We start from the raw sequence: 144179 nt of genomic DNA, 5'->3' as shown, positions 1-144179 counted from the left end.
TTTTGCTTTTTTCCTAAGGAGAGCAGGCAGTGCCAGAGGTAAGACCGAAGACCTTTCCCTCAGCTAGAAGTGCTCGGTCCTCTTCAGCCAGGGACGAACTCCTCCTATTTTGGTAATAAATACCTTCCCCATATTTATTTGGTAATAAAACCATGCTAAGTGCCATGTACAAATTTCTGTAGTACGTGAGTACTCTAAAACACAAAGCAACAACCAGTTGGGGAAAAAAGCAGTGTTTTTTCTATTTATTTAGAAAATAAAGACTATTATGACTGAAACTGATGCTAAGAGATTAGTCCCTCCTATGTATCATGTAAAAGAATAATTTATAACTGATTTCTCGATACCCTTACCTCTGAGGAGAGTTCATCTTCATTAACATCAGTCTCTCCTGAATTTTCATCGAAGTCTGTCTTCTCAACATCATCATCCATCAATTCTGCATGAACTGAGATGCTTAGAAGACCCAGACATAGCCAAAAGCACTGGAACTGCATACTGATTATTTGTGAAATTAAAAGCTGCCAGGGGAAATAAGACAAAGCTGTGAAAAATATGTGTATGTACAGTACAAAGAAATCATTTCTCCCTAATACTTCTTTTAAAACCGGGATGGCTTTTAAAACAAATCATTAAGAAAACTACTAAGCTTATGCTTCGAACAAGTGAAAACACAAACTTTAGGTCTCACAGGCCACAGACGCTAGAGCTCCAGGCCCACCCCTGAAAACAGCCAACGGCACAAACCTAAAGATAAGTGATTGCAAAAGTCAAACCAGAAGTGAATCCCGTTAGGGGAAAGAAAAAAGAATGATTCCTAAATGTTTTCTTAAGTTGCTTTATTTATTACAATGTTGTGTAAGTATATAAAAACATACAATTGGAAATTTTATAATTATAAAGCCAAAATACAAGGACTGTCCGGAAAAAGTCCAGCCATTGCTAATATAACAAGAATGGTTTGCGTGACATCCATGTAACCTGGCAGCCAAGGAAAGTGGACTGGAATGCACATGTGTGAACAATGACAGCTTCTCTGTACTAAGTCAGTGGGGATGGTAGATGCTATTGAGTGAGCATGTGTACTGTGTGGCCGTTGCATTCAAAATGACTGAGTGAGGAGAGCAACGAATCTGCATCAAATTTTGCATTAAGCTTGAATATTCCTCCGTGGAAACTATTCGGATGATTCAGAAGGCTGCAGCTATGGGCAACTGGTGATTGGCAGCTTCACCATGACAACATGCCCGCTCATGCATCATGTCTCGTGCAGAGGTTTTTTGGCAAAGCATCAGATCACCCAGATGCTTTTGTGATAGCTGGCTTTTCCCAAAACTAAAATCACCAATGAAAGGAAAGAGATTTCAGAACATTGGTGAGATTCAGGAAAATGTGATGGGGCAGCCGATGGTGACTGGGAGAACTGTGTGAGGTCCTAAAGTGCCTACTTTGAAGGGGACTGAGACATCATTGTCCTCTGTACAATGTTTCTTGTATCATCTTGAATAAATGTCTCTATTTCTTCTATTACATGACTAGAAACCTTCTGAACAGTCCTCATACATTTATAAACACCAACGATTTTTTAAAAAGAATTTTATCACACTGTAAAGAGCTAGTCTTTTGCTGAAATCAACTCACAGCTTAAAAACCAAATAACCATGGAACTTTTATGGCAACCAAGTTGATTGCTATGGATAAATTCTTTTGCATTTATCATTCCTATAGCACTGTGATAATTCAAATATCTAACCATTTCTCTATTTAAGTACTGAGAAACTTCTGTTTCTTAGAGATGATTTTCAACTGGTGTGCCACAAGAATTTTTAAAACATGTAATACCTGACCTCTTTATTTAGTTAGGGGCACTGACCTCATTTCCCTTAGATTGTCTAATAAAATAATGACAATAGCCAACAAAAGAACAATAGCCATCCAGTGTTAATGAATCAAATTATACTTCTTTTTTGTCAGTTTAGCAAAAAATATATTTTGGGGTATACCAGAGGATTTTAGTAATTATTACTTTATGTGTGCCACGAGATGAGAAAGGTTGGAAATCGCAGACTTAGGGCATTAACTGAGATGAGAAACCAAATATAATTTGGCTGCCTCTTGGCAAAAATACATGATTTACATATTAGGTCCTCCTCTATTCCTATCAGCATGTTAAAAATTCATGCTTTGTTTCTTGGTGCCCATGTACTTTTAGATACCAAGTAAATGTGCACGCTGGAAGTGTGCGGCCATCTGTGGTTAAAAGATGCTCAGTCATCCAGATGACCCAGAGTCAAGTTCTAGTCCCTCTTTTTCAAAGTTACTGTCAATATGAATTTTTTTTAAATAAATTCTTAAAGAAAAAATATTTACAGGCCTGCATGGGTCTGCTTAAGAAACATCTGATTTATGAAATAGAATTCTACTCCTGCCAGAATGGCTATAATGAAAAAGAGATGATAATGCATGTTGGGAGAATGTGGAGAAATTGGAATCTTCATACATTGCTAGTGGAAAGGCAAAACAATGCAACAGTTTTGGAAAACAGTGCAGTGGTTCTCCAAAATGTTAAGAATAGAATTACTATTTGACCCAGCAATTCCACTACTAGGTATCTTCCCAAAAGAAAATAAAACAGATTTCCACACAAAAACTTCAATATAAATGTTTAAAGAAACATTTTTTCAATAGCCAAAAAGTAGAAACAACCCAAATGTCCATCAACTGATGAATGGATAAACAAAATGTGGAATATCCATATGACTGAATATTACTTAGCAGTAAAACAGAATGGAGTGCTGATAAACTACAAAATTGATGAATCTCAAAAACATTATGATTAGTGAAAGAAGCCAGTAATAAAAGACCACATATTTATTTTAAATATGACCCTATCTAAAATAAATGGGCAAATCCACAGAAATGAAAAATAGATGAGTGATCACCTAGGTAAAAACGTGAGGAAGAAAGGGTTAATGGATACAAGGATTTTGGGAGCAGGCTGATGAAAATGGTCTAAAATTGGAATATGGTAATGAGTGCATAACTGTTAGTATATTTAAACCCACTGACTTTCACACATTAAACATGTGATCTTGAAGGTGCAAATAATGTATCAATAAAGCTGTTTCTTAAAAAGAAACATCAGACTATGAAAAGCTTTTTTTCCATAAAGTTAACTCGTTGGATTAGAACCCTTTCTAACGAGATCAAACCCTTAGAGGGGTGGATGGGCCAGTTTGCCTTTGCTTCTACTAAAGGTAATCAGCTATGGCTCTAAAGTTGAAAAACACGAAAACGCACATTTTTAAAATATCAACATCAATCTACTACAATATGAACATTCTAAATATATTAAAAGGTATGTGAACACCACATCTTTATGGACAAAGATAACAATAAAAACGACGGATGCTCTCATTTGTTAGAAGGGCTTCAGCTCTCTGAATCATAAGGAAGAAGTATAACTGGGACAGGAACTAAATGAAAGAGAGCAATCTGATTCAATAACAAGAGGTAGGTTCATTTTAAAAAATTTTCACTCATTGGCCCCAGAATGAGTATATTTTCAAATTGCTTATTAATTGTTAATAACTCTGAAGGCTTTATTGCTCTACAAATTGAAGAGCCTTCCATGATTTACACAATGTAAAAGGTATTTTGCTTGACACACTACCAATAGCATTTGAATAAAACAAAAATACATAAAATAGCAGCAATAATGAACATTAATATCACCTTAGACCCATATCTGCTCCTTCAAAATGAATACACACTCTAGCTCCTTCATAATTAATTTGTTGGGGGAAAAACATGTCCCAAGCACATTGTTTGAGGTCTGGTGTGCTGGCCTGTCAGGGAAGAATTCATGGGCACCCTATTCCAGATAACCAAATCTCTGCAGCCCAGGAAATCAATAGGATAGGTATTATCATGTCCAGGCTACAAAATGAAATCAGAAAGATTTTAAAAACTGGTCAAAGTCACATGATTAGAAACATGACACAAGATTAGAATCTAGAAATGTTGTATCAATATACCATGCTACCTCTTATTTTAATTTTACCCCACTGCATTATTATATTCTTGCTGATAAAGCAATGGAAAGAAATCCCTAAAATATTAACAGCATGCATTTTTTAAACCTCTTAGAAATTTCTGGAATTTGGATTACTAGTCATATTAAGCTATGAAGGCATTTACCCAGAAACGGTCATATCTACCTTACTAGTTCAGTGAAATGCTTACAAATAAACTGCAAGTGGTCACAAATGATTCTGCACACAATGCCATTCTAAAGGATAACAATCTCCATTAAGAAAATGATATAGTCAAAGGTTGTTGTTGCTATTTATTCCTTTTTTAGAAATTAGAAATATAGACCTAATGGTTTAATTTTTTCAGTGTCCTATCATTACTCAATGGTGCACCAGCTGACAATTGAGAATAACATCATGAAATTCACAATATTGCTTGAAAGTCCATTACACTGTGGTGCCGCCGTGCTACCGAGCTCCAAATACAACTTTGAGGTTTGTCACATATTGTTTCTCAAAAGAAGAAGTGAGATATTGCCAGGCTTGCACTGGAACTTTGAAGGAACCAATTTATGTTACTTTTTTTTTTTTTACATTATGGTATAGAATACACAAAACATACAAGTTACCACTTAAACCTATTTTAACTGCTGAATTCAGTAGTGTTAAGTACATTCACACTGTTGTACAACCAATCTACAGAAACTTCATCTTGCAAAACTAAAACCATATTCATCAAACAACTCCCGCATTTCCCCCTCTTCTAAATCCCTCACAACTACACAATTACTTTATTAGTTTTAACAGTTTTTTGGAGGGGGGGTTGGTGGAATGTTTAGGCTTTTCTACACATAAGGTCATGGTGTCTGTGAATAGGGGTAATTTTACTTCTTCCTTTTTAATTTGGATGTTTTCTTTTCTCTTGCCTAATTCATTTGCCTGGGACTTCCAGTACAGGTATCCCCCACTTCCTGAAAGTGGGGGGCACTTTTAGCTTTACACTATTTTGACTTGCAAAAAGTTCCATAGAACAATCCACTTTCTGTTAGTGGGAGGAACTTGTACTATGTTGACCAGGTGCGACAAAAGCAGGCATCCTTATTTTGTTCCAGATTTTAGAGGAGTCTTCAGTCTTCACAAACAAGTATGCTGTTAGCTTTTCATATCTGGCTTGAATTATTTTGGGATAGTTTCTTTCTATTCATTGTTTGTTGAGTATTTTTCATAAAAGGGTGCTGAATTTTGTCAAATGCTGTTCCTGCATCAATTGATAACCACGTGCTTTTGGGTCTCCATCCTGGAAATGTGCTGTCTTACATTGACTGACTTTCATATGTTGAACCATCCTTGCATTCCAGGAATAAATTCCACTTGGTCATGGTGTATAACCATTTTAATTGGTAATGATTTTTGCATCGCAGTTCATTGGGGATAGTAGTCTGTGGTTTTCTTGTGTTTCTTTGTCTGACTTTGGTCTCAGGCTATTGCTGTCCTCATAGAGTGAGTTCAGAAGTTTCATTCCCCTTTACTTTTTTTGGAAGATTTTGAGGATGACTGGTATTAATTTTTCGCTCAATGTTTGATAGAATTCACCAGTGAAGCCATCTGCTCCTGGACTTTTATTTTTTGGGAGGTTTTTGATTACCGATTCAATCTCCTTACTAGTAATAAGTCTGTTCAGATTTTCTATTTCATCATGGTTTATTCTTAATAGGTTATGTGTTTCTAGGAACTTGTCCATTTAATCTAGGTTACCTAGTTTTTTGGCATATAATTGTTCATAATATTCTCTTATAATCCTTTTTATGTCTATAGAATCTATTGTAATGTACTCTCTTTCATTTCTGATTTTAGTTATTTGAGTCTTCCTTTTTTTCTTATTCAATCTATTCAGTAGATGGTTAATCTATTTTGTTGTTTTTTTTTAAAAGAACCACCTCTTGGTTCTACTGATTTTCTCTATTGTTTACCTATGCTCTATTCTATTTATTTCTCATGTAATATTTCTTACTTCTGTCCTGCTATTAGCTTTGGTTTTTCTAGTTTCCTAAGGTAACAAAGTCAGGTTGTTAATTTGAGATCTTTCTTTTGTAATGTAAGCATCTAGAGCTATTAATTTCTCTCTTAGCGCTGCTTTCACTACATGCCACAAGTGTTGGTATGTTTTTAATCCTCACCCACGGATATGTTTATTGATTTTGGAAAGGGAGAAATACTGATGTGAGAAAAACATCACTTAGTCATCTCTTTACACACCCCAAATAGAGATGGAATCCACAACCTAGGTATGTGCTCTGACCAGGGATTGAACCCTCAACCTTTAGGTGTAGGGAACAATGCTCCAATTAACTAAGCCACCCAGCCAGGGCTGGTATGTTGTGTTTTTGTTTTCATTTATCTCACAATATTTTATTATTTCCTTGTAATTTCCTCTTTGACCTTTTGGTTGTTTAAGAGTGTATTATTTAATTGCCAAATACTTGCAGATTTTCTGTTTTCCTTCTGCTACTGATTTCTGGTTTCATTACACTGTAATTGATGCTGTGTATAATTTGACTTTATAAAATTTTTGATGTTTCATGGCTTTACATGTGGTCTGTCATAGAGAATATTCCATGTGCACTTAAGAAAAACATGTATTTGCATGAATAGCCATAAGGGGTGTTGGCTATTTGTGAAGTTTTCTTACAGTGCCTTTGTCTGGCTTTGGTGTCAGGGTAATGCTGTCTTCATAGAATGAGTCTGGAAGTACCTCCCTCTCTTAAATTTTTTGTAAGAGTTAGGGAACAACTAGTATTGCTTTTTTTTTCTGTTGTCGTTAGGTGGAGTTTTCCGTCGATGTCCAATTAAGTCCAAATGGTTTACAGTATTATTCAAGTCCTCTATTTCTGTACTGTTCGTCATGGCTGTTCTGAGTTATGCAGTTTCAGTGCAGCAAGAATTTGTTTACATGGTATAAAGTAGAGCTTTCAGTCTGATGCTACCATCTTCCTTCCTTATAAATGGATAAAAGACAGCAGGTCCAGGGTTCTATGCTTCCTGTGTATTCCTCACTCCATACAGGTTGCTGAAATCATTAGATATCATTGTGTCTCCCTTTGCACATATCTTTTATCTCATGTATGTTCTTTGCACTGCTTCTGGGCCAATTCAATAACAAATTAAAGCATAAGTAACTCTGCCCAAGTATGAGATAGCATTCTTCTTAATCTTTGAAACCAAGACCAAGTAGCCTCATTTACCTCAAAGAATTTCACCAACACCTAAAAGCCCTACCGAATCTCCGTGGCCAGTCCCAAATCACAAATTATAAAGTGCAGTTCATTTATTGGTATTGAAGTAAGGCTCAATTCCACAGCAGAGGTAGCTAGAGCACTAAAAACAAGGTAATCGCAGGACACCCAATACTTGCTGTAAAGCGTGGGAGCGATTGCTAGCTGATCACCAAGCTGTTTTTTCTTTTTCTGGGGAATAAGACTAGACTATATTTTCCTGGGAGTTTGGGGAGACCCAGGAAAGCCTGTGATGCAGTTCTACACTGAGTCTGAAAGCCTGACAGGAGAGCCACTGATACAAACCCCAGTCTGAAAGCCATGTTAAAACATGCACAGCTGATGGCCAACAAGGAAACAGGAACTTCAGCCTACAGCCACAAGGAACTGAATCCTGCCACCAACCTCAAAGCAAAGAACTGCAGTGTCCCCAGAGCTCCCAGTGAGTAATGATGTTCTGCCGACACCTTGATGTTAGCTCAGTGAGACCTGTCTGACTTCTGACCTACTGAACAATGCAACAATAATTTGGGGTTGCTTTAAGCTGATCGCTTGCGTTAATTCATTATGGCAGCAATGAAAAACTAAGGCCTTCATTATCCCTGTACTGATTACTTCCGGCCCCTTTGAAACTGTTCCTGCGGACCGAGGCCCCTCGTCATGGCTGAGGACGACAGTGGCATTCTCCCGTGCTGCTGCCTGCGGCCCCTCCCCGCCTCGCCGACCGCCTCCTCCTTGGAGCAGTCTTTCTGCCTGCCCTCCCTGGGCTTCTGCGGCACCATCCTGAGTCCTGATTCTCTTCCCTTCCTCTGCCTCCTTTGTGGACACTTTCTCTAAGCTTCTGCAAATACTGCTGTTCTTTAGGATCCTGTCCCAGGTTTCTTCTTACACGACATAGGCTCATGGCTTCTGTCTATAAAAGCTACCTAAAAACTCCCAAATTTTATTTACAGATCAGAGGTTCCCCACTCGTTGGACTCAAATAATTACCCATCTTCAAGAACATCCCAAAGTCTCCATCAGTTTGAACTTGCTCTTTCCTCCTAAGACTGCTTCTCTATCTTCTTAATTCCCTTCTCCCATTAACTGCACCTCCAGTCAACCATGACCATAAAACTATTTTCTCCCACTGATCGCCTGTGTCGCTGGTAACTAAATACATTTGGGTATTTTCTAAATGTTTCTCTCTGCCCCCATGACACCGCGTACGGAGGTGAAAGGAACCCATTCTTTCTGAAAAGGATTGGCAAACTCCCACTATACCTCTTCAATTCCAGCCTTGCCAATCTTCAAATCTATCCTCCACCTTCTCTCTAGCATGAGTTTTCTGAAAACAAAACAAAACAAAAACCCCTCTTATTTCACTGTTTATGAAAATGTTCAATAGCTCTCTGTACTTCTCGGCATAAAGTCCACCCCTTTAAGACTCATTTCTTTTACTCTCTTCAACACTCTCCTATGCAGCACATTCATGCTTTTCTATATGCTATTCTTACCACTGAGATGCCTTTCTGCTATTCAGCCCCCCCCCCCCCAATCCAACGCTGGTATGTCTCAAAAACAGTGTTTGAATATCACCATTATTTCAAGCTGTAGTTGTCAATGATATAATAGAAAATACACTGAACTTGGCACCACGACACCAAGTGTCTACTTTTATTTTTAAAAAGACAACGGGTTAACTTTGGCCTGGGCCTGCTCTATCATTTGTTACATAAAAGCGTTAAATTAGATGATCGAACAGTCCATTAAGGTTCACAATTCTAGTCTTCTTTTTAAGAGCACTGAAACTCATTAGGTACCGAAAATAAGCAATAAGGCTAATTTACAGCGTTGTTTAATTTCTACAGATTCATCAACACACATCACTCACACACACAATAATTAACTATCAACTAGATAAAGACTATAGAATACCTTGTTCTAAAGATTTAGGGATATGGCGTAAATGAGACTGGAAGATTGAACCAATTACATACAAAGAAAGGCAAAACGGTATAAACGAAAAAAAAAAAGAGATCAAACTTGCAATCACCATAAGGAGGGCTACCTAGAATGATTAAATGACCTGGGGTGATGTCAAAATTTTAAAGCAAGCAAAATCTTAAGGCTAGACCAGGGTTTTCATGGCTTTTACACAGCAAAACGTTTCAGTATAAATGAACTCTTTTCTAATTTGAGTCTTCTCCCCGTGTCCATTCGAGTTACTTTCTCTCTCTTTCTGAGCTTTGTTGTCAATTGCTTTTAAACCCCAAGCAAATGCCTCCTCCTTGTTACTTGGGGAGATGTGATAACATCAGCTAAAGCGTCGATTGACCACAAACAGGCTTGCGGAGATAACGAGTCTAGCAGTTAGGGCTTCGTGGGGAACGCGCTCCGTCCCCAGCGGCGCACGCCTGGCTCCAGGCAGCGCGCCTAGGGAGTGGTCTATCACCACTGGTGTGCGCGGGTCGGGTCCTTTCGCCTTAACAGAGGTGAGGCTCGCCTAAGCGGAGCCTACTTGGTTTGGTTCAAGTTTTGGTGAGAAGTAGCTGGCGGGACCAGCGGCATCGCGACACCCCCGCCCCCGCGGCCGCTCCGCACACCTCGGGAGCGCGCGCCTGGGCTCGAGCGCCGGACGGGGCTGAAATGGCAACCGCTGGAATAACGGACTCTGCTCCCGGGGGCCCTACAGCCCGGGCCGGGAGGGCACCCGGCCTGCCCGCTCCCTCTCGAGCCCCGGCGCAGCAGGTGGACAGAGCAGTTTCAGCGGACCCAACGGACCCGAGGTGGCATGAACGCCCGCCGCCGGGGCTGACTTTCCTCTTCCCAAGGCCGGGAGGGCCCGCCCACGAACGCATCCGCGGCACCCGGTCCCCGAACTCCGCGCCCGCTCCCTCTCCCGGCCTCAACCTGTTCAGCCTAGCGCGTCGCCAAAGAAAGGGGTGCGGCCCGGGAACCTCCGCCCTGGGGGTAGGAGCAGGGACTCCGGTCCCTCACCCCCGCCGGAGCGCAAAGGGCAGCGGGAGAGCGGCCCCCGCCCACGCACCTGTCTTGCGGGACCGTTTCCGGCAGCCGCAGCTTATTTGTTCGAGTCGCTGCCACCTGGTCCCCGCGTCTCCCAAGACCCAGCCCGCCCGCGGCTGCCCGGCAGCGACTGCTCACCGCGCATGCGTGTGCGGCTGCGGGCGGGAGGCGGTGGCGGCCCGGGCGCGAGCCGAGCGCACCGGCGCGGAGGGGCTCAACGGCCGCGGTCGGCGCCGCAGCCTCCGCGGGCCCGGGGGGCGTGGACGCGGCTCCTGGGTCGCGAGGCGAGGGATCCCTGGTTATTAGTCCTACGACTTTTCCCTGCCGCGGAGCGCCTGCCCACCCTGCAAACTCGGGTTTCATCCTCCGGTGCATATAATTGGGTCTTGAATTCCTTGTGAATTGTATTTTCGAACGGCGTCCAGTTAGTGCCCCAGGCCTTTCCAAGAGTTCTTTAGGTGATGAGAAGTCACCGCGGTCAACAGGAAGACTATCTATTTAGTATTTGTGTGATATATATTAAATGTTAACATAATAAATACATTATTATATGTTTCTTTGCGAAATACTCTTAAGAATGATTTTTCTCCTTAGAACCTTTAGTAATGTAACTATTATCAAATATCCTAGCAGAATCCTAACCTGATTCTTGCACTCTGGGTATAAAATCCAGGTTATAGTGTGTTACTTTCTTAGTGGCTTGGGACTCTACTTCTAATACTGCATTTAGGATTTTTGTACCAATCGTCATAAATGATATAGATCTGTGGCTTTCTTTTTGTGCTTATCAGGATTAGGTATTCATGTTATACCTACTCATTAAAATAATTTGTAATTTTTTTCATTATTTGCTATATTCCGAAACAATTTTAAAATATTGGGACTACCTGCTTTCTAGAAGTTTACTTGAATCTCCCTGCAATGATTTAGGCCTCGTACATCTTTGTGGGGTTTTTTTTTTCTGTTATTTCTCAAAAACTTTATGAATACTGATTGGTTCAAGGTTTCTGTCTCTACTCACACCATTTTGGGGAAATTGCATTTTCCTAAGAAATCACTCATCTGGCTTTTTTTAAAGAAAGAAAACTATTATCAACTAAACAGAAACTTACAACCTCCTATAAACTCACTCATAATTCATTGCCTTTGACTATTAATATCAACACATCATGTATGCCAAGATAAGGGGGAAAAAAACCATAAGTTGGTGGACATGGGAAAATGCCTGCCCAGATTTAACACCCGTTATTCACTCATGATTGTTGCAATTCTCCCAGAGGGTGGAAGACCACACAAGGGTACACAAGAAGCCCCCAAAATATTTTTGTACACCTAAGTTAGTAGAGAATATCTCTTTCCCTTCTACCCACAAGTGTGGCCACATTTATTACTACTACTGTTATTAGTAATAGTACCATATTACTGTTTTTCAATAGTGCAGATATTTGTGGCTTATCTCGACATCTGAAAGACATTCTGGCAACAGAGAGAACTTCACTTATGTCTCAGTGTTTGCAGAACTTCTGTTCACTTGGGGGGAAAAAGGTGTTTAAGGAAAAAAGAATTCACTAAATCTGATCTGAATGTGGTTTCTACAAACTTACTGGCTGTACTGATCCAGAAGGTTAACCACATCATTTGCCTTCATGTGTATGTTTGAAGAAAAAGTGATTTTTAAAAAGCAAAGTCAGTATAAATGCTCTAGAACAAATGCCCGAACCAACCAAGGAGCACCCTCTGCTCTGCTGTGCTCTCGCGGACTGTCAGCGCCCCCATCTCCTCGTCTTGCAGCCACAGGCCAGGGACCGCGGGTACCGAGTGAGATCCTCCCAACACCCCGTGTCTCGGAGCCGCAGGGATGGGGATGGAAACCAGGGGCACCTCTCCTGGCGACATTAGGAGCATTTTCTAGAAATGCTTGGTGCTGACCACCAAAACAGTTACTCTGGAATCATTTCATTTTGGACAGCAGCTATTGCGTTGGATCTTCAAGGTTGTCTTTTAACTTCTTTTTTCCCCTCTAGCATCTGCCACTCTCAATGCCTCTTTCTGAACATGAAAGCCGCACTCCCTTGGAATCATCTAACCTTTTCAGTAACATTCAGTGATATGTCGGAGAGTGACCTTTAATACTGTTCCAGTCTGTGGTCCAGCCTTTCGTGTGCTTTGCTTGTGTCTTGGATGGCAGGCTAAGAAGTCAAAGTTAACACCATTTCAAAGAATGTTGCCATCTTTTCAAGAAACGTTCTACCTAGGCTTAGCTTTAATTTTTCATATCAGTCTGGATGTGCTGTGGCAAATTTAATTTTTAAAATTCAAAATTTAAGTCCAATTTTTTGTAATGTACATATAATTTATTTTTTCTTCTCCCCTGCCCACCAGCTTTAATATATAGCTTCTTTTCCTCTAAAAGGAGAGAATGAAATGGACACTTACGAACAGTTTACCTTTCAGGTTCTCTTTATATGTTGGTATGTGATACACTTCACACTGAGGTAAATGTGTGAAATTTTGGCACTCAAGGATAAAACAGCAGTATGAATTAGGATTTTCATTCTTGATGAAGGATAAAAAAGTTTATTTCTCAAAATAAGCTAAAACAACAGAATAACAAGAAGAACAGGAGATTTTAATGGACTCCTATAAGAAACTGATGGATCAAGTGGACAAAAATTGGCAAGGACTTAAAAGACTTGAACGAGTAAATGTAAAAGCCTGACATAAGAGGGCCCTGTACTCAATAAACAGGAATATTTTAAGAAGACCTTTTTAAAGCACAAAACTAACATTTATAAAAACAAATGAATGCAACATAGTGTAAAGGCACTCCTTTAAAATGCAGAGACTATACATGCTTTTCAAATTTGTATGAAACGTAAGTCATAACAATTCTCAAATTTTATTACACAAAATTCTCTAGTAACAATGTAATTAAATAAGCAATCAACAATATAAGATGGCAAAACCAACATATTTTTAAAAACCCCATGTACGTTTCCAAATAACTCATAAGTTAAGAAGGTAATAATAAGGGAAAGTGTGAAATCTTTAGAATTGAATGACTATCAGAATATAGACATATCAAGATGTTTGGTAATCAGCCCAAGTGGTATTTAGGGTAAGTTTTTAGTTTTAAATGCTTTTATTTAAAAGACAAGAAGATATTATGGACTGTCAGGTCCTTGCTTGCTTCAATTTGTGCTTTCTATTTTCTTTAGATGTCTTAACAAAGTGGCTAAGAATGAATGCCAATTCACACAACCTGTCCATGACAATGTCAAGTTTCTGAACTTTTAGCTATTTATTGAGATTATATGATAGCATCATTATTATAGCAGGGCATTACTAAGTCAACAAAATACATTTCTTATTTTTTAAAAGTTTCCCTGACTTTACTATTTTATATTAAATTATAACAGTAAGAGTACAAACATCATAAATAAATGTTCTAATTTTTCTTGACATAGAGGTAGTTTAACACTGTCAAATCCACTAGTTTGTCCGTTGCTTTCTGCTTTTCTATATACTTATATACTTTCATTATTACAATGTCTGAAAGACACCATTAGAAAGCATGGTTTCTGGGGTTCCAAGGTATTACAGAGTTCTTTCTTGTTATGGTCATTAGCTCCATATTTCCTGAAATGAAAATAATCATAGGAATGCAATAAACATAGGGATGCATATATTCTTTCAAATGGAAACACTCCAAGTGCCCATCAATAGACAAGTGGATAAAAAATGCTATGGTACATACATGTAATGGAGTATTACACAGCCATAAAAAAGAAAGACCTTTTAGCATTTGCAACAGCACGGTCATACCTATAGGGTAGTATGCTACATGAAATAAGTCAGTCAGAGAAAGAGAAATATCTTGGATTTACATGTGGAATGTGAAGAACAGCATAAATGAACAAACAAAACAGAAACAGGCTCATAGACACAGAGAACAGACTGATGGTTGCCAGAAGGGAGGGGGCTTAAGGGACTGTATGAAAAAGGTAAATAGATTAAAAAGTACAGATCAGTAGTTACAAAATGGTCATGGGGCTGTAGAGTACAGCATAGGGAATATAGTCAGTAATAATTGTGGTAACTATGTATGGTGCCACGTAGGTACTGGAAATATCAAGGGGATCACTTCGGAAAGTATCTGATTGTCTAACCAGTATGCTGTACACCTGAAACTAATACAAAATAATATTGAATGTAAATTGTAATTAAAAAAATAAAAAATTTAAAAAATAGTAAGTTCATAACACCTAGAAATAAAATATTCACAAGGATGTAATTATTTTCATGACAATTACTTGATAATATTCTTTCTTATTCTTTCCTTTTAATTCCACCTCCACCTACTGGGGAAGATAACTTTACACTGGCAAAAGATATAGTTCTTACGATATAGGAAATAATGTCAGTTTTAATATTGTGGTGTTAAAATTATTGAAAGTAAATCTGGGAAATCTGTATTGTTGGATTGTCATTACAGCCAAACAAACTGTTGTGAATAAGATACAAATATTTTAAATCTCCATTTTTTTATTTTTATAATTTAAAATATAAATATAGATTTAGGGTAACAACATAAAAACACAATAATCTTTTAATAGTGATATAGGAAAGAAAATTAGAGACAATATAAAATGAGAACTGAAGAAATTATGTTGTGAATATAAGATAAGATAGGTAATACATTTCCTGTAGAATTAGTTTTGAATTTTTTGTTCATCAAAGGCAAAAAACAAAAACATAATGCGCCAAAGGGATCCTGACAGTTCTCCAGCAAAGAGAATCTTTTTTCTAACTACAAATTCTAAGAGAAAATTGTCACGTGTAACTTTACGTAAAAAAGAGGCACATAAAACTTTACCAGTTTTCAAAAAAATTCTAACATTCCAAATATCATTCTTTGATACAAGTCAAGGCATAAACTTAACTACTTCAGTTAAAGCATTCTGATAGGAAGTGTTCCCGCCTCTGCATCCCCTCCAACTGTGCTTATTAGGTTTAGCAACAATAACAACGAAACAAATGTGTCACACATACAAAAGTCATTACTTCACTGAATTTCAAAGTTAATTTGGAATCCTTTGTTTTGTGTGGCAGCCCTTCCTCCAACACATTAAATACTTTGCCCTGCGCCCGCCTGTGCACTGCAGGAAACGGAAAATGGCTTTTCACGCAGGAGGGAGCCCGAGCAAATTATACAAGTCCCACGGGTTATCAGCTAATGGAATTTTACAATATTATATTTTATTTGCATTTTCAGAAATTATTAATACTGAACTATTTTAGTTGTTTCTAAAAGAAATTTTTGAAAGTTTATTATAGATGTAGAATATGAAGTGACAAGAACACTTACATTGAAAACAGGCAACATTTTTAAATTTCAGAAACTAAAAAAATTATCACTAAGATGAGTTTTGTTTTATTATTTTTGAACTGCAAGGTAGATAAATAGAGATAAGCTCAATTTTGTTCTGCTTAATAAACTATACTTTATCTTGCACTTAAAAAGAATTTTTAAGAGAAGTATAATATAATTTAACGGGCTGTGGAACAAGTTTTACACAAAGTTTTTTGAAAAGACTGAAAGGAATAAATATTAAGTAAAACATAGTAACTTAAGTACTGGTCCTGGTTAAAGGAAAAAGGATGACATTAATCTCTCTTCGGCCATGTAAATAAATCTTATTTTACTCAATAAAATTACAACATTTTAAGAATGTAAGTGAGTCATCCAGATTCTTGGTTCACGGTGACGGTTGGCTAGAACTCATTGAAATGACAATAAATGAGTAGAAGTGTAACTCCAAACAATGGAAAGGGTGCAGGGGCCTCTCAGACCTATGGGAGATACGAATCTGATGGAGGTGAGGAATCTGTGACCTAGACACGTGGGACAGAGGGCGATAACGGAGGTGGCAGACTCGGTGGAAGATGGGAGCCGCGCTGGCGCGAACCCTGGAGAATGAAGTGAGAGTTCGTGTCGGGCACCCACAGTCCACAGCGGAGCAGCCCGGACCTGGGGCCCAGGCAACGCAAACCCCCTGGTCTCCTCCAGCCGAAGCGGCGGGAGCCACCTGACACAACCAGAGCAGGCCGCGCGCGCAGTGCCCAGGACGAAGCCCTCTGCGTTCTGGCAGGCTGGTTGGTGCCCCTGCGCGCAAACCTCGAGGGAAGAGAAGGAAAACAAACACAAAACAGCAGCGACCTGGCCACTCGTATACTCTAACACATAGTTTGCAAAGCAGCAAATTCTACCCACCTACCAAAATCTCCCAGGAAGCCTCCTTCATGCTTTACAATTTAATAAAAAAGGTAAGTGAAGTGCCGTAGAAGGGGGAAGAGGAGAAAATTCACCCATACTGCCGCCACTCAAAATCGACCAATATTAACATGTCCTATAAGCTCATTAAAATTCAGACAACCACGAATCACTAAATATTTGAGAAAGCATGTAACACAACAGAGAGAGGGAAAAAAACCCAACAAGCAGACGGTTAAGAAAATGAAAGGCCAAGCCACAGCTGAGACATGCGGTCCGACTATATTCAAGAATATTGCAATTCAAAATTCAAAAGGCAGACACTCCGATTTTTAAAATGGGCAAATATCTGAATATACATTTCACAAGTATGTATTTCATAAACATGTATTTCATTAAAATATATTTTTATTATTTATGTATACACATATATGTGTATATATATTCAACATCATTGGTCATTAAAGAAATGCAAATTAAAATCATAATGAGATAGCTGGACTTGCCTTTTCTAGAGTTTACAAATAGAATCATACAATACAAATCTTTCACATCTGACTTTTTTCAGTTAGCATAATATGTTAGAGGTTCACCCGTATTTTATATCAATACGATTTATTGTCTCCAAATTCATTATACATCTGTATCTACAGTACATCATAAAAAAGGAAAAGGAAGTAATGATCGATTCTTCTAAAACAGAATATTAGAGTGTATCAGAAAGTTATATGCAAAAAATTTTTTAAAAGGATATAAAATAAAATTAACCACTATCTGATGATTTTCTATATATTAAAATCAATTTTTATGCTTACCAGTTTATCATTGAATGTTTAACTTTAAAAAATTATGATATAGTCTCTTATCCACTGTGAAGGTTGAGAAATAGTCTAATCCTTGTTATGCCATTTTTTCCAAAGAATGATTCTGATCATTTTAAAAGATGTTAGAATGATGAAACTACTAATAGTAGACATCCTGATAGAAATTTAAAAAAAATAAATATAATCACATTTGACATATCTTTAGATTGTTATTTATTCTTATCTATTTTATGTGGTATGGAGTATAAAAAGAAAAAAGCTAAGATTTTAACATAAAAAATTAGTGATTAGATTTACATTCTACTTAATCTATTGTGAATTTATAAACGTAAGGTTAAAATAGCTTTATCTGACAAAAAAATATACATATGATGGAAGAAAAATATCCCATTATTATAGCACCAATAAATAGAATGGCATAGACCAATTTCTGCATCATCTACGGCAGTTCTGTACATTTTGATGGTGTTACTTTTTGCATAAAGATTCATAACAGTTAAATTTTCATTATTGCAGACACTTGTTTGTCCTGTTTAACACTTTTCATCTTGAGTTCCACCTTGTCTGATAGCTAATAGCTACCATGTACTGAGTTTGCACTGTGTTCCAGGCACTGTTCCAGAGAGTGCCATGCAATAAATACACAGAGACAGAGAAGAGACGGTGGGAGAAGGCAGGTAATAAATGACGGATGAAATGATGGGAGGGTAGAGATGGGCCTTTCCCGCATTTCAGCTGACAAAGGATTAAAACAACCATTTGCTTTGTCGAGTGCAGAGATGTCAACAGTATTTCAAATATAAAAGCAATCTTAAGGACCATCTTATATTTTTAAACTCCTCATTTTATAAAAGGTGAAGAGAGCTCAGAGGAGTGGTAGGGCTTGCCCAATACCATGTACATAGATGACCATACTGAAAACTAGTTGTTTCTACTCCCAAGTCTTTGCTGCTTCTACTCCACCAAGATGTGGTCAACTGTAAATAACATTGTTTCCAAAAATGATATAAAATTTAAGAATGACTAAAAACCAAACAATGCTGACTTTCTGTTCATCTAATAAAGTGATCTGAAATAAGAATGAAAATACATTTGAATTCAATAATAAGGGCATTTTATTTTTGAAATTTTCTTATATAATTTTGAATATTAGAGAAATTAAAATAATGAATTTTATTATGATTCAAAACACTTTTTTAGTATTACTATTTGAATTGCACAGCTGGAAACAATGAGAGAACATTTACATAGACTGGATTTTTTAACTGTGATAGATAACTTGGGTCTTAAAAAGATGACTGGTCTTCAAAATATAAGTCTGCCAGAAGACAAACTGTGTTGAAACAACCACATTTCATAGTTTCTCTTATGTTCTTATTGCTCCTTTTCTAAATAATATCTTATAAGTTCATGAAAAATTGTTTCTTTCTGGAATTACATTTTAAAAATCTTACTTTTAAATATTGTTCTGTTCCAGGGAATGATGACTGTATACCCACATGCTGGAAAAGAGAAGGTTTATATTGAATGCGAATTTGCTTATTTCGTTCTGCACATTTCTCCTGGGGAAAAAGTAAGAGAAATAACAATTTTTAGTTAAAACCAAATACTCCTTTTTATTGCATTTATTAATGGCAAATTATTTTATGGTGTTAATTTTTGCCAGTGGTCTATATTAATATTTTTGAATTTAAACAAAATATTTGATTCTTAGCTTTCTCTTCATAAGACTAATAGAACAAAAGAATTGAGCTACAAAAGGGCTTTAATTAAAGCAAGTATGGCCATGAACTCTGTCTTAGAAAATGTGGTGTTATGTATATAACCTCTCATTTCTTCTTAAATAGTAGAAACTGCAGGATTAAAACGAAGAGCCAATATGGAAAAAGACGTGGATGATCTCCTTAACAATAAGATGACCTGTGGCGTCACTCCTATTAAAAACATTTGAAATTATTCTGATCGCTATCTGAAAATTATTTTACATACTGTACTTATAGAAAATTTATTAAAGTACATCTCTAATTTATATACGTAACACTCTTTAAAACTGTAGGCTTATTAAATGCATTTCTGCTCAGTTCTGACATGCAGCCTAACCTCTCTTTCCAGTTCCATCACCTTTTGCTTCATGTGTTTTGAGGCTCTGTTGCTAGATGCATGTGCCCTTAGGATTGTTGTATCATCTTAGTGATTTGACCCTTTTATCAGTATAATAATCTTTCTTGATCGATAGTCAATTTTTTTTCTTTGCTCTGAAGTCTACTTTGATATTAATATGCTACTGCAGATTTCCTTATTAGTGTTTACATGGACTATGTTTTTCTATCTTTTAACCTAACTATAGAATTATATTGTATTTAAACTGAATAGACAGCAATTAATTGCGTAGTGTTTTTTAACCCATTTTGATAAACTGTCTCTTAATTGGCATATCTTGGCTATTTATATTAATTTGATGTAAATATTGACATGTTTAGATTTATGTCTACCATTTTATTGTTGTCTTTCTGTTTGTTCACTGTTTTTTGTCCCTTTGTTTCCACTTTTCACTGCTCTTTGGCTTCTCATTACCTCGTTTAGTAGGTATAAGTGTCAGTAAAAGTCTAGAGTATTGGAAATTAAAAAATTGATGTACTCATCATACTTGGTTTGGTAAACAAATTTTAGGTAATTATATTAGACAGTATTTTCCAAAAATATTTGGTATTTACAAAGTAAAGAAATACTCACAAGAGTTTCTCCTAGCCGGCACATCTTTACCTGAAAAATGTCTCCCAAGAGTAAGTCTATGGGTTTATCTTTGTAGAACATTAAAAAAAAACTCACAAAGTCAGTCAAGTCCTCAGATTTAAATAGCTTTCCTATAGAGAAAAAGTAAACAAATCCAAATAACTCTTTAGCATTTACAGTATGTATCATAACAGAACCCTTGTATATTGTTGTTCATTTTATTTGCATGGGGAAAAGCAAAAAGCTATTAAAAATTATTTTAAAATACAATTAAAAATTTATTTAAAAAGAAAGTGAAGGGATTAGACAAAGAACATATATGATGGACCCGCTGACATGGACAGTGGTGTGCGGATTGACTATGGAAGTCGGGGGCAGGTTGGGTGGAGGGGGGCAAAGGGGCAAAAAGTTTTTTGAAACAATTGTAATAGCATAAACAGTAAATCATTAATAAAGGGAAAATTAACATATTAGAAATAAGTTTAAAGCGTTAATAAAGTTGGAGGATAATATAGCAAAATAATATATCTGCTTAATTCTTAAGAACTACCACTTCGGGCGGTGGGGTGTGAAGCAGGTTTAGAATAAAAAATACTATTAGGAAATCAATGTTTGTAACTAATTAAAGAATCAACTGTCTAAATAGAGTGAAGGTTATATAAATAAAATCAAAAGTGTATGGGCTATACTCTGTTACTTAATTATCCAGAAACTGTGACTTGTAACCTGACTTTTGTAAATTTTATCAGTCTACCACATGCTTAATTTTTATTAATAGACAGTATTATTTCAATATTTCAATATCTGAGCATTGTTTTATAAGAATGTTATTTTTCTTTTATACTTATGATTCCTAAAATTTTGCTATATTTTAAAGTATGATTTCATTACATCCAGTTACTTTTTTCTAATACACCACATTTTTCTTTTAATTTAATTTAATTTTTTTGCATCTTTAATGTTAAAATGAAGTTTTAAGATTCAGGGAAATGTTCACTTTAAAGTAAATAGTGTAAAATACAGCTAACTATTTAATAAGCATGATAATAGGATGGGAGCAGGCTGCATTTGTTCATTAGCACTTGAATCTATTTGGGTCACTGAGTCAAATGCAACTAAATGCTATATAGTAACCAAAACAAGTGATTTAATGATGGAAATAGTTGATTTAATATTTACATTTCCCTAATCTTCTGTTAGCATGATGTATTGTAAAATCCTGTTTAGCAAGCCCATGCTTTCAGTAAATATTGAGTAAAGAACTGTGATGTAAAAAATAAAGCCTTTGTAAAGTCAAGCTTAAAATGAGTTCAGCATCACGGTTGTAGTGCCCCATTTGATGTGCCCTCGTGGTGATCAGAAAGTGCATGTTCTCTATCCTTCACATACCCAACTTTGCTGACAAAGATAAAAATAATTTAAAAACTGGTAACTAATATATCAACAAAATTATTTTCTCTGCAAGCTTCTCATCAGGTATTACTTTTACCTGTCATTTTTCTTCCTATTTTAACCAAAGCTGAGCAAAATCCTTCAGGGCCTTAAAATTGGATTCCATAGCACTTTATAGAAAGTATGGGAAAGGAAATGGTCAAGTAAGTTAAGAAGAACAGATAGATTTTACTAGCAACCAGAAAATTGTTTCATACTCCTCCCAAAGGCAAAGAAATTTTTGACCCCTAAAATGAACCCTTACGACCCACGTGGGAAAGCAGGCATTCACCTGCGCTTAGGGGCGTCTGAGCTGCACGATGCTGTAGGGCCAGTTGGCAAGGCAAACTGGCAGCACTTAGAGCCCAGGCTCCCTCTGCCCTCAGTGATCCCGCTCCAGGCAACGTGCACGTCACAGCCATTGCTTTGTGGCAGCAGAGAGCTGCAAACCATGGAGCTCCACCCCTCTGGGAATGGATGCATCAAATGGCTTGTTAGTAGCACTTACCGCAGTATTGAGAAGGAGTGAGCTAAATGAACATCAAGCAACATGCTGACAGTTTTAACGTCTCGTTTTGAGAACAAAAACGTAAGGAGCAGGAATGGGCTTATCACAGCACCACTTATGTACATTTTAAACAGGTACAAACATGATCAACGCCAAGTGTTTTACATGGATATGCGTATGTTTATATGTATGTTTTGAACACATTAGAGTGAAAATCTAATGTGGAGGGGTGGGGGGAAGTGGGAGTAGGGACTGGGCATAAAACAAAAAAATAAGCGAGGGCTCCTGCTTGAAACAATGAAAACATGCACTGCAAAGAGAGAATGGTAATTTAATTGCTGCCTGGAGAGCCAAATTTTTTTAAAAAAATAAAAGAATGGAAGGGAGGAAAGGAAAATGAAAGTCTATGGAAAAACTGTAAAATAAAAAATAGCATTGTGAGCACAATTTTAGGAAATTTTCTGTGGTGGGCATAAGTCATAAATTTTTATATATTTTTTATAATATTTCAGGAACTTCAGAGTATGATAGCCCTAAGTTAAAATTTCTTTCTCTACAACTGTTTCCTCTGCAAGTCAGTATTTTTCTATGTAAAATTGAGAGAAATTGATCCTAGCCACTGAACTAACATGAGTGTTGGATCATGGCAAGCATTTAACAAGGGTTAGTGATCTTATTTTTTATAAATGTACACATATGCCAATCTGCTTACTTATATTGTACATCCAGAAAAATTTTTGTTTAAAAATACGTTTCCTGAAATTAGATCCTTGAATCTGATTTTATTATCAAAGTAATTGTGTCTTTGTAGAAATCATGCCATTCCTTTTCACTTAGTAGCAAACCCTTACATAAGTTCTTTAGAACTTCTAAGGTTACCACATGCTAAAAAGGTGGACCACACAAAATAGATCCATTGCTTACCTATGAACCCAAGAACTGAAAACTCAATATAAAACCAATTATTTGAAGTGAGAGTATGTACAAAATCTGTGATTTTTCTAAAGTACATCTTTTTAGCTATGATATCATCTTCTAGCTGGAGAAAAAACACACAAAAAAAGGCATTAGTACCTGTGATGTATTTGAAAAGCTATATTAGTTTGAAAACTGAAAATACTTTCAATAGACTACATTGAACGATGTTTTTATGAAGTAATAATTTTATTTTTTTAGTTCACTAAGGGTATTTACTCTTTGTCAATTTTCATTTTCTGATTCTCAGCAAAGAGATTCTTTCTTTCTTTCCTAAATGCTAACATGTAACATTCACTCTAAATCCTCTTAGGAGGACTCTGTATCTGAGTCCATTTTCATCCTCACAAATACTTCAGGTTCTAGTTCAACATCGACTAGCTTTATGCTGAGATGGCAGGTGCCCTGCTCCATCACTGGATGCTGTGGTTGGCAAAGAGCTGGCGTGAGGGAACTGGCGCTCTCATCCACAGCCAGCTGCTTGGAGGGATGGTGCTAGCAAGCCCTCAAATCGTTTTCAGTAAGAGGAGTGGGACTAGATTTTCCCTTTTTGATTGAAGACATAATATGCATAACCTATAGACTCAGAGGGTCTCTTAAGGGGTTTAGCAGAAGAATGTGAAAGTCCTCAGGTACTTTACCAGAGCACAAAGCAGAACTGTGTTGTTTCTAAGAGTACTTTGGCTGGATCTCACGTTTCAATTTCATTGTCACTAAATAGGAATTGAGAAGGATTTTTATTTTCTTCCAGTAAAAGAGAAGAAAACTTCTCTTTTACTTCAGGCCTTTTCCTAACTCTCTCTGTTCTCCAATGATATTCCTCAAACTCTTATCATAACTGCACAGTGTGTCATGTAGTAAGTATACACTTCCTGTTGGGATACATTATTTAACAATGTGCAGGACCTTAGTGGGTACAAACTATATATAATTGGTTTATTTCATAAATACAGTATAGGCACTGTAGAACTATGTTACTCCTAAAACGTGAGGCAATGTTAAATGTTTAGCAGTGATAAACATTTAATAAGTTCTCCAATTATGTTTATTTAACCCAGTAAATTTGTGGGCAGAGAAATGTAGGCAATACAATTTCTTTTCTTTTTTTTCTAATTTGGTAAATTCTTTTCAGTTTGCTTCAGGTAACTATAATTTCTTCCATTAATAGTGACCCCAGCAAGAACACTTATATGTAATCAAATTTATGCTTCCTTTTGGTATTTTAATATAGTGAGTACTTTCTATTTTCTGAGTACAAAGTAAGGTGGAGGAATACAATGAGGAAGGACTCAAAAGAGAGAGAACACAATATTTCCACTTTAAATTCTATTTATACCAAGGTCATACCTGTAAATAATACATGGCTTTGGGTTGGGCATACAGCATCAGAAAACTAAAATCCAATACTTGTTTGGTTCGCCAACTAAAGATAAGTAATAAAATTTGTTATTGTTTATTGTTATGATTTAATTTTTGCTTACAAGCACCCTCAGTAATTAAAAACAAATTATTTTTACACTTTGCTAATAACGACCACTATCTTCATTAAGTAAAATTGTAGATGTTATATTAAAAAGTGACGCTCAGAAGTTTCTCATCTTTATTCAGTGGGCAATGTCTGCCATTGCTATACTAGGATAAGCATAATCTATTTATTTTTCATTTGGGTTTGTTAAATTTTGATCTATATAATAAAGTTAATATTCTTTCTTAGGTCTTGTCAAATTAAAGTATAAAGAAACTTTATTCTAGCGTAATACTAAGCTGGATACTAGGCCAGGTCCTGAAGGTACAAAGAGCAATACACAATGCAGTTCTTGCCCTTCAGGGTTACATAACCTAGCAAGAAAGATAGAAAAATAATAAAAATAGGACAACTAAGTAAGACCTATATAAGCATATTGATCACAGTGCACAGTGATTTGCAGGAGGATGGGGAGGGTGGAGCAGAAGGCGATAGAGCGTTTAGTGTCAGGGACAGTCCTGCAAAGGCACAGGACACGTGGAAGAGCAGCCCCCTGAGATTTAGGGCGCAGAGAGCTTATGGAAGAGAAGCTACAGACGGGAAGGTTGGCAGAGACCAGATCATCAAGGATCTCTTATGACATGCAGGAAACTTCGGACTTGATCTCACAAGAACAGATTCTTCTGCCCACAGTGTGGACAAGGAATGGGAGGAAAGGCTATGCTAGGGTTAAGGAAAGCAAACAGATCTGGGAGGGCCTGACCTAAGTCCAAGGCGGAGAAATAGGAGTCAGAGTGACTATGCGGAGAGAGATTCAAAAAGAGAAATGATGATAGAGACACAAAGGGCAGAAAGAAAAAACACAGATTTAGAGTGACTCCCAAAATTATGACTCTAAAAACTGGGGATAATGTGGGTCATTAGTTAAAAAGCAAAACAAAACTGTTAAGAGATTTCCGGACTCTGACATACTATTTATTATTTTTAAACTAAAAAAGCTATAAAAATAAGATCTTTTTCTGAATTCTGACATGTCATTTGCTCTATTAAGTTTTGAAGAACCAAATTATTTTATTTCTTGTATACCAACCACATTTATAACCAAATAATCCTTCATATGTGTGTGTGTATATATGTATGAAGGATTATTATACATAAAGATATATATCTTTTAAATTTTCAGAATCCTTGCATGAGTATTATATTTTATTCTTACAATGACTTTTCTGAAAGTGTAATGTAGATTTTCTTATACACCCTGGAAAGTTAAAGAAGCAAAGAAAAGAAAAGCTAAATTACCTGCCTCGGATGATCAGGAAATAGAAAAACTGGGTCTAGAATCTAGGTATAATGATTTATAATGCTAGGCTTTTTTCTCCTTCATTATGCTTTTTCTAATTACTGTCTGTGAATGTGAACACGATAATCAGTGGTGTGCTGGTGGTGTTTACAGCTATCTCTCTGTGGAGGAGTGGAGATGAGCCCTGATTGGTAGCTGTTGCCCATTTCTCTGGTGTAAATGCTCCTGATTTCATGTTACCAACTGATGTCACTGAACACAGAGTTGGAAAGTGATGCACACAGTCAGCTCTTGCAAGTCAACAGGGCTGTGTTTGGAACAGGATCTATTAGATGCTGATTCCAACATTTCATCAAACAAAGTTATTTAAGGATACAATTTTCTAAATGTCTTACCTCTCCAATGTTTGTGAGTCCTCAGGTGAGTGCTTGGCATGTAACATGTCTGGATAAAAAAAAGGAGGTATTGAAATGACCTCTAAGGATCCAGACATCAGTTGCCTTTTGAATCTATAAATAGAAATCAATGGAGACTTGTAATTGATATACCAAAAATAACAAAAATGCCTAAAGAGAATTTCCTTGTGCTTGTCCACATATTTTGATTTGAATTATTCCACATGATGGTACATGATAGCAGTACCATTACACTACTTTTTAGCCAAAGTATTTATTTTATGAATTAGAGACATATCAAAAAATTAAATACATAAATCCCACATTCTGGGGAGTATTTATATTTCTAAAACTCTAGCATGCTCTCTTTTGGGTCTTTGTACCTTCTCAGGCAATTCTACAGGCTAGACATTCCCTTTCTCCTTGTGCCTGCCTGAAGAATGTCTACTGCACCCTTAGACTTAGCTTACCTATTACCTTTTCCAGAAAGTCCTTCTTGGTAACTGCAGGTAAAGTGAATTACTTCGTACTCGGTATGTTTTCATATGCCCTCCCCATCCACCACAGTAACACAGCCTCCTTGTGTTTGGTTGTTGCCAGTGTTATCACCTACCGGAACATGAGGATGTGGGAGGCTGGGTTCGTCCCACAGCATCTTGCTGACAAATAGCTTCGTATTGGTTCCCCAGTGCCTGCGTCTGCCAGGCTGCATACAGCAGCAGGTGGTAAGCAGAAGCAGTGAGGGAAACTTCGTACAGTAAGGAACCGAACATGTTTTAAAGATAATCTAGTAGGCTTCTCACAGAGACAATGGATTCCATGGACAATAGATATTATATAACAATAATTACATGAAAAAGTAAGTGAAAATTATTTTATTGCTGGTGTAAAGTCTGAGGTTTTGCAGCTTTTCTTGTGGGAAAATATGGACTTTAATAGGTAGATAACCACATAATTGGGGAAAATTTCAAATTCTATTTCATCACAGCTTAGATAGAACTACAGGCTCTTTCTGCACAGCTGCACATTAAAACAAATGTGACCACTGATAAAATAATTGGGCAGAAAAAATAGGATAGAAAAATTTTACAAACCATTTAAAAAGCTATCCAACAGTACTTACGTTTTTGTAATCATGTCAACAACAGATTTTAAATAATCTTCATTACTCTAAAAAATGAGAAAAAAATTTACTGAAACCAAGCATGCCTCATACTTTTATTAATACATTTGCTACATGTAAATCTAATTTATGAGTGGAATGTCATTGTGTTTTAATCATTTCTCTGTTTCTGTAAAGAATTTTAAAAATCCATGTCTCTAAAAGATCTGACTTGAATACTGAAAATATTTCATTCTTCCTTTGTCACAATATGAAATATCACTGTATGTGATTTACACTTAAAAATTAGTGGTTTCAAAAGTCATGCATCTAAAACAGTTTTGCCCTAAAAACTGGATGGCTTCTTCCAAAGAACTTCTTTTTGAAGATATCTTCATTTTATGAGTATTATATGACAATAAGCTTATTTCAAAATTACTACACATTTTTCCAGAGAGTATTACTCAGCTCAACTTCCAAATTTTCTTTCATCAACAAACTTTGTGTATCTATTCTCTATTGAAAACTGTTCTTAGATTAGATGACAGAGTCATTTGTAAATAGCTTTTGGTGGTTTATTCTCACAGATGATTTTTTTAACATATCCAATGGCATTTACAAGACGAAGCCTCAGGGCCCACATGCATTCCCAATATAAAAGTCTGAAAATAGTTTGAATAATGACAATTGTAGTGTCAAATCTGAGTTCTATGAAATGCAATTGTGAATGTATATTGTTAGGTTTTTTGTTAAAAATATCAGGAATGATGCAAATAACTCTATTGTTGTACTTAAGGTTCTTAAGATGGCAATACATTAAATCACCAGTTATTTGCTACATGCTGAAACATATACTTTAAACATAGTACTAAAGGTACACTTCTTAAGCATTCTATATTCCATTTTAAAATTTGTGCTCCCATATTTTTTTATTGGTCTAAACCAGCAATTTTCAACAAGTGTGATGCAGGAGTTTTTAAAACATACAACACCTGACTATTTAGCCAGGGGCACTGTGCACCGACCTCTTGTCTCTTTGATTGTCAAATAAAAAAAATAAAAATAGTCAGCACAGCAATAGCTATCAAGTGTGAATGAATCAAAATTATACCTATTTTTTGACAGATTGGCAAAAAGTATATATTTGGTGTGCTACAGAATTTTGTAATTAGGTCATGTGAGCCATGAGATGAAAAAGGTTGAAAATCAGTGGCCTAAACGCTCTAGGCAGATGCACTGTGTCAGTAGCAAATAAATAATGATTGCACTATGTCACAAAAAAGTGACAAACATTTTGGAGATTAAGTAGATGCTCCTAATATTAGAAGGTAAATTTGGAGAGAATTATTAGTATTTAATTTTTTATTTATATTTTCCCATTAGTTCTTCTGTTGCTTGTTTTGTTTAAGAGTTTTTCTGCATTCAAAGACATTTATTATAAAAATTCAAATAATAGAGAAAAGAAGAAAGGACAGCAAAGATCCTTTTAACTCTCAACATCCAGAAATAGCCATTATTATATTTTATATTTTATATAAGCTTATGTTTATATAGTTTTGGTATACTGATACTTAAATGTAAATTGTTATTTATATCATTCCAAGATTTGCTCATTCTCTTTATTCTTCATACATTCCATCTATCTGTATTATCTTCCTTCCTTCCTGCTATCACATTTTGCACAGATAATATGTTAAACAGGATGCTTTACAACTTTTTTTACTCAACAATATGATTTGGACATTGTGTTATGTCAGTGAATATGATATTCATTCTTGCGATGGTTATAGATCATTACAATGTAGTCATGAATATTCAATCGGTCTCTTATCAGTAGCTATTTGGTTATTTCCAATATTATGATTTTACAACACTGAAAATCCTTGAAATAATTACTTATTGAACACTTACTATGTGCCACAAATCATTCTAAATATTTTAAATATATTAGCTAATTTAATTGCCAAAACAAAGGTAATATTATCATCACTATTTTATAGATAAAGAAAAGTGAAGTACACGGAGGTAACTTGTTCAGGTACACCAGCCAGGGAGTGAAGAAACTGACTTTGGCAGTTTAGATCCAAAGTCTGTATTCTAAACTTCTGTGTAGTCTGTCATATTTTTATCAGTTTTAAATTCTTGCCTTATTATCCCCTTGACATAACTTCCCAAAATTGAGATTTCTGAGACAAAGGATATACACATTTTGAATTTGATATATGTCACCCACTTCCCCTCCAAAAGGCCTTGTAGTGTTAGACTTTATACAGTACTTTATAGTTTTACATGGCACTAGAGGCAAGAAAGAAAACTCCAGGGCCATTAGAGAGATGTGGATTGATATCTGCTCCATTAATTACTGGGCCAATTACTTTTCTAAATTTGTTTCTTCATCTGTAAAATCAGGATACTTTTACAGGGATGTAATGCAGGTTATAAATAATGTATATAAGAATTGTCTACAATCCTTCAGATATAGGAACAAGTTCCTCAATAAATGGCAGTTATTATTTATATAAATTATCCCTTGATTTCTATACCTGCCTTTTACTGGGCAGGTTTTATTACTATAGCATCAATTTTAATGTTCTGTTTGTAAATATAATTTCTGTACCACATAGTATGCAGGCCTCCTAGTTACATATTTAACAATACAATCTTATTTCTTCACATGGAAACATGATATTTAAATAAATTCTTTAGATTGACAGATTTAATTCCTTGATCATATCAAAAAAGTATTAATACATTGTCTGCTATCAAAAAAAAAGGCACCTGTGAATTACTTTTTTAAATTTAAGGAAAAAATTTGAAATGAAACAGTGATCAGCATGGAACCGCTGGCTGCGAGTAAGGAGAGCCACCGACCCTTCGTACGTACGTCTGCGACAGAGACAATCACCACGGAATCCCGCGCCTCCGAAGGGGTCATCCAGGAGACGAGCGAAGTCAGCGTTTGCTTCAGGTAACTGTGGCCTCCTCTCCTCACAGTGGGAATACCCAGCGCAAAGGACACTGCAGACCCCACGAGCGCGGGGTCGCCATTGCAAACCACAGGGAAAACACAAGTTAGCGTTAATATCGTGCTCACTTCTATGCTTGGGTTAGCTGTGCAGTCATGAAAATAGTATCTGAAGCTGTTTTCCAGAAGTTACCCAAACCACTGTGAGCTTTTGTTACGTATTTCATTTTCTGCTTGAAGAAATTCCAATTTGCAGTGGATGGTTGGGAAATGTATTAAACAGACCCCCAGATGTTCTCATGGTGGAGCATCTCAGTGTAGTGAAAAAGAAACTAACCATTTGTCCATTTATTATAGTGTTCCTCTAACTGGGTGTGAAACACGTTGGCTGATTTTCTCCTCTTATTCCTTAGGATATGCAAGAATCCAAAATAGGAAAAATACTATGAAATAATTTCACATGTGAAAAGAATGCATGAAGTAATTTCCAAATGATTTGATGGAATAAATTCGTGTCCCTAAGTGACTTTTATTGCCCAGTAATGATTGAAACACTGGGAGAATGGACCCACATCATCCAAAATAGATGTCAAGATTCTGTGCCCAAAGCAGCCACAGACAACAAGCAAGCGATGAACATGGCTATGGTCCAAAAAACCATATTTAAAACAGGCAGATTCAGCCTGGCGGCTGTAGTTTGCTGACCCCTGGCCCAGAGGGACACACTCACTGGAATCAGTGAGATTTGTGAGAAAGACAAGTTTCTGAGAGTTGGCCTAATGTCCCTCTTCTAATGCAAATGTTTCTTCTCTTCTTCCATACATGGTGAGCTTGAACTCATCCTTCAAGATCAAACCACTTCTGCAAAGTTTTTGCAGAACTTGCTCCTCATAAAGATGGGGAAATAAGAAGAAAACCAGATGACCTACCAAGTACTGAGCAGATCCTTAACATATGTTTGACTTATATTGACCTACTTTCAAAGCACCTGTATTAAAGTCGAATTTGAATTCAAGTCTCCAAATATTTATTAAACTACCTTTTCTGCCAGACAATTTACTGATTTCTGGTGGTCCAAATTAGTGCCAACTAGGCTGGTGGTCTAAATATCAGACTGAGTATCATTTTAATGGCTCACATTTTAAAATTTAAAAACATGTTCCCAAAGATCAAAATATCTGCATCTGATTTTCCAATTCTAATTTTCTTACCGCCTGTTTTCTTTTTGCTTATGATTACATCAGGATAAATTCTGCCTATTTTCCTTAGATGGGGGAAAAAGAACTTTAAGACTTCAAATGTATTAGGCACCATTTCATTCTTATCCAATGCATTCACTGTCTTCTCAACTGAAAGAGAAAAAAATAGGGCTTCGGAGTCCCTGACTATAGGGATTCTCCCTCCATCACAAGTTTTTAAAAGAGGGTTAATAATTAACTTACAGATTAATTTAATATTCATATGTAAGAGGAATACTATTAAATGTAAATTATCAAAATCATATGGTCACAAAATATAGCTCAAAAATTGGTTCATATTTATTTAAAAAGTAATACAGCAGGACTTCCAATAACATCATGTCATTCAATGTCCTTTCATTAACATTGATTAAATGCCGTAGGAACTTAACTGTTGTTTTTATCAATTAGCATATGGTAAAATTGGTTTCCATATATATTATTTACCTTGAAGTTCCAGAACCTGTCAATGACGTTAAGTCAGGTCTTCCTGTATTTAAGTCTAGCACGATGAGCTATACAACCAGAGGCTAATAGAACTGTCAGTTCCAAATAAAGGATGTATAACTGAAACATACTGTAAAGAAGTATAACTGAAAATATTTCCAAATCACATATACATCTGTTTTGCTACTTTCATTAATATCATGTCATTAAAGTTTGTATCTTTATAATTTTTTAGCTCCTTCAATATGTAATGACTTCATTCACACCATTCATTTGAATTTGCCTCTACAATTTTGAAAGAGAAGAACAAAGTTGGAAGACTCGTGCTACATAATTTTAACTCATAATACATAATATCTTAATCAAGGCAGTGTGGTATTGCAGAAGAAAATAGATACACAGATCAATGGAACAGAATAGAGAATCCAGAAATAGATCCACACAAATACGATAGATTGATTTTTTTTTTAAGGTACAAAGGCAATTCAATGCAGAAAGGACAGCTTTTGACAAATGGTGCTAGAATACTTGGACATCCACAGAAAAAAGAGTTGAACCTTAACCTATACTTCACACTATTTATAAAAATCAACTCAAAGTTTTCATAGACCTAAAATATAAAACCTAAAAATAAAAAACTCATAAAAGTAAATCCTCATGACTCCTAGAGTTCTTAGATACATTAAAAGCACAATACATAAAAAGGAAAATTGATAAACTGAATTTTATCCAAATTAAAAATGTTTGCTTTTTGAAGGACGACACCGTTAAGACAAGCCACAGACTGGGAGAAAGTATTTCCAGATCACATATCCATCTGATATATATCCAGGATATACAAAGAATTCTCAGAATTCAACAACATAAAAACAAACCACCCAATTAAAAAATGTGCAGAAGATCTGATCAGACATTTCACAAAGAGGATATGTGAACAGAAAGAAAATAAGCACATAAAAATGTTCAGCATCATCACACTAGAGAAATGCAACTTAAAACTATGAGATACCATGATATTAGAGGAGCCATAAAAAGTGGGAGGGACTGGAACTCTGCTACGCTTGCTGCAGGGAATGCAAACTGGTACAGCCAATCTGGAATCAGTTTGGCAGTTTTTTATAAAGTCAAATATATGCTTACCAAATGCCCATGAATTCTAGATATTTATCCTAAAGAAATGAAAATTCTAACAAAAAACCTGTACACGAGGGCTCACAGCAACAGGTATTTGTAACCACCCTGCCCCCAAAACTGAAAACAACCTGAACGTCCCCCAGTTGGTGAAGAAGGCTATCCATTGTACACCCCTACAGTGGAATGCTACTCAGCAATAAAAAAGCAATAAACAACTGGTCATATAACTGGGATGAATCTACACTGAGTGAGAGAAGCTGGTCTCAAAGGGTTACACAAAGTGTGATTCCATTTGTATGGCATTTGGGAAAACAGAAACCTGTTGGAACAGAGGATTGATCAGTGGTTTCTGAGGCTTAAGAGTTGGGGGGGGGGGTATCTGACTAGAAAGGGGGAAGCATACAGCAGGGCTTTCCATTCCGAGGCAAAAGGGAACCACTGAAGGCTGACATATAAGACAGTATAGGCTTCACTTTGGCTACAGCGAGGGTAGGTAGGTAGAAAGAGGAAAAAATGGGAGTATGTTAGCAATCATGCAGATGAGGCACGAAGGTGGCCTGACTAGGGGAACAGAGATGGTAAGGGGAAAATATGGACCGATCTGTGAGATGTATAGGATTACCAATCAGCGGAATCGCTCACTGACTTGACGTGTAAGTGTGCAGGAGGGAGAGGGAGGAGTCAGAGATGATGCTCCGGTTTCTGGCTGCATCTATTGGATGGATTATGGATGGTGGTGCAATTCAGAGAGATGGAAAATACAGAAAGACCATCTTCCAGGTAGAGATGAAAGTCAGCATACAAGTGATGTCCTTACCTGATTTTTCCATGTCTGACAATAAAAGAACAAGTATTGATTTAATTATATTTATTGGGGAGAAATGTTCTAAAATCAGAAAGCATAAAATTTAAATTTCCAAACACAAAACATAAACAAACCACCATGCACAAAAACAAAAGCAACACAAACCTAAGTTCACTGATACATTTTCTCTCTGACTAATGTCATCCTTCATTTTATTCAAGGTTTTCATCAACTCCTGGCGATTTCTTTCCGTTTCATTTTTTATATGCAGAATACTTTCCTTAAACTCCAAAATATGGTTTCTACAATTAGTTAATTGATTACCTGCAAAGAAAACATATATGTTTATACACATAGCAATGGTATTATACAGTTTTCTTAATATGTAACAAAATGTAAAATAAATGTTTCATTATAGCTATGTATCTAGCACTAAGTGTGTGTATGTATTTCTATATAGTGCTATATACAAGCAGAATTACCTTCTGGAGGGTGTGCCCCTTGTAGGACAGGCTTCCCCAACAGGTGAGTGTTCTAAGAACCCAACTGTGTCAGTGCGCCAGCTGGCGTTGTTGTGAGGGGCTGCATTCAGCTTCAGTGAATTTTTTTTTGACAACTCAACACATTTGCCCATTTCATGATGGGTGATTTACGAGCACACCTGCCCACACTGCACTGAGTGTTCAGCAGTTTTTGACCCAAAACAGAATGACCTCCATGCCTCACCCTCCCTATTCACATGATCTTTGCCCCAGTGACTTTTCTTTTGTTTCTCTGGATGATAAAAGTCCTCAAAGAGAAACATTTTGCCAATGTGAAGAGGTGAAACAAAACACAGTAGAAGTACTAAAAGGCATCAAAATCAACGAGTTCAAAAACTGTTTTGAGCAGTGGGAAAAATGTCTCAATAGGTGTACTGCATCAAATGGAGAGTACTTTGATGGTGACTGAAGTTTAAACATGTAAGACTAAATATTCAATTTTTTATAAATAAATTCTGGTTTTCTGGGTCCCCCCACCCTTGTATATTTGTACATTAAAACTGGAAAAAATGAAGTGTTAAAAACAGCAATATCTGGAAGTTGCATGTATCAGATTTGAAATTAGAGGGGAAAAAACCCAACCAGAAAATTTGCTTCTAAGAATTTATCTAAAGAAAATGACCAGAAATATGTACAGATTTGGCTCTAAGGATGTCCAACATAGGCAGCATTATTCATCATCATAAGAAAATAGGAACCAACCTAACTACCTAACAATGGAAATATGCTAAGTAAATTATAGAATGTCCTTTTAATAGTCCTTGGTAGCTCACATATAACTGAATCTCAGTTTTGCCACTTCACATTTGTGGGGCTTGGGCAGACTGTTTAATTATTGTTAGTCTCTGATCCTTCACGTGTAAATGGATATATAAGAACCCCTGCCTCAGAGGTGGTGTGAAGATGTAATATGATAATGCATGCAAACTATGTGGCAAAGCACATTAAAAAGTGCTTTGAAAAATGTCTAATAAATATTATGTGTTGATGGACTATTTATTCATTTATCATTGGAATACTATACAGCTATAAAAAGAATATTCAATGTCACAAAAGCAGTTGCGATGCTGAGGCTTCCAAATACTGTGCAAGGCAAACGTTTGGCATCTGACTTTAAATTCAAGGAAGAGAGTAGGGCTGGTATTATGGATTTGAGAGCAAAAATCTTGAGATACCTTCTGAAATGGGGCAAGACAATGTAGTGATAGAATACTGTCCCAGTCTTACCTGGGGATGTTTACTTCATCCGTGCCCACACTAGCCTAGGGCAGAGGGTTCAGTCTTTGAAATCCAGCAGGATGCCATTATCAAATGAATGGACTTGCTGATAGGAGCTGATTTAAGGGATTCTAAAACAACCATGCTTCATCAAAAGACCTGTAACTACCCCAGATAAATCTTGAATATCCACAAAGTGGGTATGCTACTTGGGAATGCTCACAAACTTACACAGGGATGTAGCTTAACCAGTATAACCCTATGTTATACTATTACCCAGTTTCCCCGGGTAATATTCTCTTTGCAAAACGGATCATGTGTTTGGAAGTGACAGAGAAGGGTGATGCAACAGAATGTAAGTCAGTCCCCAGGGGATCAATTTGGTACACGTGAAAAGAAAGCCTTTTCTCTAGAGGAAGGATTTGCAAAAATACACTTCTTACTGATAATTCAATTCATCGATATTCTATTTAAAATATTTACATTACACATATTAGTCATTCAGGTATTTTGTTAGAATAAAATGTTATAAAACTGTCTTGCCAAGTTTGAAATAAACAATAACTTGATGTTTTGAGTCACCTGTGGTGAAGTTGTGAAAACCACTACCAGTCCATGTGTGCAATGGGCCAATGTGACGTCCTGCCCCCATAAACAGGGTGAGGCCCTGGCACCGTGCCCTTCGCTTCTCACCGCAGGGGCCGGGAGAAAACAATGCAAGCCACATCGGTGACTTTAACTTTTCTGCTTGCCACATGAAAAAGGGTAAAGAGAAACTAGCAAAAGTAATTATAAATGACAGATTTAATCCAATGTAGCTAAAATATTTTTTCAATAGGTAATCAATATGAAGAGTCATTCATAAAAGTTTACACTTTTTTGGTACTATTTTAAATCTGGTGTGTATTTTACAGTTACAGTACATCTTAATTCAGAGGTTAAATGGGAGCAGTTGGAGTAGCATGTAGTCCTACCAAAACAATGAAATTTAGACTAACTTAAAATAAAATCAGATGAAAACTCAGTTCCTCAGTTGCGCACACAGCACTGCAAGCGCGCGGCAGCTGCCCGAGGAGGAGCTGCCCTACGGACAGCGCAGGTCTATGACACCCGCTGTGAGCGCATTAGAAATGCAGCATCTCAGGCCTCCGCCCACACCGTCTGCATCGGAATCTGCATTTTATCAAGATTCATAGGAGTTGGTGGGCAAGTTAAAATTTGAGAAGCACTGCTATAAACCTTTAATTGTTTTATCTTTCTCATCACTGACTTTACTATACAGTTCAGGCCCTTATCTCCTCTTGTACTATTATTATAATTGCATCTTAATTGGTCTCTCACCTCCAATCCACAATTAATCTTCTGGAAACTATGCTCAAAGACTGTAAGAGGTTATCTAAATGCTAGCTGAATAAAGTCCAAATGACTTGCCTTAGCATGCAAGGTCCTATACAGTGTGGCCATGACCTAACTTTTCCACCTTATTTCATTCACTAAACACCTCCAGAAAAGAGGAGCATGCTGAGATACTCATTCCTTCTTCCACTGAATACGCATCATGTGCCACTCACTGTGCTATGTGATAGGCAAGCAATACATGGATAAAGTCCGGTTCCTGGTCCAGGAAATAACAGGTTTGCAAGGAATGTGGGAAAGGAGCATAGACTTGAACAACTAGGAGTAATGGAGTGTCCAAATGGAATTATCCTCAAGTGCACAAGCAAAGGGAGGCAGGAACAATGAAGAGCCCACTAGCTGGGTTAATATATTTGCAGAATCCCTAAGTCTTAATTCAAAACTCAACTGTATGAATGCTGAAGAATTAACAATGGACTAGAGGTGAAAGATAAAATACAAGGAAACGAAGTTAAATTTGAACGACAGATAAACAATTTTTAGTATCAATAGATCCCATTCAACTTTTACAATTCAAAATTTCTTCATTGTTTATCTGATATTCAAATTTAATTGGGCAATCTCTATTTTTGTTAGATTGACAACGCTGTAGACAACAATAAGTGAGAACCTCAGTGTGTTTCAAAGTGGCAGAGCAAGCCCCATGGCCCATCGAAGAAAGTTCAGATGCCAAACCAGCACCCTAAATTGTGGATGACATCTCTCATCTCACCCCTTTTCAGCCTCGCAGAAAATGCTTGAGGGAGCCTTGGAGTGCGGCTCACTACGGTAGAACACAAAAGGGGAAAGATGGCTGTATGAGAGGAGCTCTTGCAGCCAGCCCTGCATGTGTCAGGAAATAATGGGGTGGAGGGTGGGGGGCAGCTGGGCAAAGATACGGCCCTCGAACATATGCAGGGGAAAGGCACACGCAGCAGCCAGTTAGAGCCCAGAGGCCCCGCAGGCCGATGCGTTGGTGCGCGTGCCCACTGGCGGTTGAGGCCACTGGATAGACCGGCGTGTCCGTTACAGCTCAACTGCTGGAGGGACAAGAGTGGTGGCTACACCTGTAAAGCCCCTGATATGAGCGCAGGAAATCCTGTCAGGTTCCTACCTCGTTCCCCCCTGCCCCTCCCCTTCCCTCTCTCCAACCAGGCCGGCCCTGCAATCGGAGGACGCAGGAAAGGTGACGGGAGGAGCCACCCGTGGCTTACTGGTTTGAACCATCCTGGAGATGCAGAAACAAGAGAAGCTGAAGAGCAGGACCGCAACGAACGAGATCAGCGTGTTCACACGCTTGGCCCCCATGGAGGTGGCTGGTGGGGCACCGAGCAGCGTGGCGGATGGAGGCTACGAGAGGGCCGACACCACCAAGGAGAAGCACGTGCGCCCCTGCGCACCCTCCCCAAGGTGTCGCTGGGACCCGCGCACACCCGCTCTGCCCTTGGGGAGCTCTCTTCCCTAAGAGCACTTATGAATCCTCCCCTCCGCCCCCCAATATGGCTCAGGACTTAGAATGTGAACGGCTTGGTAGGGCTGCTGAGTTAAATGCCTTAAACTACTATGGGACAGTTCCCCACTGCCTGACACGTGGTGAGGTCTCAGTAACTTTATTTTCCTGTAGTAGTGAGTGACTTTTGTGCCAGACTCTGGGCTAAACAGTTTCCATATGTTATCTTTTTAGGACCTCACAACATCCCAATTTTTTAAAAGTATGAAATGAAGACAGCAATAGCATCTACATAATATGGTATTATTACCTTCATTTTACCTTGAAACAAATGGAACCCTACTGAAATCGAGTGATTTGCCTCAGGTTGCTCAGCTGGAAATGATTCCTCAAAACTTGTAGACAGATTTTTTTTTAATTCCTAAAGAAAAAATACGTATCTTCACTTGGAGATTTTTATCCTCAAATGGTAGCCATCACATATTCAAATGACTTCGAACAGCTTAGATTTTTGTGTGGGACGTGACTCACCCCAGATCTTTAGTTTATCCCCTTACATCATTTTACTTATTTGTTAGTAGCCTCTGCCCCAGGGAAGGGGCAGGGAGTTGACTTTTGTGAAAGAGGAAGTTATGTGTACCATCAGCAGCAGCCCTAGGGAGGTTTGCTGAGCTTTGCCAAGTTCAAGGCATCAGTTTCTCAGATCTTTAGCCATGTTGGGAAACACTAAGTGAACTTCAATACTGTGACTCTCTCCTTCCTCCTTAAAGGTGGTTTTCTGTTTGGGTTCTTCACTCTAATGACTCACTCTTATTGGGACTCACTGGCAGTGCCTAGTGGTATGGACTCTACTTCAAACCGGCACTGCACCTCTGGGCTGCCTTCTGCCCCTTTTAGAGGGAGAGAGACCTGATACTTGCCAGCCTGAGGATGTCACTATAAGCTATTTTCTCATGAGCTAATGGCCAGGAGTGTGGTCTTCAGCTGAGCGGTGACCCAGCCACTCACTAAAAGAATAAATACCTCAACTTCATTCTCCCTCCTCCTATCAGTCTGTCTCCAAGTCTTCATTTTGGCTAAGCTCTACTGGCAACCAGAAAGCAAGGAAGTCCAGCTGGATGTACTAGATCATTCAAACCTGCCTCCTGGGGTATGGAGCAGAGGAGAGAAAGATGTAGCCTAGACTGAGGTGGCAGAAGGAAGCCAGTCAGCACAAAGATATCTACAAAGTCAGTATTTCACTGTTCAATTACCTTGCACTCCAGTTTCACATTTTCAGCTGCCTTTAGGATTCAAAAACAGCACTTTGCTTTCACATTCTAATGTTTCCGAAATCAGTATATGTCTTCCAGTTGATTTTTACATTTTATAAAATTACAAGGGGGGGGCCCAAAAAACGGGAAATTTATAAAAAAACTGTGTATTTATTCTTACATGTTTAACTTCAGTCACCTTCAAAGTACTCTCCATTTGGTGCAATACACCTATTGAGACATTTTTCCCAATGCTCAAAACAGTTTTTGAACTCATTAACTTTGATGCCTTTTAGTGCTTCTGCCGCTTCTTTCACTTCTTCCACATTGGCAAAACATTTCCCTTTGAGGACATTTTTCATCCCAGGAAACAAAAAAAGTCACTGGGGGAAGATTGTGTAAATAGGGAGGGTGGGGCACAGGGGTCATGCTGTTCTGGATCAAAAACTGCTGAACACTCAGCGCAGTGTGGGCAGTGCACTCATAAATTGTCCATGATGAAATGGGCAAAAGTGCTGAAAGAGTCTTAAAAAAATTCATTGAAGCCGAACGCGGCCTCTCACAACAATGCCAGCTGGCCCACTGATACAGAATGTTCCTTGAACATTCATCTAGCGGGAGATGTACTATGAGGGGCCCACCCTCCAGAAGATACTTCCAGTTTTGTGAGGGTTCCCCCTTGTATATCTTCTTCTTTTGTCTTTTCTCCAAAGAAAGGAAAAACCAAAACCTGCCAGTCAGTAAATGGTCTATGAGTCAGAACATGTGATATTTGTTGAGCACCTACTGTGTGCCAGTCACTGAATAGGTGCTAGAGATACAAATAGTCACCTGCTGGTTCTTGGCTGCACCTTCTTCTTCATGCTCAGACACAGACTGCACCCCTACACACTTGTATTCCTGTCAAAGGTATACAAGACTCAGCTGAAATGCACTGGCTCCATGAAGCCTTCATTGGTCACCGTCCATAAAGGAATTTCTATCTTCTTTGATCTCTTGTAACTTAGATCCTCTCTGGGGCATTCAATCTGCATCACATTTAATTGCTATGCATACATTTATGAAGAGAATAGAAGAGAAAGAGCATGTCTTACATACATTTTTATATTACATTCCCCACTGAGCATTTCAGAGCGCAATACAGATCAAAGGTACTGACTGAAACACAAGCCTGTGGTACAACTGAGCCATAGTCACAACTAATCACCTGCAATCACTATGCAGTACCATGTAAGCCAACAATAAATATCATTCCAGGAAATTCAGTAGACAAAGAACAGTGCCATTCTCAAAGACTTTCAGGCTTCTCTCTTGCAATTTTGTTTTTAGTGTCACATTCAGACCATGGGAAGTAGAGAATTACCAGGCTAAGGATAAATATTTGCTAAACTAATAGGAATGGGAGGAGTAGCCTCTGGGGATGTCACCAACATTACAGCCCTCAAGGCTTCTTTAGTTCATCTGGGTCTAAACATTGGTCTCACAACTATTATTAGTTCAGGAAAGTAAACAGTAGACTAGTAAAATCTGGGGACAGATTTTATTAGTCTAATATATAAGAGGAATCCTTAAGGGGAAAACTAGCTCAAAGAAAAGAGCTATTGATAAAATGTCAGTTGTCTTGGCCCCTATTTCTGTTTCCAGTTACTTAGAAACAAATCATCTGTACCCAGAATGAGTGCCATCTGTTCAGCACAATTCAGGAAAATGAAAGCACTGAAAGGGGCTTTTATGGACCATCTATGACAGCTGTTCTTAAACTTTAGCATGCACAAGAATCATCTGGAAACCTTGTTAAACACAGATTGCTGGGCCCATCCTCAGACTTTCTGATTCAGTGGGTTAGGATCGGGACCCCAAGTTTTGCATTTCTAACAAGACCTAGATGATATTGATGCTGCTCATACAAGGAACCTCATTTTGAGAATCACTGCATAATAGCACTCCATAGCACTGCATAATAGAACCATAGATTAGACTTAGAAAAATGCCCAAACCATCCCCAGGTACTTATTTAATAAAGATGCCACATCCTCCACCACCAGTGAGGGGACTGAATTATGTCCCTTGGCCATTATATTCTAGGAGTTAACAACAGGCATACAAATGTGTCACACACTTATGAATGTACCAAGACTGGCCTGATTAGTAGAAAAAGCTCCCTGAATTGAAAGGCCCTTTTGCAGACAAGTTGAGGATGTCCCTTCCAGCAAGCACAGCTTACAATCCAACAGCTAGATGAACAGAGACAGGAATATGGTACAGACAAGTAGTATGTAGCAGAGGCAGCAACATGGATTAACAGGGACTGAGTGGTCTTTTTCTTAAACTTGTCCTCCTTCCCATAGTAACAGCACTTCAGTTTTCCTTAGGGGAACTATGGTATTTCACCAACAATTCTTTCATCTGTGCATGCTGCTCCTCACAAGCAGGGGAGGAGCCTCTGGGCCCACCTTGTAACTCGTTGTGATGAATAGAAATTAGCAGAGGAATATTCTGAGACTCTTGAACCGGGCTTTAAGAGAACTGGCAACTTTTGCCTCCTCCCTCTTGGAGCCCGATTGCCATGCTGTAAGAAGTCCAACCCAAATTACCAAATGCTTAGAGCTGTGTGGAGAGGAACACAGGGATGAGGGGCCATCTGTGCCATTCTAGCACTAGCCAAGCTCCAAATGAAGGCAACTGTGAGGGGACCCCGCAGGAAAGCAGCAGAACTGCCCAGTCAGACAACCCACAGAATCCCAAGAAATAACAAGCTATTGTTTGAAGCCATAAAATTGGGAATAGTTAGTTCACATCCAACAGCCCAAGACCTTTTTAGAAACTGTTCCCCTAGACTTCTTATATGTGAACAAATCACACATTCATCTAACTGATCCAGCCAGTCCTCCATATCTTTACACTGTATTTTCAATAATGTTTCAATGACCATTTCTAGTGTCAATTTAACAGCTCCATTATAGATGGTAAGAAATACAGTATGTCCATGCGATGCTGGGATTTGGGGGATCCACTGCTGCACACTGGAGTGTAGAATGCATTATTTCATTCAGGGAGATATATGACAGGGAACCAGGGAACACTTGACATGGTTTGGGCTTCAGCCCAAGATGGAATAAATGTCAGACTCATTTGAATCCTCTAGACTTGACTGGAAACAGTAATCCTATATAGTTCACTTGTTTATATGCTTGTACTCTTGCGCCCTGGAGATTTTTCTGAATGCCATCTTTAAATGGCTATTTTTTGTTGTTGTTGTATTAGCATTCACAGCCTCTTACCACATTAGTGGTCCAGGACACAAGAGATGTATATTATTGTTCCACTATCGTACAGCTTCAGCACCACGGTGCCCACTGAAGTTACCTCGGTAGCTACTTCTAGGGAATGGCAGGGCATCAGCCTGACATTTCCTTCCTTTTCTTGAACCAACTCAATCTTTGATGCAGGCATCTCTGTGACCCACTGTAATCTTTAGAAGTTCCTTAGGGCTCTTCACAATGCAACCCCTACACTGGGGCTATTCGTAATGTTTGCTCACCAAGATTCTCATATTGGTTACTGCCTATGACCCTTTAAATGTCCAAAACTTGCCCTGAGGTCTAGAACTAAGTTCTTCCTCCACTGTTACTTGCTGTCAACTTGGCCCAAAATAAGTTTGCATGAACTTATTTGACTGAGTCTTTACTGCCCACAGAGTAAAAGAGTAGCTGACTTTGATAATGGAGTTTCTACTGTACACCACCTTCTGTGGATAAACCATTAAACATGTTTTATTTCAGTAGAGAGAGAGTCATGAGGTTTAGACCATTTAGCAACGGAAGTCAACTGCAAATCAGTTCTAAAGCAGAGATGCTGCTGCCTGCTCATGTGGGTGTTTTAACACCTCAAAGATCTCTCTCATGACATGAATTCCATTTTATTTGAGAATTTTGTTGTGCAGCTTCCTCTTTATCAAAGAGAGTTAAGGTCTTAATACAATTTGCTGTTCTTAATAGGAACTGTTTTTACAAGAGCCTAACAACATGCTGGCAAACTAGCTCTCTAGCACCATCATCAGGAATTTTTTGAGTCCAAAAATCCCAGTGGTCGCCACAAGGTGGTGGTATTACGTTTCAGTCAAAGCCTCTGATTTGCGTGTATTCTAAGTGTCAGAAACTTTTAAAATTATGTACCAATATATTCGAATGGTAGGGTCTCAGCAGCGTACATGGGCCACTGCTCACTATGTATTTTTTATAGCTTGCCAAATAGTCCTTTAAAGTATTGTCTCCTTTTTATTGAAGGATCTTGGGAGAGATTAACTTATTTACTGTTTATATATAAATACCTCTGGTGACATAAAATTATTTTAGAAATTTCACTGATTGTGCAAAGTTCCAAATCCTAGCTGGACTGACTAATTATTTGACTACTCATATGTGCAACTACAGTTCTCAATTTTTTTTTCTCCCTCCAAGGGGACAAGTATCAAAATGTCATCAGTATAATGAATTAACTTATTTTTTATGGTGATCATGTCTAAATACAATCTCAACAAATTGTGCAAGGGAGTTGGAGAGACCCAATATATCCTTTTGGAAGGACCATGAACATATAACACATTGCTTCTCATGTACAAGCAAACTGTGCTTTTCTCTAAGAGTGAGATCAAGAAGATAGCATTTGCCAAATCTGACACCAAAAAAAAAAAAAATATCCTAGTCACAGCTAGCTTGTTGAACCTCAGTTTTTACAATATCTGGAAAACCGGACAATTGTGTAAGTCATGGGAACTACTTTGTTAAAGCATGCCGGTTAACAGCTCTTTCTAAGAGCCTTCTCTTTTTCTTCTGGGCCAGAGAGGATTGATAGATGGAGATTAGCACTTCTGCTCCGTGTTTCCTAATGAAAGATGACATTTCCTGTGTTCTTCCACAGTCTGACACTGTCTGACATTTACTACAAAGGAAGGTTTGAACAATTCTCAGAGCTTCCATTTTGCATGCCCAATTAGCACTATGTGAATGGCAGCCCTGGTCAGGGGCTCAGTTGGTTGGAGAGCTGACCTGTAAACCAAAAGGTTGTGGGTTCAATACCCGGTCAGGGCACACACCTAGGTTGTGGGTTCAATCCCTACTCGGGGCATGTATGGGAGGCAATAGATGACGTTTCTTTTTCACATTGATGTTTCCCTTTCTCTGTCTCTTTCTCCCTTCTTCTCTTTGTAAAAGTCAATAAAAACATTTCCTGGGTTAGGATTTAAAAAAAAAACTACATGAAAGGAAGATTTCCCTCGTAAAGACATTTTGCTTCAAACTGGTAGTGACAAGGATCTTTGTCATACCCATTTTATTTATTTTTTAAATGATTTTATTATGTTATTACAGTTGTCTTGATTTTTTTCCACTTTGTCACCTCTATCCAACACCCTCTACTTCCTGAGGCAATCCCCCCACCATTGTTATGTCAATAGGTCATGGGTATAAGTTATTTAGCTACTCCATTTCCTATACTGGACTTTACACCCCTTGACTATTCTGTCACTACCTATTGGTACTTCTTAATCCCCTCACCTCTTCAGCCATTCCCCCACAACTCCATCACAACTGGCAACCATCAGAACATTCTCCATATCCATGATTCTGTGTTCTTCCTGTTTGCTTAGTTTGTTTTTTTAGATTCAATTGTTGATAGATGTGCATTTTTTGCCATTTTATTGTGCATAGTTTTGATCCTTCTCTTTTGCTTTAATAAGTCCTCTTAACATTTCATATAATAATGATTTTGTGATGATGAACTCCTTTAGTTTTTTCTTGTCTGGGCAGCTCTTTATCTGCCCTTTGATTCTAAATTTTATCTTTGCTGGGTAGAGCAATCTTGGCTGTAAGTACCTGCTTTTCATGACTTTGAATATTTCTTGCCAACTCCTTCTAGCCTGGGAAGTTTCTTTTGAGAAATCAGCTGACCGTCTTATGCAGACTCCCCTTTGGGTAACTAAACTTCTTTTCTCTTGCTGCTTTTAAAATTCTCTCTTTATCACAAATGTTTGGCATTTTAATCATGATGTGTCTTGGAGTGGGCCTCTTTGTATCCATTTTGTCTGGGATTCTCTGTGCTTCCTAGACTTGCATGTCTATTTCCTTCACCAAATTAGGAAAGTTTTCTTTTTTTTTTTTTTAATAGATTTTAAATTTCTTGCTCTTTCTCTTCTCCTCCTGGCACCCTTTTGATGTAAATGTTGGGACTGCCTGAAGTTATCCCAAAGGCTGCTTATACTATCCTCATTTGGGGAGATTCTTTTTACTTCTTGTTGTTCTGATTGGTTGTTTTTGGCTTCCTTGCGTTCCAAATCATTGATCTGATTCTTGGTTTCATCCACTCTACTCTTGTTTCCCTGTAAATTATTCTTTATTTAAATTAGAGTATGCTTTGTTTCTGACTGGATCTTTTTTATGCTGCTGAGGTCCTCACTAAGTTCCTTGAGCTTCCTTACACCAGTGCTTTGAACTCTGCATCTGATAAGATTGCTTATCTCCATTTCACTTAGCTCTTTTTCTGGAGTTTTGATCTGTTCTTGCATTTGGGCCATGTCTCCTTATTTTGGCAGCCTCCCTGTGTTTGCTTCTATATATTAGGTATAACTGCTATGACTCTGTGTCTTGGTAGTGAGGCTTACTGTAGTACGTGTCCTGTAGGGTCCAGTGACACAGCTTTCCCTATCACCCATGCTGGGCACTCAAGATGCACCTTTTGTGTGGGCTGAGTATATATCCTCTTGTAGTTGACTCTTGGCTACTGTTGGCCAATAAATGGGAGGCATTACCCAGGCCAAGCAGCTGCAAGGATTGGCTGTGACCACTGATCACCAACCTCCGCTCTCCATGGATGATCAACTGTGCAAGGACAGGGTGGTGGTGCTCTGACATGGTCTGTAGCTGTCCACTGGGTGCACTGGCCCTGGGATTTGCCAGGTGGTGTAGGCCAAGGTCAGCCGCTACCTGTGTTTTGCCCAGGGGTTACCTTGCCTGAGCTATAAAGCCATCTGAGATGGCCGCTACTTGTGCTGGGCTTGGAGAATCCCAGGCAAAGCAAAGCTGTGAATCTAAGCTGGCTGCTGCTTGTTGGAGAGGATTTAGGAAGTTGTGAACTATCAACCAAGACCAGCCATTCATTTGGAAAAGCAGCTTGAGTGGGCCTGTAAGTTTCTGGGGATCTCCAAGGAGGGTCAAACAGTATTAGCCAGGTTAATGGAGTCTCAGATATGGCACCAGCTTGCCAGCTTCACTGGGGGAGGGTTTAGAAAGGGGACAACGGCCTCTGCTTGCCCTGATGTCAAACACTTCAGTCTCTCCCTTTATACCACTGGTGCCTTTCAAGCTGCCTCCCCAGTGCTGGAGCTCAGAGGGAGTGAGTCTGATTAGGTGAGTCTCTGTGTGGGTTCTTTAAGAGGAACTGTTTGGGTATCCAGCAGTTTCCTTCACCGACTCCATGCCTGCTGGTTTTCGCAGCCAGAAGTTGTGGGGACTCATCTTCCTGGCACTGAAACCCTGGGCTGGGGGGCCTGGTGTGGTGCTGGGACTCTGTGCTCCCAAGATATCCCTCCCAAATTTTTATCCACCGCAAGTGGGTGAGGGATCAGCCCATTCTGCATCTGTGCCCCTCCTACCAGTCTGGATAGATGTGGTTTCTTTAATTCCATAGTGTCAGACTTCCATTCAACTCAATTTCTGATGGTTCTGGATAATGGTTGTTCTATATTTTAGTTGCAATTTTGATGTGGTTGTGCGAAGACACAAGTCATGTCTGCCTGCGTTGCTATCTTGACTGGAAGTCCTGTCACGTCCATTTTAATTATATAATCAGTTAAAGGCAAGCACTAGATCTTTCTTATTTCTCCATCTTCAGCTTCACAGTGATTTTGGTGCGACCACTGTAACATTTTCATATGCCCCAAACTTTCATACCTTAATACTGCGTTTCTATTACCCTGCTGGTATCCTGGTACATCTCATACCTTCATTCAATAATCCCAAAGAGGTTTTCCACTATCCTCTGCCTCTCAACATTGACGATATCACACAACCTTGGACCTCTTACATGGTGTCAAATGAAGATTTCTTGACCCTCAAGGTGATAGTCCTTCTCTCCCACAACATTAATAGATGAATTAAAATCACTACACTGTGCTAAGCACACCTTATTTTCCTTTACCATCACTGGTTTTAAACTCATCCAGGCCAAGGTAATTGGAACAGATCTGATATGTTAACTTAAGTGAGATGGTTTTTCATTTCAACTATAGCTAATGTGTCACCACATCCTTGGTAGGGGTCCTGTCAATTTTTCTGCTTCTCTCTTCTCCTTCATCCCCTGCCTTAAAAAAAATTATATAAATAATTCTACCTGATTCAATGCTTATTTTCTTTGTTCCTGTTATCATATCCATCCCAGCCGTAACTTAAGTCTGAATAGCTTAAACTTTCTTTTCATTGGTAAAGCCCATTACTACTAGTTGTGAGAACAACTCTGAATATTTTGCTGTTCTCCCATTAAAAGAATCACATGGGGTACGCAAACATGAGGAGTCCCCCTGGACAGTGCCTAACAGAGTTTCAGGAAAGTGCAATACAAATTGGCATAAACTAATCAGGGTTTTCACTGTCTGTAATACTTGTAATGCTTCCACAGAGATAAACCCATTTCACTCTTAGTAAAAGGACTATACAATTTTCCTTCTCAGATTAATTTGCTGCATTCCACACCTCACACACTCCAAAAGTGAGCGCTGATATTTAACTTGGGTTCTCTATGGATCAAATGCTGAACAGTCAACAAATTGTTGATTAACCAAATGTCTTAGTTGTTTAGCCTGGGAATCCAAGAAGGCAGAGACTCCTCAAAAATATAACCAAACTCCATTATGCTATAGTCTTAAACTGTGTATAATCTTATTATAAGACCAGGTAAAGGCACACAGCTTAGTTCAGAGACCTGAGTAGGTCCCAACTTCTCCTTGAGGCCAGAATTTTGATCTTAGGACTTAATCACCATTAAGTCAGCCACATGGAGAAAGAAAATCAGAGAATAATAGAGAAAGAGAGAAAGGCAGCCTTTCCCAAGGGACAGACTTGGTTTAGTATACCTGCACATTACATGCAAATGAATTAGTGGGGGGTTGAAAAGAGGCAGTCACATGTGCATGACATATTAATGTACAGGGACCTTGCTTCCAGTAAGTGACATTCAGTTCACTTCTCAGGGGGTGACCAAGCAGGTTAGCATTTTCTTCTCTTGGAGAAAAATATGATTGAAGTGGGCCAATAGGCAGCATGGAGAACAGGAGAGGAGCTCTCTTTACTCCCTACTCTCAGTAGAGCACAATGAAAAGGTAGAAAGAGTCTATCATTGTAATACAGGATTATCTCACTTTCTATTTTACGAAGGTCTTGTTAATGGAGGCACCCCTGAAACAAGTTAGTTTCTAGTTCTTAATTTGCCAAATTGGCTGTGTACTTTGCCTTTCTGAATCTTTTTATGTTCAATAAAAAAAATAATATTCAATGAGGTGATCTTTAAGTTCCCTACAAGATCTAAGATTCTATGATTTTATTATTATATGTCCAGATCTCATTACCAAGTTGATTGTCAGTTGCTACTATGGGGCAGGGATGACGGTTTATGCACCCTTCACATATTTAGTGTTTTTTTTACAATTAGTATCTTTTAAAAATGTTGGTTGAGGCATGGAAAAGTGTATATTGCTGCCTTCAATTTGTGTGAACAAGGGAATGGAGGGAATTCACATATATACATTTACATAGAATATTCCTGGATGTATAAACCAGAAACTAATACTGGTTGCTTTTGAGCAAGGGGGCTGAGGGACCAGGAGTTTGGGTCGGGGCACCGGGGAGTTATTTTTCAGTGTAAATTGTCTTTTGTCCTTATAGTCTGCTTTTCCCTTGCCATTTCTCCTCCAGCCACACCGCTCTTCTTGTTATTCCTCCAATTTATAAACTATGCTCCAGATTCAAGGCCCTTGCACTTGCCCTTCTGGAAATGCCTGGAATACTCTTCCTCGACACTCTCAGAAGGTTTGCTGCCTTACTTAATTGTGGACACTGGTCAAATGTCACCTTATTACAGAGATTCCCCTGATTACCTGTATGTAAAAACTCCCCCTCCCCGTACGTCTTATTTTAGTGTTTATTTACAGTGTGACTCTCTTTCGGATCCCTGAATGATACATAATAGGCAAACAACAAGTACTTGAATTAATGCACTGAGATGGGAGTTTTTAAAAATCATATATCTAAGTTTCTTTTTCAAGAAAACCCACCACTGAAGGAAGAAATGCTGATGAATTAACTGTTAGATGTTCATAATGAAAGAACTAAGTCCAAACTTCTTTCCTCATTATACAGGGCTTTTCTTACCTGCCACTGATTAGCCACGAGCAAGTTATTAAACGTAAATTCCGTTTCTTCATCCATAAAGTGGGACTATTAATCATTACAGCTGACCCTTGAACACCTAAGGGATTGGAGTCCAACAAACAGCAGAAAATCCCCGTGTAATTTAAGTAAGCACAGCGCATATGCGGATTCCCAAGGGCGGATAGAAAATACACATGATTAAGATTACATGTAGGTGAAAATGCTATGATAGTTACCAAAAACACACTGCTTTTTCCGCACTTGGAGCGTCGAAGCAGTACACTGTGTCAACTTGCGCAAAAGTCCGGAGCGAAGTCTCCAGAGGCGCGCGAAAGACGGATCTGTGGCGCGCCGGGCGTACCTCCCCGTAGCCGTTGCTAGGGAAACCGCCCTCAGTCCCTAGAATCCTAGCTCGCGCGGCAAAGCAACTCCGCGCGACCTTCTTGCTGCGTTAGCAATTGGTGGAGCATGGACCAATCAGAGGAGGCCGGGGGCGGGGCGGGCCAAGTCTGGGAGAAGGCGTTCTAGCGGCCTTGCTCCCCAACTTCCGGGTCACGGTGCTCGCGGGGAACGCTGTGCTAGTAGCGTCGTTTCCGTTGCCGGCTGTTTGCAGTTGGGGAAACCGAGGCAGACTCCAGCTCCCCCTAGCTCTTCCGCTTCTGTGAGGTGGCTGCTGTTTCTTTCCTCTCGCCCCAGGCTACTTCCATGTGGGTGTGCTGAGAGCGCACGGGGTGCGTGAGCCCCGCGGTGTCCCACGGCAGATCCGCGGCGCCCGAGACGGTGGGGCTTTGTGCGAGCTGTTCCTTCCCACTCGCGGGCAGCGAGCGAGCTGGGCTCCTCCAGACTCCGACATGGGGATTCGGCGCAGCGACTCCCCGCTGTCTGGGGAGCTCGAGCGCCGCGAGGCTTGCATTCCCTCCGCCTAGCAGTTCTTTTGTCTTGATGAGCGCCGAGTAGATGGGTTCTTTTTCACGTTACAGTTCAGCCCATCTCTGCTGTGCACCGTTTCTTCACTGATCTGCGGGGATTTCCAAATTGACAGTCTGTCAGACCTTCGTCTAGAGATGATGTATAGCTGGGAGTGCTTAAGGCAGGAAGGAGATGAACATTTTTGTTTGTTTTTAAATAATTGCTCACTTTCATTGGCCCCATCGCTCTTCGTTTAGGAGCTGAAGGTTTTTCTTGTGACGTAAAGATTCAATTTTATTGAAGGTGTAGTTCACTGTCCTCCTTAGTATTTCAGTCTTTCACCTGTTGAATGGAAAAATCAAGACTTAGCCAGGATGTGATCTACCCAGTGTTCATCCCGTATACTTCAATTTGTAAGCCATATGTAGTGTTTTTATGTGCTGGCAACACCTGAATGTGGGATACATGTAACTGAAGTCATCCATAAGGGGTTAAGAAGAGCTTATTCCTTATAATAAAAATTCTAGTACATGGTATATTTGATTTAATTGTTGCTTAGTTAGGTTCCCTTTGTTCGTAAACTGTTGAGCCCCAGTTCTCAAAGAGTGACAAATTAAAAAGAGGGAACTGAGAGCTTAAATTTAAGTAAGTAGTTTTGACTTACAGTTAATTTTTAAAAAGTGATAAATTGGCCATTCGACCAGCTATCATTTAATCTAAAAGTATGTAATACACCTGTTATTGTTTTCTTAGATTCCTTAAACACTACCACAAAATAGACACAGTAGAATAGTATAACAGATACTAATATAATTTAAGATTTGATGAGTTGAATAAACTAATTTTTTTCCTTTCCAATTTAAGGTCATTAAATCTGTCATTTATTTCCTTCTCCAGGAAAAAAAAATGTTTATTTCTCTGTGGGACTTCTTCTATGGGCACTTTTTTCGATTTTGGATGAAATGGCTCTTACGACAGATGACTGGAAAGTGTGAATTGCAGCGAATTTTTGATACCTATATAGGTGCACAGAGGACACACAGGATAGGTAACGTTATTTGAAAAAGAATAAAAACTAATAAAACTTTAATTCTGAACAAATATTTTTTTCCCTCAATATTCACAGTGACATATGCACGCATTGTGTATCCTGATCAAGTTGCTTAAACTCAGTTTCATAATCTTTGGAATCTAACATTGAATCCCTAAAACTGTATGATTTTATAGAAAAAGAAAAGGATTATTATTTAATTCCCCATCTGTATGAACAATTATTTTCTCTGGCTCCTGAAATTCATCTGTTGTTTCTTAGATTATAGTTGTAACCATTATTTTAGAGAAAAATCTCTGTACTTATATAAGACCCTTTGAAATTTTCACCCAAGTGATGGGAAAGAGTGAGTGTCTGGATCTATTCAATAGATCCATTTTTATACTCAACATCTTTCATCAATCTTTTAGTCTCTTATGTAATTCTTGAAAGGACAGGAATAGGTATTTAGTGAGCCCTAGGAAAGATTATTGGGCTCAAAATCTGCACTGTTCAGTACTCTGGCCAGTAGCTACATGCGGCTATTGAGCCCATGAAATGTGATTAGTATGAATTGAGATACTTGGAAGTATAAAATATGCACTGGGTTTTAAGACTTCCCATGAACAAAGGATGCAAAAATACCTCATTAGTAATTGTTCATATTCATTATATGTGGACTATTTTGGACATATTGGTTTAATATACTTTAGATACATTGATTTAAAATAGTAAAAATTAATTTTACCTGTTTTTTTTTTTTACTCTAATGTGGGTACTAGAAAACTTTAAAGTACATTTGTGGCATGCATTTTGGCTTGCATTATATTTCTGTTGAATGGTACTACTCTATTACCTTCTGAAATTCATCAGCTTTCAATGTGTAATTGAAAATATCGCTTTAAATTAGAACACAGATGAGTGACAAATGCGGTGGAGGTCATTTCTCTCAGGCCAGGGTAAAGTAGACCAGGGATCAGCTGCAGTTCATGCTCACTTTGTTAAATGGAAAGTCAAGCCTTCTTTTGTACTGAACAAGGGTGCTTCAACGGAGAAATCAACCCCCATAAGATTTGGGAAGTGGCTGTTGGTATCCAAGGCAACGGGAAAGGATGACAGACATAAGAGAGAGTGAGCCTCAGGGAAGCTGGATGATTGAAATTTAATTACTTCCCTAGTTTTCTCACAACTTTGTGACTGACTGAAATTATTGCCTGCTCTTTTGATTTACCCTTTCGACTGTTTTCAGAAGAACAAAGTACCTCTTGATAAGAAATCTTGGCAGTACTGGTGTTTTATAGCGTGGGGGGAAACATGAAAAGGCCTTACTTTGTGGCAGAAGCATTTTTTCAAATTTTTCATGTTGCTGAGAAAAAGACTTTAAGTAAATGTGCCAGAAAAAGTTTTTAAATAAACTCGTAAATATGTTTTAGTCATTCTTGAAACAGAATGGAGAAGCTGCTTTGCTGTTTGTCTGGTTAGAGGTGGTCAGGCAAATAATCTGAAGTCTTTTCAGCTTTGCCCCTGTGTTGTTCATTCATGATTCATTCAGTTGCTAGCTCCTGAAATGGAAACTCTTCCTCCTTAAGGGTAGCACATGAAGAAAAGGTAGTAGAGACACCATCTTAAGACTATCCCTGGAGTCTTAAGATGCGTTTCTGGAACAGGAGCTTATTCCCAGAGAGCTGTGTGTGAATTTGCAGTGGTTAGTAGGCACTTGGGGTCTGCGCAGAAACCAAGGACCCAGGGGAAATTAGGTTGACTCCATCTCTTTGGCTGTGGTATGTTACGTTGGGTTGAGGATTTTGGAATCATATAGTGTTACGTACTGTAAGGATGAAATTTTTAAGTGCTTGCTGTTATTCATGTAAAAATTACATCTTCTAGAACTATGAAAGTAATTTATTATTGGCGTGATATTTATACTCTTTGCTTATGGAGTAATTCACAAACAACATGTAGGTGATAATGCTCTCTCTCTTTTTTTTTTTTTAAATTTCAGAAAATTCCTTGACGTACTCCAAGAATAAGGTAGGATCATAATTCAAGGTGATAATTCAGAAAACTGGGAGATACTTTTTGTTTAAAAGAATGCCTCAATTTTAGAATTAATTATTAATGTCCTCCCAGAAGAGTCTTTGCTGTAAAAAGTACTGAGTGAAATTTTCCTACTTTACAAGTAATATTTTAGGTTTAAAATATTTTCTTTGTGTGTGTGCTGTTCATGCACAAAGAAGGTATTTGAATAATCTGTCCTGTTCTGAGGTTTTGCTTGTTTATTTTGCCTCATGACTTGGTAGTTTTGGGGGAAGCAGGATCATGCCGGGAAACCGTCTATCAGATTGTGTCCTTAGGATAGGTTCTTCTGTGAGGAAAAAGCCAAGCAATTTTGGGCAGTGATAGAATACCCTGGGTCATGCAACTTCTGATCCAAAATATGTCATACCTCATGTTATTTGTTAGTCAGCTTTTGCTGTGTAACAAGCTCATAAAATCTCAGGAGCATATAGCAGTCTGTTACTTGTTCCTTGCTTGTGTGTCTGTTGGCCATCTGGAGAGACCTTTTTTAAGCTGGTGCCAAGTTCAGGTCGGTTGTCACTCTGTCATTCTGGGAGCCAGGTTGGAAAGGTAGTGAGTACCTGGGGAATGTTCTCACAGTGGATCATTCAAGGCCTAAGCACATGGACATATTGTAAGTTTCCTGGTGTCGTATCCATTACCATTCCATCGGCTGAAGTAATTTATGTGGCCATGCCCTAGAAAGCATAGAGAAATAACACTGCGCGTACCATAAGGCCATGGTAGGCAATGGGCATAGAATTCCATTACAGGGGAGTGAAAAATTGGGACCAATAATTTAGTCTACTACATGCTGTACTGCCCTGTAATAGTCCACAATTTTTTTTTCTATGTATACGTATGATGTGGCCAAGGTACAGCATGGGTCACGTGGACCATGGTTTGAAATCCCATCGTAGATCACGGCCAGCATTAAACAACCACCACCGCCAAAGGAATAGAATAGAAAATAATTAGAAATCACTGGTCATAATAAGGTTAAATGTTGTTTTGTGAAATTTTAATTGTAGCTATCTGGATGTGCATCCATATACTTTAGGTATTATATGTATGTGTGTACTTGGTCATGGTACATAGTGTGAGACAAAAATATAGGATCAAAAAATGCGGACTTGCTGCTGTCTGGAGATAATGATATGCAGAACTGATTCATGCCAGACACAAAATGGACCTTGTTGAATATTGCAAGCATATCAGTTTTGTTCTAGAGAGTGACCTGTGAAAATAATGAAACATTCGTATTCTGTGAACCTACTAAGATGAATGCATGTATTTTTTATAAGCAGGATATGGAAAGATAAACTAGATACTTCTGTCCTCAAAGAATTTTCTACTTATTGTGTAATATCAAAAGTGGTAAGGGTAATAGAAAGATCGCAGATACATTAGTGTAGGGATTCTAAGAGAGGAGCGGTTACTCCCACTTGAATACAATCAAGTGGACCTGGTGTGTGAGCTGGTTTAAAAGTAGGGCGGACTGACAGGGTTAGAGATGGAGGAAAGGAGCGATGCAAATGAAAGCACAGGGTAAGCAGAGGAATGACGGGGGGATTTTGCCTGGAGTATGAAGGATCCCAGAGATGGACGAGAGCTGAAGACACTTGAAGGGTTAGGAAGGGCTGCACTTGCCTGCTGTATGGAAGGAAGGAGCCCGTGGACATTGATAGGGTGCACTATTTAAGAAATCTGTATGCATAGAAAAAAGACCCACAGTGCACATACTAATCTGTTATCAATGGTTATCACTGGTGTTTTTTTCTTTGTGCTCTTCTGCATTAAAATTCTTTTGTACCTACATTTTTATTGTGTAATTTTTGAATTTTATAAAAAGCATCTGCTTCATAAACACACTATGGTGGTAGCTCCTTTGCTAAGAGAACCTGTCGATTCTCAGTTAAGGAAGCCTTCATCTGAAACATGTTGCTTCTCTTTCAATTAATTAAATAATTGCTTGAATGATTTAAGCTCTAGTGAAAATTTGAAGCAAATTTGGTTTCATTTTGTATTTTAATACCTATATTGTAGAGTTGATTAAATACCTTAAAACCTACTGTTCTTTTTCAGCTATAAGGGATTTTTCTCAGTCAGCTTTTTGTCACATCAACAGGTTTTACAGGAAGCGACATTTGTTGCTCAGAGTGAAGTGGACAAGTATGTAGAAGATATAATGAAAGAAAAGAATATTAACGCCGAGAAGGATGTCAGGTATGCTGTTTTGGCAGGCTTCGTTTTGGCTATGCTTCTGCGTCCTGTGAACTGTAGAGACCATCCACAGCTGTCGAGAGCTAGAGCCGAAGGGGTTGGGGAGCTGATCTGATCCCACCCTTCCACGTCAGTGTGTGAGGAACGGAGGTCCAGACAGGGGAGTGATGGGAGCGGAGTGAAGCCTGTGTCTGTGGCCTCCTAGCCCAGTACTTGGTGCTGCCAGTTTACCCTCTGCCTTCTTTAGGGCAATTTACCATACCTTTCCCGAAGTTAAATAACTGCGGTTAGTGTGCCCTTCCTGTCCTTCAAAATTCGGTTCCTCTGTCCTCCTCCCTGGCTTCTGCAGCCTGAGGTAGGGACTTTGCTCTGTCCCATCGCAGAGCTCTCCCTCCACCATAGTATAACCATTGTACTGTGTTCGTTGATCTACCCTTGTCCTTCCCCTCATGTTGCAATGAATTGTAAGTTCTGTAAGAGGAGGATGTGACTTACTCCATTGTTGATTTCTTGGGACCAGTACATTGACTTGTAAATATTTAGAAATTTGTTCTTTTTCAGTAGTTGCTGTGTAAACATAGACGAAGGAGCAATTTATTTGGGCTGGAACAGGGAAGGGCCCAGGAGAGGACTGTGAGGTAGTTCCGCAGAAGAGGTGACATTTCAGCTGGGCCTCGTGGATGGGTCGAGAGGCCGTGGCGTGCAGAGGAAGAACGCCAGCAAGGCCTTGCGGGCGCTGCGGCCGGGGGGTGACAGGGCGCCTTTGCGGCTGGGGCCTTGGATTACTGCAGAGCGGAACTCAGAGAAGTGAACGCAGGGCTGGAGTGCGTGCCACAGTGAGGGGCAGATGCTGTCCTCTGGCTTTCTGTCTGTCTTTTAAAGCGAACAAGCTATGTTATCAGAAAGTGGAGGGTAAATTGGGGGGCGAGGGGAGGCTGGCAGAAGGAATAAAGACAGAGCATTAGGAAACAGTCCTTCAGGTAGAAGAGGACAAAGCCATAAACACGTCAGCATAAATGGATATATGGTGATTGCTTCGAGGGACATTTCAGAGATAGAAAGGATGAGGGTTGGGGGGTCTTCTGATATATTGTTGGTGGAGAGTGGAAGGTCAGAACTGGAGAGTTCTGGCTCAGGAACTAACGATCGCTGGTGTCATTAATAGGTTTAACGACTTACTAAGAAAAAGCATGTCTCTTCAGGGAAGATAAATGTTTGCATTTGGGAAAACTGAGGTAACATTTCCTGGACCTGTTTGTTATATATATGAGGGAGGACCCTCCCCCACCCCAAAAAAGGAATTTGTTTATAAAAAATTATGTATGTATTCTTTCATGTTTAAATTGCAGTCACCTTCAAAGTAGTCTCCATCTGATTCAGTACATTTAATGAGATGTTTTTCCCACCACCTAAAACACTTTTTGAACTTGTTGACTTTGATGCCTTTTAGTGTTTCTGCTGTTTTTTGTTTCACTTCTTCCACATCAGCAGAATGTTTTCCTTTGAGGACTTTCTTCATCTGGGGGGAAAAAAAAGTTCTCCAAATGACGTCAGGTGAATAGGGAGGGTAGGGCACAGGGGTCATGTTCTTTCTGGTCCAAAACTGCTGAACCCTCAGTGCGGTGTGGACAGGTGTCCTTATAAATCACCCATCATGAAATGGGCAAACACGCTGAAAGAGTCTTCCAAAAAAAAAAAAAATTCACTGAAGCCGAACGCTGCCTCTCACAACAACGCCAGCTGGTGCACTGCTACAGATGGATTCCTAGAACACCCACCTAGTGGGGGAAACCTGTACCACAAGAGGCCTGCCCTCCAGAAGATGGTTCCAGTTTTTTTGGCTGCCTCCTTGTATACATATTTTTGGAAAATTAGGTCTGTTGATGATAACTGGCCATAAAGATTTAGGAATGTATGAAATTGCCCAAGAAAAACATGAAAAGGAGAAAATTGCTAAGCTTGCCACTCCTACCATGTCTTGTCCTCCCAGATCCCGATTTATCATATCCTTCCTGATACTTTATAAAAAGTTTTGTGTTTAAGGAGGCTATTGCTGCTTATCATATTAAACTGAAAGCCAGGAAATGGTTTTTAACTAGCCATATGAACTACAAGCTATGGAAGGCATTACATCATTGCGATAAGGAATGATTTTTAAAAAAATAATAATTCTATTATTTTCAGTTTTAAAATCTGCATGAAGGCATGCTTACTGCAGATATCTGGTTATAAACAGCTCTATTTGGATGTAGAAGGTGTGAGAAAAAGACCGTATGATTCCGATAACCCACAACATGAACAGCTGCTTCTCAAGGTAAGTTTCGTGTTCTGCATTCGGAGTTACTGAACACTGGGAAAATAAATCAGGCTTGAGCTAGTGAGGCCTGTGTGCCCATTCTCGAGGCTTATACAGCCATCCAGTTTCTTTGCCCCTTAGAGCATTTTATTGTGTTAGAGAAAGATTTTTAGTTAACTCCAAAATATTCTGATAAACACAATAAAAATGTATTCAAATAAGTTATATACGCTTTTATATATATATATATATATATATATATATATTCAAATATATTTTAAATGCTTTTAATTCTGAAACAGGTTGTAAACATATTAAGGGAAATCTGCTATTAATAAAAGAAAGGTCCAGATAAGATCCAGTCTAAGTATTGGATTTAGCTTCAGGACCAGCAAAGTCTTGACCCTGTTTTAAAGCAGGATCGCTAGTCTTCATATTGTTTTGGGTAGCAGGACACTCGTTTTACTAGGAGTCTTTTACTCATCAATGCCTGAAATGGTAATGAGATGGGGAAATGCAAGTATTTCTGTTTTGCAAATTTTCATACTTTCTTACGAATTTTTGTGAGCCTGTTTTGTTTGATCATGTGTGGTGTGAAATTTAGAAAATGATGAAATTTTTAAAACTTTATTTTGCATTGATTAGTTTGTTGCTATCTAATACATGGTAGCTGTCTTATGTTATTTCATGGTAGCATCTGAAATCTGATCTCCGTCTTAAGGAACATATTTAGTTAAAACTGGGTTATATTATTTTTTTTTAATTATGAAAATTTGAAGATAATAATCCTGTGGGTTGGAATACCATCCGTATTGTTTCTTCACGATCCCCTCCTTAACTCAGCCCTGTTTTCCTTCTTGTCGGTAGGGACAGATCACCCACTCTTAGAGCCCGCTTAAGTGTGTAGTGTCGGGGCAGGGCAAGGGCCAAGTACCTAACGCTGTTCTCAGGGAAGGAGTTTGCCAATTCTGGTGTGTATATGTATATATTACTTAGTAGGTAAGGGCATTGCATTGTTTGAGATTTCTGTGCATTTGTTATCTTCTCAAAATCTATTTTTTAGGTAAGTCTTTTAAATTGGAATAAGTATGCTACATTTTTTATGATAATGGAAAAGTTTTCTAAATACACTTTGTTGAACCTATAATCTGTCTACAAAGTTGTTCAATTAAAAGCATTGAACTTACTAGTTAGATCAGTTATGAGAAGGAAAAAAATCCTGGAAACTTAAGAACATCACTATTATTTGTAAAATGGAAGCATGTTTGCACAGCTTTGGAATCTTCTAATGCCTACAAAAAAGCTGAAGGCCAGAATCTCCAAGCAGTGGGCTGACATTGGTTTCCAGGGCGATGACCCGAAAACAGACTTCAGAGGCATGGGCATACTTGGATTGATCAACCTCGTGTGAGTGAAAATAAACCTTATTTTCTTCTCTAAAATGAAATTACATGTAATCTCCCATCTAGTTTCATACTGTCTCTGAATTTAAATAGTGGCAGTGCTGGAAGTATTTGCTGATGTGGTGGCAACAACGTGAAGACACTGGAAATGAGCGTGTATGTGGGTGTGATCTCTTTGCATATGAGGACCTTTCCTCTTCCTTTCTCTTCCTGACCTCCCTTCTGATACCTCCTCAGGAATTATTTACACTCTTTTCTTGCTTTTTTAAAACATCCTCTTGTGTCTTCTCTAGGCTCTCATTCCATTCTGGGAAATGTGAGCAGATAAGATGGTAACGGTCTCTCCACACTGAGTCTTTGGCGTATGTGACAAGGAATCCGAATCTCAGACTTTTCACAGCCTATATATGGGCTCTCTCTGCTTTTCTTCTTTAATACTTATGCTTGGGCAGGTATATGAAACTGCAAAATATGTCACTAAAATCATGATCGATAGCCAAAACTCTTCTAGAAAGTGAAGGACATGCGAATGAAAAGATTCTGGTGTTTACGTTTATCCTTGAATTGTGTTTATAGGCTGCAAAATGCCTGGAATGGGAACCCTAACCACTAACAAAGCTTAGGTGGTTACTGTAGAGAAATTAGTCCTGAAACTGAGCTCAATTATGTTCATGTTGAGAAAAAATATCTAGGTCAAGATAGATAAGGATACTTTGGGAGAAAATAGAAGACACAGAAGGTTTCAAAAAATGTAACTTTTCCCAGTTACCAAAGTATTTAATTTTCTGTAATACCTAAATTTTATGAGTATGAAAGTTCTCTCCTCTCAGAAATGAGTAAAGCACAGTAATATTTTTAAAATAATAATTACAAAAAACGAGATTGCCAGTTTTCTACTTTGATAAATAGAAACTTCTCTTTGGAGTTTAAGTAGAGAAAAAGTGCACTTTGTTTCCACTTGGAAAAATTATGAGATATTTTAAAATTTATTATTTTGTAAAACATAATTTTTTGTGTGTTTTTTTTTTTTTATCCTTTAAAAGCTGTCTTTATTCTCAGTACTTGTAAGCCACACAGATATATGAAGCAACTCACCATCAGTTAGATAGAGACACACTGTTGTGGTGTTTTCTTTGGTAACTTTTTCTGAGCAATCTGGCTCTTGACCGTTTTCCTCAGAAGTCGAGGTTTTCAGTATTTGCCAGTTTAGCTGAAAATTTAAATAACAGAATCTGATTCAAGACCATGGTAAGGGATTCTGACATACCTTTAAATGAATTACATATCGTTACTTTTATGTTAGGTAGAGCTAGTATCTACCAATTTGAAAACTGTTTAGATTCATATGTATGCTTTAATAATTGGTTGCCAGCGATGCCCTAGAAATGATTAAAAGGTTGAACAGGAGATTTGGTCCCTATCTTTTAGAACTCAAAGAGATTGCATGAGTTCAAGCCAACAGGATGTATGAGCCTACAAATAAACAGCTTTATCCATTTCTCCTAATACGTCAGTTGTATGGCCAGTATTTCAGTTATAGCACTGATCAAGGAGGATTGTTTTTAGTGCAAAACAAAGGTGGTTGGCTGTCCCTTCTGAGGGCACCCTGAACATGGCATTAAATAGAGCGGACAGCAGTTGCCCTGGACGGAGTGAGCCCAGGTGAAGGGAAGAGTGTCCTAACGGGTGGCCACTGGCCGTTTTGTAGAAAACCTAGAACAAATAGAAAGAACTCGAGATCTTTTCAAAAGTAGGTAGGAAGTCTCTTGTTAGAGAACTTACTTGTTCACATACCTTCACGTCTCGCCAAGGGCCTGTGCGGGTAGAGCCCTGACAGCTCAGCATTAAACTCCTCCGACTGACATGGAGAGACCCGCGCTAGGGCTGTCATTTGGACAGTAACTGTGTAAATTGCTTCTGGACAGCTTCACTGTGAATGACTTACGCTAATGTTATTCTTTTTCTGAAACATTTTAAGGTATTTCAGTGAAAATTATACCAGGGAAGCTCATCAGATTCTTTCCCGTTCCAATCATCCTAAATTAGGGTAAGCTGGATGTAGTAAAGAAACTGTAAGCTCTTAAATTTAAGTTGGTTAGATGATCTGAATTTGAGAGTATTTCAAGGTATTTCTTAAATGAGATTATTTTAATTAATAAGAACTTTAAAGGATATTGCATGCTGTATTATTTTTAAGGCTAAATATGATCATAAGCCAGTTTTGTATGTATTTTAATATTTTTTATCACAAGATGTAGTTTATAAAATGGGGATAACAACTTTTATAAAGAATTTTTGAGAAATAGATTTGAAAATAGGAATAGGAATACGAAAAATAGTTTTGAAAGTTGTGACATGAAATACAATTGAGGTCATTATTAGCTTCACCATATATTTTATGTTTATATTCCAATGATACCTGTCTTTGAAAAAACATTGTAACAATATTACATCATAAAAATAAATACCATGATAATGGAAGAGAAAATGTTAGATTACCCAGTGTATTTTAGAAATCAGAGTAAATATGTTGTACTCCTTTTAGTTTTTTAAAGGATTTTGGTTTTAGATATTCATCGGACCAGAGCTTTATTTATTTCTTAGTTTTTATTTCTTAATTTTATATCCAGAAAATAAATAGCCTCTAAAGAACAATTTTTAAAATCTATTCTGGTTTATTATCCTTAATATATAGAGACCAGCATAAAGTCAATACTGTGTTAAAAATGGATCAAGTAACTTGTTACTAATTCCTTGCGTAATTTCAAATTTATTTTATGAGCTATTTGGCTAGCTGGTATAACTGGTAATGTTTCTGACATAGGTATTCTTATGCAATAGTTGGAATCAATCTGACAGAGATGGCTTATAGCTTGCTGAAGAGTGAAGCTCTGAAATTTCATCTCTACAACTTTGTTCCTGGTGTACCAACAATGGAACACTTTCACCAGTTTTATTGTGAGTATTAAGAAGAGTTAAAACTAGATATTTCTAGGAGAATGTTTAAATCATTAGGAAGATATAACACCCCTATCAAGTATATATATGCCTTATCCTTGTCATTTTATTATTTAGGATCTTTGGAAAAATGGAAAATAATGAAAGATGGGTTCCCAAGAATATTTTGCACTTGTTTCTGTGTTTGTTGATTTAAAAAATTCAGTGAAGCAATTTTTTCACATGTATGCAAATTTGTATTTATGCAGCTTTTCTATAGGTATCCATTTCTCAATCAACTATAAAGTGAATTTTCCCTCTTGAATACTGATTAATGAATGCTATTGAGTCAAGGACAGACCACTTACAGAGTATTTGTTGCACTTGTAAGGAAATTTAATTTAACCAACCCCCACCCCACCATTTCAAGTTGCGGTGGTCTTGTGTTTGGTTGGGCTACTTAATCACTTTCCCTGAAACAGTCAATATTACCACTGTTTCATTAACTTTTATTCTGGTGATATTTGACCACTGAGGTTTAATTGAATGAACCCATCTTCTGAAGATACTGCTCAGAAGCAAAGAATTCAAATCCAGCTTAGCTTTTATGCTCTACTTTTCTTGATCATTTGGAGTCTTTAGAATGCCTTCTGCATGTTGGCAGGAGATAGGAAACTACTTAGGTCATACATGGCCACATCATAACTTCTTCAACGCCGCGGCGAAAGGCGTCACCCAGGGCTCCTCCCACAGCCTCCCCTGTCTTGACTTAACTCCAGGTGTGTTCCTAGATTTCTCTTGCGTCTGTCCACTGTTTCCCATCCCCATTGTAACTGTGTGACCTCAGGCCTTTGTCACTAAGTTAAGCTTATTTAGAGTTTATTTTTTTTTATAAAGAGAAGTTGCTGATAGTTCATTGAAAAAAGTGGAAATGTCTCTGAGATTTAGAAATCAAATAGAAAACAGCTTTCCTGTAAATTATCCTTGTCCAACATTTTCTTGTTACTTTAATTTTTGTGTTTCAGGGGTCTCTGGGGTTAACTTTGTTTTGTATTCTCAAGGTATCTTTTAACAATATTATCTTCTTAAGTTTGAGGGATTTTGTTGAAATTGCTGTTTATTTTGAATGTACGAAAATATTTCTTATAGTGTGCCTCAGGTTTCTAGTAGTCTAATATGATTTCTGATTATTTTATGCTAATATGGAATTTAAAGGATGGTCATATACTTAAAATGAGATGGTTTGGATGTGCTATCACTACTGAGCACTATGTTTTTGTTTTTGTTTTTTTTTAACTGCAGGTTATCTTGTCTATGAATTTGACAAGTTTTGGTTTGAAGAAAAGCCAGAAAGCATTATGTATTTCAACATATATAGAGAGAAATTTCATGAAAAGATTAAAGGACTCTTACTGGATTATAATGTGTCACTTACCTTAAAAATATGAATCATCCCTCATATCTTCTATTTCTACCACATTTTGCACACACAGCAGAATTTATATGTTGTAGTAGAAATTTTCTGATCAATTACACTACTTATATGTAATTTCCTACAAAAATTTTTCAGAAATTCTATTTCAGAAAGCTAGTGGACAATCAGTGTATGTTTACAGTTGTTTATACACTGTTCTCCAAAGGTAACTTCTGCTTCCAAAGATCCCCTCTGTGGAGTCATGGGAACTACAGTTTGGAACTTGGGACTTATCCCATTTAATATAAAAGTACAAATCAGGTACTGTATTTGTATTAAATTGGTTGATTAAAATGTGTAAATATCAGTTTTCACTTTATGTGTAGCTATCAAGTTGGTATCTTTGCAAAGCTCTTAAAATGTTTTGTTGAGTTTGGACATGATAGTTCTGTATTTTCTTTCCCTTATTTGTAAGTTAATTAGGAGGGGGAGTAGTTCTTCATGGTTTTTGTTTGTTCGAATCTCAGGCAGATGTCCGTGTTGCATCGATTGTAGCAACGAGAGCATAGGTGTATCAGGAGGAGATGCGTGGCCTCCATTTTGGCTCGTCTGATTATTTAACATCACAGATCATGTTAGAATGACAGTGTTGGCGACAAGCTTTTTGGTTTTAAAACACACTTTGAAATATTACAATGTTATTTGTAAGATTTAAGATATTTCCTCATCATGAGTCTTTGCTTTTTGTTAGTGGTAGAAAAGCACCTGAGTTAGTGCTTGGTGTAAGAGCCTAGCTCTACCTGTGTGTGCTTATGAAAAGAGAGGTATTTGCTGAGAATATTTTGATTGTATTCAAAGGACAGTTGCTGTGTCAATAAAGCTGTCTTTGAACTTAAACAGCATGACACCTTAAAATCTCAGTTAAATATCATTGGTTTATTTTATTTACTGTTAACTCTTGTGTGTCTGCTCTGACTCCATAGTGTTTCTAGTTGATGATGTATAGACTTTATGGATTTTCTTTGAGGTAACAATCTGTGGGATTCTAAAGTAGCCTGAGGATGACAACTGCATTTTGAATAGCTTTATTCTCTTAAAATCTCAGGACGGCAGCACGTGTGTTAAGGCTTATGCAGTGATGAGGTTCTAAAGGGAACGGTTTCTTCTTTGTATGTGTCAGATGTTAGTTCTCATGGCAAAACTCAAGTTTGAAGATAGGGTCATATGATTACTAAGTTCTTAAATCCTACAGAAGCCAGCCTGCTAAAGACTTACGTTAAGCTAAAACACAAAGACCTGAGGCTTTCAAGTATTTGTTCATGTTTATGAGCAAACCTCTCTTCAAACTTAAAGAGTGGTAAAAAAATATTCGATTGTGGTGTAAGAGCGGTGGTGTTGTGTAGCACATTAAAAGTGTACGCATTCAAATTATGATTTTCTCAAGATAAAACTATTTTAAAAATTGGGTTCATTTTATTATGGTCCTGGCAGTTTAGCTATTCGTCCAGTATTAGAGGAGTCTAACAATTTTGTGTCTTGTAGGGGACTCCACCTTGGGAGCATTTTCATTTCTTAACATGTTTTCCAATGCTTTTATCACCCATCTGGAGTTCTGTGAGGAGAAGTAGTAGCACCCTGATAAGGATCAAGTGTTAACCATCAGTTTCTTTTCATCAAGGTGTTTCCTAATACATGGAAAGCAACTCTGTTAGTCTTTGAATTTTTGTGTGAAAATACTTGTATTTTAATTTTTCAGCAACTGAGATCTTAAACTGATTTAAACCTTTGTCATTATGCCTAATAAAAGAATGGCTCAAGAATGGGAGGGGAAACTTGTAATTAAGTTTTTCCCTTTCTAGGAAGAAAAAAATCTTTTTAATATTTTTAAAATGTCATTAGAAAGTTTTGTCAGTAATATATTCTTTTAAATCCACCTCAATTTGTACAATACAGATACTGTTTTGTTTTTGCTTAAAATAATCAGTAACCATTTCAGACGGTTCTATAGTGAACTGGTCTAAGCCACCAACAGATTCTAAGGTTTGAGTCTGAAAGCCAAACTAAATGTCACCGGTTGTAAATTAGAATGTAACATGAGCCTTCTGACTTTTATGTGATAGTGACAGAGATGAAAAGAGAAATATGATAATTGTGTCTGCCTTCCTACTTTTCCTTGTTCTCCACATACATTAGAATTTATGTAGTCTTAGAATCCATGTTGAGAACCTTTCCTGTTTCTATAATAATTAGTAAGTACCAAAGTAGTGATAGAACTTAAGTACCAGGAAAGGTATGTTTGTTTTAGCATCAAAAAAGTGAGTCAGTGTTGAAATGAATTTTTGTGTCTGCCAGTTTGAAGAGCATGTGCCAATGACAAGAATTGTCTGAAAAAAATAAACAGTTGTAGCTCAAATACTATGTTCTGAAAGACAATCTCTTTAAAAAATGGGAGAAATCAGAGGATATCAGTGAACCTAGACCAGCCTCTCTCTATATATAAATACAGTGATATAGATAGAAAAGTCAGTCTTACTGGCACCATTTATAGTTTAGAAAACAGCCTTTTTCTTGAGAATGCCCATCCTGAACTTTTTCTCTTTTAAGAGCTACTTGGATTTGTATGTACTTTTCTATGTCAAAACCTATGTATTTTTCATTCTTTATTCCAGTGTCCAAGGCGGTTTATGTCTATTTCTGTCCTTTGTGTTCACTGAGGTAGAACTTGCTCAAAGATCTGCTCATGACATGAGTGTGAGAAGTCGGAAGCTCGTGGCCAGGGCGGGAGGGGTCACAGGCTGCGAAGAGAAGAGGTTTGGCTTGGAGGGCAGTAGTGCTGCGTATCCTCCGTGAGTAAATGAGGAGGGACCAGCAGCTGTTTTCTTGGGATAAACGGCCCATCCACCTTCTCTAAGAACAAGTCTGGGGAGGCTTACTTTCTGTTTTCATGTTTATGAACCTCTCCACATCAGAAAATTTTCCATGAAAATTAATGGATTTGTTAAAAATCTGAAAGAAAATACCATGAGTGAGCTTTCTTTTCCCTTTTTTTTTTTCCTGGATTCAGCTTTTGACAAAAAAATTTAAATGAAGTGCTGGTAAGACCTAAGTATGGCAATACTATGTATGATAGGGTGATTCTATGTTTCTGTTTAAGTAGTCAACAAATATTTAAGCAGTAGCTTTCCCTGGCGGGGGGGAAGTGCTGGCTGGCAGCTTAAAGATAGATTTTTGTCTACTTTGGATAAAGCAATTAATTTCTTATGTAAAAGCAATAGTTGAGATGTCATGTCATATTGTTTGGAATGCTGTGAGCAAATAAAAAACGTTGAAACTTTTATAAGCCTTGCTGTTAATACTTCTGCTCTCTTCCCATCCTGCCATCCCTTATTTAAGTCATTTATGTTCATGAAACAATGTTTTTTTTCAATTTTTTATCTTTCTTGTATTTTTTATCACCAGTGCCCTTACACCCTCCTCTCTCCACAATCACCACACTGTTGTCCATGTCCATGAGTCCTTTTTCCTTTTCTGCTCAATGCCTACACCCCCCGCCCCCCCGCCGGATGGTGTGGTTGGAGCTGTGGTTCCCCCGCACACTCACTCTTCTGCAGGGCTGGCTCCCCTGGGCTCTCTTCCTTTCCCCGAGAGTGGTCGGTCTCTCTGGCTCCTTGTCTCTCTCTCTCAGGTTTTCCTGTCTGAAAGCCCCACTGAAGCAGGCACCCAGTGCTCTACAGCTGGAGCTTCGGTCTCTGGGGACAGGCATTGCGCTCACCCTCTGTGGCTGTGGAATGGTTATTCGCATGGGAAACAAATCATCAGAGAGCTGGGTGAAAAGTGACCATTTGGAGAAAAAAGATAAATCACTATAGATGGAAATCTAAGAGAAAAACCCGTGAGATACTAAAAAGACATAACCCAACCCTTGACAAGACAGGAACTTTAATCCTTTCTTTTTTCAGAAAAATGCTTCTTGAAATGCACTGCCTGCCTTAGGAGTGAGCTGATGAGCCTGTCTGCTAGACTACGCTGAGAATAATCAATTCGGAGGCTCAGGGCTCCTGGAGAAGCGAGCACAGGCAAAAACTTGCCTCAGAGAGCACGTTGCCACTGTGACAAAAAGCCCTAGGATGTTAAGGACACTATTAGAAAAGCATCGAGAGAGACATATGCTGTCAAGAGTCTCCCTTTCCCCGCAACAATGGAAAATTTTGCTTCTCTTGGTAATCTAGGGCTACACAGTTAAAGACATGCTTATTCCCCTCCCAAAGCTTGACAGTATCAGATTTTGAAGTTATTTCCTGAGGCATCTTCCAAGTGACTTTTAGAAACACATGATGAAATAATGTGTAAAAATCTTAGAGTCAAGTCAAATAAATGACTATAGACCCTCCATTAAATACATTAACAAATGGTATTACAGCATAATAAGGAAACAGGAATTTTCAACCTTTAATTGTTTATGTAGGATGAGTCAAATACTCAACTGATAAAAATTCCTTTCCTTATTTTAAGTACATGCATTATATGCACATGCTTGCGTATAAAAATATTTACTTAGTCAAAACAGTGCCTGATGTAATTCCCCCGTAAAGTTGTCTAAAGAATACAGTTACCGCCTTAGGCACTCAGTCACTGAGACAAAAGCCGTATCTGAGTATCTGATGTATTTTATTTGTTCACATTATCTTATTTGAGGTTAACACTACTTCATTTGACAGTTTAAAAATCATTCTGTAAACAAAATAAAAACCCAGCAGCAACAGCTAAAATAAGGATACAATGTATAATAAAATAAAGGAATGCGTCGAAAGGAATATTCTGAAGAAGAAGCAAAGGAACCATGACCATGATTATGAATTCAACAGTAAGAGGGGAAAAAACCCTCCAACACCTGAAACAAGAACAGTAATAACAGAGAAGCACGACTCCAAAGTGCAGGTGTGCTAGTTTTCACGTCCACATCCATTCAGGAAATAGAGCGCACGATTCTTTTATATAAAGTGACAAGTTCTGCTTGAAAACATTCAGGTACGTTACCTTGCAGGTTTCCCGTCTGCAGTCTACATGATCGCTACATTGATTTAATTGGAAAGATGGTCGTATGCAATACATGGTACAATTTCTGGATTCTATGGAGAGTATGGAGATGGTAAAGTTTATTTCTTTTTTGCTTTATTTGCAATGAGTAACATGAAGCTGAAAATCCAGTATCAGAAGCATCAGTACTTTTATTCTTTCCAAAAAGAAAAAAAAAAATCCCGAGCCCTCTGTCACCTTCATTTCCACTTTGACTCTCTGTAACAAAAGACTGTTCATTTTCACTGAATTCTGGCAGCTGACATAAATAATAACTTTTTTAATGCAAAATTGGTCTGGTGTTTGTCCGAATTGACCAAATAGAACCATTACTCTGGCATCACATAAAAATCATACTTTCATAATTGGTTAGAATCTCAAATGTTTTCCCCTTGCAGGGGAATTTCTGTTGAATATAATTTTTGAATAGAGGACTTCTTATGAAACATATTTCAAATCTTAAAAAATAGTTTTAATGCTCCCCGAAGTGGTATAGGAATTTACCCTAGCTGACAATGCCTATTCCATTTAAGATCATTTCATTTTCCTTCCAGCTCTGATTTTATTTTAAAAAGCCCAAATACACAAATGGCTGCTGCCTTGTTTAGCGTTAAGCTGCACTATATATTTTTTTTAACCATGTATACAGCTCAACAGCAAGACTAAGAAGTTATAATACACACAGATCACAAACAGGTTCATCTTTTTTTGGAATTCACTGAATAAACTGTATTCTGGTAAATCCCCCTTCCCCCAACAAGAGAGTGCACTGTACCTACAGTGAGGTGTTTAATATTTCTCCAACAGTTTTCCTTGTATTATATTATGAAAACACTAGGTTTCGAGCCAGGTCCTAATAAATATTTAATGTAAAAGAAAGAAACTCCAACATAGAACATAAAAAAGGCTCCGGGCCGCCGCTGGCCAGCGGAGGGAGGCGTGGATCAGCCAGACAGGGCGGAGATCTCGTAGTCACTGGCCGAGGTGAGGGCCTTGCCCATCATGCGGATGTTCTTGGCACTGGTGATCCGGGCCATCATGCACACGGGCTTGTCGAAGTACCTCACCAGGGCAGGCTCTGTCAGCAGGGAGGCCAGGAACTGCTCGAAGGTGATGGCCCAGTCCCGGTCCAGGCTGGCGCTCCCGGGCAGCGCGGCGGTGCCCTGGCCGCTGCGTACCAGCACCGTGTCCTCCCCGATGTCCTCGCAGTGCAGCTTGTCCTCCTCATGGGAGCCGGCACTCAGCACCGAGTACGAGGACATGGAACTGTCATCCTTGGTGTCGTCGTCGGAGATGAGCATGGAGGAGGCCCCGTTGTCCCGCGGGGACGAGTCCTCCAGCTTTATGTCCTCCATCTGTCCGCCCAGGGAGTGGTCCTCGCTGTCGCCCGCCAGGCTGGCCGGGTGGGGTTCCACCGGCTCCACCCCAAAGGGCACGCCGCCGGGCCCCTTCTTGGGGAAGGGCACACCCGGGAGGCCTTGGCTGCAGGGCCCGCCGCCCGCCTCCTTCCCGGGCTGGGTGACAAAGAGCTTGCCCACCTCCCCGATCTCCAGCAGGAGGCTGGTCACGGCCGCTGTGGCGTGGTACAGCTCCTGCTCGTTGGGGTCCTCGCTGAACATGTTATACATCGTCTTACACAGCTCGATAAACTGCCCCTGCAAAGGGATGTAGAATAAATAGCACCAAGAACGTCAGCATCCCTGGGGAGCGCAGGGGCAGGGCTGAAGCGGCTGGCAAAGCCACTTCACACTGGGACACAAAAAGATCCCGAAAAGTCCTGTGTATAGTGTGGGTTGGTGCCCTATCTAAAGTCTTTATGGATGGTTCCATTTTTTACAATTTGAAAAATTGCCAACATCCATGAAAGTAAAAAGAAGAAAATAATGAACCTTCATGTACTCATCCATCCCCCAGAGTTAGGGCTGAACGGGGCTATGCAGTTGCTGCATTCACGTTTTTATCCTTTGCTGAAGTAGCCGGTGAATCCCAGACCTCATCTCATTTAACACCTACACACTTCAGCAGGCATCTCAGTGTTTCCAAGGTTAGCTCAGGCCCCCTCTCCCGCGCACATGTGTCGAGGACCCTGGACAGAAGAAATGCCTTCTGACCCCCATCCAGATGATTTATCTGTTTTCTGTCAGGAAAGTTAGCATTTCCATATGGTGTTATAATTACTTCTATATTTTTTATCTGTCATTACATTTCAACTTTTTAAGAAAAAAATAGGTCAGACATCTTCATAGCTGAGCACAGTGGTTTGAAAACAGCACACAGCCTTGTCTTTTGAGTGTGTGAGGGTATTTGTAATGACTGAGTTGAGATGTGTACTCTCAAAATTGACTATTTTGTGATTCACATTTTCTCCGAGGTCATTTTTTCACAGCTGAGCATATTTTTTGATGCATAAAAATATGCACAAAGTAGATGTAAATAGATACCAACTGCTCCACGTCACCATTACCTTTGAGGGGTATTTTATTCTACACGTGTCCATGCCTAGAAAACAGAGTTTTTGAGTTTGAAATCAATGGACTGAGCTGTTGAGAGCTTACCTGATTCAATTTGGGTAAATCCTTTGCAGTCTTTGATTTTGATTTATTTTCTGCAGTCCAGAGCCTCAGATAAATGCGATTTTCTTGAGAATTTGCCCTTTTCCCTGAAACCCAAATGTCAAAAGTAAGTGTTCCAAGGTCAAGAAACAGCGTCCAGCCAGCAGGAAGGTGAACGTATAGAAGAGAAGCCTGTACCTCTGTCCGGCCTCAGGCTCACTGTCACGAAGCCGTCGTCCGCGCTGTGCTTGCTCCTGCCGTCCAGGCCGACCACTGCCGAGAACCAGGAGGATAATCAGACGGCGTCGAACAGACCCGCACATGTAGCATTTGTAGTAGAAAACAGAAAACCACTAGGTAGACTTGCCCGACTTAGCAAAAGACAAAACAAAAGCCCAGCACACCAAGTGGAATTGGAATTTAAGATCCACAACCAATCTTTTTCTAGTATAAGTGTGGCCCAAGGAGTGCCCTGGACACACTTAACGCTAAACAAATTATTGTTTGCTTATTTGGAATCAAATTTTACTGGCTGTCCCATAATTTACGCGATGACACTATTTCTAGGTGAAGAAATAACTCCCCCAGAAGTCTTTTGTCACAGCTGGGGTTTAGTGTACAATCAGGAAATAAAGGGATAATGTCACATCATCTCCAGGAGTTAAAAAAGGGTGATGCCTGCCTGCACCAGGGAATGTTGGTGCCCTCCCAGTATATTGTCCTCCTCACTTGGTGTACATCAGATTGATCTTCTTTCAGGCCCCACTAACGGCCAAAAACTCACTTTCTAAAGAGGAATTAAAACCTATGTTGATAAAGGAAAACAAATGTTATGTTAAAAAATTCAGTGGTATAACCTGGCATTTCAAAAATAGGACTTTCAGGGGAATCCCCTTTAACAGAATGACCTTCCTAACGAGCCTGCGCCTGGCAGGCAAGGGGAGCAAAGCCTCCCGCTCCGCAGGGCACGTCTTGTCTAAGCGAGGGGGACGCGGCGGCCAGGGCCCTGCAGGGGGCGGAAGCACCTGCTCCCCACCTGTTACCCAACTCAGAAATTTGAAGAGAAAGACAACTACCATGTGATTTCACTTATATGTGGAATCTACAGAACAACATAAAGGAACACAGGAAACAGAAGCAGACTCGTAGAGAGGAGAACAGACTGAGGGTTGCCAGAGGGGAGGCCTGGAGGGACTGGGTGAAAAGGCAAGGACTGAGAAGTCTGTCTATTGGTAGTTACAGAAGAGTCACTGGGATGGGAAGCACAGCATAGGGAATGCAGTCAATCATATTGCAATAGTTACGTATGGTGCCAGTTGGGGCACTGGAAATATCAGGCGGGACACTTTGTAAAGCATACGATTGCCTAACCACTATGCTGTACACCTGAAACTAACACAAAATAATACTGAAAGCAACTATAATTTTAAAAATTAAGAAAACAGAAGCAACATATCAAACAATCATATCCATATACTTCTTTGACTGACTAGCTTTGGAGGCAACTTTTTCCAAAAGCAGAGGGCTCTGTGGAAAAGAAATACAACACCCCAGTGAGGAAAGTCACTTACCATGTGTGCATTCTGGGGTGATATCTTCAAAGAAATACTGAGTTGCTTCAAAAGCAGAGTCTGGCTCGTCTTGGTCAGAGGATGGCTCTAGAGAAGGCAGGAAAGCTCATTTCCATGCAGGCAGGACAAAGGCTCATGACCGTGCACTTTACTTGTTCAAGAAATGACCCAGGGGAGGGGGAGGAGGCTGGACAGGGTCACAGTCTAGTTTTATCCTGTCTCTATCCTAGGGCACAATCTTCCTCTTGTTTTTAAACTTTAGTTTTGTTAGATAGATCCCAGCTGGAGGCCAGCCTTGTTTAAATCGGAAATTCGCACCATCTTTCGTCCTTGTTTCTGGGAGCGTTAGAGCTTCTCCCCCCAGACTCAGAATCGCCGAGTCCCTGAGGTCCCATGTGTGACCAAATGCTAGTCATTCTTCCTCTCGCAGAGGTCTGCTCTTCGCTACTACCCCAACTCGTGCTTCAGACAGGTCGATGACTGCAGACGTAAGGACATACTGATTCAGAATGTCCTTACAGAGTCATTATTGGGCTCATTCTAAAGTGACCAATGAGTGATTTTGTAAGTCAAAAAGAGGCGAAGAGGTCGCCCTTTCCCCGTGCGCGCACGCACGCACGCGCACACACACACACACACACACACACACAAATTTCAAGCCAGGTCACAGTTACAGGTGCATGTGCTGTGGTGTGGAGCTCACTTACCAGGCAAGATGTGCATTTTGTACAGGAGTTTGAGCTTCTCTGTGAGGTCCCCGTGGCAGGCGGCATCTGGAAATCCAGAATTACCCACATGAAATGCACCGTGGGTGCTGGGAACCCCTCTGGGCTTAGCATTCCCCTGAAACATCTATTTTCTACAACTGAAACCAAGACTCTAGGTGCCAGAAGGTCTGGCTAGGGTATGTGTAGATTAAGAGTTCTGAAACTGGGGTTCTTGGTTTCAAATCATCATTTGTTTAGATTCAGGAATTTCTGATTTACCCTTGTCAATTTGTTTTTGACAATCTTCCTCCTCTCTTCTTGTTGGTTTTTTTTTTTTAATTTCTTTTTGTCATTCAACATTGGCTGTGTTTCCCGGCTTTGTCTCTCTTAGTTGTAAAGCTTTCTTGGCCTTTACTGTTTTCAGTTGCTGAGTCAAGTAGAGGAGGGTAACTAGGAATCACAGTGACAATAATAACTAACCCTTTGCGCCAGGCTCTGTTCTAGGAACTTTCCTTGAATGATCTCATTTAGTCCTGACAATTACTCTATTTTTAAATTAGGAAACAGTCACAGAGGTTAACACCAAGCCCAAGGTACTAGAGAACTCTACGCTGAAAATGACTCATCGCCTTATTGCCCTTTGGGGACAGAGTTCAGCCAGTCCCGCAATCACTGACTCCCGGACACTTCCACCTTTTCCATTTATAATGAGTTATCTGTCCAAGGACCAGCTGAGTCATGGCCACTGTGATGTGTTAAGAGACTCTGCCTTTCAAGCAACATGATTGGAGAAGGAGATACAGCTCCTTTATGGCTTCTGAAAGTAACCCCTTATTTCTAATTCCATATAGACTATTTGTTTCCTGATTTCTAGAGGAATCTTTCTGCAGATGGATACTGAAATACTTATCCATTCTTTACCAAAATTCATGCTTTAATTTTTAAAAACTTGAACTGAGCTTCTCTTTTCCGGTCCACCTGTCCGTCTCCATAACTGTCACCGACCCACAGGCCTGACATCGGCTTGGAGTCCTCCTGGTGTCTGGGGCGGAGCACTTTTCGCTCAAGGACTCCACTGAGTTTTAAGAAGGTTACACATTCTTTTTCCATGTTTTGACAGTCTTGGAACCTCTCTTTCTTTTCTTGAAGATTTTGAAAAGTATTTTCCTTTCTCGGAGTTGACGGAACTAAGTAAATTAAATATTTATATTTATTTCTATCACTTTCTACATGCAGAACCTGCCTCTTTTTCCTCTTTCTTGTTCTTGTCCAAAGACAATATTTTTTAAAAACCATCCTCATACACACCAATATTTACCTTGTCTCACTTTTTTAAAAAGCATCTTGTACTTAGTATTCCTTCTGTACTTAAAAGTCAATACCCCCTTCTTCCCTAAAACAAAACAAAGCAACAAAACACAACCCCCGCCTTCCACCACACACATCCTGTTTGCCCTCCTCAGCATAAAGTAATTAGGCAAAAAGGAGCTTTTGCGACAGCCAGCACTCCTCAGAATGCCGGGCCCAGCGGGTGCCACCTGCGCCGTCCAGTAACAGGTAGGTGACGACTTTCTAAAAACCAATGTCTCGGCAAGAGATTTCACTTTTCTGAGCTTCCATTTCTTTAACTGAAAAGGGGGATGATGATGATAAGCAGGTGCACAATGAGGCATAATAGTAGCCATGGGAACCGTGCCTCCAGGGCGCCAGGGTCCAACCTTCCGGCCAGTCCTGCGCCTTTAGGCCCAGTGAGTGCACAGCCAGCCCTGGGGCCACCCGGCACTGAGTGGGGCAGCAAGCGGGTCAGACGGTGAGGCTGGCAGGCAGAGCCCACGTGCTGCCTGTGAGGTGCGGGCGTGCGCTCTTGAGGGACGGCCCTTGCTCCCGGCTCGGCGGCGAGAGGAGACTCCCTGTGCACAGCTGAGCTGCTGGGGTTCCTCAGCCTTACTGAAAACATCACAGACTGTGTTTATCAAATTTTATGAAATATATTATAAAATATATTTGGATGTATATATCCAAAGTAAAGCAATGTACCCGAACAGCCCTTTTTCTCCTGTAAAGTTTTCATCGTCTGTGTTTAGGTTGGCCTTTTATTGTCTTGTGAATTCTCTGATAATGGATTTTAACCAGTATTGGGGATTAGCTCATGTAAAAGGCAACGATTTAATGATGTAGTATAGCCATTAGCTAAAAATGAATTTTACAATCAGTTTGAAAACCCTAAAATGTGCTGCTCTGCCCTCTAACCCCAACCTCCTGCGGGTAGCGCTGAGCATGCTGGGGTTGCCACCCCAGCGGCCCCTCCCAAATCACGCGATCCCATCACATCCTTACTTAGCCCAGAGACAAACTCTCGGAAGTTAATCAGAGAGTCTCCATTTTCATCTAATAACTGGAATAAGCGGGAGGCCAGCACATCAGAGTGAGTTCCACAGGCCCAGGGAAAGAGGAGAGCAAACATCCCCTTGAACTGTTCCAAGTCAATGCGATACTGTTCGAGGTAAGGCAGGCTGGGGTCGTGCCGGTCCAGCGCATTGCTGCTCCCGCCCCAGTAGCAGCTGGTGAGATGTTCTGCCTGAAAAAAAAAAACCGAACAGGTTGGTATTGGGCACTCGATCCCACAGCAGATACCAGGAAGAAGAGGCCCGCCCTCAAGCTTGGAAATAGGCTTCTGGTCAACCCGTGCGCATCCCCTGGGGCACTGCTCTGGTCTCGGGCCTGTGTCTCCTTGCTCTGTTCATAGCTCACCAGCTCCATGGCAACCGTCTGTGCAGTTAACGTTGGGCATGAAAGATCTGGTTCAGTTACTGAAGTAGGTGAAGAAAGAAAGGGAACCCCTCACCCCAATCTTCTTCCTCTTATACACACCCTCACAAGAATTTTAAGAAATAACTCCTATAAACACATTTTTTTTCTTTAATAGAAATAAAGAATATTAACCTGAAAAGGATCTGTAATTTAGGTCATGTGACCACCTTGTTCTCTACGTGAGGACAATAAAGTCCAGGGGTCAAGCGGCCTACACAGGCCATCCAACCCATCAGCCAAAGCAGTGCATAATGAAATTCTGAGTTTCCCAATTCATCACTCAGTGTCCCATCAACCCCCTGCCTCCTGGGCACCGAAATCACATAAATATCATCCGAGCCATACGGCATTCAAGCTATAACGGTATGGTCCTCCTATGTCACACGTCTGAAAATAGCTCTAGAAGAAGTATGAGCAGGAGCCACTACAGGTGAGGAGAAGAGAAAGTTGGATCCAGCTAAAAGCTTCCTGTTTCTGTCCTTGGAAAAAAGGCAGCCTGTTCCAGGAGGAGCACAAAGATAAAACGTACAGAGAATGGACCGGAAGAACAGCCCCCCCACCTTTGTGCGCCCCACACTGACATTAGCTCTGGATGGTAGGCAGGGGGTAGGGAGGGGATGGGTGGCAGGGGCATGAAAAGGGGGATGTATTTTTACATTTTTATACCCTCAGCTCCATCTTCCTACTTTTACGCAAGTTGTAATTAAAGCAATCTTTTAAAAAAATTAACAGAAAAATGTAGCACTGAATTGTCCAAGTGAACTTCACTATGCCCCTGGATGCACACGAATTTACTTTGAAACTCACCTTGAAAAGAGCGTAAAGTTCTTCTAGCTCATCAATGGTAAAGGAAGTTTCTGTCACAATGGTTCGTACCTATAAAAGGAATAAAGACGATGACTCTTACCAGCTGGAAAGTGCCCTCTTGGGAAAGTTCCGGCTTTTCTTCCAAGTCATTGTCAGTGTGTCCAGCAGGGATCTGGGAGCCGGGGAAGAGCGAGGAGGGAAGCGGGGGACGGGGGCAAGTGGGCCACACGCTGCTTCTCGAAGGACTTACCACGTTCCGTTTCGTAGTGTCCTCCAGGGTCTGGATCACCTTCAGTCTCTGTTTGAATCTCATCTGCTCAATCAGATCAGCCCGGATAGTTCCAAATTTCTGGAAGAGAGCAAGGTTAGCATTTCGGAGGCGTCTGCTAAAGCACACGGTGTTGCGTCTGTGGGGTTGATGGAGGCACAGTCCTGAGACGTAGGAGAAATTTCCAGCCTCTCTCGCAGCCCACTGTGGCCAGGGGGCTAGATTCCGGCCCCCTGGACATGAGTGGACGTTTTCTGACAGTGGCCCTCAGGAGGAAAGGGGCAGAGCCACGCTGCCCCCTGCCTGCAGGGGTAAGATGTATTTCCAGAGTGGAAGAGAGGCAGCCTGGGGCCCTGATGCTGCTGAGCACCCTGACAGGCCCGAATCGCGTATGCAGGCTGAAAAGGAACAGAGAAACCATCTTCTGTCTTGTTTCACTCCAGCCTGGCATCTGTATTGCAACAGTCTGGCCTGCATTCCGACTAACACCAGAGCTAAAACTTACACACTGCTTCCTACAGAGATCGGCATAATCACTACAGTAATTAATGCTTTAATTCCGTGTAATCTCATTGTCTTCCTCCTTTTTATACTTCACCGGCCACTTCGTTTCTGTCTCTCTGCACGTCCGCTCCATCTCTCCACCTCGGGGACTGTCGGGGCTCAGTCTCCAGATCTCTCATCTCTTCTTTCCCGACAAGCGCCCTTACTCGGGCTTGAATGCTTGGGAGCTCTTATTTGGATCCTGACTCAGCCACTTTCTAGCGGTGAGCCTTGGGAAAACTAGCTCAACCTCTTTCAAGTTACTTTTTCACTTTAAAAGCACACACACTTTCCCAGCGGGGCTGTGTGACGCCCCGGCACCCCGCTCCACACAGGGCAGGCTCCCACGGGGTGGTAACGAGCACGGTCCCCATTCAAAATCCTGACTCGCCCTGAACCTGCGTAACCATCTGTCCCCCTGCACCAAGTCCTCCTTGGGTTTTATTAGCCACATCCTTCCCCTACTGAACGCTTCTCGGATGAAACCTATTGGACTGAGTCATCTTGACCGTTAGAAACCTCTGTGGTGGCCATATGCCTGCTGTAAGGTCTTCAATTAACACGCCCCTGTGCCTTTCAGAAAGGTCCTCTCGGCGTCTGGGTCCAGCCTGAGGCTGGTACTTCGTCTTTCACTGCTGGACATAACTCTGCAGGACTGCAGAGCCTCAGCCACGTTCCCGCACAGAGAAAACCGGCTGTCAAGCTGCCGCTCCAATCCCCTCCAGCAGGGGCCGGGGAGGGCATGCCACACGCAAGAATTTTCCCCTGGAAGTGTTTATGAATAAAGCGATCACCTCTACTCACCGGGAGAAATTGGGTCAATATGTCAGAGCAACCTACCAACAACTGGGAAGCGCTTAACCAGATCTCAAATCTTCCAGTATTTTTCCTACTTTTCTGTTCTCCAGGCTAATTATCCTGAAGCACAGAACGAAATGCGTGATGAGCCTCAAAACACTCTGGCGTCATGCGTCAGTCCAAACCAGGCTATCGCTGGCTCTGTGACGAGTGGCCCCATTCTGCAACTAGGGCAGTGGTTCCCAGCCCTCCCCGGGCACTGGAATCGGCTGGGGGACTTTTACAAAATACTTATTCTTGGGCCTCATGCCATAGATTCAGATTGAATTTGCCTGCAATGGAGCCTGGAAATTCATATTTTTAAAACAGGGGCTTAAAAATTTTTAAGTGATTTTTTAAAATTGAGAACCACGACTCCATAGGTCAGGAGGGAAAAAAAATAAGCAAGGATTTATAATGCTCTTTTCAGGGTAACCTGTAAGAAAGGCAGGGGGCGACTTATGAGCAGAAGGGGGGAAACGGAAGCCGTCATCGTGCCCTGAAAGGCCAGGGAATGAGGGCGCTGATGGAAACGAAAGGGGCCGTCTTCCTTGGCCGGGGAGGGCAATGGCAGCGTCCTGTGGTGGGACGTTTGGTGGCCCCAGGGCCACTGGTAGGGATCCGCCAGACGGGATGGAAATGGAAACCAGCCCTCCGTCTCGTCTCCATTCTCTTCTCTTTCCCACTAAAAAGTGGCCAAGTGCTGATTTCAACATGACATTAGCTTATCTGCCGTCAAGAACAAAGCTGAGTTTCCACATACTAAGCTTTATTGCTTTGGTCCAGAATTCTCTTAACAATAAAGGTTTCAGGGGATTCCTTGAGAAAAACAACCCACAGGTATACAAGCTACTGCCTTCAATCACAGGGGCTCTTTTTCTGGAAGAAGCATCCACAAGTTCTGGGGGAATGATTTTTTTTTTAAAAAAAAACACATACATTACGGTAATAACTGGTTTTGTAATGAGTGAAGTGAAACAACTATGCTGGGTCTCTATTAGTGGAAATACAAATTGGAACAATCTTCATAAAAATTGGGCAGTGGAGCTTGGAAACAGTTCACACATTTTGAGCTATTGCTGTAACTCTATTTCTAAGAATGGACTCTAAGAAAATAGAGATGTGATATTTGTGTGTAAGTTTTTCATGCAATATCATATGATAGCTATCCAATACCATATGTTTTCCATATTATACAGAAAGTTTAGAAGCAACCAAAGTAAATGTCCAACAAAAGGGACCAGCTAAATAAATTTTGATACCTCATTAAAGCAGAATACTAAGAATCTATTAAAACCATGCCTTCAAACTATATTTAATATATTAGAGAATGCTCATCTATATTTTATGTGAGAGAATGGAATGTTGCAAAGTTCTTCTTAGTTGGAACTATTTTTTAAGTGTACATTCCAAATATGAAACTATACTTGATGGAAATATGGTGAAATGTTCATAAGATACAGTATATATTTTGTCATGTTTTCCCACAGTTCCTACATTTATTATAATAAATATGCATTACTTTTATGGTTCTCAAACATACTAAAAATGTTTTATTCAATATACACAGAGTGCCAATGAACATTTTTAAAAGTAATAAATTACCAGTCTTTCTCCCAATACTTGTTAAGGACAATCATTTCTGAAAAGGTTTCTGGATCTATTGCATTAAAAAAAAAACAACCCTCCAATTTCTTGTTTCAAAGAAGGACTTTTTGACCTCAGTGTCTCCCTTACTACTTGTCCCTTACCCGGGTTGTTGGACGTTGGAATCACCAGTCATACAGTCCTAAAACATCTGTAGCACAGTGTGCTCAGCAAAAGAGTCATGCTCTTAATGATCATTTCTGTAAAAGTTTGCAAAGCTAAGGATCGGGAAATGAAGAAATCATCAAGAATTATGGGCACAAACCACCAAATGCTATGAGACAGGGCACTGTGGTTCCTTCCCCCCGAGAAGCCCTATGTTGAGGTTCAAGACTAGGCCCAGGGTCCTGGTGGACCAGGAGGCAGCCTCCCCCACCAGGCCAAGCAATTCTAGAGAAACGGTAGGGTTGGTTCTTCCCTAGGATGGTGCAGGGTATTCTACGTGCCTTGGACTGATGCAGCTTGGCTTACCTCCTTCAGAGAAGACCGAGTACTCAGCATGAGAACAGGGAGTAAACTGGTTTGTGCAGGTCAGCCTCCCAAGGCCTGCACTCAACAGCCCCATCTCAGACCACCCAGAAGTTTCAGGGTGGGCACTGTAAAAACCAGAGGGTGAGAGCTTATCATGCCATGTGCTTCATGGTATGACACCGAGCAGAAGTCATGGGCCCCATTCAGTGTCCTCCACCCCTGCAGCTCAAAGCTGTCAGCTGGAAGGTAGCTACTTGCTGCAGCAACTGGTTCTCAGCAGGCAAAAGGACCCAGGCACACCTGAGGGTCAGCCACAGGGGCATGTGGCACACATCCAGCTGAGCCCTCACAGCGCTCTCAGTGCTCTGTGGCACTGCGCCAGCAAACGGGACCTACCTCGTAGGAAGTTCTGATGAGTCTGAAGATGTCCACCTCAGGATACGGCTCCACGTCATCACTGAGCAGGGAGTGGAGGTGAGGAATGGGAGGCAGCGTGCTGTCTTTATTGGTCACACTGTCTAAATACCTGGAAGAAACAAATCAGATGTCAATGGGAGGCGAAGCTGGAATTTTCCCATTACAGTTCACTACACACTTTCAGCAAACCCTGCACTTGCAAACAAAAAACTATAATTTCCTTATGAACAGAGTGAAATTCTCTTACTTTCAAAACACAAAGCATATGAAAACAAATTCTCAGCTACCGAGAGAAGTGGGTGCCAAGCCAATTAAGACTCATGACACCCAGGAGAGAGACTAAAGTATTGGGTTGGCCAAAAAAGTTCATGTTTTCTTCTGTACAATGGTTCTAGTAGTGCTTAGTTGTCTTTAACTTCATTGAAACAATCTTGTTAGATTGTATTGTAACAGCTGTCATATCAGCAGGCATTTAAGAAAAAACTTATCAAAATTGATGAATTTTTGTGTAGCTGTTTTAATAATGAAGATAGGATATATTTTTGGCATATCATACTTTATTATTTCTAGAAAGGTAAAACTGCAACTGAAGCACAAAAAAGAAAAATTGTGCAGTATATAGAGAAGGTGCTGTGACTGATTGGACGTGTCAGAAGCGGTTTGTGAAGTTTCATGCTGGAGGGTTCTTGCTGGATGATGCTCCATGGTCAGGTAGACAATTGAAGTTGATAGTGATTAAATCGAGACATTAATCAAGAACCATCAATGTTATACCATATGGGAGATAGCTGACATACTCAAAATATCCAAGTCAATAAATTTATCAGTGAAAATAAAACGTGTTTTATTTTACACAATAAACTAAATGGCCTTTTTGGCCAACCCAATTCAAGGGAAAAGCAGACGTGGTTAGCACGCTACCTTCCCAAAACGGTCATGGCCTCCCCGTCGTCCTTGCAGTTCAGCAGTTTGTCCACGTTCGCATCCAACACGGCCAGTGCCAGCTGGAATATCACCTTGATTCCTTCATAGAAGAAACAGTCGACAACCACAACTGCACTCTCAAAGGGCATCACACTGAGAAACAGGGTGAGGAACCAAGACAGGGAGATGGTGGAAATCACGCCCAGGTCCTGCATGCAGTCGTAGAGCTGGGGGACGTAGTCTCGCGCCAGTTCCTCAAAGACACCCTGGTCCACCAGCGCACCTGCAGCGGGCAGACACAAGGACCCTGAGTGAACCCCTTACACCTTCTTACTAATGCACCCCCGCCAATGGCTTGACTAAAATAACCCTCTTCACAGTGGCCCTCACAGAGCTCTTCTCCCTCCTCTAACTGTTCTGCTGTCACACAATTGACTAGTTACTATGTTACCATGTTACTAGTTACTACATGATGCATTGCAATGTTTCTGTTACTAGTTACAATGTTACAATGTTTCTATATTACTAGTCAACTATGTTACTAGTTATTATGTTACTATGTTAAGTCCAAGGTGTCAACACAGCCCAGTCACCAGATTATTTCTGGCTGCATCTTCTCTTTCTGGGTTTTTGTGTCCTGCTTTCCTCACCATAAAAAGCAATAACATGACAACTACGAGGGTTGTTGAGAAAGTCAGTTTACAAAGACTGCATGACATACAATCAGTTATTTTGTTGGCAACATTTTTTGTTAGGCATGAAATGTATACCTAAGTGGTTTCATTCCTCAGCAAACTCTTATTTTTTTAAAAATCACTTTTCTGGATGCATGGTCCCCACATACGAATTCTTTTTTAAATGACTTCTTTTTAAACTTAAAAGCATGCCATCTGTACACATTCATGATCAACTTACATTTCTGGAGAATGATTTCAATGGATCAAACTCAGGTACAGAGGTTTAGAAATGAAGATGGAATGCAAGAGGAAAGCATAAAGCACACACTTGCCTACACTAACAACCAGAAATTGGTCCTGCGAACACAAATGTCTAACACTTGAGGGTATGTGAGTATAGGAGTACACCATAGTTTGTATAAATGCTCACAATTGTTTGCTTTGCAGTCCTGAAAAAATACATCAAAAACTTAGTTTTTGGATAAGCTGTTATATGCTCTTTTGTCCACTCCAGAGAACCCTTTTTGAATACTTCTGCTTTCCAACAGATTCTAGCCTCTTTATGAAACAGTTTTTTGTTAAACCTTTTGGGTTGACAGTCAGTGAGCTCGGTGTATCACGGGCCACAGAGTGGTGCCCGTATCAACTAATTTTTTAAAAGGATTTTTATAACAGTGATATATATGTATTCTCTTAAGTTCCGTGGGGCTCCTTTTGATACAATCTACATGGCTCAAGCCCTCATTCCCATTTTGGAAAACTGGACTAGCCTGACACCCTTGGCTAACTGGTGACTGGAAACTGTGTTCCGGCCAGCACTGGGCCCCAGAAACATCTTCTTAATGAGATACACGTTAAAATGTTAAGTGCGTGTCCACATACCAACGACTCTGGTGTTGTAGTAATCAGGGAGCATGCGCTCACACAGAGCCACAAGCAGCCAGAAAGCCTCCTCCTCTTTGGCGTAGAGCAGCAGCACCGACGTGACAATATTCATGGCCTGCCAGAACGCAAGGGATGTCATCAATCACATTCTGCCAAGTGAGCGACTTGCTAACCTAAAACATTACTGAGTTAGTCTCACGCGGGCCAGCAAACTCCTTCTGTAAAAGGCCAGATACAAAAATATGTAAAGGCTTTGCAAACAACACACATTCTTTTGAGGTTAGTTTTGTTTACAACCCTTTAAAAACGTAAAACTGCTTTAGCCCTTGGCATGTTACTGTTCAGGGTCTTCAGGAACCAGGCAAACCCTCATTCAAAAACTTTGCCCAAAGGCTATTTGACAAAGCTTTTAACTTGCTAACACGTCGGTGTTTTAATCTTTAATTCAGTGAGGCACAGATTTCTTTCTCAATCCATACGCCAGGTACAGAGGGCTTAGGGCTTGCCTCAGAGAACAATGAAACCTTTTAGACTTAGAGCTCTGGCCCATTATTGCCATCTGGATGAAAAAGGTAGTGATAAGTACCAGTAACTTACATTCTAGAGTAACCTACTTTATTAAAAGATGTTATCAGGTAGCTCATAAGGAGCACTAGGTTATACTTTAATAGTCCTCTTAATTAAAAAGAGGAAGATCAAAAGATAGACATGAACTCTATTATATCAGAAGCCAACTAACTCCTGGACTTCTTTGATCTTCTAGAAACCAGTAATGGTTCATCAGATTTCTACAATATAAATGTCAAAGAAGAATTTTGGTCTAATAGGCTCTTTCCTGTAGTAAGTCTTACTCAATATTTTCCCAGATGAAATCATTATTAAAGTTCTACTTGAGAATTAACCAGACAATTCTAGTACATGATGCGATCATGGTCTGGTTGGTTCCCTAGTCACCCAGTCAAGCTAAGTGTTTTTTTAAAGTTCTACTTTGTAACAAATTCTGGACTAGGTAGTGGGGGGTCAGCAGAGGGAACCCAGTGGTGACACATCGTAGGGCTTAAATGTTGGTGTTAGAGAAAATAAAGAGGTAAAGGCTAACTAATCAACTTTGGGGTAGATATAAATTGTGTTATCAAATAGATGAAACAATGTGGGACCAGGAGACCTGTACATGCTCTGCATGCATGAGTGCGTGTGTGCAGAGGAACTAAGCCTTTAGCTTTTCTCTGAATGTCAGGGAAGGCCTTTCTGAACATATGGCCTTTAATTCTAAAGGTCATGCTATCTTGGAGCTCCCTCAATTGTGGTGTAAGACATACTTTTAGTCGGTATGCGGGGCAACACATTTTTATATTAAAGTTAGCCCTTAATTTTTATTTTGTAAATTTATTTTAATGCATATTAAAATATAACCATCGCACTTAAAAGTTATATTCTTCAGGACATGATTGCCTGGAAGGACGCCAAGTGGGAGCTCTGTCGAACCTGGAATGCAGAATTAAAGGCCTGGCCCTCAGCATGCCTGCTGTCACCCCGTGGTGAGGGTGGATCGGACAGTGGCTGCGAGGGGCCTTCTGAGGTCACCCTGCTGCATGGCAGCGAGTCTCGTAAGGGCGCTCTTGTCTCTTGGCTCCTCCGCTCAGTGCAGCCTCAACCAGAAAGACACCGCTCTGCAGGGGACATCTGGTAATGTCTGCTGGGAGGTCCTACGGGCATTTAGTGGGTAGATGCCATTCAACATGTTATTAAACAGGAACGTTACTAAACATCCCACAGAGCACAGGACAGCCCCACACAAAGGATTATCCAGTCCACAACGCCAACAGTCTCAGGGCCGAGAAACTTGCGTGTAGCGAAGCGATGATTCTGATGACCATTGAGTGTTTCTTATTATTGTTTAGTAGCTGGTAAAACAACTCTTAGTACAAACCACCTGAGCCACTTACCTGGCAATACCCTATGTTAGGGTTTCGAAAAGCGTAAGCTGTTAGGACTCTCCGCAGAGCAGCAATGCCCATCTCATTCTGGAAGGCGGGGTGTTCCGGGAGGGAGCGGTGCAAGTCCCTCTCGATCTCCTCTGTGGCCAGGTTGTACTTCCCCATGGACTTCTCCACCAGGTCCCCATAGTACCCAGGGTGCGTGGCCTTCTCGTTGATGGCCCCTGGGAAATGCCCAGCAGACATCACATTAATAAGCGGAGGCCCTGCCCTTGGTCTGCAGCCTCAATGTACCCACCCAACCCCTTCACTTTCCCAACCACTCAAAGGACACGTGCGAAAGGACAACGAGGCCCCACGGGTGATGCGGTGCACTGCAATCCCGGCTCACGGGGTCACTTCGGTGGGCCCCCTCCTGCCTCAGCTCCACGGCAAGCTGGCTGTTTTTAAAAGCCTCGGAAGGTGGAGGTGGCCAAGCTGAGAAGCTGTGTCCGAGCAACTTCCGCAGACCACCTTCAGGGGTCGCTGCCGAGCAGAGGAGCGAGGGGCCCGCAGAGGAAGCTGAGCTGGGATCTCCACCCCCTCTTCAAACACAGCAGCTTTGCTTTGACTTTTTGGGGTTTCCTTTAAGCTCTCACTTGAAACAGATTTTGCTTCCAGAACGAGATTGAAAACCGCTGAAATGTAAGGTCTGAAGAGCTTAAAGAGCCATATTGAGGAGTATGAAGGCATATGGAGAGGAGGTAATGGGGTATCTGGAGGGATTTTTTAGGTTGCAGGGGTGGTGGGGGTTCCTAGCGATGGAGAAGGGCTGCTACGGAGGGGAGCCTCGGGGGCAGCGGGGGGTGGAGAGGTGGGCTGAGAGACGTCCATTTTCAGGTTCCCTGTACACAAATTTCCACAAATTTCTGAACCTAAATATAATTATATATAATTTATGTAAAGCATAAATTATACTGTTCTGTAAGTTATATAAATGTAAATTATATATAACTATATATACATATAAATATATACACATGTGCATTATATAATGTATACATGTGTGTAAAAATATATGCATATACATATACTCATGCATTTTTCACTGTTTAGAAATAAGAGCCCCTGGGCTGTCCCATCCTTGTCCCTGAAGGTCACCCAGAGACCAGCACCACCGCTCACACTTGCCCTGGAAGAGGCCGCCTGGCCGACAGCAACTTCACATCGGCTCTTACTCTGTTCTCAAGGGAGGCCTGCAAGGCTTCGTTGCCATTGCCCTTAGGCCCACACCTCCCCCCAGTGGGAGCCGTAGGCCAGGGCGGGTGCGCGAGCCCTACCAGTCGTGGGAAGCAGGGCAGGACCTGCTGGGACTCCCCAGTCAGGAGCTGGGCTCTCCCAGTGGGGAAGCTGGCTTCATGTGAAACCCGCCCCCGTGAACAGGCTGGAAATAGGAGCTTGGCTGGTTATCTACACAATTAAGGCGGCATGTAGGCCACTTACCCTCCCGCCTCTTGTAGCTCAACACAGTTAAAGAATTAAACACTGGGCCTAACTCCATGTCTCTGCGACAGTGTGCTGTTGTACGCTGTTTCCTAGTGCTCATTTTGAGTTTTATTTTCATCTAAAACAGGGGGTCCAACCAGTGGCCCATGGGCTGCGTGCAGCTCAGAATGGCTTTGAATGTGGCCCAACACAAAATTGTACTGTAAATTTACTTAAAACATTATGAGATTTTTTTTGTGATTACATGCCACAATGAATGTATGGCCCAAGACAACTCTTTTTCTTCCAGTGTGGCCCAGAGATGCCAAAAGTTTAGGCACCCCTGACTAAAACATGCTATATATAACTTCTAATTTGGATAAGAAAATGAAAACAGAATTTTTTTTGTTTACTCTGTCAGCGATCTGAATCAGGTTGTTTGTTAGGTTGACTAGTTCTCCAGACACGAGGAAGACACATGAGATGGGATGCTAAGGGTCATCTTGGGCTCGATTTGTTATTAGGAGCTGACTCATATTTGGGTTCCTAAATGAGGACCTGGGGCTGGCCTACTTAAAGAAATGAAAAAACAAGACCTGTGAATGAAGACAGAACAAACTAGATAAAGCCAATTATTTTTCAGGATTCTATCTCCCTACTTCTGAGATGTTACTACATCTCATTATGGGCAACGACCACTTACATCTGCTTTTAGAAAGTGCTGTGAAGATTTTTTTGGTGAGGCTTTCCTGTAAGTCTGGACATTCTTCTAATTTTAATGTCACTTTTTAAATGAAAGGCTTTCATAACAGCACTAGAGTCAGACCATCTTGAGTTCAAATAAAAATATTCACATCCCCCTATTTAGAATGATTATATTTTAAGCCTCTGCCCATATAGAGCAACTGATTCTTATATGAAAGACTGGTGACACCCACAGGAAGGCCCTGTCCTTGTGACTGACTAGCCTGGAAGGGAGGAACCCAGAAGACCTCCAGTTTCTGACACGGGGCTCCGAGGTTTGACCTGACAGGGTTACATTGGGCACTGACGTGGCCTGTGGACCAGTGAAGGTGGCCACATCTTTCCCATGGGCCCATGACACGTCCGCTCTGTCCTTCCTGCCATCTCTAGCTCGCAGCGTGACTATGGTTTGGGAAGGCTTTCAGTTTGGGTGCAGACTCTGGTCTCCCCTTGGTCTCCCTTTTGTCGCCAGTGATAACCGTAAACTCAGGCGGTGGCAAAAGTCAAGGACAAGGTTTCCTCATTCTGCCCATTTCCTCCCTTTCTCCACCCCAATGACTCCTCTGACCGCGCGCCAACCTGCAACATAATCAATGAAGTTGACACAGCTGGGAAAGGAAAAAGGACGCCCTAATCACAGAGAATGATACTCTATCCCTTCAAGTTCTCCTCCCCCCCCCCAAATAATATTAGTAAAGAAACAGGAGTGGTTATCAGGACTCAAAGGTGGTGGCTTCGACATTTGGGACACTGAATACGTGTCCTGTATTTTTACCGAGGGATTTCAACACCGTGGGGAGGAGAGGAGGTCTGGCTCTGCACTGGCGTTTGCCTTTTTGGAAAAGCCCTCCTGCACGCCGGAGCGCGAAGTGGGCCGTGGCCCCGCCCGCGCCCCCATCCCACCCAGCAGTACCTGAGAGCAGCAGCCAGAGCTCGCCACGCATGCTCTCCGGGATGCCCTTCAACACCAGCTCCCGTGTTTTTTCTGTGCGGTACATGCAGATCCCTTGCCCATACTCAGCAAAGTGAATCTTCCAGGCTTGCTCTTTCAAAAACTCCTTGGCCTGAAAGGGATAATGACTCATGAGTACATCCCAAAGTACTGGGAGGGCAGAGAGCAGTTGGATGGGAGGCCGGAACGCTGCCCCTAGTGGACGGAGCGGCGGAGGCCGGCAAACTTGTGAGCCCGGACAGCTCGGCTTCGGGGCGCCCTGCCCTCCTGTGACCCGTCCTCTATCACCGGCTGCGGGTCTGCCAGGAGGCTTTCTGGCCCCGAGACAGGACTGCTCGTCCTTGAGACAGGTCAGCAGAATGCAAGTTACATTAATGGTTTTATGTCTATGTCTCCAAGTTAAAGTTAGTTATGTTGTTTTAAATGTGCGCTGAGAACTTATTTGTTGGTTGACTTACACAACAGTGAAATCCAGACAAAAGAAAAGTCACCCATACCCTCTGTAATGCCATCTATGAAAAGCCATTCTGAACCTTAATGACATATTGAGACACAATCTGCTTTATACTTTACACAGAGGAAAATGTCTACGTACATAGATAATTTCATGGAAGTGTTCGGGAAAAGCAGGAGGGACCCACCAATTTTGGGTTGAACTCCTCGGGAGACCGCCGCCGATACATGGTCATGAGGGCCTGAGTGGCTGTGGGCACGCTGTTGCCATTGAGGTTGAACTGGCGCTCGCCCTCGGCGTCGGAGCTCGCGTTTTTCTGCGGGCTGGAGGAAACGAGGCTGCTGGGCCGGGAATACACCTGCAGTGTGGACAGGAACAAGGCATTGCGGACAGGAAGGGTCCGGCCAGCAGCCCTCCATGTCTCCTACAGATAACAAGGCCTATGGCACAGTTTCCCAAAGCAAGATGTTTCTTGTTTTGGGAAGAACACAAGAGCAGCAGCAAGTCATCCTTTTGGTGGAAATTAGACAGGCGCATGTGCCCCGGGCTACTGAATTTCTATCCCCCAAAGAGGCTTTCCCTGGATTTCAGCAGCGTTTTTGGAACAAACTGGCTGGCCATTTGTCTCTCTGATTAGCACATACACAAAGCATGCTGTGTTTGATTCAGCTGCTTATGGGACGGCCTCCCTCCCCTCTAGTTTCTGGTGCCTCCAAAATGCCCACAGAAGCTGGGGGCAGGGGGACAGGGATGGGGACGGAGACAGGGACAGGGATGTCACTTGTGAGCTCATCATCTTTACAACACATTTTAGCTGCCAGTAACTTGCTTTGAGCTAGTGCCATATCTCCCGGGTGCCATTCCCAACAATGTCACTAAATGCGCCAGAGTCACTAGTTGAGTAACCAGGACAAATGACTTAATAATCCTTCAACCATAAAATGAGAGTGTTAGATCAGGTGATCTCTAAGGTTCTGCTCAGCTCTATGGTCCCCAGTACAAACTCCACGACTTTTAAGTGAGATGCTGCTCTTGGCATGGGTATAGGTGGTGTATCTCAGCAGAAGGTCAAACAAAAACAGGCAAGGAGGTGAACACCTCAGGCATAGAAACAGGTCAAACCAAAACTTCCACAGACCTCGTCGTCTGAACTGTTGTAGCTCCCTGCGAACTCTTTGTCCGAGTATATTTTGGAGGTCGTCTGTTGCAGGAAATCAGAGATCCTCTGCACTAGGAAGTCTCTGTCCTTCAAATTGGCAAAGAGGAAAGTCATCCTGTTCCGGGTGCTGATGGATAAAGGGCTGGGGAGGACGCTGGAGCTGTCTGCCTTTTCAACAATCGTCACCTGCACAGAAACAGGAAACGAAGAGCATGACTTTGCAGGGATTCCCCAGCAGCAGCCGCTGACCAGCACTAAAGGAGGGTCACACCGCCTTTATGTTCTGTAGGAAACACTCAGATCTTACTGAGGCAAACTGAGATTCTTTGACTCTGTTCCAACCAAACAAAACAGCAAATCAAACCGGCGCTCATAGCAGAAGCGAGGACCACCTTGCTGGGTTTTCTAAGACATTACCTCTGAACTGAGAGTGATTTTATGCCCCAGGAGACACTGGGCAACATCTGGAAGCACCTTGGGTTGTCACAGTAGAGGGTAAAGCTGGTGTCTCGTGGGTGGAGAAAGGCCAGGATGCCGCTAGGTGACCTACTGTGCATGGGACAGCCTGTCCCCAATGAAGTCCAGCCCAAGATGTCTATAGGGCCAGGGCAGAGAAATCTGGTTGTGAAAGAATTCTTTGGTGTTCATTAACATTTCATGGAGCCATAAAGGAGAGGACTCCTAGCTGCTGCATTATGCATATGAGACAGAAAACAGTCCTGACCCTGGTTCACTTTACCAGGCTTAATGCTGGGACGGTTTTGAACACACGAGCCATCCTTCAAATGTCTCATTGGGACCCCAGGGCTTTGCAGCCTCACCCCTACCCCTGCAACGTTTTAAAGGCTTGATTCTGAACAGACATGATGTAAATGGCATAAGTGCAACACCATCTGCACTAGGGGACTAGGTGGGGGGTGTGTGTGTGATGAAGTAAGTCAACCACATCAGGGGAGAAGTATTGTACAAAAGGGAGACATCTGTTTCGGCTCTGGAGGCATACATTTGGTGGTTTATAATAGGACTTTCATCAACTGGAAACTAGGATAAGTGCATTAAAACTGTTTTTCCTTTAGCACATTACGGGGGGAAAAAAACCTCGTGGCAAACCCTAGATAAATGGTTTATTTGCAGTGGCTCTGACTATATAATTAAAGCTTTTTTCCTCTCTTCATTTCTACCTGCAAGCAGTCTAGACAGGTCCCACTTCAACCTCTTTATGCGCACTTTCATGTGAAATACATTCCTTCAAAGCAGAACTTTAAAAACTTTTCTCTCCCTTTCAAGGGTAAGAAACCTGTTAGCGTTGCCTAAAAGGTTCATGGCCCACCTGCAAAGTAGCCATGAATGGAATTCATAAAGGGACAAATTGCAGGACCTGACTTCTACTCTCAGGTTTTATAAATACATAGAGTTAGAGATATATTTTCAAGGACTCTCCTGAGATGCTTGGATGGAGCTGCACATAAAAGCTTTCTCTTTTTTCTAATGCAAAAAAGAGAAGCTGGAGAAATGGGGAGAAACCTCCTCTTTCTTATGAACAGATTTTCCCATGACTCTTAGGGCACATGTTAAATGATGCTTATTTTTAAAAGACCTATAAAAGCTCCTTTTCTCACAACAATTTTTTTTTTCTCATTCTTTTGGCCACCAGGTGTCAGGACTAAATGACAGACGCCAAGAGAATTAAAGGTTCAAGTTCTGTACCTAAAACCCTTGAGCCATATGGATCTTGATAAAGTCCAAGTGGAAAGTCCTTGATTTGCGTGGATCATGAATATAGAAATAACCAGCAACTTCCCACATAACACATAAGAATGCTCACATGGTTTACAAAATACTTGTCACGGACAAATGAGTTCTAGTAGATTTGTAACCTGTAAGCTCTGTGCCTAGGAAAAGGTAATAGCTAAATTCTAGTATTCTACAGTTTAATGAAACACATTTTCATTACCTCGGGTTATAAAATAGACTGGAACTTAATCAAATCTTGGAGTTTAATATGAAACATTTACAAGGTGATTTATGATTGGGGAAAAAAAGGCTTCATCTGGACTCTATCTAATAAGAAACCTGATTAGTTCACTTGATTCCCCTGCTTTGCTGCCTCAGAATCTATAGCAACATGATTCTGTTTAATCATGGACCACCTGCCCATTTGGTCTAGATGTAGAATATATGTTAACAATCTCCAGTCAATATTTCAGCTTAATTATAAAAAAATAAACAATTCCTGGCCTATCCAATGCTAAAAATGACCATTCCAAACAGGATTCAACGTTCCCCTGGAGGCGCCTGCTGACCCGTCCACTTAACTCGGATGCTAACATACCCAGCCCAGCGAGAAGCCACTCTCAAACAGATCCTGGAAGGAGGCGGGGCCCTGCCCCTGGCTTTAGGATTAGCATTACGGAAAGGTAATAAAAATTACATTAAGTCCTCTGTTTCTTCCATTAGTCGGGTTAGGGCCCCACCATTAATACATCTCAGAGACCCGTCAGGTTAAGGGGAGGAGGGCACTGCCGTTTCACTGGGTATTTCTTTCAAGCTGCATCCTCCAACCAAAACATGCTTTCTTTCTAAATGTCTCCTCCACTACTGTCCTCGCTCTGAGGCACCCTGAACTGTGACGGAGTCATCTCTGCCCCACGACCCGTTAGGAAACTGGCGAGCAGAAGCGGGGCGGGAGTATCAATCCCCGTTTTCCCTACTCGCCCCACTCTCGCCCCTGCACTGCAGTCGCTCTAAAATGTAAACGCAGCTGGCTGCGCCCAGACCTTGGGAGGCAGGGGACAGGACAACGAATGTCCTGGCGGCACCTTCGGCCCCTCTCTGCTCATTTCCCCCGGGTTCAAAGAGCAAGCGCTTGCTCAGATTCATACATAGCGCATCCACAGTACATTTTTGATCCCAAGGTGGGTTTCCCTGGCTGTTTCAGGTAGCTCTGCTCTTCCACGCGCAGGCAGCACTTGGCAAAGAAAAGAAGGTTAGGGACAGCTCATGGCAAAGAAGGTAAGTTGGCTGGAAAAGTTTTGAAATCCATTTCAGAGTCAAATGTAAATACTGTCGAATTACCCATCTCCGGATGCACCACCAACAAAGTATTGTGGCCTCAAAAAATGTTGTAATACCAGTTAGCTCCTCCTATAAGAGAAACTAGATGTGTTGGTTGCTTGACGCTTTTCCATTCTTTTTAGTTTACCAATTCAGCTTCTAGGGATTTATAATTTAAAGAAAATGATATATAGAATCAGGAGAAAACTAATGCAAAGGTCCAGTCATAGGTAATTGAACCTCTCAAGTATATATCCATTTAATGAAATAATATGTAGTCATTAAAAATCACAACATTGATTATTTAGTGATATACAGAAAAGTTTGAATACATACTTGCTGTCAAAGGAAATAAACAAAACTTTAAAATTCCCTTTGTTTTAAACTAAACGGCATCAGTAACATACACCCAGAAAAGCAAAGAACAAGCCTGGGGAGCAGTTCAGCAGAACGTCCGCAGTGGTGGCCTTTGATGGTGGAACAAAGGGTGAATTTTTTTTTTTAATTTGTTGGCACTTCTACAAATTTTCTGTGGCAGTGGTGCGTTATTCTTAAAATGAGAAAAACTGCTTACAGAAATGATTTTTAAAGAAAGAATGCAGAGAGAAACTTGAGTCCTTTACTACAGGGAGTGTTACCCAAGGGCCCATCTCAAGAACCAGGGCTGCTAACCACCTTCATTTCTAGACAAGGAGCAGGGCAGGCTGAAGGTCTCAGGCCCGACGCTGTGGGACTGCCGGCCCCTGGCACCCTCGCCGGGAGCTCTTCCTCCCGGCCCCCCGGCCCTCACGGCAGGGCTTCCACACCAGCACCGCTGGGAAGACCTGATGGAAGCCTCCTCCGCCCCAGACACAATGTGAATGCTTCCCAGTCTTGACTGCAGAGGACGTATTAAAATTCAGATTCTAGAACCTGCGGAGACGCAGACTTGGCAGCTCTGGGCTGGGCTCAGGAAGCTGCCCTGTGGCCCACAGTCCTGGTGGGTGCAGTGCAGGGCACCGGAGGGCCAGATCCGAACAACACGTGGCTTTCTGATTCGCAACCTAGGCTGTCTCCTTTAGACCAAGCTGCTCGCAGGCTGCAGGCCAGGCATACTAACCGCATTTTCTAGTTTCTGCATCTGATGCTTTGACATCCCGGGGCCTTGCAAACCCTGGGAGGACCGCCCTTCCAGAGTTAGACCCTCCGAAAGGCTCCCCGGGAGCAGCCCTTTCACAGGCAAACCACCCAGAACCCACGCCCCAGCCCCTCCTCTTCCCAGCTCTCACACCCGGGCCACTATTCACCTGCCCGGAAGCCTGGGGCCGGGACCAGGTCACTAGGAACAGCCCCTGTGCCCCAGAGCCCATTGAAATTACTCAGACCAGCCAGTCCGAGGCCGGCGTGCCCTGCCTCATCTGTTCCTTCCCTTGGAAACTGCGAGAAATACTCTCACCCAGAGTTTCTCTCTGTCTGCTGACCGACCCTGGTGCTGCTCACCCCAGGGGTACCCATCGCCCTCCCAGTGGGATCTGTGAGTCTAACAATTGGTCTTTTCCTTCTTTCTTTTTTGATTTGATTGATTGATTGATTGGGGTGACATTCGTTAATGAAGTTCTACAGGTTTCACGTGTACAATTCTGTAATACATCACCCGTATGCCGTACTGTGTGTTCACTGCCCCAGGAGACAATCTAATGGCAGCCACCTGCTGACCCTCTGGCCTCACCATGCCTGAACGGTAATGAAACCTCCACTGCGAACACTAGGCTGCCATTGGAAGGCGGGCTCTCGCGGGCCCCACAGTCACTCGGATCAATGGCAAAACACGAAAGGGCGGCAGGTGCCACCGAAGAATGATGAGTGTTCATTTATGGGAAAGAGCCAGCCAACTTCTGGGGAAGATATTCCTGGTTCACGCAGAAAAGGATTACAAACGAGACTTAAAATACCCATTTTCGCCCAACGCTTACCTCCCGCAGTGGGATGATGAGGCTGCACAGGTTTTCCTCCTTGCTCGTAAAGCAGATGTAATTTGTGGACACAAACATCTGCCCCAAGATGTGCATTTTGTTAAATGGAGTCCAGAGGGTGCAGTCCGTGTGGCCGTCTAATTTCTCGTCCTTGGGCAGCCGGAAAAGCGCACGGTACCTCTCACTCTTGGCCCTGGCATCCAGGTCGCTGGAAAGCAGTAACAATAGCTGACCTCGTGCAAAAGAAAGGTCTCCCTGCCCTCCAAGTGACACGGCCGTGGAGGTTCCCCGGCCCATCCCTCCCCTCCTCGATCCTGCCGGACTTAGCCCTACCTTCGTGGCTTTCCATTGATGCTGATGCCAACCTAGGACCCAAAAGCCTAATAAAGCTATCTTAATATAGCCAGGTCCCTTGTGTAGTCATTTTTAAATCAATAGGTGCAAATGTTCAAGAATCTCAAGGAAACAAGACCTGGACATGAAATTCATTCTTTTTCTAAAGGAATACAATAATTTATTTCTAAAGAGATGACTACATTTACACTTCTCCAGAGACACTGGGGGTGGGGGTGGGAGTGGGGGGAAAGGAGTCTTGTCTTTTAAGAAAGTGCTAATGAGAATGCAAACGAGCCTCTTGAGGCTGCCAGTGTCCCTGTCCTCCCTTAAACAGACAGCAAAAGGCCTGAAGTACAGGAACAACCCACCCTGATGGACAACTCCAGTTTCCAGCCTCAGCTGGGACCTCTGTTAGCTGCGCTCGTTTCCCCGACTCCCTGTTCATCGAGTAAGTTGTTACGACCTCTCCCCTCCAGCCCGACCGTGGCCTCTTGGTGGCCTAGGCTCTGGCTTCCCAGAGCAGAGAGCTAAGCGGGAGCTCTCCCGCCTTCAGAATCACCTCCCTCCTCTCTGCTCACATCCTTTCCCTGTTTCAAAAGGAGAGGTCTCTGCACACATAAGCACCCTCCTCTACGCCCTGTAACACACCACTTTTTAAGTGATCTGTTTTCGTATACTTTTACCTCTAGGTATGCTTTCGCCTCCTGCCCGTGCACCTACGCTCGCCTGCAGCTGCCCCACACCTACCTTCAACGCGCTCTCCCCATCCTAGCCTGTGTTCCCGACTTCTACATTCTAAAAACAGCAGCGTCCCTCCTGCACCACCGGGTTTTTTTAAAAAGCACCCTGAACTTGCCTGGTTCCCTTGTGTTCATTTGCTATTTAAGCCACTGCAGTAACCCCATCCATCCCCCACCGCTCTTCTGAGACATGTCTCAAATCGCCAAAGACACCTTCACTGCGGTGACCTTTGTCACGTTCCAACTACCAGCTGTGGGCCAGTGATTTCCAGTTCCATAGGTGACTGGGCCAACCTCCCACTGGCTGTCCTGTGGGAAACTCCACTGGACAGGACAAAACTGAGCTCTCACATCCCTGGATGTGCACGTCCCTCTCCCTCCCCACCTCCGCTTAGGGCAGTTCCACGCTTACAGACACTGCAGAGCGTCACCCTTCCCCACGCTGTCTCGAGCTCTGCCCCCACGGCCAGACTTCCGTCCAGGCTTCTACAGTCTCTGTAGTCTCTGCTCCCGCACGCCCGGCCACCTTCCAGACGTGTGACAGGCTTCCCTCCCTCCAAGCTTCCCCGTCACGTCATTCCTTCTGCTGGCAACAGCCATCTGCTGAATCTGAAGGTAGTGTCCGCTGCTCCGAGACCCCAGCCCCCAGCAGCCTCCCCTGAGAGGCCGTGCCCACCTCGGCCCCGTCTTCCCGTGTGCGCGCCCACGGCACGCGGCTCACGGGCCAGAAGGGCTGGCCATGCCCGCCCCACGTCTGCGCTGTGAGGGCCGTGGGGCGCGTCTTCCACTTTTGTATCTCTACCCAGAAAGCATCCCCAGCTGGTGTGGCTCAGTGGATTGATCTACCCAGAAAAGCGTATGGAACCCTTGAGCTGTTCAGAAAATGTCAAGTTCTGTAAACGAATGGATGGGTTGCTTGTTTCTAAAGCCTGTCAGATTCGGCCTCTGTCACCTACCGTTTAAGAGCAGACACTTTTTTAGGAGATTTCTTCTTCAGTTTAGGCAGGGACCGGTCTTGCTCAAATCCCTCATTGTCTAAGAGTTGCCTCATGGCTATGTTGGCGAGCTGCTCCATTAACTTGAAGGTCTCATTGATGTTGAGAAAGACAGAGAAGAAGTGCTCGCTGGACCGCGTGCTCACTTTGATCACGTCAGGCAGGAGAAGCGTGGCATTCTTCTCAAGCTGAGTGATGTCCACCCACCGGATGACCAGCTTGGCTGCGCACAGGGAACAAGGCTTGGTAAATGCCTGGCTCCTGAAAACCCCTTCAAGACACTGCGACCTCACACTCCCAACTCCCAGTTGTGCTGAGTAACTTTGCGTCTGTGTGCCCATAGCTATTACTGTTTTGTTTGTTTGTTATAGGACAAATTCAGAACACATAAATTCTGAGTTCATAATTATTATCAACTTAAGTCCATGTCAACTAAATTAATTATACCTTCGGTGAATCTTTATTACTTGATGACCAAATTTTTTACAAATATTGAACTGAAAATAATTCACTTGTTAAACAGTTAAAAGACAAAGCTGACCCTGTCATAACTATAGATTTATTTTTGCTATTTTTGATATGGCTTATGAGCTAAAGGCAAACCTCAGTAGACTTCCCAAAGCTTCCCTCTGAAATGACAGACAACTCACCTTCCCTGCCCATGAGAAAAGAGTAAAAGCAAAGGTGGTTAATGCTGAGGTACATCCAACCCTGACGGGGGACCTTCCCCTTCCAGTAGCTGCAAGAGTAATAGTTGACGAGCTTCTCCTCCTCAGGCATTCCAAACAGCCTGTGGAACTTCACGATGGCCTCCTTAAACTTCTCTGTGTCATCGTCTTCTTTGACATCGTTGATTTTGTTGTACTCGGCAATGATGCCCTGGCAGGGAGGAAACACAGCGCGCACACCCGGTATTACTACGAGGGCAGCTACTTTTTTTCTGTGCATTGTGCGTACTGGAAAGGAAAGGAAGAGTCTCGAAGGCTAGAATGTTTTTTAAACATTGAAGAGCTATTTTCAAAAGCAACCCCCAACTCTAAGCCAATTAAAAAGTAGCATTGGGGTACAAAAACATTTTCAAAATAACAAGATGGATTTTATTACGTTTATTGTATTACAGATCATTGGGGCTGATTATTGTATTATGTTTCCTTAGAACAGAGCCCATAATTTTAGTTTATAAATGAGGAAAGGTAAAGATTTTGCTAGTTCTACTGATTTTCCTAGCTTATCATGATAGGTATCCCAAAGGTCGATTTCTGCCCTGCTCAAAAATCACCAAAAATTTATCATGAATGGACAAGGAAGGAAAGACAGACTGGAAGGCATGTCACTAACTGACACTTGGCCAACATCCTACCGTCTCAGGGTCATGAATAACACCAGGGAACCTAAAGAAAAGGAACAAGCTACTGTTTAATCATGTTAGTAGCTGGAGAAGCCATTCACTGTTACCCAGTTCCTCCACGCTTCCCTGTAAACTGGCTTCTACACAGATCTCTGGATAAAAAATGCTCCCTTGATTCCCCCCTTTGCCTGGGCAGCCATCGGCTCCCTCTCAGCTCATGTCATTCCCTCTGGTCTCAGGGCAGCACTGAAGAGCGCAGGCTTTCCGGCAAGGGGGCTGGGCAGCGTGGGACGCTCCCTGACAGGACCACACCCTCCCTATTCCTCCGTGAACTGCCACTGCCTCGGCCCTGGAATCCTGCCTCTGGCCTCTCCTGCTTCCAGCCCATCCTACACGCTCCTCCAAATGTATCTTCCCAACACCATTTTTGATTGCAAAATTCTTATGGTGAAACTCCAGAGTGGTTCCCTACTGCTACCATCTAAAATACAAAATTCTAGACCACCCATGTTTTGGATCCGCTGTTAGGCTCTTGCGTAAAGGCAGAATAAGGAGAATAAGAAAGGGAACGATGTATTGCAAACCAGATGATACCCATATGTTTTGAGTGGAACACATTACGTTCAGACTCTGCTATCCAAAGATCTAGTAAACACCATATTCTAGAATGATCATTTAAATTTTAAAAGGAAAATGTTTTTTTAAATATGAGAAGATTTATGAGAAGAGAGCACTGAGAAACATCACTCTGAAATATTCTGGGGCCTCATCATTCACACAAACAGGCTAGGCCCTGCCAACTACTCCCATCTAGCGAGGACGACAGTCCCCATAACGCTCTGTTCCCAAACTTTAGGAAGTGCTTAAATGTCCAAGCATAGGAGAGCAGCTGAATTATCCATGGTGCACGCACACATAATATGCTGCTTAAAAAAATAAATAACTAAATGCGACCTGAGATCCTGGATTGGATCATGGAATTAAAAAAAAAAAAAAAAAAAGGCCACAAAGTGCAAAAACTGGTAAAACCCAAATCAAATCTGTAGATCAGTTAATATCATGTTGATGGTACTGTCTCAGTATTGGTAAATGTACTGTGGTTATATATGACTTTAATGTTTACAGAAGCTGAGCATGGGATCTATGGGAATTCTCTGCTCTACCTTTGCAGCTCTTTTGTAAATCTAAAAATAATTTCAAACTAAAAAACAGAACTATTAAAATTAACAACAATAACATGTGGACAATCTCTATGGAGTACCATCCAGGAGTTATTAAGTCAGAAAAGCAAATGCAAAGGAACATATCCATGAAGCCTCAAGTGCAGGAATTAAAGACGTAAGAAAAGTACATATAGCTGATTATTTTTACAACTTTTCTGTAAGTTTTACATGACTTCCAATTGAAAAGTTTAACAAAAAACAAAACACCTCCTACCTGTATTTTTCCTCTCACAAATGTGGTGATGTCGTTCTCATTTTCAAAGATGGACAGTGTCTGCAGTAGATTCTGCTCGAGCCATTCCCAGTGTTCGGTGATTTCTTTTCTGAAACCACCTGTATGAATGTAAAAATGATAATAATAAATGTCAATTTAAAAGATTCCTAAAAAGCCAGGTTCAGGCCATCAATATTCAGTTCAACCAAAGGAGACTCCTGTTCCAACAGCTCTGCCTTTAAATGCTTTCCTTCCTCCGGAGACACACAAAGACACTTAGGGAGGTGGTAACCCAAGAGGAAGGACAGGAAGTCTTCATTTAGTGTCTTCAATAGATTCTGCGACTTTAAGTGAAACAATGAATAATGAAACCAGCTTCCTTGTAGGCTGATTGATATAAACAAGAGTGAAGATCCTACAGCATCTCATCTGTGTGGTAACAACTTTACCCAAGGACCTGCTGTATTGTGTTTTGGTCAAGTCTGATGAGGTGCGTCCAGAAACGTTTAGGACACTTTCAGATTAGAAGCAGCAACACTCCGCCCATTCACTCTTCTGGATTGAGAGTTTAGCACTTCCCTTCTCTGTTCTCCCTCCTCGAACCTGCACCTTACAGGGTAATGTAGGTCTGGTCAGGGTACTAGGTTACAGTAGTTCAGCTGCAACAGTAGGAGAGCGTGTCGGTATGCCGCCGGCGAAGTGACATAACCACCTCCTACAACAGGCAAAAAGTGATCCTCACTCCTTTTCAATAATGGATGAAATATGAAAATGGACGGTGGCTAGGGAATGGTAGCCTGGCTCTCATGAGCACAGCTGCCTTGAAATGTAATGGGATGAAGTCATCTTCACAGCCGCCCACCAAGTCACTACGCTTGGGCCAGTATTAAGAAGCATACGTCAACTCGCCTGGCCGCCTCCAAACGGAAAGCCCCCGAGCCTCGCAGCACTGGCCACCAGCACGCCTCTCTGCTCACAACTGCTGGGTATAAGGGGGACGTCTCGGGTGAGGCTGTACAGACACTGGGGTGAATTCCCTTCCTTTTTTGGGTCTTTTTCTGGGGTTGTTAATGATCTTGCAGAAAGAGTGTCTTATAAATCTATCACAGGCACAAACTGTATAGCTATCACATCACAGATCTGTGTATGACAGATAGAAATTGCATGCACCGCTCATGGCATGCAGAATTAAAGGCTGATTTTTGTGCTTCCACTGCTTCACCCTTTAGGCCGCTCCTCAGATTTCTGAGGTCTCTTTTTATTAATTTTTCAAAATGTCTTCTCTCAGTTCTTTGGTATGAGTAATTCAGCATATCTCAGAATCTCACTCTGATCCCCAGCAGAGACAGACGGGAGGGCCAGCCATGTCCACAACGGCCCTCCGAGCTGTGGGAGGGGACTGAAGCCTCTGAGAGAAGGAGGGTCTCAGACCCACTGTATGAGGAGGCACAAAACCAAACTGAAGCCAAGTTCATTTCCTTTTACTTTAAGCCCGAACACCAAAACCGCTTGCATGGAACGCTTCTGGAGAGGATGAAGAGTGGAGAAGCGGCAGCCCCATGAAAACGCCAAAGGACAGACTATCTGTAGTTCTTCCTGTGCATTTGCACTCATTTGGGCAACAGTCACCTGGGCATAAAAGCAGCTGAGGACTCTGTCCTATGATGTCATAGTGAGAGCTAGAGCTCAGGAAACCTGGCCCCCTCCCCTTCTGCCACCAGCCAGTTGGGTGACTTCAACTATTCTGCTTAAATCCCTCTGTCTAAAATTCTTTACATGCAAAATGGAGACAGACGAAAACCAAACAAACAAAAAAAACCCCTTAAATAGCTCAGAACAATGTAAAAATTGCAAGGAATAATGTCTACAATTACAATTGAAGAGTAGAAAACACTTTTCAGATGCAAAGAACAATGCTCATTTGGAATGTTTAGGAAATGAGTCATTTTGGAATTTGCCAGAAAGCTCTGAACCTTTTAGATGTGAACATTTTAAACAGCCATGGGAAAAATTTTTTTACACACAAGGAGGGGGGCAGTATATTTTTAAACTTTTTTGATGATTATTTAAAAATTGTTAAAACACAGTGCACCCTTCCTTGTCTGTAAACTCACTACCGTCACCAGCTGTGAACAGCTGTGATATACACGTAGAGTCTTGCCCAGAGCGAATGCCAGCCATGCGCCCTCCACCCCACCGTCCCAACGACACTTGGTGGCACTGTCAGATATGTGCACCTTAGGTCAGAGGCCCTCCTGGGGACTCACAGGACGGCTGCATTTGTACACACCCATCGGGCACAGCTCCCAGATGTGCCTTCCAGAGCCGGTTTCCACAGGCAGGGCCCTGGCCCAGCTGGAGCAGCCTGGCTGTTACTGGTGTCTTGCTATGCTCTGCCCTTTGCAGGTAGTCACCTGGGTACTTGACTTGAAAGTCCTTATTCCACAGGTTGTGGAATCCAACCACACACAGTTCAGCCTCACTGCTCCCCAGTTTTCCCAGACAGAAAAGCACATCAGTTGCAAGTTTGCGGGCAGAACAGGTGTGCCTTCAGCTTTGCACACGCTGCCTTCGGTTTTCTTTAGGCACATATTCACAGAGTACACGCCCCCCGACACACCCCGCAAGTAGAAACAGTACATGCACGCATGCCCTCATTCAGTAAATATTTGCCTGTAACTCCCATTTTCATGGCATCATAGGAAGGTTGACATCTTGTACCGAGGTCCAACTTTCCTGTCCATACTGTTTCCCCACCTGCCACCTTCTCTGTGGCCCCAGGATCTCCCGCTCCCCACCCTGCCCCACTGTCCTCATCTCCACAACCTCCATCTTCCCCCGGCCAACAGCATGCGCACTGCTCGCTCTCTGCTCTACCTCTTGCTGCCTGAGGTACAAACCCCCACATTCCTGTCTTCAATCCCCACCGCTGCTCCCCCTCCTACCACAGCTGCTGTGCTGTTTCTCTTCTGTCCTCCGCCTCCTGTTGCTTCCCCGACCCCCGCCAGTGTCATGTGACAAGGCTGGCCTTTCAGAGTTATCACTGGCCACTCGCCGCTCGCATGTGGAGGACACGCACTGGGGATGCAAGTCTCAGTATGTGCAGGGCTTCGGCTCTCGCAGCCTCCTCGGGCCTTTGGCCCTGTAGCTGGACCAGCAAAGAGCCTGGCGACCTCCAGACCTAAGATTCCAAAGTTCCAGAAGACTGGGTTCTAGATAAGGACGCACTCTGTGCACCATTATACAAAGTCATTATCACCATATAGCATTTGAGGAAAGAAAATGACATAAATGTCATCGGCCAATGGTAGTTTCAGGAATTAACTATGGATTCCCATCTACACCCAAGAGAGAGTTCCAGGGAGAGTCATGGAAATATGCCTTTTACATTGATATTTACTTTACAAATGTACCATATTTTCTGAACACTTCCCTAAATGCATGAAGAGTAAATGAGGACAGGGGTTCACAGTGTCTAAAATCTGGGGTATATATGATGCCAGAGCTGGGTTCCCTCCCCCAGCAGATGAGTCAAGTGCTTAAGATTTCAATTTAGTAGAAACTATTTCTGAAAACAAGTATCCATTTCTCTCCATTTCTCACCCCAGAACAAAGGGTCCACGTTACCTCTCAGTGACAGAGCAAATGTCCCTGTAACAGTTTGGGACTGTTACTTTTTCTGCGCCACTTTTTAGGAACCAGCGAGGCTCTAAAGGAAACATGTTGGAATCCTCAATGATCCCTGGAAATGGCCCTTTAATTTCTCCAGCAAGTAAGCCAAGTGCTGCGGTATTTCAGGCCTTGGAGCTCTTATTCTGTTAGCGTCTCAAGTGAGGTAACAGGAGGCTCTTTTGCCCTGACCCTGAAAAAGGACTGGTTTATTTAACCTGAAGTTTGAGCAAACTGTCTTGGGCACTCAGAAGAGAGGGAAGGGCTTGGCTGTAGCCTTTCTGGAAAGGCCTCATTTACAGGGAGACACAGCAAGAAAAACAGCCGACCCGACAGGGCCACGAGCTGGAACAACAGGCGAGCTGGCACCGGGCAGAAGAGCCTTTCCGGAAGCCCGCGGCAGAGCTCCCGCTGGGCCACAGCTAGATCAACCCTCGGCGGGCTTAAGGTGCTTAGAAATCACTTTCGGAAAAATGAGAACCCAAATGCCATTCGGAATGGTTTTTTTCTTTTTCTTTTTCTCTTCTTTTCCTTCCTTCCCTCCCTCCTTCTCTCTCTCTCTCATACTAGCCATCGGCCTTGAGCATGTATCTGGGCAAAATTTCAACATTACATATGATGGTGAAAAATACCAAATCATCCTTAGTCTTATTTGTCATCTAGTTTGAAAAGAGTCTCCAATCGCACGAACTCTTCTGGGAATAAAAAGGAAGAAGCACTGAGATGGACCCGTGAATCAACTCTATCACATGAGGCTTCTGCAGGTTAAGAACAAAGGCTTAAGGCCCCACTGACAGCCAGCCAGTGGATGTTTCCTTGTGATGCATGAGTAACCATACATTTTGGTTCTGTGACTGCAGCGCTGACGTACACACCTGAACTCCCGGATAACGTTGATGGTAACTTCTCATCAGTCAGGAATGTGTGTGCGCGCATGTATAGGTATGTATTTGTGTGTACCTGCAAAATGAAAAGCCTCTCGTGATGCAGCAGGAAACAAAACAAAGCAAAACGCATCCACTAAACCTCCTAGGGATTAAAAACCAACCAACCTAGTATTTCCCAGTATCAGGACAGGCTGTTTGGATCCCAGAGCTGATCCAGTTCTCAAATGAATAGCACTCAAAGCTACTTAGGGGCAACCAAATGAAGGACTCACCTATTTTATGGCCTTACTCAAAAACGACCTTTGCCACAAGAATGATAATTTTTAAATTTAATACCAAATGAAAGCAAGAGTAATACCCAATATATCAGCATAACATCTACTGCCCCTGTAATATTTACAAGGCCACCAGGTACTCTCTACACCCAGAAAAATGACAGACTTGTATTTGGAGAGGGCAAGAGATAAAACCCAAAAATAATGTGGTGACTTAAAACATTTTTAGAAACAAAAGGGAGATGTGTTTTAAATATTTAAATTATACTTATTTAAATTTAATTAAAGCTATAATTATAAACAGTTTAAAGATAATAATCATGGTAATATTATCTATTACTTATTTGTAATTACCAAGACCAGGCACCATGTTTTAACTTTGTATACATTATTGATAAGGAGCCTGGTTATCTGGAAGGCAATATTACATAATGGCTTAGACCACAGACTTTGTCAAAAAAGTGTACCTGTTTCAAGTCCCCACCATACCGCTTACTAGCTTTGTGACCAGGGGGAAGTTGCTTAACCTCTCTGTGCTTCTGATTCGTCATCTGTAAGATAGAGGCAACAGCACCTATCACGTAAGTTTGTGCTGGGGATTACAGAAAAATAACCTAGGTGACGTCTTTAGCACAGGTCTAGGACGTACAAAGCACTAAAAAAACAGATACTTTGGGTATTATCACCGTGAACAACAGAACACACACAGAAGGTATCTCTGCAGATGTCATGCAGAAGGCATCCGTGACTTCAGAGGGCAGCACACTCAGAAGTCAGCTGTTTCTCAATTAACATACCTGAGCAGAAATTCCCCTGGGCCAGGCACCATGGTGTATGGGCAGCAAGTATGTCTGTTACTGAGGGAGGCATGGCTAGAACAACGCCTTGCGCAACTATTACTGTAAGCTTTTTACATAACTCTGCTTATAATCTCTTACGGGTCATAGCGATATGCTGATAGCGTTATAGTCACTTTGAGAAAAGACAGGCCCGGGTAGCTCATCTAACCTTGGCGGTAAGAATCAGTGGGTGACGTTCTTGCTTTACTTATTTCACTTAAATGCCAAGGTCCTCCCGTACCCTGAAGGGCGGAATGCAACTGGCTCTCTTCTGCGGGGCAATCCCGCTAGAAACACCGAACACCTCACGTATTTGCATGTGCTGTGCCTCCGCATACCCACATCTATAAATGCACCCTAAGGTGCCGACTGAGGGAACGGGCAGGGTTTGTTAAGAGGCTATTCACTTGTGTTGTTCAAAATGCAGTCAACATTGGGGGGGAACTCCCTAGATTTCCAACAGCAGCATATTATTTAGTTATGTTACATACACAATAAAATATCATCTACCTATTAAAATTGACCATATAGAAATATATTTTATTGACCTGGGAAGTCAATAAGAGTGGGGCAAAAGTAAGTTTACAGTTGTTCATGTGGAAAATACAATAATTAATAAATAATAATACAAGAATAAACTCTGTGTTTTATATACTCACAACTATAAACCTACTTCTGCCCCATCCTGTATGTATAGACACATTTTATATTATATAAAATCTGAAATGTGATTTGTGCTGTAGTATTATTGTTTTTTAATTTTTTATTCGTTTTGCTTATCTCTATTTTCTGGTTTTCTGCAAAGAACATGTATTGCTTAAGGAGAAAAAGCAAGTTCTTTTTTTTCTTTAAAGCTGCTCTTTAAGGGATCCAGGACTAGTGCTTGAGTCCCCCAGACCAAGAAAGGATTATCAAATTCCACCCAAGTTTCACATTCTGTGTATCTCATGTGGAAGGCAACTAAATTGCCTGGCATTTTCTCTAGCTACTATTGAAGAACAGCAGAAGCAGAACCGATAACCGATCTTTAACTAAATTCTGGGCCTGACCAGCTGCTGAGGAATAGAATGTTTAATTCTAAAAACCAGCACAGCGCTGCTAAAAAGTTCTGGCTGGCAGTGAAGGAGCCTGAGACTCAGTCTCGGCCCTGCACGCCCTGGCTCTGCCGGCCAGTCTGAACTTCGGCAGCTCACTTTGTATCTTATTAAATTAAGAGTGTTGAACTCGTGGTGGCTAACCCACCTTACAGTTCAGAAACAAATGACCATCTAGGCCCAGAGGAGATTCTGGAACGGTAAAGAAGAGGGAAACTAAATCAACGGGCAGCCGATCAAGGCTCCGCTGCGTTATCGGCGAGGTATCCGTCAAACACGTACCCTCGATCCCATTGCCTTATCAGGCCTGTCAGAACGGTCGGCTGAATCCAGGGGGAACAGTTAACAGCTCCTTCTGCCCTTCTCTTTATAACTCTCTTCCCCAGCTGTGCCAGGGCACTTCTTTAGACAATGTCCTTGGAATCACCAACATTTCTATGTGCCTGTCCACACTTTCACTAAGGCTGTATAACACTTCTCTCTGTTAGAACCTTCCAGTTCTTCTAGTGGGGACAGCCAATTGGGTCGCCTTTTACTGAAGTCTACTAATGGCCAAGGAGGGCAAAGGTCAGGGCTCTCTCCTGCCTCTGGGGCATTAAGTCCAAAATGCCAGCTGTTGGGAGAAGACTTGTAGCTGTTTGGTTCTCTGGTGAACCTTGCACCCCAAGGGCAAAATTGTCCATCAACTGATTCTTGGAGAGAGGCTGGACTGTCAGAGTATGACCAGCTACACAAAGTCCTGCAGAACACCTTCCTCGATATTTTTTATGGTGAAAAGTATCATTTACTGCACAAACCACTGAGCAAAATACAATTCAGCAGGCTAAAGCTGACGGCATGATGGCCTGTCAGCCAAAGGGGATGGTGGCTTCCTTTTGGGTAGTGGTGAAAAGAGTCATTATTCACAGGAAGGTTTGTGGCTCCCCTTCCCAGTTAAAGGTCTCAGTGCCAAGGATATGTAAAAAATCAACTTCATCAAACTAATCTGGATACAGACTGCTGGAAGATAATACAAAGACGCATAGGAAAACAATGTTCCACCAAACAACTTGCTTTTGCCCTCTCCTTTTCTGTATGGCTCACATTGCCAAGGGCCAGGAGACTATTCCCTGAGCAGTGAGGGAGACCAGATCCAAAAGCCTCCACCTCCTCCCGGTTCCTGGTGGCTCAGGTCTAAGGCGCATCACATGACTAGGATTTACCACTAAGGCTACTGCTCTTCTCCAGAAAGTGGTCTAGGGGAAGACACTGATTCTAGACACCCCCTAACTCAGTTCACACCTATGAGGAGTCAGAAGGTGGGGCACAGAACACGGCTGTGGAATTTGTGTCCTGCAGAGCGGCGGGTTAGACTCACCCGATCTGGTGAAGCCTTTCCTACAGTAATGAATCAGGAAATTCAAGAAAACCCATAGAGTTCCCGATACACTGTCCCACCAAATGCTAACTGTGTAGTTTATGAGAAAAGCATTAAAATGACAAGCCAAAAGGGTCAGCGTATCCAAGAAATCTTTAAGGTAGCAGCTTCTGCTCTTAAAACCATCGCTGGAAAGGGAGCCAGCAATTTGTGCTTAAACAGAAATCGATAAGAAAGAACAACGAATGGTGAATGGGACTTTCACAACGGCTGTCACTTCCCTGGAGTCTTTCTTCCACAGGAAATTCTGGAGCTATGCCTACGGGCAATCAATAGATACAGAAGCTAAAACTGTTCTGGGTTTATTATAATGAGAGCATGCAGTTGTGACAGGCAGTGCTTACTGTGAAAACCCAAGTCCATCTCTTTGGGGCATAAATGACGCCACCAGCATTTACTGCTCGTGCTCCTGAGACTCGGGGTTTGGCCAATCAATGAGGGGTGATTTGGCGTGGGGGCTCTGGGCTCTCTCCCACGGGAGCACACACAGGGTCAGCTCTGCAGAGCGGCAAAGCGCCACAAGCAGACCAAGGAGGAGTCACATCAAGCAACAGGGACAGGAGGCTTAGGGCTGAGGGGCTAGGAGTCCCAGAGGCACAAACCAGCTGTGATGTCCCTGCCCATGCAGACTGACCAGGGACGGCCAGGAGCCACAAGGACCCCGGGGAGATCAGAGCAGCTCCAGCCTCCAGAGGATCTTGAAAGCTTCTGGGTGCAAGTGGTAAACAGCGAGTGACAATGTGTCAAAATGTCCCTTCCACACTCTCATTGAGCTGAGTGGTATAGTGGCGCTGCCTGATTTCTAATTTCCTTTCTTTTTATATCTTCACTTGCTGGCTACAATGTCTATTTTAATACTATTCTCAATAGTTGGCCAATTCAATGGGATACTTCCCCTGCCAACCAGCACAGGGCACTTTCCCTGGGCTCCTTGGTGGCGCATTAGCGACCAAGAGTTTCACTTTGTACGAAATGAACCACGCAGCGGGGTGGAACACGATCATCCTCAGCCGGGGCTACACGGCCAAGCCTGTCCTGTTCGGGGTCCCGGCTGCCCTCTGCCTGGACCCCCTCCCTCTCGCTCCAACCCCCATCCTTCACTCCTAGGTGGTTTTCTCTTTGCCTTGCACCCTGATGTCACCCCTTCACTCACCAGGATGCGCAATGACTGATATGCCCCCATTGTTTCTCACGGGGCTGTTTGAATCTCAACCAGAATAACTTTAAGAGGATACGGCTGTAATTTTGGCTGCTAAGGAATCCTTGGGGGAGCATTACTAGGGCACCGGAACCCTCCTGCAGTCTGAAATCACAGCCAGATGACCCCCTCCCTCTGCAGAAGGCTGGCCAGGACTCCTGGGTTTAGCTGGGAGCCCCACAATCAAATGGCACCAGAGGGAATCTGTTCCCACTGGACTGTCATTGAGTACTTACTCTTGTTCTCAAGAACAGAGACCAGATTTAATTGTCATTATATCTTTAGATCCTAGCCTAGCACTTCCTATCAAGCAGAGATCAATTTAAAAACTGAATAAAGTCAACTAAAAGAGCTCCCAACAGCCAAAGCTGGAATGATTTGAGCAATAGAATACATAAAGTAGTACTAGGACCCCACCAAGTACAAAACAAATATTCATGATTCCATAGTGATAAAAATAATTGAATAAATTAAAACTCCTCACTTTTTAAGTGTGAGCTGTACACAGTGACTTCTGCCCAAAGAAGACAATATGGAAAGAGAAGAAAAAAACATGACAATAAAGAAACTTAAAATAACACTACTTCAGCCAGGTAATCGTGGACATGATCAGTCATAAATCAAGTCTATAGTATGTAGCCTGTGATAGTCCACACAAAAATCCATCCCCCAGCCTAATCATGTGATGAACATCAAATTCCAGTATGACAACATTCCACACTGTATCTGACCAGTATCCTGGCAGGACCATCAAAAACAAGGAAAATCTGAAAAACTTCCACAGCCAAGAGGAACCTAAAGAGATATGACAACTAAATATAAAATAATATACCAGATGAGATCCAGAAACAGAAAAAGAAGATTCTATGTAAAAACTAAGAAAATCTAAATGAACTACGGACTAATTAACAGTGTATTGATATCAGTTCATTAATTGGAACAAATGTTCCATACGCAGGTGTTAATAATAGGGGAAACCATGTATGTGGAGGGTATATGGGGGCTCTCCAAACTACCTGCTCAACTTTTCTGTAAATCTAAAAGTGTTCTAATAAAATAAAATCTATTAATAATATAAAATGAAGTAGAGGCAAAAAAAAAAAAAAAGAAAGCGTTCCATGCCCTTCCTTTTCCTATGGTGATTTGAAAAGCCACATGCAAACAAAGAGCTAGAACAATCCTGGCCACTTTGGATTAGACATTCTTGTGAAGAGCTCCAACAGCAGCCTAACTGTTTATTGCCATTTCAAGCACAGCACATTATTTCAAATTTTCATTAGGAGAAATAAACAACTACTATTCAGTAGGAAGTCCTGTGCTAGGATCTATAAGCCTTACTTAGTGCCCCTGAATATTCTGTGTTCCTCTTCATTTCCCAGCTTCCTCTGAAGTTATGTTGGGGTCACGTGGCCAATGGACTGACAAAGCAGTGACAGCTCTGGGCCAAGGAAGTTCAATGCAGGTGCACCTCCACCTCCCACTTGTCCCTTATAAGCTGACCTTGGAGGCTTTGTGCCCCACAGGGTGTCACTACCGAGGGAGGAAGCCACAGGATCCAAACAAGACTTCATCAGAGTGAGAAGGAAACCACCTTTCTGGTGTTAAGCCATTGAGATTCGGGGGTTCATCTGTTGAAATGGCTGTGGTCACCTACCGTAAAATACCAAGTGACTGCATTCCACCAATAAAATTTCCTTCCCTTCTGACAGAACATTGTTAATGGTAACATTTCTCTGTATTTCCAAATACCACTACTTACCACAAGCGATGGTCCAATAGACCAAAGAGTCTGGAGTCTGGTACAGGATTCGGAAGGGAGCGACCCGGGCACTGGAGTCCAGCACGACATCAAGGGTACCCACCAGGAGGCCTAGGGGCAGGAAGGAGGGAGAAATGGGTAAGGGCCAGTGCACTCCATTCCAGGGGCAGGGCGGGGGTCCACCCCGCCTTCCACTTAGCCCGCGTCTTCACTGAGGAGGCCCTGGGGGTGGGACTGACGGTGCTTGAGGTGGGAGCAGCGGGGCGGAGGGTGGGGGCCTGAAGGCCTCCAGCCTCCCTTGCTCGGCCACCGTGGAAAATGAACAGCCCAGCAGAGTGCCAAGCTCAGCACCTGCCTCCTAGTGGGCTTTTCATGAAGGTCTGTTGAGTTGGAACCACAGCTTTTTCCGAAGCCATCACCACCAGTGTCTCTTGCTGTGTCCTCTCGAAGGCTGGTCCCAACCGTCCCGAATGATGCCTTGATACGCACAGTGCCATGGCAACTCACCTCCTTCTGGCCAGCAGTCTGGGGTCAGGGACAGAGCTATGGATGAGTCGACTACAGCTCAGAAGAGCTCAGTTCTGGCTCGGATTCTGTTACAACCAGTTCTGTGGTGTGGACAGGCTATTTAATATCTCATTGCTTTCACTGCCTCAGTTGTAAAGTGACACAGCAGCACTTGCCTTCCGGAACCAGGGTTATTAATCAAGAACCCTAACGGGTTAACATGGAGAAGCCCTAGAGTTGTCCTTGGTCTTTGTCCAAGGACAGGAATCCATTTAGGTTTACTCCAAACCACAGTGACCATTGGCTGACCTAAGTACACCAGAAAAAACAAATTTTGGCTGAAGCGAAAGCTAATTCACTGGTTTGTTCTGGACTATATGAAGTACATTAAAAATAAAATCCATAAAGCCTGCAGAAGTTTCCAAGAGACAGATTTCCACGTAATGTCACACATGTGTGCATTTCTGTTTTCTGTGACTCTGGTTTTTTGCAAAGACCTCTAATAACTTTTCAATTATTGGCAGAGGGAAAAGTATGTTAACAGGAAAAGCAGGAGAGTGCCAGCTATAAACTGTACTCCTTTTATGTCGATAAGAAATACACATGCATCACCCCGATAACTGAATGTCTGTAACACTTCCCTCTTCTTCAATCACACGAAGAAAATGCCCCCAATACTGGAAGTGCCACATATGTTGGTTCTAAGACACACACACACTTCCGTCTGGGATCAGGGAGCTGCAGCTGAGGATTAGCTTACTGGCCCAGTGAGCCCCTGACAGCGTCCTGGAAGACAAAGATTGTCCGAGGGCAAGTGCGGCTCCCTGGGCAGGGCAACCGACAGCAGCACACGTTTCCAAGATTCTCCGCTTCTGACTCTGCCACGGCCCGACTTTCACACCCAGCCCCCCAGGCCTCAGTTTCTCCATCCTCAACGTCTCACTAGACTTCGGTACTCCGTAACACCAGGGAGGAAAGACCTCTGCAAAGGTCCAGTCAACCCACACATCTTGATCACCACAATTATCCCCAATTAAAGTCCATCTTCAGGGGCTTCTGGCCAAGGTGGAGATGGAGGGAAACACTGCACATCCTCCCACAACTGCAGCTCAACTACAGGACCACCACCCTTGAGAACCTCCTGAAACGTGGCTGAACAGAAGTCCTATAACTAAGGATACAATGAAAAAGCTGTGTTGATACTGGTAGGCGGGGTAGAGACTCCGAACAGGCTGGTTCCACGCCCACTCCCACTCCCACGCCCTAAACTTTGCTTGGGACACAGTAAGTTCTGAACACGTGTTTGATGAGTAGAGAAGTTAGCTATTATTTTTCAGTCACAGTTGGCAGTCAATGTTTATTGCATTATTTCAGGTGTATAGAAGAGTGGTTAAACCTATGATTTACAAAGTCCCCTTGATAAGTCTAGTACCCACCTGGCACCATATGCAGTTATTACAATATTATTGACTATATTCCCTGTGCTGTACTTTATATCCCTGGGACTATTCTGTAACTGCCAATTTGTAGAAGTTAGGTATTTTTTGAAAACCTAAATAATACTTTATCGCAGTATTGCCTAACCTCTATGAATACAAGAGGTCAAGACTTTGGAAAGGAGAAGGTACGCCTCCTAACAGAACACCAGGAGATGGGAAAGTTGGCTGAGAGACTCCAAAAAAAGGCGGTAATTGGGATTTTCTTAGAAGTCTTAATACTCCTACGTCTGAAATGGCTGTCAAAATACTGAACCTTGTATCATTCCCACACAAAGTGTTGTTTTAGCAGCTGTTCTAACCAGCTATTTTGGGTGTTAAACAATCTTCGATTGCCGGAGATAACTAAATCAAATTAAGGCCTTCGAAATCACTCTTCTCTGCATCTACCTATTACATTAGTTCGAGGTATCTTGCAACATAAAAGTGCTGTTTTCAACAAGATTCAGAAAACACTGCAGAATTCATACCGTGCAGCTTCCCACCTGGCTGTGGGTCCTAGAGAGTGTGTGAGGCACAGGCAGTCATGTGTCCCCTCCCGGGCAGCACCCCTCTGCGGGGGCAGGGATGTGTCAGGAGAGGGCTGGACATAGGGATGTGCCCATGACAAAGACCAAGCCATCTACTGATGATCTTGGAATAACTCAGGCTGAAGTGCACAGAATCCTGAAGATCTCTTGACCTCTCTCTGTTCCCTCAGCTTTGTAGCCAGTGGGAAATGAGGCCCAATCTACAGAGAAGAAGCCAGGGTGGCCCAGGGAGTATCCTGACCTTGGTCCGGGTCCTGACATGGAAACAATAACAGTACCTACTCAGAGACTGCTCAGTCATGTGCTATGCACTGTTGTTTAATGAAATAAACAAAACCGCAGGAGATTACAAAACACAGGCACCACCACTCTAACAGCTGGCCTTACATCCTCTTGTGCCTCCTCTTCCTCCTCAGTCCCATTTCCCTCTCTATTTCCCATTCTCAAGTGGTTTTATATTCTTCCCACTGGGGTTCTTATCTTTTTATTGACTCATGCGTATGTACATGAATGTAGATTTAACACTGATGTGTGTTTTAAAATTTACATGAATGATAAAGAGTAGATATTGTTCTGCAACCTGTTTTTCTTACCCAATTAACAATCGTGCAATATTTACCCAGGCCATTATTTATGAATCTGATTTATTCATTTTAAATGTTGTATAATATTTCACAGCATAAATAAACCATAACTTACCTGTTTTTCTAATAAAGGACATCAGGGTTTATCTTCAACTATTGTCTTTATAACTTGTCCTTAAGCATGAGTGAGCACATTTCTTTAGAATAGAATGAGTGGGTCACAGGGTAAGTACATTTTTAAACCATATTACACATGACAAAGTTGCTCTATAAAGTGATCGTGGCAATTTGCATTCTTACCAGGCAAGCGAGAGAATTTCTTTTTACTTCTGCCAATCTCAAGGGTAAGAAATGTTATCTATTTGTTGTTTAAATTTGCATTTCTCTAATTATTCATGAGTTTGAATATCTACTTCCTGTTTATTGGCCATTCCAGTTTCCTGTTCTGTGAGTTATTTGTCTTTCCTATTGTACTTGATTGGAAATGTTCTTTTTTTCTCTTTCTGGCTAATATCTATTTTCCTCAATATCAAGGTCAAGGTCGCCTAATGCATTTGTTCTACTTTATTCCAACACTCTCCCCATCCTCTCAACATTCAACCTCCCAATCGCCCATCAATTAACTGCTTCCCTCTCTGTGATCTGTCCCCAACCCTGCACTTTATGTGTGTTTTTAAATATATGTATATTTATATATATAAATACACACACTACACACATACACACTAAAGTAACTATCACATCATTTCCTTTGGGAGAAAAAGGTACAGTTTCCTCCCACCTGCATATGAGCACCTTGAAGGGAGACACAGCTTATTCATCTTTGTACCACAATACTCAACATATTATGGTAAGTTCTAGCAAATTGGCCTTAAATATTAAAATTGTGTAAGAATCTTACAAAGCATGGACATCAAGACATGAGAAGAAGGTTGGAAAACCCCATCTCAGAGACTCTGAGGCAATTCAGACAGAACTCCCATCTGAAACTTCGCACTGGGGGAAATTCCAACTTCTCAAGTTTCAGAAGTCATTTGCCATTTTCTAAATGAATACCGAGATTTAGATTGTCAGATCAAAGACAGATATTTATGGGAAGCCTAAGTCTTTTTATTCTTTTACTTTTGGACACAGTCCCACGATCAGCAATTGTCAAACAAACAAACGAACAAACAAACGAGAAAACCTAAAGATTTAATTAACCAATTTAACTTCTTGCATCCAATACACAGATGGGTAAACACCGGTTGGCACACCCTCCCGGCCAAAGGACCAGGTGGGAGATGAGGGAAACTGTCTTGTGGGCGCGGCAGGGAGGGGGATGCTGGCGTTGCCAGGTGAGGGCCAGCTCCGCCCCCGGAAGTGCACCTGAGTTCTAGTGTCGCTGTGAACAATGTGAAGGTACACACACTACCGTAGGCCAGCCACTGTGCCACAGCAGCCTGAGAGTGAATGGGCAGCAGCTGCTCTCTCTGTGAAAGGAGGCGAGGGCGTGAGAGGTTTGTCGGGAGCGGTGCCTGGGACTGGGCTGCGGGCATTGGGTTTTTCTCAGTTTCATAACCTCAGGGTGTAACAGGCATTCTCCAGTGTGGGGGCCACTGGCTACGAGGGGGAGACCAATCCCAGCAGTGGGATTCTACCTTCAGTGCAGAGCAGACTGGGGGCATATTCTCCAACCCCTCTAACCCACTTCTGTAACAATGGTTCCTCAGCCATGACGGTTGGAACAGACCAACCACAACACTTTCCCTTCTGTAGTGTTTCCAAGCATTTTTTGATCACAGGGTTTATGGCATTCATGCTCCTTCTATAAGACCCAGATAGTTAGGGCTTGAAAGGAGAGAAGAAGCCATGATGTTCCTTTCCGTTTTCCATCCCAAAAGATAATCACAGGCTGGGTTATCGCTAAGCAAATGGGAGGCTGAAATTGGAAGAACGTTTTGTCTGCCCAGCTGCTGTCATGCAGCCAATCAGCACGGGCCGCTCCAATCGCCTAGGCTCCCCAGGGGGCTGGCGGGGGGGGGAGGGGGGGGCTGCTCCAGTCGGCCCGCGGGCCAGGCTCTTCACGTCACACGTGCCTGCTCCTGCCAAACGGGACGTCCGCTGGAACTGACATTTCCTTCTCTTTGAGCCAGAGTCTGAGAAAGAATCATTAAAATATTTTCTTTCTACCTTGCCTTATACCCCGTTAGGACCAGCTACGTCCTTGGCAAGGCCCCGTACAAAATGCAACTGCAGGTCCTCCTGCTCAAAAATTCTTATGAATTTCAGGACAGCCCCAGGACATTACACGAAGCCTGGGGCCTTCTAGAAAGTGCAGGTCCCTGTGCAACAGGACAGGCCGCAGACCCAGTGGGCCAGCCTTGACCCCAGCACTGCCACGGTGACTTCATCCCTACAGACAAGCTGCTGTTTCCAGACTTTGTCAGGGATTCAAGTCTGCTCTGAAACAGACCAGGGAGGACACTGAACTGCGTTTATTCAAAAAACACTCCAGGCCCCTGGTGCTCCAGTCCCTCACACAAGGTCTCCTCAGGAAGAGGAAGGTAGATGCATTTTTGTTACATTCACTGCTGCTGCTATTTAAGTTACTTGTCTCTACAGGCAGGTCTGAACATTGGAAACTGAAGGCTCAGGGCCGGCCAAGGTCAGCCTGGGCAGCGCTGGCGGGAGCAGGGAAGCCCACCGCCCTCCCCGGAGGGAGACCGGGACGCCCTCGGACCCCCGTCAGGCAGCGTGGACAGCAGCCGGCGCTGCCCACAGCTGGCTGCCAGCCCTTCTAATTCGCAGACCTTCTCCACAATGAAATAACGGTATGAAAGAGAAACAATTATGAACTCAAAATTACATTTAGGAAATGACCAAGGATGTCTAAGTGAACGATAGTACATCTCTATAATGAAACATAGACATTGACAATCATGTCCTCAGATAACTATTTAATGGCATGGCAAAATGCATCTAGTACATTATGTGAAAAATGCACAAAATTATCGTTTTAGTCTATATGATCCCAATCTGTCACAATATAGGTATATTAAAAATTATAATGTACATATTGTTTTTAAAGATTATAAAAACTAACATATCAGGGTATCCACAATGATTGGTATACCCAAAAATCCAAAATGTTCATTTTATTTTCTCCTGTGTCCTTCTGTGTTTTCGAAAATTTCTCAAATGGACATTTAATCTTCTATTTTGCGCTTTCTCTACGCAGAGAGCGACCATACCATGAAGTAAATAGATGGTTACTGTGTTTAACTTAACACTGATACTTCATTTCAGATAATCATAGGTTAGTAAAGCCAGTCATGGGCAAGAGAAGGGCATCCAGAAATGCGCAGGGCAGGCAAGCGGCCGTGGGGTCCACAGGAGCCGCGAGGGGAGGAGAGGAGCCCCCACCCTAGGCTCCCTAGCTTCCTGTCAGCCTCCTAGGCCTAGTTCCAATTCCCCCGAATCTTGGCCACTAAGGCAGGTCCTTGAGGCAACCCAAGTCTCTGCTCCTTGCAAGAAAAGCACCCAGTTAACACCCTAACTAACCCCTTTGGCTCCATCTAAGAGGGGCTCTGAGTAAATACCCTTTTTGTAGGACAGAGAGACAAGTGTTATATAACAAAGCATTAAGGCATTAACAACAGTTTAATAATATGCTTTCCTGCCTTGCATCCAAATATTCCAGAATAGATATAAATAGCGACTGCAGAACTGTAATTAAGACAATCATGCTATTTACAGGGGAGAAATTCAGTAGCAGCCTGGCTAGATACTGGGAGTCTTGCCTGACCTTATACCACTTTGATAGCCCGAAACTGCCCTTGCATCCCCCCCTTCAGAAGATTCACAGTTCTAGCTTAGCCCTAAGTCACCCGGATCAAACTACGGCATGTTTCACAGAGACATTTCAGTTTGCAATAGATCAAGTGAGAGGAACCTTCGCCTAAGGTCCAGGCCAAGTCTTTACGGGAAAACTACGCGGGGAGGACCTGAAAGTAAGGAGAAGTCCTGGCACCAACAAGCGGAGGACACCAAAAACCAAGAGACCAAAGAGGGTTTGGCTGCAAAGTCAGGTACGCAGTGGCAGGGAAGGTCCTTATTTTGTCAGTTGTCTATTATTTACATATACTGAGAAACATTTAAGTGTTTCTCAATATATGTAAACAGTCTGCAAACAGAGATGAGTCCCTTGTGGAACACATGAGATCCAACTGAGGTTTCCTAAAAATCAGTTCACGGATGGCCTGGAAATACCTTGTAAAAGTATTTCCATTGATACTCTTCTGAAAAAGTATCAATGAGGGATAGGAAAAAGGATCCCCGGTGATCACAAAAGCAGTGACCCCGGGGAGGGGCCCGTCATTTCCCGAAACTGTGCTTCATTTCGTGCGGCCAGGGGTGTCTGACGTGCGGCCCGCAGGCCGCAGATGCACCAGGATAGCCATCGGTGCGGTCCAGCACAAAGTCGTAAATTTATTTAAACCATTGTGAGAATTTTTGGTTTTCATTAGTGCTTGTGTATTTAATGTGGCCCAAGACAACTCTTCTTCCAGTGTGGCCCCGAGACGCCGAAGGCGGGCCAGCCCTGCAGCAATGCCGCGCACAGCGTACGCGCGGCAGTGTGACTACCAACAGCCGGGCAGCAGCGACGACACTGACCAGCAGACCCTCTGTTAGAGACTGAGGGACAAAGATGAAATATGTGGCAAACTATCATTCTGTTATCATTTTATAACAATAATAATGGGAGACATAAAACTAATGAAGGTCTTGTTATATTTCTTGCACCTTGAATAACATCTTCTGTATCTAGCTCCTTAATCTTAAGGAAAATAACATGTACACATACACGCATACACATATATATGCATACATACATCCTACATCATGCCATGCTCATTTAAACTCAGGGTACAGTAGTGGGGGCTCTAAAAAAACCCCCTCATATTTTAGTGCCTCTCCTTTGATGTAATGAAGCACAATGATGCAACAAAAAACAAGATCACATCATATTTTAAAACTTTTTGAAAAGACAGTCACATGCAAGAATTCCTTGTATGCCAGTGTTTCTCAGCCAATAGTGTCTCTGAATAAACGTCAGAGTTTCCCCTCTCCCTCAGATTCTGCCAGGCCACCCCAAACAGCATCTGCTCTCAGAATCCAAAAACCAGACAGTTGTCCCACTGTCCTTTCTGTAATCTGGGTCAAGGCTGGGGGAGGGGGAGATGAGAAAAACCTAACTTGTTTGTTTGTTTGTTTTGATTTTCCAGTTACAGAAGACCGATATTGAAGACGCTTCCCCAAACTGCACAGGCCATCGGGTTTGACAGCTACGACGACGTAAAGGAGTCAAGAGAGACAACGATGTGATGTCTCCCCTCCTGGTTAACTCACGCTCCCTTACCCGTTTACACACGACTCCCGTTGTGACAATATCTCACGTGTGGCCATCAAACCAGTTTCCCAACGGCCTGTCAGCCACCGCCACCAACAGCAAGAAAGACCCAGGGCACAGAGGCTGAGGCGGCCACTCCCCTCACGGCAGGCAGGGCAGCACAAGACCTCTCACCCCAGCGCTTCCCGGCTTCAGAGTTTTTCCTTTGCTGGTCCAGGGCCAGGGCTGCTGTGAAATCTAGAACACAGATCAGAAAAGCATTCCCTCCCCAGCTCAGCAGGGCAGGGTGATCGGGCGGCTGGGAGAGGCATGTGCTTCAGACACTCAAGGTTTCTACACGGTGAGGCACCCTGCAGTCCCTGTGAGAGGGACAGGAAGCAGGGCTTCCCAGGGCTTCCCAGGGACCCATTCCCTAATTCTCTGCACCTATTAAGGCCACAGCTTCCCAGTAGGTGCCAGGAGACGGTGGCCAGTGTGGCCACATACAGATTCCTCAGCCCCTAGGGCAGCTGGGCGGTGCCTCACCCCGTGGGCCCTGCAAATACTACCATTTTCAAAGTGTGCTGATGTGAAAATGGGTGGAAAGCTCTGGATTAAACAAAGCACAGAAAGCACATTCACATAACAGGGCATGACAAAATTCCTATACATTTAATTTCAATGCAGGCTCAACATCACTCAACTTACAGTATGTAGCTTTCCCAGTTTACCTATTAAGTACGCTCTACTTTATTTATATGAAACATAGAAACTCTTCTTTTTCTTGTAAGAAAAAAATACATCTAAAATGTACATCAACAGGTGACTAGTGATCTTTGCCTGATCTTTGCTTGCCTTTGTGCTAGTTCTTGGAAAATTTTCCTTAGGGTAGCAAAACCCCCTCTTTGTAAAAGTTTTAGGGTCTCTGATCCTTATTCCTCATTCCACTGAAAAGACCCTGAAGACAAGTGGGCCAAGGCCGCCCCATGTACCCTCTGCCCAGGGCCTCCGGCCCTGGTCTCTTTCCAGGAGCCCAGTGAAGAAACAACCACAGTGGCCACAGTTTCTCAGTGAGCAAGCCCACTGATTCAGGAACTGCCAACATGCATATTTCAAAGAATTTCCAAAAAGATCATCAGGGAAACCCCTAGAAAAACGAATCTTTAACATTTAGTTGGTTGCACTGGTCTAGTTCCTTGATGGAAACAGGAGTGTTCCTAACATGGCAGGGCCAGCTGGGGGATTCAAGTTCCCACTTGGCCTCTCAGGAGCTGTGTGACTTCAGGGAAGTCACTTAGCCTCTCTGAGCCAAAAGTTCAAGTCAGAGACGGATGGATCTTCTGTGCCAGTTTCCCAAAGTTGTAGGGAAAATCAGATGACATGCTGGGTATGCAATTGCTACATAAACTGTGGAGTGCCTTGCCAGGTAATATATCTAGTATTATGTTTTTGGTTTTTTTAAAATAATGCTTAATTTCAGAGCGAGGTTCAGGTCATGCACTTCCACCTGCTATTATTACAGAGAAGGGGAGTCAGCATTGGATGAAAAACTGCCTGCCAAGGTAAGTCACTGTTAAATACAGCCAAGACCGTAAATATCTTTAGTCAGTCTGAACGTAGGTCAGAGGTCTAAATATGCCCCACGCAGATCATTCAGTTATCATGCGTTCATTCACCCATTCGTCCCTCCAGCAAACATTTGCACAGTGACTTCCCATATATCTTGTGTCCGGCTGCGACAATGTTATGCTGATCTTAAACCTGTGGTTTAGTGGGGAGCCACTAGTCTAGAAAATAACATGAGAGATAACACTATGACTCTGGCGATTTTTAAAAATGATACCATTCTAAACCTTTCATTCTTTAACTACTACTGAAACAATTAAACCATTATCTTCTGCTCCACACTGCTATTTATTTACATTTTGCTTTGAAAAGATTCTTGGCAACCCTTGTCTGACATGTCGCTCTCCACTCGGGTCCCTTCCTGGGTGTGCCTGCCCTCCCCTTTCCTCCTCAGAACATCGGGTTCTGCTTGTACCTCTCCTCCTGCTCACCGAACTATGGCCAATGACTCTTTGGGGCTCTCTCTCAGAGTCTCTCATTCCCTCTCTTTCCCCCTACCTCCTTTCCTCCCTCTTCTTGATTTCCTTCAACCTCCTTTGGGAGGGGGTGAGCTTTTCATTTTGTCTTAGACTAACAGATTACTTCCTATGATGGAAACCACAGTACCTACTCATGAGAGCCCTTACGTGTCTGAGTGACGATGGCATCCTGAATTACGAACTCCAATAATTCCTAGTAATTACCCTTCATATGCTGCACTCGCTCAGCTTCTCTCCTCAAGACCCTGGCGGCTGGCCTAAGAAAAAAGGATGTCCAGAGACCACACCTTCATCACTACGGCCTTCCCTGGAGGGTTTAATACAAAGGCATCACCAACAGACCTGGCCTCAAGCTAATGGATTCACGACATTACTTCCCAGTCTTGGACAGCTTCCTTCCAATCCAAACAGACTCTCAGAATTACTGAAATGAGAATATTAATATAGGCTCCAAAAAAACGTCAAGTTTGACAATCAAAGTGCTACTTTTCAACTATACAGATAGTACTGCTTTCTGAATAAAAAGTTAAGGTAATAAAAGTCACAAAAATAACAAGGGATAAGATAAGATATTTATGTAATGAATGGTCTGATTAATGCGAAGTCACTGCAGTTTCCAGGGTCAGCTGATCATTCCTGCTCTACCCTCCCCTCTTTCCACCCTCTCAAAAAAGTACCAAGAAAACGAAACAAGATACAGGCTAAGGACAGAGTTGGTCTGTTACTGGCTCAATAGGCAACTGAAAAGATCCTCGTCCGGCCTCAGCTCCCTGGAGCTGTGCTACAGATGAGGATGAGGCAGGATGCGCCATAGCGAGCTCCAGCGTCGTGGGGCTGTATTACAGCCCAGGGAAGCAGTCTACTCCGCACTGGTGGGGAAATGTTTCTGCAAGCCTTTTTCAAAATCCCCTTTAAATCTGTGAGTGGAACAGCTTTTAACTCTGATTCACAATCAAGAAACCATTTACTAAAAAAGATATATTCTTCCACATAAAACCCCCATATTCCTACAGGGCAAAAACACAGCAAGTCAACTCAAAAGACAAACACAGAAAAAAAAGATGCAATTCAGATCACGGGCAAGGGCCCCTGTCCCTAACATATAAATAGGTCCTAAATGTTGCTAAGAAAAAGAGCAGCCACCCAATAAAAAGTGGGCAAGAAACAACACCAGACAGTTTACCGAAGAGGAAAATAAAAATGTCCGGTAAGCATAAGAAAAATGTCCAACGTCACTTATAAGAGAAACATAAATTAAAAGTTCACTGAGATACCATTTTCTCGTAACAGTATGACACGAATCCAAGGTCTGCGAGCGCCTTCCCTTTGACAAGGCTGGGAAAGCAGGCCTCCTCACACAGAGCTGGGAGAGTGTAACTTGCTAACACCCCGAGGGCGGGTGATTTGGCAACAGCTGTCAAAATTCCAGATGCACGCACCCCATGGCCCTGCAACTCCACTTTGGGTATTTATTCTACAGTGGTGTTTCACTCGGCTAAAGGGCATGCAGAAGGTTATGCACTGCAGCATGAGTTTTATAGTAAATGTATGAACAGAACATAAATGTCTATTAATAGGGAAGTGGTTAAATATACGGCATTGCCATATAATGGGATAATAGCAGCTATAAAACAGAAAAAGAATGACGACATGCTATGTCCCGATTCAGGAAGATTTGCTGCTCGCGGGAAAGAGTGCGGTGCAGAAAGGCCAGCCCAAGGCTGGGGGAGGGCTGGGATGAAGCCACGTACCGGCGCTTGCCTGTATGTGCGAGAAGCAGCGGGGGAAGACACACGAAGAATGAACGCAGTGGTTACCAAGGGCGGTAGCAGGGCTGAGAAATTCTCCACTGTCCACCTTTTAATATTATTGGATCTTGGACCCCTATAAATAAATGGTTTATGATTTAAAACATTTAAATTGTCAAGTGTCTTCATGACTGTGTCAAAGGCTTTGTTTGCTGAGAACATTAATCACTAACTTCAAGAATGTAGGAGGGGCTTGAGGGGCAGCTGCTGAGGATCATCTTTTGTAGGCTCTTCTCTCCTGCAGTTCCCCAGATGTGCACTCTGAACCGTAAAGACAGAAACAGTCTCACAAGCCCACCTCACACTACCTTTTCTTAAAACGATGTGTCTCAAATACATACAAACATAAATCAGAGTTTAAACTTCTTATGCGCAAAGCTCATTTACAATTAGAAAAACACAATGTATTTTCAAATTAAACTCCTCAGAATCATAAAACCAATCACAGTCTGAAAACACCTCATTACCTTAGGGCGAGCGATGAAGCTGTTCCCTTGACATACCCTGGCCCATGCCTCCGGCCACTGCCCAGGTTGTCTGGAATTCAGCTCACGCATTACCTTTTGCTATGTGATGCGGTGACTCTCATTTCCCCCTGTTCGCATTCAGAAAACCTCCTGTGCTGTGCAATGAACTGACCTTGCTCTGGCCAAATGCGTCTTTTGTGTTTCCAGCCGCCTCTGCCATCACAGTGGTGACGCACAGTCGTTAGCACTTGAGCACTAACACTGGCTGTCAGCCGCACGGTGGTCATTCCAATTACCCAAAATAACTTGTATTAAGGTTGTTTCATTTTCATAGTGTTAATTGTGAACAGAATAAAAATATCAAATTTAAAAATTCTGCAGAACTCAGGCTGAGCACGTACACATACCCTGAACAGTTACATACTCTAGTGAACAAAACAGAACTCTAACTAGTTAACCTCTTTGGGAGGAGGGGCCTCTAGTCACTGCCTCAGATGAGGACTCTGCCGTGAACCTGATTTTCAAGTCTCAGAGGTCAGACTCTTTGACCCCTGAGTCTGCCTTCACCTTGGATTCCCTTTGTGTCACTGCCCACAGCGGGGACAGCCTGGCCCCATTCCTGTGCTCGTTTCCTGACTCTGAGACCCCGGCAGCATCTCCAGGCACCTATGGCCTAGGAAGGGAGGGTAGACAATCCGTGCTGACAGAACCCCCACCTAACACAAATAACAATTCTCACAGAGGGCTATACAACTCAATCTGCATTTCAAAGCCTCTCTCATTAAGTCTCAACAAAACCAAGACACTAATTTCAGACTTAAACATCTGTGCAGATTCTTGCTGAATCCACTCAAATAGAGGGGATGATGTCATATATTTTTGCATCTTTAGTAAGAAAAAAAAAAGTATACCTAATATCTGTTTGATGGATGAATGAGTGAATAGATGAATACATGACTGGGTCAGTGAGTGAATGATGAATTAGCCAGAGAGTAAAAATAGAGAAAAGGCTAAAAGAGAAAGAAAGAGAGAGAGAGAGAGAGAGGCCGCTCACCCAGCCGCTGCATATGGCAGACTCCACCTGAGGCATGAGCCAGCTTCGCTCTACATCTCTTAACACCTGTCTTCGATTACCCCATGGCCCTGAACAAGCAGTATTCCCCTTTTCTCATTCGAATCTTTCTCCAGATATAATGTTCTTTAAAAAATGAGAGTCTACCAAAAAGTATATGTGGGGGTTCTCATGTGCATTTATTTTTTAAGTGTTTGGAGGTGCAGTAGAGGAATTCATTGTGCTATTTGACCTGTTGCCAAGGCTAAAGTTAAAAACAAGTAGATTCTACAGCACTTAGGTTAAAGAATGTGTTGTGGTAAACACAACACAAAATACAAAAGTGTACAGTGATTATAAAGGTCACTGGCTACGAACTTCAGGCACATTCTTTTGATACCATGTTTAACAACAGGCAGGAATGTTGGCTACCATCCAACATAAGTAGAAAGGAAACAATTCTCTCAAGTTCAAGCAGTTTCTTAGTTACATGAAGGTATTAGTCTGTCCAGAAAGGTATCCAGCCATGTAATACGAAAAACAGAAGCACTGACTGAAGGAGACACAAGAAACATTGTACACAGGACAATGACGCCTCAGTCCCTATCAAAGGTATGACCTTCATGAGGAAGTCTGGTTCAGTGGTAGAAGGTTGAATCAAGTCATTAGCAACTGCAACATGATGCTCCTGCCCTGGTAGCAGAAGCCACAGTACAAATTTGCACATGTCTCATGCCAAGATCCTGTGTAAAAATCTCAGTCACAGTAGTTTTCGGAATCCCCAGATCAGCTCCTAGTTCTCGCACTGTCGGTCGCCGATCTGTGTTGATTGCAGCCCATACACGTTCAGCATTCTCAGGTGTTCTGCGTGGTGCAGGCCTTCCAGAACGTGGATCACTTTCAACAGATCCTTGACCATCTCTGAAGCATTTGTGCCACTTTTATTTGTGTTGCACTCATTGCGTCTTCCCCGAAAACCTGAGTCATCTGAATAGTTTCTGCGGAGGAATGTTCAAGCTTAATGCAAAATTTGATGCAGATTTGTTGCTCTACTTGCTCAGTCATTTTGAATGGGATGGCCACACAGTACGCATGCTCACTCAACAGTATCTACTGCCCCCACTGACTAAGTACAGTGAAGTTGTCCTTGTTCACACATGTGCTTTCCAGCCTACTCTCCTTGGCTGCCAGGTTACAATGATGTCATGCAAACCATTCTCATTATATTAACAATGGCTGGACTTTTTCCAGACAGACTACACACACACACACACACACACACACACACACACACACACACTTTAAATGGTAGGAAAGTAACAGTTCTGCCAAAGCTTTTAATTAATTTGTTAGCCATTTTAGAGGCGAAAATCTATTTCCTTTGACGAAAATGCAGGCATATGTAATGCAAACAAATGGAAGCATTTAGTGCTACGCTGAGGTACATGACAGATCTTTCTGGCATTGCTTTGTTCCTTTTAGTATCCTAAATTCTTACTCTTCCTCCTGTTTTGGATTTTCCCTGTATCACACAGTCCTCATTCACCATAGCCATAGAATTGCCATTAACTGGTGTCTGTCTGTCTGTCTGTCTCTCCCCCCATTTCAGGTTCCACAGGACAATACAGTTGAAATCACCTCTCTGGATTTCAGAATGTGAAGCCCTCATAAAAGTAACGATGGCCAAGGTGTACATTAGCTATTGTGTTTCTTTTAAGATGTTAGAGATGTTAGACATTTGAACAAATCCCCATGATTTTAATGAGACTCAACCACTACTAGGAGATTCTGAGGAAGTGAAAATGGGACTGCACTCAACCACATTCCCCAAGTTCAGCTTGTCCAGCACAACAGCACCGACCGACAGAGGCACCGAGGGAGGTGACGACCTCAGGTCCATGGAACAGGCTGTGCTCTCCTTCTGCCTGGTTTTCAAAATAAAATAAAAAAAATACTGATACAACAGGCTTTTCTCCCTTACCTTGTTCCTTTGTTAAAAAAAAAAATCTTTTGGGTAATTATTTGATTTGAATCTGAGCAAACACTCTATTTTGGAGGGATATCACCACTGACTGGTCTAGACGTTTGGTGGCGGCTTCTCTGGGGCCAAAAGTCTCAGTGTTATTGAGTAGCAGGGTATATGTCTCATTAGGACCAGTACTTATTATGAGGAGTCCCACTGCCCAAATCCAGAAATTTTCTCCTGGCTAACCCATTAAAACAACAACAACAAAAGTCTTTGGAACCACCAAAATGATTGGTTCACAAAAGGATAAATTGTTTGCAAGCTGGTACTTGTCTCAGGGAATGAATGCTTGATCTAAGACCCTATGCAGCATCATAGTAAAACAAAATTAAACATCTGTGAGTCCTTCAGTCATCCAGATTCATTATTCACTTGCCCTTACATGAAAAAATTGAAATGGAAGAGCTGGGACTCGGTGCCAGGCATTCTTACTCCATATCCTCTTCTCTTTCCATTACACCATGAAGTGAAAAATGTTCCTTAACTGGTGTTCTGGACCTCCAAGCTGAGCCAGTCAGAAGCAAGGTCACTTTGTTTAAATCGTGAGAACCATCCACTCATACAAGTGGAGCCCGAGGACCACAGGTTGAACTTCCTACTCCTCATCCTGTAACTCATCACAATGGCCATGATTTTGAGCACATGCTACAGTCCGACTGCTGTCCTCGACACTTTCCATTTGTAAGTGTAAACAACTCCAATATACAGGCACTACCTTCACCCTCATTTTAAGATGAGGAGACTGAAGCAAGGAAATGCAATTTGCGCCAAATCACACGAGCCTGGAAGTGCGATGTAGATTTCAACTCCAGTACAAAGCTATTCTCTACCTCTGAACAGTATGTGTCTTGCCTAAAAGTACCTGGACAAGACGGGTGGGTGGTGCTGAAATCTAGGCCCAGCTCTGCCTGGGGGCTGTGCCTTCCCAGTGGCAGAGCTCAGAAGGGACATCTTTTTCTAAGTACACAATGCCCTGTGCAGGATCTGCTCAGGGAGCGGTCCCAAGGCCAAGCTCTTAACCACAAGCCTGCAGTCTTAAACACTAGACTGCTGTCCCTAGAGGTAGCACCCGGTAAAACTATAAACTCAAACAAGTATTGATGAATGTATGAATAATGTATACTATGAAATGGGTTCTATATTACTAAAGGGAAGTGGGATTTAGGAGTGCGGGTAGATTACACAATAATCTTCTCCAGCTGACTTCTGGGACAGCAGCTCTCCATGGACAGTTGCCTGACCTCGTCAGACGCCTGTCATTGGCCTTGTTTGGAAAGAAAACCATACACTAACAGGTATCTTTGTACAGTTGCAAATACATTCAAATGTGCAAATGCATCCTGCCGTAACAGCTAGATACTAATGTAAGATGTCTCAAATACAAAAACAAGAAGACTTTAGGGAAATCAGGATGCCTTTCCCAATGAGAACATTGTTGTTGCATATTTGCCCATGTTCTCCAAGCTCTAAATAAAACACTGCTCAGCTCCCATCTCATCTCATTAAGTGTTTATTTAATTAACCAAAATGAAATCTGGTCTTGGCCAGGTCACGTTAGCCATGCAATCACCAGCTAAAACTGGTTTCAGTACAGAACCCAAGTGTTTCCAGAGCTGTTTATACCAGGGCCCCAAGGTTCCCTCCCTGTTACCAGGAAACCAGGGTTTCTAGGGAAGCTGTGATTATTTGAATCAGTAACACTTTGGGGCTCATTTCAAAGATGTTGGATGAATATCGGAGAACGAACGTTACTACTGATACAATCCAACCAAAAGCATGTATTTGTAAATTATAACAAAAGGCGTCATGGTGGCACCACGCAACACGACTGCCAGGGGAAATAACAGCCTGTGATTGACTATTTAGATAGAACACGGACTCCCCAGTTCGACTTGGTCCCGTCCCTCCTGAGTGTCTTTCTGACGCTGGGGCCGAGAGTCAGTGTCCATTTACCACATTGTGCTCCAAAACTATGATCAATGTTTATGGTAATGAAACCTATCCCCATACCCATCAACTTCATCTCTGTCAAAGCTGGGAAAACAAAAGACAGACTGAGAGGATCACATGTTGCAAAATATTTGGGGAAAGATATATCTTTGTGCAAGAAAGAACATTTCTGAGTGTTTAACATTTTAAAAACTTGACCTTCACAATATAGGTAATATCCCTTTTCCCTCCATTCCCTCCTTCCTCATTCCCTTTCAAAAATAATTATTTGAGTTTAAAATGCCAGGAATTGTTAAATATCCAGGTGCTAATCCCTCTTCTATGTAGCCGGTGTCAGGACCAGACTTGCCCAGGAAAACAAGAGTCTTTCCAGAGAAACTTCTCTTTCTGAGAAATGTTTTTTCCTAGATCCTTCAGGGTTTTGCAGGGGACTAAGTTTGATACTTCTTAATGCCTGGATCTTCATTTTCCCTGTTAATTTCAGCAAAGAGCCCTAAACTTTACACTAAACAACACTGAATGTTTATTACGTGCATTTGTACACTCATTTCCATAAACCCAGATGCTTCCTGACTGTACCTAGCAACCTGGACAACATTTATTAAGCAGGCTTTCTCTCTGCCTCCTACTTTGTGCAGAAACAAGGTGCCCAGAACCTTAAGGTACATGAAGTCTCAGGGTACATGGGACTGTTTAACTGTGTGGGTGATAGAAAAACAATGCATTATTCTACTTCCAAAGAAATAAGCAACAGTGAATTTCAACTAGATGTAAGAAACAGCTGGCCTGCCAACTTACAGTCCCAGACAGTTACTAAACCAAACATTCTTCTTCTTTTCCTTTCTCTCTTCTTTTCAATTTTTTTCCTTCCTCCTCCCCTCCTCCCCTCCCTCCCTCCCTCCCTCGCTTTCTTCCTTCCCCTCCTTCCTTCCCTCCTCCCCTCTTTCTAACGTCTTTCTGCTCTGTGTGGGCGAGGCTGTTTAATTTACACATTACTCTGACTTGGTCTGGGCTGCCCCCGGACTGAGGGCTGCTCAGCAGAGCTGCCGCTGCCATCTACCTGATTTCGCTGAGTAGATGGGCAATTCTCTGTTAAGAGAGAGCTTCATCTGGAAACACAGCACCCTAATACAATATTAAACCTGACTGCTGCTTTCGGCTGTCAAAGGACTTTCAGCATCTCATTTGACCCTCACAGTACACATGTGAGGTGGGCAGGGGGATCCATCCCCATTTTCATGTGGAAAACTCTCAGAGAAGTTAAGTGCCATGATCACGTATTTAGGAGACAACATTGCTGTGCCTTGTTCTGGTACAGAGAGTCTTTTAAGTTAGCATCCACCAAAAATGTTTCAACTCCGTCACAGCAAATATACTTTACCATAAAAGATAAATATCGAATTTCTTTTTATCAAACTCTGTCTGCCATACATAATTTTTTTAAAAAAATAGATATTCTCTTTGACATTTATACTTTATTGGAAGGACATTTCCAAGGCCCTTACAAAAATGATTATCCCCATTTACTAAGCTTTTTAAAAATACCCTCTCCCGTTCGATGTAAGCATTACGAATCTTCTAAGACAAAGATCTAGCTGGTGAGTAACAGCAAGGGAAGAAAGTATTCAGGCCTTGATAAAATCCCTGTGCTCATCTAAACCTTAAAAAAGTGAATTATACAAGGAGGAACCCAAAAAACCAGAATGTATTTATTAAAAATTGTATATTTATTCTTAAGATGTTTAAACTTCAGTCACCTTTAAAGTCTCTCCATTTGATGCAATACACCTATCGAAACTTTTTTCCACTGCTCAAAACAGCTGTTGAACTTGTCGATTTTTGACGCTTTTTAGTGCTTCCGTTGTTTTTTTGTTTTACCACTTCCACAGAAACAAGTTGTTTCCCTTTAAGGACTTTTTTCATCTGGGGAAACAAAAAGTTGCTCAGCATGAGATGGGGTGAATAGGGAGGGGTGAAAGGACATGGAGGTCATGTCCTTTCTGGTCAAAAACTGATAAACAGCACAGTGTGGGCAGGTGCGCTCATAAATCACCCATCATGACGTGGGCAAACGTGTTGAGTCTTCAAAAAAAATTCCCTGAAACTGAACGCAGCCTCTCACAACAATGCCAGCCAGCATGTTGACATAGCTGGGTTCCTAGGACACTCACCTAGTGGGGGAAGCCTGTACTACAAGGGGCCCGCCCTCCAGAAGACAATTACGGTTTTTTTGGGTTCCCCCCTCATAAGCACAACAGGAATAGAACACAACAGAAATCTGTAAGTGGCCTTTAGAAGTACACACACTAAAGTTTCGTCTACTATCACACCCAATTGTACACAGTCCCTGTGACAAACTGAAATGTCCACACACACACACAACAAGTAAAAAGCAAGAGTAGGAAGTGTCCTCTGCTAGCCAAAGCTTTTACTGGTACAAAGTTTTATTGGAGGGAAGACCACAACTCACTACAGATATGTCCATCAAGGGTACAACCTAAGCTATTTAAGTTGTGAAAAAGACATGGAGCGCTGGCGTCGTCAAACACACCCCGACATTGGAACCGTACAGCCAAGGGGAGCAGGGCTCCTTAAAAAAAGAAAACCCGTAAATGTATGAATTTTTTCGAAAACAAAACCATATGATGTCTTTATGAAGCCTCCATGGAATTTGCCATGAAGATGGGGGTTTCAGAAGAGGGGGAAACTAATTTTTATGGGGTGACAGTGAGGAGAAAGGGGACCGTGGGCTCAGATAAAAGGGGACAGCAGATAAATGGTTAAAGTCAGGGGGCATGGGACACCCTCTTCCTAAAGATCACAGTTACACTCAGGCAGGACCGTCTCTAGACTAGAGAGACTAGAGCTGGTCCAGTTGTGAAAGAAGGCACAGGAAGAAAGAGGGGCTTCCCGCTCCCACCCTGAGGATTACTCCCTGAGAGTCGTTGGGGAGAAACGGAGTGTGTGGTCTGTCCTGATTAGAGAAGCCATCTAATCAGAGCTGCACACTGATCAGGCTGATACCTGAACTGCAGACTGCAAAGGGGAAACGCCAACTCACTGTTCTGTAGTCAGACCTCAATCTTCTTTCCATTTGCCTGTAGAGAAGGAGCATTAACAAGGGGGTGCCAGGGGAGTTACCTGTCAGAGCCGGGTGCTCTGCATTACAGAGCATGGGGGTGAGGGGTTCCCCGGGCTCCCTGAGAGGGGCGTCTGCCCGGAGGCGGGCAGCCACAGCAGTGGCAGGCCTGAGACTTAGGCTGGATGCTTTACGGTCTCAATCCGCGCCCTCCGCTCCCAACCTTGCTGCATCCTCCCAACACACAGGTACGCACGCACGCACGCACGCACGCACACACACAAGTACGCACGCACCCAGGTATGCACTCGGGCACGCATGCGTGTGCGCCCGCACAGCCTTCCCCACAATAACTGTAGCTGAAGGGTCCCACATCGGGGTACCAGGATGAAAGTAAAAAGGAAGCACTGGATTTTTTATTCAAAGATAGTGATATATTCCTGTTGTTTAAACACTTATAGCAAACTGAACGTTTTTAACTACGTGGAAGAATAACAGAATTACCTAGAGACGGTAAAAGATTTCTTATACTGTATAGTAATCCTGTTGCCAGCAACGAGAAATTCCTGAAAAATCACTTTGGTGGAAAAGTTGAGGCAGGTAAGACTTTAGAGTACTGGCTCTTCATGTGTGTTATTCACACTCTACTTTAAGGAGCTGATGAAAGGGGTGGGGCCCGAGTTCTTGAAAATCTCACCTATTTAATATCCCTAAAAGAAACAGTATTGGGTTGGTCAAGAAGAGCATTTAGTTTTCTCTGTAAAATAAAGGACATGGTTTTCATTTTCATGAGTAATTTCATCTGATCATTTCATAATTGATTTGGATATTTTGATTATGTTGGCTGCTATCTCCCACTAATGGCTCCTATAGGTAGCAGCTGGGGGTGCTGCTAAACATCTTCCAATGCATAAGGCAGCCCCACAGCAAAGAAGTATTTGGCCAAAATGTCAGTAGTACCAAGAAACTTTGCAAACCACCCCTGACATGTTCAATCAATCACAGCACCTTCTCCATACATACACTGCACAAATCCTTTTTTACATTTCAGTTGCATTTTTTCCTTTCTTTAAATAATAAAGCATAATACACCAAAAATGTTGTGCCTTCTTCAATCTTCAATATTAAAATGGCTGCACAACAATTCACCAGTTTTGATTTTTTTTTAAATGCATGCTGATATGACAGCTGTCACAATACCAACAAAATTGTTTCAAATGAAGTTAAAGACAACTTAGCACTACTAGAGCTATTGTATGGAAAAACTAAATGAACTTTCTAACCAACCCAATAGTTTGGAGGAGCTAGAGTGTTGTAATGATCCTATAAAAAGCACAAAAATATTTTTATATTCACAAAGATTATTAATTACATTAATAAAAATCAACATTGTATGTTGAATTTACATTTTCCTCCTTTGGTAGCCATAAACTTTTGGAGTTCGACCTCCCTCACAATAAACATGGATTTCTGTGTTTTTTATGGGAAGCCCATACAAACAGGCCTTTCCTTGTCTGGTGCTAAATCCAAAGGTTCAATGCTTCTTAACTGTGTAACTTGGAATGGCTCCATATTTCATTCCAAAGGCATCTTCGCCAGAAGGCTGGAAATGGGGAAGGTTTGGAAATATTTTTAAGGAAAATCTAGAGTTAGTTTTCAGACTTCCTGGCATACAGAATCATGTCACTGTAACCCATGGTGCACTAAGACAATGACCTCACAACAACATCACAACAACGGCAACGCAGCACGCGAGAAGGCGCAGGCTTGCTCTGCTCGTTCCCTTCATTTCCATGCTCAAAACTACGTTTCTAAGACTGGGGTTCACTTTGCCTGTTTCCTGAACTTCCCAAAGGATGCATTCCAATTCCATCTTCCTCTCTTCTTTTTATCTTGCTTTTTATCCTTCTCTTTCTATATTCAGTCCCAGCTAAGCACAAATCCAAACTCTGCCTGTAGCCAGCATGGTCTCTTCAAGTTAGACTAAGCACAGTATTAGATATGTAAATATGATATAATGCCGATGGGGTAAAAGAGAGTAAATGAAGTAACGATTTCTTCTTTCCATGCTTTAATGAAAGAGTCCAAGTGTAAATTTATTAAGTCCTGCTTATTTTTTTAGAGACTACCTTGGTTCCTAGGCTAAACAAGATTTCAAAAACTCATTTGTACTACTAAAATGTAAATAGTTTTCCTTATGAAGAAGTATTAAACACAATCTAAGAAAACTAAAAGATGTAAGCAGTGTTGACTTTTCTTTTATTCAGAGTGTAAACAGAGTTGAAGTCCTCAGTGTTCTACTTGACCTTCCCCCAGCAAATACTTGCCCGCAAGCCTTAGAGCACCTGAGCTGAAAGGGCAGGTGCGCATTTCACAGGCCTCACCCCATGGACCACATAGTTATTCACCAAGCTTTGTGCAACATGGACCCGAACAGGGCCCAAACAGATCTGGAAATTTCTCATCCAGATCTTCCACGGAGGGTTGGAAGGGGAACCTTAATGGATCCTACTGAGAGGAAACCTAGCTCCCTGACAGGATGTGTAAATCAAAACTGTGAGGTGCCCTTTGAAGCAAACCAGAAGCCCACTGACAATTTCAGAACACCTCAAAAAAATGGCTGGTGTATCCTCTGAGCTTTCTAGAACACACACCTGGAAGAAGAACAAACAAATAAACACAAAACACAGAAATGGGGAAAGTGGGTTAATGACGTCTTCATGGCTCTCTGGCTTAACTACAGTAGTCCCTTCTAATCCACGAGGGACAGTTCAAGACCCCCAGTGGATGCCTAAATCATGGATAGCACTGAACCCTATATATTCTCGTTTTTCCTGTACATACACACCTATGGTAAAGTTAAACTTATGTGTTAGGCATAGTAGGAGATTAATAATAGCTAATAATAATGGAGAACCATTATAACAATATACTGTGATAAAAGTTATGCGAATGTCTTTGGGGTCATTAAGGAAAATAAGGGTGACTTGAACACAAGCACTGTGATACCAGACAGTTGACCTGACCCCTGAGACAGGTACTAAGTGACTTCCATATGGGAAGCACACGCAGCGTGGAGATGCTGGACAAAGGGATGATTCACACCCTAAGCAGGATAAAGCAGGATAACTTGAGATTTCATCACCTTCCTCAGAATGGTACACAATTTAAAACTTATGAATTGTTTATTTCTTGATTTTTCCATTTAATATTTTTGACTGACGTTGACCATGGGTAAGTAAAACCACAGAATGCAAAACTGCTTATAAGGAGGGACTACTGTACTAGAACAAATATTTCTAAATTACAAATTCCTAATTGGCTAATTAACCATCTATTAGCTACACATCTCTACCTCTATCTGAATCTATATTGTTACATACATATGTATAGAAAGAGAGAAGGCGGCCCCTCCCAGTCTTCTACCCCAGTCCTCTCTCTGGTAGTCACATATGCCACTATCAGAGAGTCACTTGTGCAAGGAGAGAAAGAGGGAGAAGAGAGAGAAAAGAAAAAGGGTCCGTGACTTTCGATGGTTCGGCTTGTCTTTTTTTTTTTTTTTACTTTACAATGCTGAGAAAAGCATGTGCGTAATATATTATAGGAGATATTCAACACTTTTATAAAATAGGCTTTGTGTTAGGTGATTTTGCCCAACTGCAGGCTAATGTTAAGTTCTCTAGGCACATTTAACATAGGCTAGACTACAATGTCCAGTAGGTTAAGTGTATTAAGTGCAGTTTCGGCTTTGGGTATTTTCTACTTCCAATGGTTTATCAGGACATAACCCTGTGGTAAGCCGAGGAGCATCTGTACCATGTTTACGCACAGAACTTTTAAAATGTGCACATCCAGGAAGGGAAGGTGGGAGGGAGGAAAGGAGGTAGGTATGTAAAAACAATTTAAAGTTGCTGGTCAAAAATTACCTTTTCCAAAAAGCCTGAATATTTGACTCAATTTTTTAAGCTACCTAAATATCAGATAGATACTATTTGTTTTAACAGCACCCTTTAAAAAATGTGGTGTCTCTGTAAACTGCAGGCCTCTGGAGTCTCACACAGGTGTGAATTGGTTAGAGCAGCTGCCTCCTGACACCTGGGTGAGACCATCAGCAAGGGGAGGGCAAGGATGTGATGTCTTCTAAGAATGGCTCTCTATGCTAACTGCATTGTACATAACTTACCTCTCAGAATCCTCACCATGACTGCTAAGAGGTTACTGAACCATCCTATACGTATAAAAAAAAATCAAGCTCAGAAAGGGACACTTCCCCAATCACATCTCTCTTGGTAACCGAAGGGTGGGGCTTGAATCCAGCTGTCTGCTTCCTAAGGGAAGGGCTGAAAAAGACCAGAGCCCTCTGAGGGGTGGAGAACACAAGGCTGTGTGAAGAGGCACCCTGGTGGCTTTCCAGTTTGCCTGTGGTACTGTCTGTACCCTACTGGCTAAGAAGCACGCGTGAGGGTCCCACACCTCAACGTGGTACCCACCAAAGCTGTTAGCACTGCAAACTGCCTAGTCTCACATTACAAATGCCTGATTTGTACACAACTACAGAACAGGCTTTTGTGGCAGGCCTGAGAACCGTCCCACTGTGAAAGCCGGATCTCTTCTAAGTGGGTCCTCTCTGTGCACAGTGAGAGCAAAGCAGAAAGTTCATAGAGTGGCCCTGAAACAGGAAGTCGGCCTCAACCCCTCCAACTTCTAACAGGAGGCTTGGAGTACATTTCCTCTTCCCTGCTTCTTGAGAACAGTATATGAACACCCAGAAGACATCAAAAGCCATCTGAAGTCCTCCACAAATTACATGCTTGCATTCTTACAGCTTCTTTGAAAAGTCAGGTAAAGTCTCGAGACAAATTGGGATGGGTGACTATGAAAAAGAAAAACTGCAAGCCAATCCTATTCATCTATGAGAAGGCAAAATTCCTAAATAAAATATTTCAGCAAGAGGTATCAATGCACATATAAAAACAGTAATATAGCACAGACAAGTTGATTATTTTATACATGCAAGTTTGGTTAAATAATTGAAAAATCAGTTAGTATAAATCACCACACTAACAGAATGAAAGAGAAAAAAATCATACAATTTCCTCAATAGACATAAAAAGAATTTTTAAAAATTCAGCACCTGCACATAATTCAAAACACTTGGCACACCAGGAATAAGAACTTCCTTAAAATGAAAAAAAAAATTATCTCCACAATTATCACCATATTTGAATAAATGTCAAAAGTTTTTCTTTTGAGACCTGGAAGGGGACAAAGATATGTAAAATCAACAGTTATTCAACATTGTACAATCTGCCTGTGCAAATAGGCAAAGAAAAATTTTATAAAATAAAAACATTAGAAAAGGAGAGAGGGGGGGGGAAGGCAGAGACAAATGTATTTAAAAAGTAAATAAATTAATTAAAAAGAAAGGGGATAAAACAGTCAATATTCTCAAGATGATATGACTCTATATGCAGAAAATACCAAAGAATCTGCAGATAAATTACTAAAATTCATTTCATTAGTTAGCTATGTTCTGGATATAGATCAATATAAAAATAAAAACACTAACTATTTCTAAAGGTCAGCAAAAAAAATTAGAATATGAAATTTTTAAAAATAGAGTAAAAAATATGAAATACCTAGGAATAAATCTAATAAAAGATGTGTAAGACCTCTACACAGAAAACTATGAAACATCATTGAAAGAAAATTTAAGATCTAAATAAATAGAGGAACATACCATGTTCATGGACCACAAGTCTCAATATCAATAAAGATATCAATGTTGCCCAAATTTATTCATAGACTTTACTCTCACTCAAAATTCCAACAGTTCAAAAGTCTTTGTTGCTGCTGTTGTTTTGTTTTGGTGGAACTTAATAAGCAGATTTGAAAATGTTATGTAAATGGAAAAGACAAAGAATGCCAAGAAACTCTTAAAGAACAAGAAACAAAATACGAGGCTTCATCTAATGAATGTAAACTCTTATTATAAAACTACAGTGTGGTACTGGTGCAAACACATATTCTAATAGACAAAAGCAATAGACTAGGGATCCCAAACAAATTGACACACATCTGGTTATTTGATTTATGACCAAAATAGCCCTACAAAGCAGTGGGAACAGAATGGACTTACTAATAAATCATGCTGAGACAACTGGCTGCCTATAAAAGCTTTTTTTTTTTTTCCATAAAACTTGATCTCTATTTCACACAATATTCAAACGCTAATTCCCAGTGAACTGTAAATATAAATTTGGGGGTTAAAACTGAAACATTTCTCAAAGATAGAAGAATATCTTAATAACTTCAGAATAGGAAAAGACTTATCAAACAGGACACAGTAAAACACTAACCATAACGGAAATGGAATCAATAAAGGATTTAGACATTAAAGTTAAGAACCTCTGTTCATCCTAAAGAGAGTGCACGAGCAAGCAACAGAATGAATATTCTGCCACACATATTATCAACAATGAACTCATATCCAGAGTACATTTAAAATACCTACAAGTCAGTAAGAAAAAGGTAGACAACCCAACTGAAAAGTGGACAAGAGACTTGAACTACCATGTCACAAAATACTGCTAACTGCCAATACACATGAAAAGCACTCAGCCTCATCAGTCAGGAGAAAGCAAATTAACTCCACAATGTGCTATTACTACAAAATCCCCAGAATGACTAAAATTACAAAGACTGACAATACTGACAAGGATATAGAGCAAGGGAAATGCCCATATGCTGCTGAGGGGAGTATGTTAGTACAAGTACTTTGGAAAATGGGTTGATACCATTTGCTGAGGTTGATGGTACAGATAACCTGTAAGCTGGCTTTGCTCTCCTGAGTACAGACAAGTAGAAGGAGGTGCCCAAGGACACCAAGAAACACATACAAGAATGATCATGGCCACCTCACCCTTAGTGCCCTAATCAGCTCATCCAAGGTCCACCAACAACACGGATAAATGGTTGGGGGTAGGTATCCTTGGACAATAGTTTTCTGTACAGCACAGAAAAATGAACAAACTACAGCCACAAACAACAACATTCATAAATATCACAAACACAATGCTGAGCAAGGAATCCAGACACATGAATACATACTCTAAGATTCCATTCATCCTTGCTTAAAAGACACAGGCAAAACCAAAATGCTGTGTTTAGGGGCTTGTTCTTTGACTGAAATTCTATAAAGAACATCAAGGAAATATTTACCAAAATCAGGATTTTTTCCCACTTTTTTGGGAGGGTAAGTTATGACTGGAAGAAGGTCCCCGGGGACTTTTGGGGCATTGGCAATGCTCTATTGTTTATCCTGGTGTTGGTTTCAAGGTGTCACTGTGATAAATCCTTGTACTATGCATCTTTATTTTGTGAACTTTTCTGTATGAATACGAAAACTCAGTTAAAGGAGGTAAAATAATAAATCAAATGCATCTACGATAAAAGACATCATTGTGTCAGTCAATACCTATGTATACCACCTGGAATTGGGAAGAGAATAACTTACTTTTTTAAAAAAAAAGGCAAGTGGCCTCATTGTGGCCCATTGTCTTTGACAGCTTTCGCGCTGACATGTCACCAAGCACCGTGGACCACTGAGCACTCCTGGCCAGTCCACCAGGAGCAGGTTTCCTACTCATCTGTCATCCATCTAATGAGTAGACCAGTGAGCTGGTCCGGATGATGCACATTATAGAAAAGTTCTGAGATACCCCAGAAAATCCCCAACAACTGATACCCAACATTTGTTCCTCCCTTCACACCTCACAGGTCGATCGTGTCTTTCTTCAGTTGTCAACTCAAAAGTCTCTTTTTCAGGGAATCTTACCCTGTCCCCATTCTGACCCCCAACCCTGACAGGGGTGACCAACATCATGGTCCTCTCCTTTTGATTTTGTGCTGGCCATCCTCCTTTATCCCACCTCTCAGATCCCTCCTCGGAGGCTGATCCCGAGAGACTAGGTCACCAGGACACCCTGCCCAGCTGACCTGTTGGGTGCCACTGGTGAGAGGCAATGGCAGAAGCTGGCAAGTGGGAGAAGAGAGGTCCAGCATATCCTCCTCTTTCCTTTTCTGCTGTGGTCTGTGCTCCTAGGGGTGGCTGCTTCCCTGGAGGTCCAAGCTCATCCTTCCAGCTCACGCTGCCCCCAGCATCATCATTCCTGCCCCGTAGGGTGGTGCCAGTGCCCCAGCTTCGCCCTCCACTGGCTCTAGTAACCTTGCCTCGATCTTCCTAAGCTGTTCTTCCATGAACCTCCCTTCACTTGAACTAGGCTGGATTCTGTTTTCTGTAGGGACCCCACAGAGTGCCAATTTTACATCAATTTATTTGTATGATTATTTTATCAACATTTGTCTTCTACCAGGCTGTCAGCTTTGTGACACAGGCCCTTCAGAAAATGCCAACGAATATTTGTGAAATGACTTAGTGAGTTAATAAACGCATGAATGAATTTGCATTAGAATCAGAATATACTATACCTAGTAACAAGGACTTCTAAAATGTCGCTGCTGCATTTCACGTGGCCCCAGTCTATCAGAGCAAATGTTTTTTTCTCTGTGGGTTGAAAATAGCCTTTGTTGGCAGGGATATTTTTACTTATGACAATAATTTCAACTATTCCAGCAATAAGTGTAAAAGCTGTGATTTCTCAATTCAAAAGACATAACTTTATCTGAAATGTCATCACTGGTGAGATTCCAAGTGGACTGCAGTCAGTTACAGCTCTAAGAGCCAGAAGGAATGCAATAAAAATGTTACCTAGAAAAAGAAGGCTCTGCATCTCTGAGTTTTCATAACCTATTACAAGTGAGCCTAGGAAACAATCACCCAGTTGTTACAGGGTATAGGAGGGTTGACTGCAGGCAGGAAGTGTTTTTCATTAACACGATAAGCTATCAACTCCACATTGTTGCTTTAGACTGAAAGGGCAACTTGGGCTGATCCCAATATTAGACATGCAAGTGACATAGTAATGTATATAGTGAGGCAGCTCCTGCAAAATGAACTGGAAATTTCTGATTCTAGGACGCTCCTCAGAATTTCCAGAGCGGGGTCTGCAACTCTGCAGATTCTCTTCTCTTTTATGGTAGAAAAAGTGCAGAAAAATCAGACTGCTGACAGGCGATCTGATGCACTAGCCCAGATTTTGCAATCCAGTAGAGGCCATACAACGTGACATTTGAATTGTAATCTTGAGCAAACTGGTTTATAAATTATAATCACAAGTAAATATATTCTATACCAGGAATGTTTCCTTCTAAGAGCATTTTAAAAGCAACAATTTACCTAGCAAGCAAGTTCTGGGAAGGTGACATATTCTGAAAAGGTCAAGGGTCTTCCCTTTTCTGGTTGAGCCTCTCCTGCTTCTTCTGCTAACTTTTTCATTGTATTTTAAAAAGTATCCAGTTCTGTTCATTCTAACCAACAGGAAGAGCAACGGTCCTTTCTCTAGTACTGTAGGAGTTCAAGATTCTGTATAACCTATCACCAAGCAAACTTGTTAGTTAATAAAGCCCTTTCTGATATGGCGCTGCTTAGGACATGGGTCTGATTTGATCATCCCGAGTGATATGGCATGGTTTTAGTAATAGGTACAATATTAATCACACCTTGTGAGAGGTTTCAGGAAGAAGTGATTGAGTTAAGAATAGTTAAAACACAGTTATACTGCTAATTCCTTTTACAACCACATAACTTGCTTGCTATGTGTAATTCGGTGCAACAACAACAGAAATTCCTTTTTCCTTATTCTCTTAGGCGGTAACTGCTATAGGGAATGACCACACCAGTTCCTTAATCATTGCTTGCCTTCAAACAAAAGAGCATTTTATACCAGATCCTGCCATTACCAGTAAAGAGAATGAAGTAAAAATGAACTGTCCTCCACCTTTCTTGCCCATCTGTAAAGAGAGATTGTTTTCTAAAGGGGGGAGGGGGAGGGGGAAGTACCGCATTTAGTTCATCAGGGCTGATACCCCCCACCCAGACTCACTCATCTCCATTCCCTTCAACATCACCCACTTGTGAGGCACCCAGAGCACGAAGGGCCCACAGCCTAATACGGTCAGAAAATAAGCATCTCTTGCACAGTCCGAAAATCACGACTCTCGATGCCTTCCCAGCACCGAAATGGGGCGGGCGGCTGAGCCCCGGGGGACCGGGAGGCGTCTCGGGTGTCCGCAGGCCAGCGCCCCGGCTGGCGCCGCAGCTCTCGGGGCCCCCCACCCCTTCCGCAGGGACCTGCCGCGGGTCCTTACCCGCCAGTCCACCGCCACCGCCGCCGCCTCCGTCGTCCGAGTGCCCCTTCCTCCGCTGCAGGATGAAGTAAGGGTTGGCCCTCTCGGTGATCCACAGCGCGTTGGCCAGCAGCACCTCCTCTGGGTTCACCCACATGTTCCCGGGCGCCGCGGGCGGTCGCACAATGGGGCGGCGGGTCGGCTCCTGCACACACCGGCGCGCACGGGCGCGCACCCCCGGGCACACGCTCACCCGTCTGCCCGCTGGGTGCGGTGTCGGAAAGCGACTTCAGCAGCGGGTGGCGGGCGGCACCTCAGCCACAACAAAGACCCCGCGGGCGGCCGAGGTGGACGGCGAGGACCTGGGCACCGTGAGCAGCATCCTCCCCGCGCGCCGCCGCCTCCCGCGAGCCCGCGGCCGCAGACGCCCAGGCCCACTGCCCGCAGCCGGGCCGCGGCCCAGCGCGGCGGGAGAAGAAAACGGTGTGGCTCGGTCCCGGGATCCGGCTAGGTAGCGGGCAGCACTGCAGGCGACTCGAACTTCTTCGGCCCCACGGTGCGGGCCGAGCTGGGCTGGGGCGCGGCTACTCCTGCGGCGCC

General features: G+C 41.8%; 4 protein-coding genes across 5 annotated transcripts in view; 1 reads left to right on the top strand and 3 right to left on the bottom strand.

The window, feature by feature from the left end:
• Positions 1-10386, bottom strand: part of CLGN (calmegin) — a 33701-nt gene extending 23315 nt beyond the window's left edge. The window contains exons 1-2 of the mRNA XM_054561825.1: positions 10335-10386; positions 354-521 (exon numbers count right to left, since the gene is read on the bottom strand). Of these exons, the coding sequence (XP_054417800.1) occupies positions 354-497 (144 nt within the window). The 5' untranslated portion in view covers positions 498-521; positions 10335-10386. The remainder of the gene's footprint in view (positions 1-353; positions 522-10334) is intronic.
• A 7160-nt stretch (positions 10387-17546) lies between these two features.
• MGAT4D (MGAT4 family member D) lies at positions 17547-38371 on the bottom strand. The gene is made up of 11 exons (XM_054561823.1): positions 38278-38371; positions 34074-34232; positions 31496-31633; positions 30204-30337; positions 27341-27387; positions 26218-26331; positions 24405-24480; positions 23007-23121; positions 20144-20274; positions 18865-18972; positions 17547-17549 (listed from the first exon to the last, which is right to left on the bottom strand). Exons 1-11 carry the CDS (start codon positions 38369-38371, stop codon positions 17547-17549), a joined length of 1119 nt encoding a protein of 372 aa, XP_054417798.1.
• A 12368-nt stretch (positions 38372-50739) lies between these two features.
• On the top strand, positions 50740-65243 carry ELMOD2 (ELMO domain containing 2). 2 transcript variants are annotated; one of them, XM_054562959.1, is made up of 9 exons: positions 50740-50850; positions 51991-52141; positions 54126-54154; positions 56310-56407; positions 58589-58718; positions 59974-60107; positions 62082-62150; positions 62928-63061; positions 64343-65243. In XM_054562959.1, the coding sequence occupies exons 2-9, from the start codon at positions 52000-52002 to the stop codon at positions 64486-64488; spliced, it is 882 nt and encodes a 293-aa protein (XP_054418934.1). In that variant the 5' UTR covers positions 50740-50850; positions 51991-51999; the 3' UTR covers positions 64489-65243. The 2 variants fall into 2 exon arrangements, with proteins under 2 accessions (XP_054418934.1, XP_054418941.1); XM_054562966.1 differs by having other exon boundaries at positions 50740-50915.
• A 3860-nt stretch (positions 65244-69103) lies between these two features.
• TBC1D9 (TBC1 domain family member 9) lies at positions 69104-143936 on the bottom strand. The gene is made up of 21 exons (XM_054562949.1): positions 143601-143936; positions 112358-112468; positions 101220-101338; positions 99085-99313; positions 98396-98657; positions 96364-96571; positions 91337-91543; positions 90386-90556; positions 89706-89856; positions 86594-86808; positions 84645-84762; positions 83083-83368; positions 82141-82270; positions 78229-78327; positions 77979-78047; positions 76698-76938; positions 74361-74426; positions 73654-73740; positions 72281-72355; positions 72086-72189; positions 69104-71185 (listed from the first exon to the last, which is right to left on the bottom strand). Exons 1-21 carry the CDS (start codon positions 143734-143736, stop codon positions 70475-70477), a joined length of 3795 nt encoding a protein of 1264 aa, XP_054418924.1. The 5' UTR covers positions 143737-143936; the 3' UTR covers positions 69104-70474.
• Positions 143937-144179: the final 243 nt, after the last annotated feature.

Source organism: Pteronotus mesoamericanus, unplaced genomic scaffold (genome assembly GCF_021234165.1).
Source record: "Pteronotus mesoamericanus isolate MK-2021 breed Mesoamerican mustached bat unplaced genomic scaffold, CSHL_Meso_final contig_163, whole genome shotgun sequence".
NCBI lineage: Eukaryota > Metazoa > Chordata > Mammalia > Chiroptera > Mormoopidae > Pteronotus > Pteronotus mesoamericanus.
The sequence above is the reverse complement of the archived record's forward strand: the minus strand, read 5'-3'. Positions and strand labels throughout refer to the sequence as shown.

Excerpts from the sequence above, each read along its gene's own strand:
- MGAT4D (XM_054561823.1), bottom strand. The coding sequence starts at position 38,371 with ATGGGGGCCAAGCGTGTGAACACGCTGATCTCGTTCGTTGCGGTCCTG. Across the intron at positions 31,634-34,073 it reads AAATGTATCAGTGAACTTAG|TTGAGAAGACAGTGAATGCA; the intron begins GTTTGTGTTGCT and ends TTTCTCTTTCAG. Across the intron at positions 18,973-20,143 it reads GCCGGCTAGGAGAAACTCTT|GAGAAATGTGCAGAACGAAA; the intron begins GTGAGTATTTCT and ends CTTTTTCCCCAG.
- ELMOD2 (XM_054562959.1), top strand. The coding sequence starts at position 52,000 with ATGTTTATTTCTCTGTGGGACTTCTTCTATGGGCACTTTTTTCGATTT. Across the intron at positions 56,408-58,588 it reads AACGCCGAGAAGGATGTCAG|TTTTAAAATCTGCATGAAGG; the intron begins GTATGCTGTTTT and ends TATTATTTTCAG. Across the intron at positions 63,062-64,342 it reads ACACTTTCACCAGTTTTATT|GTTATCTTGTCTATGAATTT; the intron begins GTGAGTATTAAG and ends TTTTAACTGCAG.
- TBC1D9 (XM_054562949.1), bottom strand. The coding sequence starts at position 143,736 with ATGTGGGTGAACCCAGAGGAGGTGCTGCTGGCCAACGCGCTGTGGATC. Across the intron at positions 84,763-86,593 it reads CTAACATAGGGTATTGCCAG|GCCATGAATATTGTCACGTC; the intron begins GTAAGTGGCTCA and ends GCGTTCTGGCAG. Across the intron at positions 76,939-77,978 it reads AACTTTACGCTCTTTTCAAG|GCAGAACATCTCACCAGCTG; the intron begins GTGAGTTTCAAA and ends TTTTTTTTTCAG.